The sequence below is a fragment of the Centruroides vittatus genome, unplaced genomic scaffold (genome assembly GCF_030686945.1).
Source record: "Centruroides vittatus isolate TY-2023 unplaced genomic scaffold, ASM3068694v2 scaffold_861, whole genome shotgun sequence".
NCBI classification, from domain to species: domain Eukaryota; kingdom Metazoa; phylum Arthropoda; class Arachnida; order Scorpiones; family Buthidae; genus Centruroides; species Centruroides vittatus.
Genome location: NW_027122718.1, coordinates 8,223,952 through 8,329,174, shown reverse-complemented (window position 1 = coordinate 8,329,174; position 105,223 = coordinate 8,223,952). Strand labels below are relative to the sequence as shown.

Sequence of the window (105,223 nt, the reverse complement as noted above, 5' to 3'; positions counted from 1 at the left end):
GTTAAGGCCAGGCCCACGATGGGGCGACCGGGTGGTGAGGGACGGGGCCCGACATATCCGGACGGACCATCCCCTGAAAAATTCCTGGAGATTTTTCGAGCCGTCGGGATTCGAGCCCGGGTCCCCCAGAGCGGCAGGCTGCCACTTTGACCGCTCGGCCATCCGGCCTTGATTTTGGAGGTTGCGGAACGTATTAAATCACTTTAAAAGACGAAAAATAATTATATTTGATTTCATCATAATTTGTATATGTTAAAAATAATTAATTTTGTCCCGAAATTTCCCGGGATCCCGGGAAACAGTTCACTTTTATCCCGGAATCCCGGAACAAGCAAAAGACCGGGAAATGAGAAACCCTAATATTAACCAACTTTTCCCACGTTAAAATTTTTCTCCGTTGCGTGTCGCTTCGCGTTGAATTTTCGTCGATTTTAAGCCTAACGAAAATTTTTATAATAATCGTGGCTATTGTATTGTTAAAAATTATTTCTTTTGTACAAACAAAATAAATATATATTGAAAAATATAAAAACAAAAAAATTATATTTTGGAAGTTATTCTAATATCAAAAACGTTCGATTCAGCACGACACTGTCCGACTGGAACGCTTTCGGTTAACCGACGTTTCGGATAACGACGCTCTACTGCAGTGTTTCTCAAACTTTTTGGACCGCGACCCCCCTTCTGCACTTAAAAATTTCAAAGGACCCCCGAAGAATGAGTGTGTCGAAAAACATCCCAAATGGAGGGGGTTAGGCTCGTATTTAAATATTTATATTCTTTTTATTATTTATATGTGCAATTTATTTAAGTAAAAATTATTTTATATAGTTTTATTTCTATTATTTCTAAACATGAATCCATAGTAAATTTATAAAATATTTGAAAAAATTGATCTAGAATCAATTTTTCAGCTACCCTCCAAATATTTTTCACGACCCCCTTGGGGGTCGCGACCCCCACTTTGAGAATCACTGCTCTACTGTATTTTGAAATTTAATAAAAAATTTTAAGGAATATGTTTTGTAACTAAAAAGTAAAATATCCTTTCTTTCCGAACAATGTGAAAATTATAAAAACGTTGCTGTTTTTGTATTTTTTGACGCATTGGTAAAAACTTTTTCCTTACGTCTGTGCATTACATACGATACGCTGCATTTTTATACCAAGGAAATGCTTAGCTTGGTATATAATATATGATATACCATAAATTAGTGTTCATTATAAAATATTTACTTCGTTTCAAAAGAGTATCACGATATACGGGGAAATTGCGTAGACAGTAAAAGCATATACACATATGTGTAAAAGAGGAAACAGTTAATTTCACCATCTGTATGACTGCAGGTCAAATAGGTTAAAAACAAGAGTCTCCCTAATTGTGAAATGACCCGTGGTTAATAGTTCATAGAAAAAGAATTAGGACATTGTCTCAGGATCGTACTAATGTTGGGCACAATCAGTTGCAAAAAGCTGATTATTCGTTTTGATTGATTGACTCAGTTGGTTCTGGAATACTTCTACAGAAATATAAATTTTTTAAGTAATATATAAGAAAAATATTTTCAAAAAACTTAAAATTTATAAATCTTTATTGAATTAGAACAGTGGCGTGCCGTCATTGGAAGCGATGGAAGCGCCGATTCCACCTTCCAATGACCTTCCCTTGTATTTTATAAAATATAAATTTTCATATTTTAACATACTTTGCATTAATTAAAATTAATTTTTTATTATAACTGCATTATGTATCTTTACAAATTTCTATACTACATGTGAAAAAAACAATAAGATTGCTATTGTATATTCGAATAATTCGGTGGCGGAAGAAGTGTCGAAACCGGGTCAGTTTCCAATCAGCCAGATTATATAGGCATTGTCACATGCGGTTTACAGAGCACCAACCTCACCCGGTTTAGCTGGTAGAAGCAACACACTCATAAAGCTTCTAATTTTATATCCCGGACCGGTTGTGGGCTGTTAAGGCCGCCACACACGTTCAGGAAATCCTTTGAGGAATAACTGTGCAGGCCTAGCCTTGAGGAAATCCAGAATTTCCTGTCGCTCACACACGAGGATGAAAATCTCTCAGTTAAATTGTTTTATTGCCTTGTAAACGAAAACTCTCTCTCTCCGATTTTAAGTCGGTGTTGTTGTTTTATTGCACTTAGAAGGGTTCGATTCGTGGAAAGTGCACGTGTTCAAATCAAACGTATTTTTTGCGCTTTAATTCTAATTTTAATTAGTTGCTCCGTTGTCGGGTTTTTTGAATTTAAATATTTTGTGTTCCATTCTTTGGAATTATTTTTGTTCGTCAGTTTAAACCTGAAGATGATCTATGGAATAGATCGAAAACGTTTGTTTTCTTAATTAAAAATTCCCTCAGCAACTTATAAGGTGGTGGTTATTGGAGTTTAAAAAAAAAAAAAACTTAGTCATAGAGATTTCTTCCATCGATAAGTAAAAATGAATAAATCTCACAAATGTTCAGATAAAATTAGTTTATTAATAAATCTAAAAATTTTAATATAAAATTAAAACAAAAATTGTAACGCTTTTAACAATTTAATAAATTTATAAATCAGTTTTTCAGATGGCGCTTTAGTATAAAACCGAGTAGAAAGGTGGCGCTTTAGTGTTTGGTAGCAATGAATGGTTAGAATGGTGTAATACTGTAAAAAACATATTTTTTTTGAATTATTATATCGAAATATTAACCTCTTTATTAAAATGACCGAATCAGTTAATTCCCAAAGATTTTATTACGTTTATAGTTGTGATTTAGATGCTTGCTTTAAAATTAAAATGTAAGTTATTTTGATATATAAACTTTAAAAGAATTAGATAAAGTATTATCGTGTATTAAATCATTAATTACAAAAATGTATTTTAATAAGATAAAGAAAATATTACAAATATTCATAACCGTAGAATTCCTGTAATAAAATAAGTAAATAGAATATCAAAGTTTTTTATATCATGATTTTCAATTTTATTCATTACAAGTTTAAAAATGTGATCATAATTAATTTTAAATTCTGTGCAAAAATTGCATATACGTTATCAAAAGAATGTTAATATTTTCTCTCGTCAGATTTATTATTAATAAAAGTATCAATGGCTGCGTTCAGCAGACTAGACAGTTCCGGAGCTGTTGAGTATTTTTCTGCTGAACACCCTCTACAGTAGTGCTCTTTTGGAACATGTTTGGTGGTTTGACGTCATATTTGGTAGCGTCTTTCATCTATGCTACCTATCGCTAGCTGAAAGTGACCAACGAGTAGGCTTACCAGACGTCCAGGTTTGACGATGATGTCCCAGCGTCCCGGCCAGTTTGTCGTTTTGTCCCAGTTATTTGGTAAAATTTTAAAAAAATATACAAGAAATAAAAATAGTGCAGCCTCGAGTAAAATGGTGATTTGGCAATTACCTCTGTTATATTCACTGTTGTCAATCTAAATATTTTGTATCTAGATCTAAGTACTTTTAATGTTGTCTACATGCTTTCCCCCAAAATTTATAGCATATGGCCTAATGAATTTAGATGTTTTATTTTTTCATTCAGATATTTTTTCACAGAATTTATAATACCACGTAGCCTATGAGATCCAGATATTTTTGGGTACATTCGTAAAGTCGAATGAGTTAAACGAGAATGACGTCATCATTATTGTTATTTTGTTAGACTTTTCAAACGATTCGTTTATAACTAAATGGCTGTTTCTAAAATCGAAGATATGAACGTTGCTAGTGCAGCCTTATCCGAAATATTTTTCTTAGATTGCTTCGGGTGAACAGTTATTTCAATCATTTCACCTTTTAATTCACGATTTAAACACTTGAGTAGATTTAGAAACATTGATATCATCGGGCACCATTTTCTTAATGAAGTAAACTAACTCTTTCCTTCATGAGCTTCATTAGAGTTTCATTCGAAACGACATCACCGCAGAGCATGTGCACTGAGCAAGGCTACTACTTTTCGAATGATTCGTTACTAATGCGTTTAACTCATTTGACTTTACGAACGTACCCTTTATTTCATTTTTTTTTAGATATTTTGTTTCAGTTAGAGTTGGCAATACTGAAACTTACACTGGTCACGTTGTTGCTGCGCATGTCACTTCTTAGTCGAGTTCAAATTGCTGGTCGGCATTTGCGATTATTTCATACTATACATTAAATTCATTTAATCTCAAAATGCCAAAAAGAAACCATGTTTTTACTGATGATTGAAAAAGTCTGTGATTGTATTGACCAAGTGAAATATGAACTGTGCTTTTCAGAATTTTCAGGAACTCATGGGCATTCAATCATTAAAAATCACATGAAATGTGCAAAACATAAGGCAAGCAGTAGGAACTTCCTCAAATGTATTGTCATATTTTAAATGTACCGATTTAAGTGACAAAGAATTTTTTAAAAAGTTTACACTAGTGATAAATATTAATAACTTCTTAATAATAAGATATGTTTAGTTCAGTTATTAAAAATTGCTTATAACTCGTTGTTTTTGTTAACTACTACTTTATTTAGCTTTTTCAATCATAGGTATCTTAATAGGCTTAATTTTCTGTTGCGAGTATTTTCTCAAAATTGTCCCGGTTTGAGAAAAAATATTATGGTAAGCCTACCAATGAGGCTTTTTGTTCTAACACAACGTCACTCGTCGTTCAGCAGATCCAGGTTGCTATGTAATGTCTACCGATTTGCTCGGTTATAACTGTTGAGTCTGCTGAATGCAGCCAATTGATATCATTTGAAGTAGTGTAATCAATCAATAATCCTCTAAGCTGGAACTGCTTTGGTTCAAGAAAATAAACCCTTTTCTGGCACAGAAAATTTAATAAAACACCTTCAGCTTACTTGAGAAGCCTTCTTCAAGTTGTGCTGTTAGAAAACAGACTTTAAAAGAGTGATTCTGAAATAGAATTTTTTTTTTTTAACTTGTTTTGTAATGGAGAACTCTAAGGAGGCTTCTCGAGCGAGCCAAAAACATTCGCTGTATTAAATTTTCTGTGCTGGAAAGGTGTCCTTTGTGTTTTGTTAAGTATAATTGGCATCGTTTAAACTGATATTATTTCAATTGAGATAATTCAAATGATACTTGGTTTTATTATATGAAATGTTCACATATCAACTGACAGTGTTTCAAATGATATTATTAGTATTACAAAATCAATTAGTATAATAATATTTGTCATTAAAATATCTGATATTAATAGAAAATACACATGACTGTAAAACAGCTGTATAAATTATTAATTTACAAAACTTGGTATTTTATATTATTTTATAGTGTTATATGTAATATATATTATGTTTTACATTATTTTTTTCTTCCAATATTGAAAATATTTATGCATTATTATATACAGTCAAACCTGTTTTTATGCGCTCTTTTTATGTGTGATTTTTATTTGTGCGATTTTTTTAATGCGAATTTTTAATTTGTGCGGTATAGTTGGCGACTAGTCTCGTGCGATTCGTCATGTCTTACGTTGACTTATTATAGCTAAATAAACTTATTATAGCATAAATGCACTTATTATAGTAATATTATTGCAGGAATATGCGGAAAAATGAAATAATTTACTTTTTAAGTCAACAAAACACCACCTGGACAAAAATATGTAAAACAGACGATAGACCAGACGATGCAGTCAAGTGCTGACATCTGTTGTCAATAAATTGTATTTCGTACGGTTTTGAGTTATTTTCTATGTGAGACTTTTTTTATGCGGTCCCTGTTGACCGCATAAAAAAAATATTTTTTAATTGTGTCGCGAAAACTATTATTTACAGCCATTCGTGAAGTTTCGTGAGATTTTTTTTATGCGTTTTTTTTAATGCGGTCCCTATCCCCCGCATAAAAACAGGTTTGACTGTACTTTTAAATTTCCATGTGATAATGATAATTTTAAATTCTTGTATAAGATTTTAAAAAGTTAAAACAAAAGATAAAACTTTAATGAGCACTAATATCAAATTTTCTAAACATTTCTATCATTTTTTTTTCCATTTTCTTAAGAAAAAATGGAAATATTTAGAATCAAATGCTTCTTCCTTCAAAATCTAATAGGAAAATTTTAAAATGACAACGAATTCCAAAAGTATTTAGACAGAATGAATTTGTATTTATTAAATTGTGTTTGTAAGAATAAATAAATTATGGAGTTAATTTGTAGCTCAGAAATTTAAATTTATCTTACATTAATTATTTTAAATGCTTATTTCAAATTTCTGAAAAAGAATATATAATATACTAGATACATCCAATACACCTTATTGCTGAGAACATATATTTATTACGTATAACTAACGTTTTCGGCCCACTTTATGGACCATCCTCAGGTTACAGTTGTTCGACTCTAATACAAAATCGAACACGTTCAAAACACGTTGGATTCTTATTATTTTGGTGTTATACTTGTTCTATTTGTTTAATTTAAAATGTATGTTCTAATTTAGTTTAATTTTGAACGTGTTCGATTTTGTATTAGAGTCGAACAACTGTAACCTGAGGATGGCCCATAAAGTGGGCCAAAAACGTTAGTTATACGTAATAAATATATGTTCTCAGCAATAAGGTGTATTGGATGTATCTAGTATATTTAGTAAGAAGGCTGAGTTTGAGTAAGTGATTGAATATATAATAGTTTTAAGTGTAAATATGTATTTAACAAGAGAACTACAGCTTTGATTGATATAAAAAACTCCAAATGTTTTCAGGCCTGTAGACCCATCTCAGAAAAACATCCTATTTGTCCTGAAAATAGCTTTTCCTACAAAATGTTTAAAATTTTTGTGGTAATTGACTCTAATAAAGCTTATCTGTAGTTATTAAATTTTTAAAACTGTGTTTGTTTATTTACTTTTGTAAATATTTACATAAAAAATTACTTTTTAAATTAATTATTAAGTTTTATATTCATATATTTTTGAAATAAAATTTTCAGACAAAATTTTTCTTTATTGAAAATAAAAGTACAATATGTTCAAAAATATAAAATTATTTTTGGATTATCGTAAATGATGTTAAATGATCATTTTTAATTGATACAAATAGTTTTAATTGATGTAAAATTAACTAAATAATTTAAAATATTTCTAAAAACATTTAACTTATATATCTTCTGAAGTTGTTTAACCCCAGATTGTTTAACATTCATTCAATTTGACTACATGCATGTACAAAAATTAAAGAGGGATGACATTTATATGAGTAGAGAGAACTATAAATGAATACAGACAAGTGTGGCAAGAACTGTATTACTTGACATCTAACACAGGGTAATACAGTAGGATTTTACAAATCAAAGCAAGTCTTTGATGAAAAAGATATACACCTGTTGGATATAGTTGGAGAATGGATGGAAATTGCTTACCAATATCCAGACAGTCCAGCTTGAGGTGGACATATTCCATACTGACAGGTATGGAATATGTCAGTTTGGAATATGTCCACCTCAAGCTGTGTTTCAGCATTCACAATGTTGTGGCAGGCTTGTCACTGACTGGCTTGGTGACTTTTTCTATAGCTATCACCACTGGCAATTGTGTTTGTCTTTACATTTTGGACATGTGGGTACTATTAAACTTTGTGAATGTGCTATGCTTGTAATGGAATTTGAAAGTTCTTGACATTTCTTTTATTTATGGATACATACTTATAAGGTTAAGATATGATGAGAGTGAACGTTAAAAGACGAAGAAATGAACATAACACAACCAATATATAAGTAATTAATATTTTAAGCTTACTGGCGAGAACAGGCGGCGATATCGACATTCAAACAGGGCGATCTGCGGCGACAACAGTGCTGCCACTAAACAAGACAAAATGAGACCTTACATATTCTATTTTCATACAAAAATATGCATGTTTAGATTTACAGGAAAACTAAATACCTAGAATGGCCATTACGAATCAATATGATTGTTTAATTTTTTAACTGTGCATTGGACATTATTTACTGCTAATATATATTTATTTATTATTTGCTGCTAATGACATGTTTATTTATTGCTATAGTAAAGTGCATATCTTAAATAGTTAGTTTGTCCAGCTGTTGGTGTGTTTGTTTAGATTTTCTTTTTATAGCCCAATCATTGGCAATCATTCATGAAAACCTTACTCTCAGGTAGAGTGAATATATGGAAATAGACAATCCTCACTATATCAAGGCAATAAGAACAGTGTTTTAATTTTGATCAGTTTGCATCCAAACATGGAAACATGTGAAGAAGCCTAAAAGCTTACTGAAAATATAGAATTCTACAATACTATAAAATTTGGTGCATACATTGTGGGTCATGGTGAATAAATATTCTGTGAGAGCCAACTTTAGGACAGCTGTGGCCATGAAGTTGGCCGTAAGTGTATTTTATAACATGATAATGGTTGGTAGTAAACAGTTCTTGGATCATTCATAAAGTTATCAACCAAAAATTTGTTGACACCTGTTCATTCTCCAATTAGTGAAAGAACTATGATTGTTTATGTGTAAGTAAAATCTTAGAGCAAGAAACAAGAATCTGTCCCAAATCAGAAGTAAGAGAAGGTAATGTCAAATAAATTTGAATATCACTAAAATATTATAAATTCAAAATGTATTTAGAGTACATATATTACATTCACATGATATTCATTGTTTAGACTCAAATAAGAAAAATAAGATGACTACCTTATAAACTAAAAATTAAAAACTAATTTTTAGTTCATAGAAATATGAATGTGCAGTATTAAAGTAATACCTCCTAATTTTTTTTTCGAAATTTTAATTTCTACAATGCTTTTTATATCAATTAATCCTCAATCACTAATAAATAAGATGTCATTTTCCATCATTTTCTAAACACTTTTGCCATTTTTGAGTTAGATGCTACTTTCTAAGCCTATAAAAGTCCTTACTCTATCTCTGCTGACTTCACAAACACTGCACTTGACTTTGTCCTTATAACTGTCTATTCAAATAAATTTAACTAATAGAACAAATCATCATTGATATTCATAGTTTAGTATAAATATTATTGAGGAGAATATAAAGAATGAATTCCTGAACTGAACAATATTGTTGTAATAGGAAAATACTTTTATTTAAATGGTTTGTATTTTTATTTAATCAAAAATTTGTAAAGAAGTTGTGAATTAAATTAATTTTTCTTCTAATTAGAGTATTTTTTTCTTATAATGAAAATAATTTAAATTTGAAAAACAATTGAAATAAAATATTTTCTTAATTTAAATTAAAATCATATCTCTAATTTTATATTTAATTATACTTTAATATGTTGATGACTGCATTATTTTAGAATATATACTCTCTTATTTTTTTAAATACTCAAATAATTCTTTTTTAAACAGTGGTACCTTAGAAGGAAAAAGAAGAAAACCTAGTTATCATGCACTGTTAAATGATCCATTACTAAAATTTTCTGGCATGTCTCAAGAAGGTTGTTCTGATCTTTATGTTACATGTCAAATATATGCTTCTGGTGAACCACTTGCATTACCTGTTCAAACATCATATAAAGCATTTAGTACACGATGGAAGTAAGTGTCAAAGTAACATTATTTTTATAAATTTTTATGATGACTTATAACATTTCCAATAAGGATTTAATTAAAAATTTTTTTAATATAAAAGTATAGGATCTTTATAAGTAATTGCTTTAGTTGAAATTTCCTAAAGTTTAGCTAAACAGTTTCAATTAAATTCTGTACTTTTATTATACATTAAATTGCATTATTTAATATATACAAAACGATTTGTGAGTTTCAAAGATAAAGTAAATTTTGAAAATAAATTTAAATATTGATCATGATTCAAATGTTTTATTAGAAGTATGCACATACATACACAGATTATTTTCCTTTTTCAGTTAATTTATAATGAAAATATTGTATGAAAGAAAATCTAAATTTATTTATTTTAAATGTACTTCATTTTTTCAAAATAAATTAGATATTTATTGCATATAAATTTTAAGAAACTTGATAACATTTAAAAATTTAGTCATTTATATTTTCTAAAATTGAAAATAACACTTATTTTTATAAATAGAGCATTGATTTTTTTCATAATAAAAATATGTGTACAACAGTTTTCTTTCAAATAAACCTTTTAAAATATAAAAAATTGCTGTTTATTATTAGTTACTTAAATATTTTTAAACATAATTAATTTTCCTATATATATAATCATTTCTCCTATAATGCAGGTAGGTATAACTAAGTAAGTGTGTAACTACTATAATTAGGGTAAGTAGGTATGTAACTAAAAGTCAATTCATTAGAAATTTTGCACAATAAAAATAAATCTTTCAAAATGCTTTATCATTTCATACATCTCAATATTTAAAGCTTTTTTCCTTTATTCACTACTTTTTATTATCAGGATGCTTATTCATATTTGGGATGCCATATTAAATACTTTTATTAAAAAAGGTATGCAAACTTTGAAGAACAGTATAATACACACTTTCAGGGCTACACATGTGAGTAGGCTATGAGTAATAGAGGAATGATATGTATGTTCCTCTGTATGTTGTTATATTCAACTGAGTGGAGATTATTTTTATACTCTCCTGATGTTCAATATTTCAAAGCATAGTCACTTTATGACTATAGATAAATTAGTAAAAAAAAAAAATGCAAAAACATAATTTTGCATTTTTTTTACTAATTTTATCTTCCTATTTATCTGCCTATAGCTTGTATGAATAAATTTGCAAATTATAAACACACGTTGTAACAGTAAAGTATGTATTAGAATTAAGTTGTACAAGTAAAAGTAATAAAAATAAAACATATTATGGATAATACTTAAAATATTAAATTTTAATTGAATTAAAATAAAAATAGTTGACTATCGTTGTCTTATCTATTGCCTTCAATCTTTTTAATTCTGTATATATCTGTATTTTTGCTAATTTTATTATAATTTGTACAATTATTGTAAAATTGAACTGAAATATAATTCTGTTAATGAGCATCATTTAATCATGGACAAAGAAGTTTAGAGTCAAAGATTATATATATGAATCATGTCAGTAAGTATTATAAAATCTGAAATATAGTATAAATCTTGGCTTTACTCTATTTCAAGAGGAAATTATCAAACATTTTTAAACAATACATTTTTATCATATATTTTTGTTAAAGTTCAAATTAAGATTAATAAAAAAGTAGCTAGTTATTAGTAAGAGTTAGTAGCTATGATTGTTGTTTTTATTTTTTGAAAATGTGATTAATTGAAGTTCTACAAAAGTATATCAATTTAGAATTAGGACTAAGATTTGAAAGATATGTCTGTCTTAGTATTATGTTTTTAAGCATCAGTTATCTTAATGTGATGTTGATATGTTTATTTATTTGAAGAATAAGTAAAACATTAAACTTTATGAAAATTTCATAACATTGATGATGATTTTAAATATACTGATTAATTATATTCATATAATATGCCATAGAAGATAATTAATATTATAACATTTAATTAAATGGTAGTTATTTAAACATTTTTGAAATGAAACATTTATGTAAAAGTATATATTATAAACTTTTTGATTTAGCTGGAATGAATGGTTGACATTGCCCGTGAAATTTTGTGACTTACCAAGAAATGCTGTCCTTGCACTAACAGTTTGGGATGTTTATGGTCCAAGAAAAAGTGTTCCTGTTGGAGGTACTACTGTATCCATATTTGGAAAAAGAGGGTAAATTATGTTGTAATTTATAATATAAATATTTATCACATATTTTTGTTTAATAATTTATCACTTACTCAAACTCAGCCTTCTTACTAAATATAGTAGATACATCCAATACACCTTATTGCTGAGAACATATATTTATTACGTATAACTAACGTTTTCGGCACACTTTATGGGCCATCCTCAGGTTACAGATGTTCGACTCTAATACAAAATCGAACACGTTCAAAATTAAACTAAATTAGAACATACATTTTAAATTAAACAAATAGAACAAGTATAACACCAAATAATAAATAAGAAAATCCAAATAAAACACAAATGTAAATGCAAATAAAATACGGTGACTGGCCGTAAACATTAAGGAAAAATTCCTTATCCTTTAACCCAGATATCTACTGAGCCTCTGTAGAAGCATTATTATGTGTGTTACTTTTTACCATGTACTTCCAGGATGACGGTAACCCGTCGATTTTCTTATTTATTATTTGGTGTTATACTTGTTCTATTTGTTTAATTTAAAATGTATGTTCTAATTTAGTTTAATTTTGAACGTGTTCGATTTTGTATTAGAGTCGAACATCTGTAACCTGAGGATGGCCCATAAAGTGGGCCGAAAACGTTAGTTATACGTAATAAATATATGTTCTCAGCAATAAGGTGTATTGGATGTATCTACTATATTTAATAATTTATCATTACTATTATAATATTATTGAATATTTTATATTTGAAGAATGCAAATTAATTAAGAATTTTACAAAAATTATCATCAGGTTTACAAAATAAATTGCAACAGAAGCAAAAGATTAAAAATGAAAGCATTTTTAATACTAATTTTACTAATTTACATTTTAAAGTAAAGTCTCGGCTAATTAATTGATTTAACTGGTTTTGACATCAAGTAGCATCATTTCAAAAGTACTTGTTAAGTTATATATAAACTATAAATCCATGAGAAGGAGTCTTCTTACAAAAACATTTAAAACTATTCATATGCATAGCTTTTAGTGAAGTAAGTATATGGAGTTTTATGAAAGACATTTTTCAAATAATTAGCATAACTTTTTGTTATAACAATATGCCATGCATTACAGGTACTCCTCACTTTACGACCAAGTTCTGTTCCGACGACTACGTCATTAAGCAAATTGGTCAATAAGCAAGGAGCTTGCACCGGGAATATAGGATCGTTGTAAAATTATACAAATTTTGCAACAAACTTCAAATTTATTCATAAAAAGACTATTATAGTATATGCAAGCCTATTTTAGTACGCTTAGTGCGCATGTCACCATTCACCACTGACTGACACTCAAGCTGAGAAAGGGGATTCCCCGAATTGCAGGTCGAAACTTGATTGGTCATAAGTGTGAGTGGTCGTTAAGCAGATAGGTCGTAAAGTGAGGAGTACCTGTATAGACAAAATGCTTTGCAGCATATATATTGTGCCAAAAAAGAAATTTTTCAAAAATGCAAAAAATAAATGTGATTTACCAAAACATTTTCAATTTATATGATCAATTAAAAAAGTTAAAAACTGAAAGTTGTAAATATGATGAAAGCCTGTTAATTTTGTTTAAACATTTGAACTCAGGAAAATCAAGGCCACACTTTATGGGTGTGCCCTTGATTTTTGTTTTTAATATTACAGAATAAATATTTGTTTCTAATTTAAATTTATTGTAATATACGTGTATTACTTACAAGTAATATTTTAATATTTTTCCATTAAATTAAATTTGTTTGAAAAGACAATTTAAGAGTAAAAGGTATTTAGGTACTTGAAATAAAATATATATTCACTAGCCGGTAAGCCCACCATTACCCAGGCAAAAAATAAAAACAAACATTAAGATTAACTAATTTTGTACTTCTAACCCTTCTATTGTATTATATTATAGAATTTGATTTATATAACTACAAGGTTACATAGCTGATCTTACCTGTTTTCACTGAATGCAAGAATTAGGTTCTCCCTCTTCTGAGGCTAATTAGAGAATTTTTAGATGGGTCTAAAAATATGTTCAATTTCCCACAAAAACTGCATCTAAAATAGTGTAGTAGAAGCTGAGTTCTTCAGGATAACCCTTAACCTTCTCCCTCTCCCCCACAGGGGGAATTCCAAAAAATTCCTTCTTAGTGTACATTCTCATGACGTACCCTGTGTATCAAATTTCAACTTTCAACTCCTAACTGTTTGGGCCCTGCACTTATTATTATTATCAACCCACCTCAATTGGAAGATTCACATATGTTATTTTTAAACTATTGTATATATTCTTAAACAATTTATTTCATAAAATGAATATTTTATAGAGTAGAATATATTACATTTAAAACAATTTTTCTGTTTTGTTAGAGCACTTAGACAAGGAATACATGATTTGAAATTGTGGCCAAATGTACAAGCTGATGGAAATGAAAATACTGCAACACCTGGCAAAGTTGATAGTTCTAAGGAATTGATGACAGGTTTATCTAAGGTTTGTTATTCATATTTATGTGTAATGAAATATTGAAATACAGTAAAACTTTGATTTAATGGACTAATTTGGGCAAGGAGGTGTCTGCTAAAGCCAAAAGTCTATTATATAATAAAATGGGTTTTTCAAATATGCATGTTAAAAAATTGACAAATTAGTTAGTTTACCTGTTTTTACTTAGGTAAGTATATTTGTGTAATTAAAATTAAGTATGTAAAAGAAATTTAATTTTACAGAAAAGTTTTCTATATGTATTATTGGTTATGTTCTGTACTTGCCATTGTTCTGAGAATGTAATTAACAAGTATATGATTCTAAATCAAAATAAACATATTTTGGAAAATACACTTTATTTATTTATTTAAATGTAATTAATTTTCTTAAAAAGAAAATAAAATTTCCTATTTATTTATCTTTGGATAATGATATATCATCTTAAGATGAATAAATAGGCCATTGTGGCATGAGGTTAAGAGTGATGGATTTGATTTTGACTTGGATTTGAGAAGAAAATAACCTGTTTAATTGCATATGAAAACATTTTAAGATTAACAGGACTTTATTTACATAATAAGTCTATGTCATATGTTAATTTTCACATATGATATAGGACCAGAAATTTTGTCCATTAAATTGAGGTTTCTTAAATCAAGATTTTACTATATTTATGTATGTATGTATGTGTATACAATAAAACCTGTGTAAACTGGACTCACATAGTACCAAATATTTTTTCTGGTTTCTGGTATGCAGGTTTCCATTTTGAACAGGTTTTTTTTTTAATACAGAAAATTATGCATTCCAAAGAATTTTTCTCATTTAGACAGGTTTCTGTTTTATTAAGGTTTTGTTTTGAACAGGCTTTACTGTATATATAATATATATATATATATTCTATAGAACAACATAATTTAAAATGAATTTGATAGTTTGATACTTTAAGATGAATATCATTTGTAAAGGTACTCAAAGTGTAATATTACTGCACACATTTGTTTATTTTACAAAGATATTTACAATATGTGTTTTAGATATCTAATTAAATACATGCAATTTCTATAACATATACAGTAGAGAACCGAAAATCGGAATCAATTGGGGACTGGGGTTGTTCAGATTAGGGATTTGTTCCGATTACGGTCTATGTATGAAAAAATATATTAACCTGTCCGATGTTCAAATTTTTCTTCGTTGCGTGTCGCTTCCTGTTGAATTTTTCTCCGTTGCGTGTCGCTTCGTGTTGAATTTTCGTCGATTTTAAGCTTAACGAAAATTTTTATAATAATAATCGAGGCTATCGTATCGTTAAAAATTATTTCTGCATTTTGTACAAACAAAATAAATATATTGAAGAATATAAAAACATGAAAATTATACTTTAGAAGTAAATTTAGTATCAAAAACGTTCGATTCAGCACGACACAGTCTGACTGAAAATTGTGTTGATTACCGGCGATTCCGATTACCAGGGTGCCGATTTACGACTCTCTACTGTATCATATATTTAATTATAAAATGATATAATGAATAGACTTATATTTAGAAATAAAAAAATATATAATACAGTAGAACCCCCATAACATGGGTTCATATAAGACAGATTCGTATAACATGGTGGAAAAATTGCGATCATGTTCGTATAACACACTAAAAGAGGCTCGTATAACACAGTAAAAGAATGAGACAGATTGTGATGACCGACTCGTGTCTCAACAGGATTGGTCAAATCTGGACCAGTAGTGGACATTGCACAAAGCATTGAGTTTAAACAAGTAGCAGACTTATTAAAAAACATTTATTATTCAATGGCCATAAAAATTATATTTCTATTAATGACGTCTCCAAAGTTCAGCAAATTTTTCACAGAAAGAATAACTTATCAGGAAACGCGTCTGCCGTTCGATGAGCCGCTCCGTGACAAAAACAAGCTTAAGCAATGGCATCTTCAAACGGTGCACACTCGGTAAATATTCTTACAATTTTTTGTTTATAGCATAGTTTATATGGATTATTCCCAAAAAATTATGTGTGTTTTGGAAATGTTCGAGTCAAATTAGTCTAGCATTGATTAATTTTATGGAAGAAAACCTTTCAAACAGCCATACCCCCTAAACTGCACAATTGCCGGGCTGTGAACGGCTCATGTATTTGTAAAATCTAAGTGACTTGTACAACGCGGAATGTATCTACCATGTTATAGGGGGATCTACTGTAATGATTTTTAATTTTATTTTAATCATTTTTATTTAAAAATCATGAAGTTTACTTTTTATAATATAAGATGATCTTTATAAATTGTAACAATAATGATATTGCAATTAATTATGATGAAATATTAAATATTTTTTGTATTAATATGCATATATTTTGTTTGCCTTATTATTATTGTGTGTGTAATTTATTGACCTAAAAAAAAAAAAAAAACACAGTGACAAGATCACGTGCTTGCATTATATTACATTCAAATTGAGCTTCTCCCAGGAGCTTAGGATTGCATAATGTATACCAGCATAAAATATTGGTAGATCCAAGAAGTGCAGCTTTTTGCATTTGGCAGGTGGTGATTTTGCTAATGTTAGGTGTTTTTAAATGCTGGTGGGCAGTTTTTGTTATAGTGCCAATCACCACAGGTACTATTTTGGCTGGTTTGTGCCAGATTTGCTGAATTTCAATATTCAAATCTTGATATTTTGTGATTTTTCCTGTTTCTTCTCTTTGGTTCTGCTGTCACCTGGTATGGCTATGCCAATTATCCACACTTGTTTCTCTTCAATGATGGTAATGTCTGGTATGTTGTGTGCTTGTCTGTTTGAATTTGAAAATCCCACAATGTTTTGATGTGGTCATTTTCAGTGACCTTTTTAATCTGATGTTCCCACCAGTTCTTAGAGGCAGGCAGATTGTAATTCTTGCATAAGTTCCAATGAATCATTTCTGCCACTGAATTATGTTGAAGATTGTAATGTAAATCATTAATTTCGCTAAACTAAAATAAACTTTAGAACATATTCAAAAGAATTGAATTTGGAAGTTTTCGGCAGAATCAAAATAAGGAGAAATTTTGGTATGGTCCCATGAGTAATAGAAATGAATAGTATTGATCATGTACAAATAATCCGGATAATTAGAAGAAATTATAGTAAAAATAAAAAGTTATGAATCCATTGCAGTTGCATATACCAGTTCCTGTCTATTTTTTTACTGAAAGGTTTCTCACTTTTTGATCACATTTTACTCACTATTTCTGTCCAAAAACTTACTGTTTTCACTAGTTTTGACTTACATATGTGCTATGAGCCCTGCACAGGTGCCTTATGCTATGCCAGACCACAATGAAGGCATAACTACAGAAAGAAATGTTTTGTTTATGTGTTTGTGTTAAGAATTTCCTGACTATCTGAAGTGTTTAGTGTGGCAGCTTTTTTTAGAGTGATGTATGATCTGTTGTAATGTCCTCATGTTTTGAGATGTTTGTGTAATGTATATGTTATTATGCCTGTTCAAGAAAGGACTACTGGCAAAATATGTATCAAAATCATTCTCCACAGATGCCTTATTTCATGGGCAAGTTCTATTGTTTATTATTATTATTTATTATTACATAAATTATATATAATACGAATATAACGAATGTAATTATAGTAAAATTATAAATTTTTATTTTTAGTTAACTAAAAAACATCGCAATGGTCATATGATGAAAGTTGATTGGTTGGACAGATTGACATTTCGTGAAATAGAAATGATTCATGAACAAGAAAAAAGAAATTCTGACTTCATGTTTCTTATGATTGAATTTCCAAGAATAATTTATAATTGTATTGAATATACAGTAGTGTATTTTGAAAAGGTATTTATTATAATAATTATAATAACAGCAATGTTTAAGTATTTAACGAAATTTAAAGTAAATACTAAAATAACAATAGTTATTATTATTGTTATGTAATTCTTTTTACTTTAAGTTGCATATCCTTAATTAAAAACATCACAAATTAAAGATTAATAATAACAGTACTGGAAATCCTCATTAGTTAGAAATTCAAAGGATGAAATAATCACAACTTTGAATTATTCAATATTTACACATTTCTATACAATATGCTAAATGCTATGTAACATGTAATTTATTAAGCAAATGGAATATGGCTATATACACAGAACTTAATTTTCGTTAATCAGTAATTAATAATATAAATAAACTGAAGGTAAACAGCATGTGTTTGGTGAGAACCTCACAGGTTGCCAGATATGTTTCATAAAAAAGTAGAGCAGAATTCTCAAAATGTAGCCAAAATTATTTTTAAAGTAGTAAGTCACCCAAATCTAGTAACTTAGAGCCCTACATATATCTCAATTTGTTTGTTGTAGCCTAGTCTTGCAATCCTGAAATGCAGCCATATTTCATAAGAGAAAAGGGGTAGTCCATGGGTAAGAAGAAACTTGAAAATGTGTTACTGTAAAAACAAAGCCTTGTTAACTAGATAGTAGTTCTTGGTCTATTGTTCTCTTATAGTATGGAGGCACTTTGATCTAAAGAAATGAGTAAACTTATGCATATCACAGTTCAGACAGAATATTTACTTTGAATTTCAAAGTAGCCATATTTTGAACTAACTGAATTCCTTAATATGTAAATTTCTAAATCCCCAGCCAGGACAAATAGTACAGTTATGAACTAATGGGATTTCGAACTATCCGAGTTTCAATTACTGAGGATTTCCTGTGTTTAAAATTCTTTCTAAATTATAAAGTATTATTTAAATTGTTTTCTTATATTTTTAAATTAGTTTTTATATGACGATTGTTTTTATTGTGCACTTTTAATAGGGTTTATTGTTTAATGGGGCAATTCTTTCTTGTCTAGAAGCATATTCAATATAAAGGTTGAAAAAAGAATAAAAAATAATAAACAGTTTGACTCTGATTTATGAACACACATTGTTTTTGGAAATCTTTCGTAAATCAAAATCTCAGTGACAAGTTTTTCCACTATTTTTTATGGTCAAAATTTGTACGTTCTGACATAATCCCACTCATGTTTCCTAAAAAGTACTAGAAAACACCTATTTATCTACTATCTAGTGATTCTAAATAAAATACAATAAATAAAATGGAAGCATTAATTAGATTGTTTACTGATATAAAAGGAACTAATATGAGGTAGGATCCAAAAGTTTTCAGACGGCATGTACAGGAATCCATGTGTATATTATACTCAAAATGCTTTTTGGTTTAAGGCTATGACATAAACCCCCTGCACAAGTGGTTTTATCCAAATAGGTCATGTGATCACAGTAGTATATATGGATATTGTAAGTAAGTGGGGTGCTCAGTAATTAGTGAAATTTGGTGTTTGTTGAGCATTTTCCAAACCATTGCCAAAATCAACACAATACTTAATGTTTTGTTTGGCAAAGGTCCATACTATAGCAGGTTTATGGCAACCAAGAGTCTTCAATTGGCATTGGTGGTTTAAGAAAGGCAGGGAATGAGTTGAAGATGACAAATATAGTAGACAATCACTAACTGTTTGACTGATGTAAACGTTTCAAAGGTTGCAAGAAGAGGTCTCAACTGTGGTCTGATCAATTGTGAGTGCTATTACCCTGCAACACTCCTGCTCACAGATTGCATATGGTTTCTGATTTTCTTCAAAAGAAGTACTGTTATCCTCCCACACTCACCATTCTCACCTGACCTCACTCTCTGCAAATTTCACCTGTTTTTTGAGCTGCCATGCTGACTTTAGGGTTGTCAGTTTGCACAGAAGTGAAGAATGCAGCACTGGTTGAACTGAAGAACTAAACAAATAAGGAGTTCCAGAATTGTTTCCATGACCTCTACATCCACTGACAGAAATGTGTTGCTGCAAGGCAGCTTATTTTGAAGGAGGCTATATTTCAGTATTCTAACAATTGCTGGAACTTATGGACACACTTCCTGAACTTTTGAATCGTACTTTGTATGAAATAAGAAAAAGCATATACATGTATGTTTTCTCTCATCTCATATGATGTATGTATGCATGTATACAAAAGGTATCAAATATATTTTTATTTAAGGGTATAAAAACAATAGTTAGTTATAACCAATAAGTAAGCTGGAATCAATGAAAATAGAGTAAGATAAAATTGTTTTTTTAATTAATGAAACTGTGATCACTGAAAAGGAAAGATTGGTTTGCTGAAATGAGTTTGTTGTTACAAGGCTTTGTTAGAAAAAAGTTGATGGCAATTGTTGTTTTACAAATGAAGACATATTGTGAATGAAACAAAGAAAATAGAAATATGAATGTACAAGCATTCTAATTGGAACAAATGGGAATTTCAGTATTGTATTCAATTAGAATATTTCATTCTTGAAAATATCAGTTAGTGCTCATTGCGTGAAATTTCCAAAAATTTAATATTGATAAGTATGGATCTTACTTATATATTTTTCATATGAGTATATACATTTAAATTATATATCACTAAGTATTAAAAATATGTAATAATTATTAGTAACATTTGAATTATGATTTTAATTATAATTACTATAAATTATAAACTTTTCATTTCAGGATGGAGATGAAAGTTGTCAATTTCCAACTGAAGGTACAATTATTGCTGTTCCAGATCTTGAAATATCTTTGGTAATTCATAACTATTCGTAATTATTATAATAACAGAATGTAAAGTAATAGTACAAGTTTAGATATAACAAGTTTCTAATTATAACAATTTTAATGTATATAGTAAAACCTCATTGTTTCAATATTGAATAATTCAACGTATTGCGTAATTCAAAGTCAAGTCTAGCCCCTGGCCAAGAGAATAGGATTTTGCATATGTTTTAGTTCAGATAATTCTAAATACACATTCAATAAAAATTCAAAGTCATTATCTGGTTCATGTGATGCACAAAAATATTTAATTCAAAATCTTTAATAATAATGCATGTTTATAAGAAAATTTCCATGCCCAAGGTGGCGGTTTTGGTTTTACCAATTATACATTGTTCATTTAGTGTTCAAGGTCATTTGGACATTGTGTACGTTGCCAATGAAGAGAAACTTTTTTTAGTTTAATGGAAGAAATCTGTTTCACATTTAATGATTTTGGATGTTTTTTGCAAAAATTTATTGTTTCCATAATTCCAAAGTCCATTAAATACGTGTATTCATGACAAAATGCAAACTTATAGCTTTAGCGATTAATAGAGCTTGTTTTCATCATATCACATGATTTTAAACTCAAGACTGAATTCTTCAAAGAACTGGCCATTGATCCTCTAGATGAAATTCATGGTAATTCTTTTTGAAGCACTTAAGCTATTTTCATACATTATTTTCAGATCTTTCTTTGAATGTAACTTAATTTGAGTATTTTTTCAGTGTTTTCATTAAGTACATGTCAACTGATGGTTTTTTTTTAAAATAGCTTAAATTACTAAGTAAAAACATGTACAGTGGAACCTCACTTAACGAGCACCTCGCATAACGAGTGTTTAGCATAACAAGCAAAATAAATTGTGAAAGAAAGACTTGCTTAATGAGCAAAGTTTCGCATAACGAGTGACCAGGAGAGGGGAAGTCCTGGATTGTGCACATGCTCCATCAGTCCATGTTTAGCACTCGTTAGTGTTGCTTGTGATCACACATTTTTCCAGACTTGTGTTCACACATATTACTTATAAACATCGATAATCATTGCCTGTTATATAATAAACATGCCAAACAATATGCCAAATTCTTGGGCTACATAAAGGCTATAATTACATATTAGAAATTAATTAATTTGGCTAGAGTTAGGCAGTTATGCTTACATCTCGTACCAAATTTAATGGCCAATTCCAAATTAAATTCCAGAAATGTCTAAATTAAAAATTATTTATAATTATTAAATTTAATACGAGATGGAAGCATACAAACATCAAACGAAACACGATATCATAAGCAAATACACGAACAACTGCCATAAATGATCAGGAATGATTAGAAATAAATCTTTATTTCTAATCCATAATCACTTATCCAAAAATTTAGCCCGATCATTTACAGCAGTTGTTGGTATATATGAAAATGTAACTACCCACCTCTAGTCAAATTAATTAATTTCTAATATTTAATTATAGCCTTTACATAGCCCAAGAATTTGGCATATCGTTTGGTGTGTTTATTGGACAAATTATCTGAGTTTTTTTTTTGTTTAGTTTTTTGCAAATTGAATTTGCATTTCAGGTTGGTTCATTCTGCACTAGAAGAAAAGATGATGATGATTCATGCTCCTTAACAATGTATATTGTATAATTTTCTTTGAATAAATATCATACATAAAATATTTGAGTATTTTTTCAGTGTAGAATGCATTATCGTATTTTACATTAATTTATATGGGAAAAATTGTTTCACTTAATGACTAATAAATTGTTTCGCATTACGAGTAAGACTCTGGAACAAATTATGCTCGTTAAGTGAGGTTTCACTGTAATATTAATGCATTTGTAAATGAACAGGTGAAATTATATAAGTTAATGTCATAATATTACATAATGTCACATAAGATTAATTGACTCACGACTCTTAATTTCACCAGAACAGGAATGTCTCGATACAACATCTGAAGACAAATTTAAATTTTATTAACTTTTTAAGAACATTAATTATATTTAAATAAACAAATAAATAAAGTGTATTTTCCAAAAAATGTTTGTTTGTTTGCTTCAGTTTAGATCATATACTTGTTTATTACATTCTCAGAACTATGGTGAGTACATAAGCAACAATATAGAGAACTTTTCTGTGAAATTCAACTTCTCATACATAATTTTAATTACACAAACACATTTACAAAAGTAAAAAACAGGTGAACTAACTAATTTGGCAATGTTTTTAACACATACATTTGGAAATCCTACTTTATTATATAACAGACTTTCGGCTTTAACAGATACCCCATTACCTGAATTAGTTCGTTAAATCCAGGTTTTATTGTATTCATAAACAACGAGATACTTTCCTACAGACAATTATATTCTAAATATTATAAACACATTACACATTCATAGACTGTCTGCTCTTTCTTAAAAATCATTGACTTAGTAAGAAATTTGTAATCAGTGTGCAAGAAAACGAAGTAAAATTTTGACCAATAATATATTTATTTATTTATTCAAGCATACTGGTGCAATTATGATGCAGGGAGAAAACATACAAAAAATTATGCAAGATCATACAACATATTTGTTAATACAAAACAAATATATACAACTTATGACTAAAACCCAATAGTAAATCAAAAATTAAATTCATTCTAAACTTAAAAGTGGGAGAATCATTCAAAAAGTAAAAAATAATTACCAGAAAACTAGTCTATATCTTACTATAAAATGAAAAATAATCAATTTAGTCTCTTATTCACAAATCAGATAGTCTCCCAAATATCCAAAGCTAACCATTGGTTAAATAACATGCAAACTATACCCCAGGGTGCAATTAACTAATAATATATATTTACAACAACAAAAAAAAAGAACGAGTAATTTTTTTTATAATGTTGTTCTGTAATATTTATAAAATTATGGATTTCTTATATTTGATAGCTAATTCAACATACTTCCATTGAATCTATATAGAAAATTTTCGTAGAATGAAGAAAAATCAATAAAAATTATAATTAGATGTTGTGTGATTACTCACATAGCATAAAATTATAATTCAGTGTTAATTAATTATTTTATCTAAATAGCTTACAGATATTATTTGCAATGTTATATCCAATAAAAATTATTTATCAATAGAATTAATACAAATTTTATAACTGAATGGAACATCAATTATTTTGCAGTGGAGATTCATTTTTACAAAGTAGAGAAGTTATGAAATATAACTTAGTTGTTTTTATTTTTAGAATTTAAATTATTTATTAGCTATGTATATATTATTTTAGGAAAAGATGTTCGGTTTAATAAAATTTTATTTTTGGTCTTCATTTAGGAAAATTTGGTAGAAGGTAAACATCACAAATTAGCAAGAAGTATTAGAAGTGGATTAAGTGATAAGGATTTGAAACCAAATGCTATAGTAAGAGATCAACTTAATGTAAGTAATAAATAGCACAATAATTTTTTAAGCAGTAATTCTGAATTTAATATTGTAATAATAGTAACAATGAAAAACTTTGGCATATTAATGGAATTAAATCCTTAATTTTTAATAGTCTAATATTATTTTGTGGTTTTTTTTTGTCTAATAATTATATTCGTATATTTTATGATTAGTACATTCTTTTTGGTTAATGTTACCTATGGTTCCAAAATGGCTGCTCATCTCTGATTCCAGCAAATAGAAGAAAGGAAACAATGGGGATGTACGTTCTAACCTAACCTAACCTATTCTAATAATTTTATTGGCAATAATTATGGTAATTTATTAGATTAGCTTAGGTTAGAACGTGCGTCCCCACTGTTTCCTTTCTTCTATTTGCTGGAATCAGAGATGAGCTGCCATTTTGGAACCATAGGTAACATTAACCTTATTTTTTATATTAAAATAAAACTAATTTTTTTAAGCTTAGGTCAGTATTTTAAGATTGGAAACCAAACAGGAATATTAATAAAACAATAAGGAGGAAAAATGGAAATTTTTATTAAAATCATTTTATCTCAGATTACTAAAATTAATATATTATTGTTAAATACTACAAAAAAATATGGCATTAAATAAATAAAAATATTTTAATCTGAATAGTTTCTTCCAAACTTTTATTAATTTCATTTTTTAAATATTTTCTAATATTTTACTTATTTGTTACATATGAATGAATCTGATTATTATTGGTATACTGTTAACATGTTTTGTATATGAATATTTAAAGTATAACAAAGAAATTCTTTTCATAGGTTATAGTAAATTATCCTCCTACAAAAGTTCTTACATCTGAAGAACAAGATCTAGTCTGGAAATTCAGATTTTATTTGACTAGTCAGAAAAAGGTAATTTTTCTGGAATAAATTAACTGTAAAATTTTATTAGATGTAAATGAATGGAATGTATATATAATTTATTATTATTTACGTTTTTTAATAATTGATTTATACTTAAAATAATATAAAGAAGAAATTTAAAAGTACAAATATCATTATTATATTTTGATGCGTACTCAGAAAAAATTTATAGAAAATATCTTAGGTTGTAGCTAACAGTTATAATTTTTAATTATACTGCACATTCTATAATTTGAAAGTGTGTGGAATGCTGTTAAACATTCTAGAATCTTTTTCTACATTAGATTTTCTGTTACTTTCAAAATGGCAATGAAAGATGCTGTAAGAGTAAAAATTTACAACTTTTATGCATTAATAAAACACTAGGAAAAAAGTTTACCATAAACCATTTTACAAATGAAATAATTTCAAAATGGATTATATATTAAATTTCCAAATTTTTGGAGATTGTCTTATCACTATAAAAAAGGGGTCTGGTAGAAAAGTGAAAATGCTAAGGAAAGCCAAGTTGGAAGGATTAAAGAGGACCTCTGAAGACAACAACGTTTCAATTTGACTGCAGCCCCAAGAAAATTTTACATAGTTGGCTCCACGAAGCTTTGAAAACAAAAACACATTAAATATTGAAATAAGCAGGTAATTCCAGAGAGAATGGTCACAAAAAGATCACTGGCAAAGATAGTGCAGAAGGTTATTGGAAAAGTTCTCTAAAAAGGTCTTCATTTTGGATAATGAATCTCACTTCACCTTTTTTTTACTTGACAGTCAACAGTAACGATGGATTTTATACCAGTGATATCTCTACACCTGCTGATGTAAAATTTTCCAAGAGAAAGAAATTTGAGGGCAAAGTTTTGGTTTGGATTGCAATGGGACTGAAAGGATTAAGTCAACCCTAATCATAAAATCGATGCCTAGCAATAAATAAATGTATATTATGTCAATTGATGACTTCTGATTGTTGGTTAATATGTAAAGAACATCTAACTCGATAACCTAAAACACCAGCAAAAATCTCACTCACTTGTCAGGCAAATATTTTCATCCACTTTCATTGGACATCTCCATAAGATGTCCATTGAAAGTAGATGAAAATCAAATTATCAGTATAAAATATAATAAAATTTACAATTAATAGAAAATAAATTCCAGGATGCAAATTAAACTACCTTAATAAACAAACTTCATTAAAGATTAAAAGTGTAATGTAAGTCACAAGATTGCAACTATCCTGTGACCCCACATATACATAAAATTTATAAATAAGATTTTTACATGTGGTTTATGTTATGTTAAATGAATATCACTTGCAATATTATTTCTTTATACATCAGTAAATGAAGATAATTCCCAAACATCTAAATATATTCATATTATATGAAATCATTTAAAAGGAAATGCTGCTTATATAATAAATGGAGAGATTTAAAAGTTGAGACTTATTTGATTTTTTAATAAAGATTCATACTGTTTAAATAGTTTAAAATCTATACTTATTTATAATGAAAAGTGAGAGACATTGAAAACAAATTTTTTAATAAAACTCTTTCATTGTTCAATTCTATTTTGTAATCTAAGATATTTTTTATTAGTTTATTTTATTGAGGTTGTGAGGTTTTTTTGTCTTCTAAAATCATTTCAGGTAAAATGATTTTGTATATCTTGCCTTCATTTTCTGTAGATTAAGCACTTTCATTTTTAATAATATTTTTTAGATTATTGTCACTGTAATATGTTAGTTTAGTTATTAAAAAAATTTTTTTTTTAATTGAAAATAAATTGGTGATAAAATATATCTTTAAAGTCTTCTCTTTCTCTAATCTCTCTCATCTAATTATTAATATATTTAATTTAACTAATCAAATTCAAGCATTAATGATTTTAATAAATGTGTAATTATTTACAGGCTTTGACAAAATTCTTGAAATGTGTCAACTGGAATTTAGCTGGAGAAGCTAGACAAGCTTTGGAATTATTAAGTTGTTGGCAAGCTATGGATGTAGAAGATGCACTTGAATTATTTTCCTCTCAGTTTACTCATCCAGCTGTTCGTCGATATGCGGTTACTCGTCTTCAACAAGCTCCTGATGAGGTACAGTACTTTAATGTTACAAAAATTATTTTTAAAATGTATAAAAGATTTATGTTGTAATTTGAAATAAATTTTAATTTTTTTGATATTTTTATCAATTTAATAAAATTTCATGTCACACATGTATTAAATGAAATACAGTCAAACCTGTTTTTATGCGCTCTTTTTATGTGCGATTTTTATTTGTGCGATTTTTTTAATGCGAATTTTTAATTTGTGCGGTATAGTTGGCGACTAGTCTCGTGCGATTCGTCATGTCTCACGTTGACTTATTATAGCTAAATAAACTTATTATAGCATAAATGCACTTATTATAGTAATATTATTGCATGAATATGCGAAAAATGAAATAATTTACTTTTTAAGTCAACAAAACACCACCTGGACAAAAATATGTAAAACAGACGATAGACCAGACGATGCAGTCAAGTGCTGACATCTGTTGTCAATAAATTGTATTTCGTACGGTTTTGAGTTATTTTCTATGTGAGACTTTTTTTATGCGGTCCCTGTTGACCGCATAAAAAAATTATTTTTTTAATTGTGTTGCGAAAACTATTATTTACAGCCATTCGTGAAGTTTCGTGAGATTTTTTTTAATGCGTTTTTTTTAATGCGGTCCCTATCCCCCGCATAAAAACAGGTTTGACTGTATATACAATTTTCATCCGATTAGAATTTAACATTAGTACAAATTGAAGATTAATAACAAAAATTTTCGTACATGTCAAAAATGTTTGTTATTAATAAACTGCTGATTGACACCAATAAATAGATTTTTGATCAAACTCTTAGTTATTGTGGTGTACATTGATATTAAGCTGCAGGATGAAATATATTTTAAAATATTATAATATAAGATGATAAAATTTAATTCTTCAATTTGTATGAAATTTTAGCCACTTGAATAAAGTAAAAATAACATGATAAGATAATAAATACTATAATAATATATAAATGTTGAGTATTATTATTATAAGTAATATATAATATATTTTTAATTTTATAAACAATATATAGAACATAGAGCATTTTGATGTTACACACACAATTTCTTGTAATGTTGTAAACTTAATATTTCATAGTAAATACTAGATGTTTTAATATAACAGTTATATAACAGTAAATAGTTTTTAAAATGAACAAAGTTATTTAATAAAATTATTAATTTTTTTTTTTTGTGTTGATCAAACTTAATTTTGCTTCTATGGCATATCTAAATTTTCCTCTAGGATTTGTTACTTTATTTACTACAACTTGTACAAGCTTTAAAATATGAAAATTTTGATGAAATCAAAGCTGGTCTTGATGTGAGGCGAGAATCTACAGCAACAATACAACCAATAGACATATCTTCATCAATAACTGTTACTGATAAAGACAGGTAATAGTAATTTATTTAAACAATTAGAAACATTTTTTATAATAATAAGAATCTTATTTTATTATAAAATTTTATAGTAATGTAGAAATTTAAGGAGATATAAACTTTGTACCATTTAAATTCTTTAAAATTTGATTTAAAATTATATCAAAAATATTTTTTAATACATAAAAAAATTTATTAAACTCTTGAGTGTATTTGGATAAAATTACATAATAGAAATTTTAAACATATCAATAGATTTTAATCTATAAATATTAAATTACTTTAATCATTATTATTTAATATTATCTATATTATATATTATTTAATCATTTAATATTACTTTTTATCAATTGTTAGAGTTTTGAGATATAGAGTTTTGATATATATATTTGTAATATAGTGTAATACCTACATCAAAACTATTTTAATGTAAGTATTACACTGAATTCAGGAATGTTGTTCATTTCATGAAAAAGGCAGTTAATGTACCAAATTCATGAAACTGGGAATCAAGTCAAATGATAATAGAAATCATTGTAGTGAATTTATGAACTTATGTATTTTGGAGAGCTTACATTTTCTGTTTTGTTTTTGTTATGGTTATTTTGGAGTTTCTAATTTTGAAGTTTTGTTGCGAGTTTTATTTTTTATTAAATATGCTTAAGTCCTAATCTTGTATTTAATGTAACATGTACATAATAAACAACATTGGGAAGTACAATATATATATATATATATTAAATACTCTTCAAGAAGACAATACTAAAATAAATTTTTGCCTAATGTTTTCTAAGTCATAACTCAATGAGCAAAACAAAAGTTGATATCATATTGGAAAATATAAAATGGCAATTTCAGGGTCTGTACAGATAATTCCATCTGTGATTCCCTGACCTATTAAGATCTCTGCATTTTCCCTTTCTATTATGTAATATTTGGCCAAGTCTATCTAAACCCATTCTATACACAATTATATAAATATTTTATTAGAAAAAAACACTATTCACTTACAAAAAATGAAAAACTTTTCATAAAATCGATTATGTAATTAGCTACATCATTTCTATGTCATATAAAAAATTTCATAATTTTAGTTAAATAAATAAAAATTTGTAAATTTTATTTAAATAAGAAAAAGACTCATGTCGTAAAATTGAATTTTCTTAAAGCAAGGAGATGGGAAACTCAAAATAATTTAAATGGAATAAATTGCACACTCCATGAGAGGGAGAAATTGCTTATCGCATGCTATTTTTGTTTCAGCAAAGACCCATTCAAGGTCCTTGCCAACATTTCTTCCCATCCCTCCCTGAAACTTATAATGGGAGCAGTGGAGTTTTGGTGGAAAAGTGCACCATTGTTGAAGGTGTTTTTGAAAACCCAATTCTAACTTTATGGTGATATTTTGGTATACTTCTGAAAAATGTGGACTTCTTCAGATGGCTTGCAGAATTTCAGATGAAAATTTGTAGTTAGAGAGAAGGCATATAACAGATCAACAGATCATCAAGCTGTCAAAATTAGCAGGATTATAATCTCCACATACTGCATGTGGCCAGCAGCGAAGAATACAACAAATAAAAATACATGAATTGTGTGGGGTTCACCACACAGTTCAAAATATCCCATACACAATATTGTTAAGCCTTTGCTTCCCGTCAAGGCATCAACTGTGACTGCAAAGGGTTCCAGATGTCATGCAGGTAAAAAAAAATTGAGAGGGTTGTGTACAGGACACAATTGCAATCATTTAAGGCATAAATCTGTCTTTGTGTTGTTAGAAGAAGGATAAGATGTAAATGAATAAAGTCTTGGTAGTTATCACAAGGCAATATCTATCAGCTCAAGCAGTGGAGAACTAAAAGTATTCATGTTGGAGTTGGCACACTTATTTTATTATCTTCCCTTTGTTATAGAAGAGCTCAAATTGAATATTTTGATTTATATAGATGGCAGAAAAATAGCAATATTTTATCTTTTGTAGCAGTTATATGTAAAAGTTTTAAATTTTTTTATTATAATAAAATGTTTAAATCATAAAAATTTTTTAAGTTAAAAATAAAGAAATAAATTGAATATTTTATCCCTGCATACATTGAAAACATTTGTATTCTATGTTAAAATTTTTAAGTTTTTTTCCATATCAAATGATGTAGTCTTTAAATAAATATTGTTGAAAGTATTTTATTAAATCAAATCAATATTTTTATTATATTTTAAGAATAATTTAAATGGGTTTTAGTTATATCACGACAATGTACAATGAGTATCTAAACAATATACATTATATTATGGTAAATGATCCTCATTAACAATAAGTATCTTTAATTTTTAATCTCAAAAGACACTGTGACAAATGCATTAATAGCTGAGGAAAAAATAATTTTTACTGCACTAAAACAGAAAAGCATAATTTATCTGTTGTAGTCAAAAATCCCTTCGGAAATTTACTTTCCCCCTCTTCCTACGTTTTTCTTTTTTTTTTGGGGGGGTAAAGGAAAAAGGTCCTTGATCTGCAGGATCGTTAGTTATTTTTTTCAGTTAAAAGGAATCAATGAAGTCTTCAATTTATTTATTAGTGTGTTGTGTAAGTTTAATAATCAAACCGAAAATTTTTTCAAACATTGGATTATCTGAATTTTTCAGTTCTGTATAAAATTTAACTTGCAATATTAGACATTTTCTATAGGTGAAATGATCAAACAGAAAAAACAGGGTGATTTATTTTTAATGACTAATATCAATAGTAAACCATTTTATTTTTATATTATGAAATAAGTAATAATAAAAACTTATAACTAATATAATTTAGAATATAATTTGAATAGATATAAAATTAATACAAATTTTTGTCCTTGTTTTATGAATTTATTTGCAATTGATTTGAATTTGAAATGTTTTGAAAAATTTTAATCAATTCATTATCATCAAATTTCAAGTTCAGTTATAACTTTTTTAATTTTTATTAATAGAATGAATTAATGTTTTAATTCATTCTATTAATTAAAAATTAAAAAAAACAACAAAATATTGATATGAAAATTTCTACTTCATTTTTCAAAATTTGATGTAATTTTATTACTTAATTTATCTAATGTAACAATGCTACATCAGCTCTCGCTGACTTACTCACTTACTGATACGAAGCATTTGAATAGACACACTTTTTACAGGAAAACAAATTTGTACAGTCAAAAAGGGACATCAAGTATGTTATCAAAAAAGTTGGAAATATTGAAAAATTATCCTATTATATATCAGTTTGACTCAACATTGCCTCATAGAATATTGTAATATTCTATGGGGCACTCTATAAGCATTCTAAAGCATTCTACGGGGCGCACTATAAGAATATTCTAAAACATTCAAACAGTTGAATAATTTAAGTGCATATGTCTAAAGATTATTAATAGTAATTTACAGCTAATGTTTATATAAACAATTATTATAAATTGCAACATGGATTTGGAGGGCATTATAAAATGATAAAAAAATGCTATGATCGGATGTCCAAAGATGGTTAGGAGCAGGACCCTAATATAGATATAATAGTAATTAGAATTATTTACAATTAATATTGAAACTTGTAAAAAAAAAAAAAGAATACAAACTGAGAAATTAATTTTATAGAATTGAAATAGACGAGCATCCTCGAAGTAATTCTTTCATTGATAGTCTGAAGGATCCGTCATCAACTGCTAGTCAAAATGATGCTTTAAATTTTGAACAAGTTAGCTTGCAATCATGTGAAGTAAGAGCATTATTTTATTATTAGACAGTTTTTTTTATAAGATACTGAGTTACACATAATAAATAACAGAAATTAACTATAGTAATAAAGAAAAGTTATTGCTAAGCATTATAATATATTTATAAAACATTTAAATTAAAATACTTTTACATTTCAGATTGATTTAGCAACATTTTTAATTAACAGAGCTTCTGCAAATGATACATTAGCTAATTACTTCTTTTGGTATGTATAAAAGTCTATATTTGTTCATATAAATTTAAAAATTGTTTTTTTTTTAATTTTTAGTAAAATATTTAAGTTATATAGAACTGTTAACTGAATGTTTTAATGACTGACTGAATTGTTTAGAAACTTTGTGAAATTTTCAAACAAATATAGTTATTAGGAAATCTGAGAAGTTCATTTGTTTTTATTTATTGATGAAACTATCAAATATTTTAGCACAAAATGTATTCTGACGAGTCAGCATCTTTACATATTTTGAAAACTTGCATTTCAATGTGCATTTTAAAAACAGTTATTAATGTTAGTTATACAATATTTGAGATAAGTGAAAACAAGATAGCTTTTGTCATTTATGTTTCTTATTTACAAAAAAAAGAAAATATACAAGTGACAAAAAAAGATTTGCAATAGTTACTGAGATAATTTTATATGACTATATTGTTTAGATATTATTTAAAAGGTTTTGTTCCGTGAATTTTAATCTAGACAGTAATAAAGTACACTAGGTCTTCTGTGGTTGATAAACAAATTAAAATTGTAATTTGAAGAAAAAAAAATTTATGGTGTTGGAAATTGCAGAAATATCCAAATATTGAACATTATCATTTATGACTTTATCATCATTGATAAACTTAAAGTTTATTTCCACAAAAATTATTGGATCAAATTTCTGTGATTCTCTTTTGAAATAGCAACAAGATAATGGTTTTTGCACTTATTGGTTATTTTAGACAAAAAGTCAATATTATGATAACACTAAGTGTAAAGATTTTGGAAATTTCTTTCTGAAGTAGTTTCAAGTCACATCAAAATACAAGTGCACAAGTTTTTGAGTTAAAGAAGAAATTTAAATAATAATAATTGGATTGGAGAAAACGACTATGAATGCATTTTTAGATAATTTGTATAATATATGAATAATTAGTACTTCGTGATTAGATTAGAAATAGCATACGACAATAATTTAAAAACTTTTAAGATCATAAACTAAGATAATGATAATTAATTGAAATTTTATCATTTATAATCTCAAATTTTATTACAGCTATAACTCAGCAAAAGTTTTATTTATATTTATTGTTTAAAATAATTCTAAATAAAAAATAGCATAGTAATTATTAGTAATAGTCTTCAGTAAATTTTGAAAGTTGTGTAAAAATTTTATACTTTATCAAATACTGAAATATTAAAATATTTAGGAAGTTTTATTCCTAACTTTTTATATAAAATACAGGTTGAGCTAAAGTTACTTATCACCTTTATAAAATCAAACTGTGAGTTGGGTAGGAGAAATCTTGCCATGCTAGAAGCATGTTATATCTAGAAGTAATCATCATTATGAGTATAGTTGTTGTGAGGACCACATGATGGTAATCACTGCCTGGATGGATATCAGCAGACATTTATTAAATAGTTAACTCTCAGGCAAAGAATTGATTGACAGGGATGACATGAGATGGGAAAAATCAATATATGGATCTGTTTATAGATACTGAGACAGTTGGAGCTAAGGTGCAGAAATCTGTTTATTAGAGAGAGGGATTGGAGTCTTACAAGTTCTTTCATGAGGTCTTCCAGGTACACAATTAACTTGAAAGTTCAGTCCTTTTTTAATCTTAATTATCTCATTTTTTGAAGATTACTTCAGGAAATATCCAGAAGTTGATGACTGCATTATGGCAAGGATGGTTTCCTTTATTGTCCAACAGCATGGGCAACATTGAGTAACTGGATCTGGAGATAAACAGTGAGTTTTCCTGTGCTTTTTGGTTCACAATGGCTGACAGCAGACAGTACTCTGAGTGTCATGATTCTCAATGGGAACAAGAGTTTAGTGGGACAGACAAGGAAGAGTGTCTGTGGACATGACAGATCAATTGGAAAAGTCCTAAGAGAGAACTCTGCACACACAGGGAAATACTGGGTGGTTATAAAATAAGTATCTCTATTTGGAGCTGTTGGTAGCTTAACGTAATAACCCAAATGAAATGAAAATTGGTACACTTACTATTTAAAGGGGAAGAAGAATGGAACAATAAAAAAAATAGTTAAAAAATTGCTGATAGACAACACTATGGGGCCTGTCACTTCAATTGCTGTTGTAATCATTATCACAAAGCAAAACCATAAGAATGGTAACAAAATTCAAGGAGACTGGATCATTTACTGTAATAACAGAAGACAATGCTAGTGCAATTGTTGAGTCATCAATGACACCAGAAGCCAGTTCTAGTGCTTGTGCAGTTGCTTGAAACTTGGATATTTTATATTCTATGCCATCAGTTTTGCACCTTAATTCTTTCTTCTTGTATTACACATTACATTTCAAACTTTACAGCAACCTCTAGCAGTAACTTTTTGAACTATTTTTCTTGTTCCATTCTTTTTTCATCTTTAAATAGTAAGTGTTTCAATTTTGGTTTAATTTGGGTTATTTCTTCAAACTACCAACAGCTTCAAATAGAGATACTTACTTTATAACCTCCCAGTATTTCCACAAGGAGTTTTGAGAAGAAATGATGAGACCTTCATGAACACCTATGCATCAGAGTGAAAAATAGAGAAAATATTGAAGGAACTTTTGAAAAAACTTTGGAAGAAACTTGCCAAAAGGAACCTCAAAAAGGACTTACGAAAGGAACCTGATTGAGAAGAACAAGGAACAGGAATTTTGTATCCTTGAGACATGGGTTTTTATCTGTTTGGCCCTTTGATTGCTTATCCCAATTGATCTTGGTTCATCATCCATGCTTTCCAATTGGTCTTGTACCTACTTTCTGGGAAAATTTGAGACCAGCTTTGGCTCTGGGAGAGATCAATGTTGATGTTTAATTTGACTCGGAATTATGATTCCATGGCTGGGCTTAGAACTTACATTGTTTATCAGTTCCTGTCATAGTGTAAGTTTAAACAACAATATTTTATGACTTTTTCAGCTTTTTCTATTTCAACAATTTTTAGGGCAAGTTTTGATGAAGGTTTGGACCCTGTCCAGAGGAACACACTGGAAGCCACCATCCTGAATTTATCTCAAATGTTTAAATGGAATGGGGTCATGTGATACACGAAAGAAGGACAGAGTTTTGAGAGATATGCAGTAGTAGTGCATTTGTTATCCTCCTAACTTTAATTTGTGAAAAGCTATGAAGAAATGAATTTAACCAGTTTCTTCTTTACCAAGGATATCTATGGGGATATCATTGATTAAAATCATTTACAATGTCATATGATCTGCTCTCCTCAAACATCCAGATGATCTAAATACATTCCTCATATTTTAAAGGCATCTCAGCATTGCTTAACAAGTGCACCATTGCATTTCCATCAAAATTCTAGCCTCATTTCATGTGTCATACAACTCCATTCTCATTTAAACATTTTGAGATAAATTCACAAAAGTATCTGTTTAGTTGACAGTAATAAGAGTGATTACCCCTAGACATAATGTTTCTATCATGCCAAAATTTTCCATGCCTAAATCGGTTTGATTTATAAGGGTGTTAAATGACTTGACTCATCCTATAAACTAAAAGATTACATAGATATTATTTAAAAATAAAATATTAAACATTGTTTTGTTTTAGCATTTTTCATGCATCTGAGTTTTTACTTTTGTAATTGTATTGTTATTTTATTTAATCTATTTTTATTTGATTATTACAGGTATTTATTGGTTGAATATGATGATCAAGATAATACAACTAAAGATCCAAGAGTCACTGAAATGTACATAACTGTTATGAAAAGATTTAGTCAAACTCTTCTTAAGGTATGGATTAAGAATAAGTCATCTACAGTAGAGCATCGATTATCCGACCCCCGATTAACCGACTTATCGGTTAACCAACCGCGTTCTAGTCGGCAAATTCAAATGTCCGTTAGTGATGTGACGCTACAATATTTGGTTATGTCTTGGCTACTTTAATATTATTTTTGTTAAATTTTTGCATGTTTTAGCTGGCAGCACTGGTTCGACCGTGAAAGGGAGTCTAGTATTTAAACCAGGCCTAATACACTATACTAATAATGTATTTTTTCATACTTTTCGGTTATCCGACTTTTCAGTTATCCGACCAACCCCAGTCCCCAATTGAGTCGGATAATCGATGCTCTACTGTAATTTAATTGAAAATTTTTGTTTGATCTGTATATTGATATTATTAAGATCCATCATCCTATTTTGAAAATAGATAAAATTGGATTAAAATAAATGTTTTAAAATTGCTAGTTGAAGTTTAGAGTTTAGTTTTAAATATAGTTTCACAAAGAACTGTAATTAAATTTCATAATTTAATATAAAGTATTTCTATTAACATTTTTATATTGTTATATGTTTTATCTTTAAAATACATTTTGTTTTCTAAAATGAAATGAAAAAAAAATATTTAATTATTCTGAATTATATTTTCTTACAGTTCGAAAAACATTTAAATATATTAATTTTATCAGAAGTAACAATAAATTATTTTCTTGAATTAAATTTATTATTATTACAATTTAAAAATACTCAAACATTTCAGTAAATAGTTTGTTATTATAACTCATTGTAAGTTTTAATCAGTTTTCTAATTTTGCATTAACCATTTTACTACTGTTTGGGAAAAACTATAAACAAAATGATCCTTTAGCAAAAATTTTAGATAAAAACTGTTTTGTAAATCAAATAAAATACATCTTTGAAAAATCTTTAAGATAAGATTTAGAAAATCTGAAAATAATAATAAATTAATTCTTGAAATGTTTCAGTAATGATCTTGATGATATATTTTTATGAAATAAAATTTTCCTTTAATTTATAAACAGGGTAACACAGAATATAGGTTAAGACGATCTTTATTAGCAAGGCAGCAGACATTTGTGGATAAGTTAGTTACACTGATGAAGACAGTAGCCAGGGAAAGTGGGAACAGAAAGAAAAAAGTAAGAATTTTAATAAATTATGAATAAATACAATATAATTATTAGTTTTGCTTTGTACAAGGTAGGAACTAAAAGTTTCTGGCCTAATTATATTTTAGACACGATAGGAATAAAATAATGATAGTATCAGATAATGCCGTCTGTATAAGACTAATAAAACAGTTTTTTTTCCACCAATTTGCGTAAGTTGCTCGGAAACATTCATTTTAGTAAAACTTGTTGCATTAATTTGCATCATGTTTGCCTCTTGCAGGACAATGTGCCAGTGCACATGACTGCCATTGCCAAGGCTGCTGTGAAGGAGCGTGGGTTTGAAGAGTTTGACCATTCACCCTACAACTCAGGCCTGGCTCCTAGTGATTATCATCTGTTTCCAAAACTCAAAAAAGAGTGAAGAGTTGCAGGAGGCAATTTATAAGCATTTTGCAGATAAAACTGCCGACTGTTTTTTCAAGGGTATTGAAATGCTAATTCTAAGATGTAATAAGTGTATTGAACTGCAAGGAAAAATGTATTGATAAATGGCATCATTGTTTTATACCTGTAATATCTAAAACATAGTTACTTTTGGCACCTACCACATATCTAGTGCCATTTTTTCATTAAAATTTTTATTAAAGCTATTAAAATTTATTAAAAAAAATTTAATTTAACTAATAATTACCTGTTATTAACATTGTAACACATTAAATTACTATTAATGAATTTCATTTCATGCTGTAAAATATATATTATAATTACAATTGTAATACATTTTTTAAGAAAGAAAAACAAAATTATATGATCTGAAAATTAATAATATAAAAGATATCTTTGAATGTTTTAGAATAGAAAAGATCAATTTTGCCAAATTTTTTTGTAAGTATTGGATTATTTTTTATCAGTCAGGTTTCTGAACAGTTACCAACATAAACACAATGTTGTGGATCCAAACTGATCTAACTTGTTATAATTTATTCCAAATAGTTCAAGTGAAGATGTCATGCTTCATTTCTTACTCATTAGTTAACACTATTGCATACTGCCCATTATGAACAAATTTAAGGCTAGCTATTCAGTCCACAGTAGCACAGTGCATGATATCCCATGTGTACAAATCATTCAGTCAATAATGAATTGTTTTGGTAAAGGCAAATGCATTTCTTTATTCTACAGTGATGCAATACATCTAATTTAGTTGAATGAAAGGACTCAGCTGTAGTAAAATTATATTGATATAACTCCTTTTTAGAAGTTTAACAAAAAATATTATTATGAACTTTTATTATGAAGCATTTATTATTACAAAATTCATTATATTAGAATTATTTTTTTTGAGAAATATTTTCCTGTTTTACATATACAGTAGAGAACCGAAAATCTGAATCAATTGGGGACTGGGGTTGTTCAGATTAGTGATTTGTTCCGATTACCGATTATGTACAAATAAATATAATAACCTGTCTGATGTTCAAATATTTCTCCGTTGCGTGTCGCTTCGTGTTGAATTTTTCTCCGTTGCGTATCGCTTCGTGTTGAATTTTCGTCGATTTTAAGCCTAATGAAAATTTTTATAATAATAATTGAGGCTATCGTACCGTTAAAAATTATTTCTGCATTTTGTACAAACAAAATAAATATATTGAAGAATATAAAAACATGAAAATTATACTTTAGAAATAAATTTAGTATCAAAAACGTTCGATTCAGCACGACACAGTCTGACTGAAAATTGTTCCGATTACCGGGATTCTGATTAACGAGTCTCTACTATAGTAGTAAATTGTTTTAATGATATTTATAAGTATTTTACTTATATTAAACTTTTTTGACTGATATACTTATTATGTTTTGTCATTGCATAAATATTTTCTAATAACAATTTTTATGATTTTAAACAATATATTAGTTGTAAGTTAAAATTTTTTATTTAAATTATTCTTTCAAATATCATTATTATAAAATTTATTTATTTAAATGGGTATGTATTCTATATTTTTAAATTTATAAATAATTATTTATTAAAATATAATCAAAAAAGACAGTGAACCAGACTACACTTATGGTTCACTACCTGCCAGGAGATTTTGACATTTTGCTTTGTAAAATGAAACAAAAGAGCTGAGTAACTGCAAGAAAATTTTAGTGTCATTTTAATGTTTTGCAGCACTTAATTTTAAAACTATTTTCATATATATTTGTTTTGCTAAATAAAAATGAGCAGCTGTCAAACAAAAACTATTCAATATTAGTGAAAAATTACATATTAAGTTAAGAGATGTAATTTAACAAGCAGAAAATAAGTTTTTATATGATATTTGTTTTAGTCAATGTAGCCAAATACAGAAAACCTTGATAACTGGTCAATATTTTCTGATCCATAAGACTAGGAAATGTTGATCATTTAAGCAGAATCATCACTAACTGAAGTTAAAATGTTCCATCTGTCATTGCTGTTGAAGGAACTTATTTCTTGTATATATGTATAAAATATAGTTATGTATTCAAATTATATTCGTGTTTTATATGACTAAAACAAAGCAAATTTACAATTCTTTATTGTAATTTAGATTTTTATAATTTATCCAGATTCCTATTTTCTTCTTTGTATTCAATTGTCTTGATAGCTAGTTTCTCATATAGATTATATATAGTGATTTGGTGATTTGGTCCTTAAATACAAAACAATATGATCTTACTTGAATCAGCAAAACAATATTTTAATAAACCAGCTAATGTTTTCTGCCATCTTCAATGGCCATAATTGGGCTGTTCTATAGGATTGAATGTTTTTAAAGATGATCCTGTAGAACAGTCTGATGATGGCCATTGAAGAGCTGAAAATGTCAGTTGATTTATTAAAATATTGTTGTTTTGATGATTTAAGTAAGGTTTTATTTTTTTAGATTATTATTTAATGTAGTCTGGGAGATTTCACTGTTTGTTTGTTTTTTTTTTCAGAAGCTGTTTTTGTATGGTTTAATTTTTTGTTCTGGTAAATCAGTTTTCATTTTTTGTCTCAAAGTCTAAGAGACAGTTTTTTGATAGTATGACATCTTTTAAGCTGAAAGTCCTATTCTTCACTCAAATTTTATTTATAAGATATTAAAACATAGTTATTACTAGATTAATATTGACAAAAAAATAGCCAAAACAAGTGTGAAAAGATATTAATGTAGTCAAATTTTTCTAATCATAATTTATAAGTATGTAGGAAAGTAAAAATTCTATAAAAAGCATATTTAGAGAAAGAAGATATGTTTAAATACAGATATCTGCATATTTATTTAATGCTAGTAATAAGAACTTATAGAAAGCAGTGTAGAAGGAATGTGAACAAAGCCTTATACTTCATTATTAATATTCCCTAAGGAATAATTTTATTTATACTTGTTTGAGAGATGTAACTGCTGTGAAAACATTTGAGGTACATTGAACAATGCACAGCAAAGAGAATGAATTCCTGCAATATAAAACAGGAATCCAATGGCCAGATAATAAAGGTGGTAAACTCATTCTTTGGGACCCAGATTTGAATCTGAGTCAGAGAGTTTTACAAGTAATTTGATCCTGATATGTCCAGTCTCGTCCACACTACACACTTTCAGCTACTTTGATTTTGGGCTTGGTTGAACCCATGATGAACAGGATTAAAAGGTTTCTTAGTGCCTGAGGGCAGGAAGAATTTAAAAAAAAGAACCATTGAAATTCTTATACTTCAAGCCTCTGCTTTTGTGAAAAAGAATACTGTTCTATTTTTGAGAAAAATGAACTTGACTTTAATTTTGAACTGTTAACCAGCATTATGGTTGGATCTAATGGCAAATGAATGAAAATTATATTACATCTATGGAAGTTTGATGATTTTTTTGTGAAAATACATAAAGATAGTATAAATTACTAAGATTGTTTTTATTTTTAATTTATATATACAGTGTGTGTGTGTGTGTAATACAGGTGTATACACAAACATTGCACATCTGTTTTGTAATAACTAACTGCAGTTGCACTGGAGTGTAGGTAATTGGTATTTGTTGGTTTGGAGGCTATGCACTTCCAACCTGTTCTTTGCATGGAGGTAAATCCTATTGAGGGTCCTAAGAAAGATAATGGCCTGGTGTAAATTACATAGAGCATAGTCATAGATCAGTATAAACTGATCTTGAGATGCTCTAAGACTTAAACTATGCCATTAGCTTTAATAAGACCCATGATAGGATTTTTACCATGAAGACGGTATTCGGGGTGCATGATGTTAAAACAAAAATATAACCCATTAACTATACTCTAGTGCAATTGCATTTAGTTACTTTTGTAGCAGAAGCAAGATAATAGCCTTGTGCATTGTTTGTATCTACATCCCCCGATATAATTTTTTGAAAACTTATTTTAACTTATTTTTTATAATAGATTGAAAGATTACAAGCATTGCTTTCTGATCAAGAAGCTAATAAAATGAATTTTACCAATTTTAAATCTTTGCCTTTGCCATTGGATCCTGAAATAAAAATTAAAGGCATACTACCCAATAAGGCAACTTTGTTTAAAAGTGCATTAATGCCTAGTAGACTCACATTCTTAACAATTGATAACACAGAATACGTTGCCATATTTAAACACGGAGATGATTTAAGACAAGATCAACTTATTTTGCAAACTATAACTTTAATGGACAAGGTAAGTATTTCTTAATTTTCAAAAAATCTTAATATATAAAATTTATATATTTAATTCATATGCTAATGTTTGAAATAAAAAAGGCTATCAGTTTATTAATAATTGACTAAAAATCTCTTTTTAATGAACTTCTGAATTAAATATTTTATTAGAAATTAAAAATGAAGACAAATCCCAAGCATATTTGTGTTAAAAATTCTAGCTTTTAGGACTTGACAATGTAAATTTAAAACTAAACATTATAAAATAGTTGTTCCATACAGAATAACTTCATTTGGAATAAAACAGTTTGTAAGCTATATTATATTCTTTAACATGCTGAAAAAATTTTCTTAAAAGTCCATTTGATTGTCTGCTTAGCATTTAAAAGTCTACATTGCCCTCATCAAATCTTTATAAATTTCAGAACTGCTTTACCTTAATAAAGAAGTCCATTCTTAATATTTTATTAATATTTTATTATACAAGAAGCTGTCATAATATTGCTTTATTTCATTAATATTAATTTAATGATCTTTCTTTTTAGTCAAAAATTTTTCTTTATTTTTGATTAGATTTTAACAGAAAAAACATTATTTATTTATTATTTTATAAAAATTACTCATCTGGTAAATCAATGTTTTACGTCACATATTCTATTAATGAGTTAGTTGTAACATATGTTTTAATTTTAAAAATATCTTTCACATATAATTTACATAATTGGACATAGCAACAGTCCCTGCAGTGTAATAAAAATTATTACAATTAATCCATATCTCGGATATGTTTCTTAATATTGGTGTTTACAGTAGGTAGGTTTGAATTTTCTGTAATAGTAACACTAATTAGTTAATTTAAATTTTTTAGCTTTTAAGACGAGAAAATCTTGATTTGAAACTAACCCCATACAGAGTTTTAGCTACAAGCAGCAAACATGGTATTTAAATCAATTAATTTTAAAATAATTTCAAAAATTTAATTGAATATCAAATTATAGATATCTTATAAAATATTTAACTTCTTAGCATTTAAAAATTAAAGAGATTTTTACCAATATTTTAGGATTTGTTCAATATATTGAATCTTCAGCAGTTGCTGAAGTTTTGGGAACAGAAGGAAGTATTCAGAATTTTTTCAGAAAATATGCTCCATCAGAGAATGGGCCTTATGGAATTCTACCGGAAGTAATGGATACTTACGTTAAGTCATGTGGTATGATTATTTAATTTTTTAAAAATATTCTTAAACATGCAGTTTGTACAAAAAACAGTATACTTTCAATAAATTAAAAATTTGATATAATTATAAATTGATTTGATATAATAATCATCATAACTTATAATTGATCATAATTTATGATATTTCAAAATATCATTAATAAAAATACTTTTCAAGGCATAGTAAAGTCAAGATTTATATTGTGCTATTTCAAAAATAAGACCATTTTATAAACAACACTCTAAATCTAACATAGCACCACACATTATCCCAGCAGAGGCCTTTCAGCCTTCACGATATGTTAATGCCACCATTGCCACTCTCATCAGAAGGGCTTTCTTACTATCATCTTTGCAAGCACTGGTAAACATTGAATTAGACAACATCGGTTTGGCGGTACACACTGCTGGTTATTCACGTGCTAAATTTACGCATGTGCTCAATATAGTAAAAAAATCACTATTTCCAAGCACTACGCTAAGCAGTAAAAGGGAATTTTCTGTGTTCCAAACATCATTGCCATACCTTGGACCCCTTTCTATATGCATTTGTCATATTTTTAAGCAGTGTAACCTTATCCTACCACTATCCCCACTTCCAAACCTACGCAAGCTCATTTGCAATGATAGGGACAAGTTTTCTACTCTTGAGAAGTTGGGGGTCGACACAATGTATATCAGGGCCACTAATAGAATGCTTGCCAGCCACCTTGCAGAGCACCAGGAGGATGTTGTGAGGGGTAGGCACACCACAGAACTTAAGAAAAAGGTACTTGAGCAGGGTTACAACCCACTATTGTCCCGATCAATTATGCTCAAGAGCTGTAAAAATCGGAAACTTGTTTTTATATGGGAATTTCTTCTTACTACCACTTTGGATACATAAAACACTCCTATCCTCGACCTGTCCAGTGTATGGGTCATGCTGTACAAGTGATTAAGTGACTATTAGCATCCTCTAGTATACATATAGCATGAGCCTGCATCCATGCACACCACTTTGCATATCATGGAGCGTACTGCTTGTTCAATTTCGAACACGTTTGAATATTTGTTACGTGTTCTTAACAGTTTTGACAAAAGTTTTAATTTAAATTTTAAGTGTTCTATTCTTCATCAGATTATTTCCGTTTAATTTTTAGTAAATTTTCATATTCACTTGATGATGATGACTATAGGTTCGTCAAAAGTGCTTCCGATAAGAAAACGTACATATAACGCTGATCTCAGCATTTTCACCATTTTATTAATAGATTCTCTGTAATACAATACAAAAACATACAATATAATAATTTTATTAACTTTAAAAGAGAGTCATTCAGGTTGATATCTTTAAATAGTATAATTTTGATAAGGTATTTGAATTTGATCCACATAAACATGCTAGATTTATTTTTTGATTAAATTTATTGACTTTTATTTCAATATCATTAAAATTAATAAAGAAGAAATAATTCAATATATTGGTTTAATAAATATAAATTATTGTAATATTTACTATAGTAATTATTAATTGATTAATCATTTTAATAAAACTTTAATCTCATTACTAAGTTTAAATTTATAAATTAGATTATTGATTCTGAAATTAAGATGAAATTTTTAGGCCTTTGTTATTATTTTTACATATTATATTGAATCTTTCTATTTATTATTGAGATTTTAAATGTAAATGTCTGATTTTATTTGGGAACATTAAAATTACATGATTTAAAGAAATTTTTACTTTATAAGAAGTATTTTTGTATAAGGAGAGAAAGGAAATTGAGATTTGACAAATATCTGTAAAGTTTCTGAAATAAACAATCTTAAGTTTGGTCGTCATAATTATATTTTAATATAAAACAAATTTCTATTGGTTAAATTAGCTTTTAAATACTCAATAATACGCAAAATATGAAATCATTAGATATCTTTTGACAAATGTAAAACAAATTTAAGAGAATGATGCTTCCACATTCAAAATTATTCTTGATTACATCATACTACTATCATAATTTCTCATAGTGTACTGTACATTTAATATTTTTTAAAAATTAAATTCAAATATATATATATATATATTAATACTATAATATTTTTTTTTCTTTTAGCTGGTTACTGTGTAATAACTTATTTATTAGGAGTTGGAGATAGACATTTAGATAATTTATTGCTTACAAAAACAGGTAACAATACTTTTTAAAACTTTTTTGTTTAAAATTAATTTAATAATATATATAAATTTATTACAAATTATTCTGATTATTATTATTAACTAACCAAAATTCTAGTAAGTATTATGAATTAATACTTAATGATTTATGAATTTTGTATTCTTTTAGTTTCAATGATGATTAATTTAGTTAATCATTGCTGAATGATATTTATGTAATGCTAAGGTTATGGAAAAGCTTAATGAAATGAATGAAAATTTAAATTTGTGTAAAAAAAAAATTTCTTATTTTTAGGAAAACTGTTCCATATTGATTTTGGATATATTCTCGGGCGAGATCCTAAGCCACTTCCTCCTCCAATGAAATTGAGTAAAGAAATGGTTGAAGCAATGGGAGGAATTAACTCTGAACATTATCAAGAATTCCGTAAACAATGTTATACTGCATTTCTTCATTTAAGAAGGTATTCATTGAAATTTTAAAATCTTTTATGTCATCTTTGTTTTGTTGATTCTTAACAAAATTTTTCAATTATATTTGCAATATTAATTTTACATTATAAAGATAAAATTAAAATATATATACGAGGGGAATTCAATATTAAAGGTACAGGCCAAAATTACACTAACATTTATAATTAAAGAAAATATTTAATATATTCCACAAAAACTACATACTTTTGTTTATTTCTTGACATAATAGCTGTAAATGTTGAGACATTTATCCCAGCATGACACTAGTTTGAACATCCCTTCATTATACTGTTGCTCGTCAAGTTGCTTGAAGTAGTCCAGAATGGTGTCTTCTAATTCCTCCTGATCCACAGTGTTTCCCCGCCAAAAATTTCTTTAAAGGTCCGAATAAATGAAAATCCAAGGGGTTAAATCTGGACTATATTCCGCATGTAAAATCAAACCAAACTGTGGTAGAAGCAGTGGAAATGGGAGGTCCTGCAACATCCTCCGTATAGTCCAGATTTAGCCCCTATGATTTTTGTTTATTCGGACCTTTAAAGAAATTTTTGGTGGGAAACGCTTTGCGGATCAGGAGGAACTGGAAGATGCTGTTCTGGACTATTACAAGCAACAGTGCAGTGAAGGGATGTTCAAACTAGTGTCATACTGGGATAAATGTCTCAACGTTTACAGCTATTATGTCAAGACATAAACAAAAGTATGTAGTTTTTGTGGAATATATTAAATATTTTCTTTAATTATAAATATTAGTTTAATTTTGGCCTGTATCTTTAATCTCGGATTCCCCTCGTATATATTATAACACACTATTATATCTTAGTAATGATATTAAAGTGTATTTTAATAATCTACTTGAATTCATATTACAAAAAGCTTTATTGAATAAGAATGTTTCATACAATTCCTTATATTTTTTATAAAATATTTCCAAAATTTAAGGGCTTGATCAATATGTAGACCATTATTCTAGTCCAATAAGTATAATTTTCCAGAAATAATAAAATTCTCATACAGATATAATAAGTCCAAATCAGATATGAAAATAATTTTAAAATTATAATAAATTATAGGCATGTATCCTAAAAGTCTGCATAAATTTAAATAGGATTTTCTGGTAATTTCAAATAATTTCATGTACACATAAGACTGCATATGTTTTTTCTAGAATGTTCTTAACTCCATTTATTGAAAAAGTTTACCAAAATAATGTTTTATTTTAAAAATGAAAGGAGTAAATGAATTTGATTGAAGGAATGTAATTGGCACTTTTTATACCGAAAATTGCAAAAATGGGAAATCTTATACAATTTATCATTACTCTGCAACAGGAGCACCCATGATATATAATATATAGCATCATTTCAAAGGTAAAGCAAGGGGAACCTGCAGAAAGAACATGAAGTGGCCAATGACTGAAATGAAGAGGAACCAATTAGAGGAAAAAGTGGATAAACACCTCAAAAATTGGGAAGAAAGTTCAAAATTTCACATGGGCATGTTTGCTGGATTCCGAAGGAATGTCAAATGATTCTCAAGAAAGTGAGTCTACTCCAAAATACATGATGAAGCAACTTGCTATTCAGAAAATCCTTCTATGGAAGTCGCACAATGGAATGTGAAAGGCATAAAACAATCTTGATGTGGTTATGGACAACAAGTCCTATTTCATTTTTGATAAAGTGAATGTGTTGGTAACAGTCATTATTTCACCAGAGAAGACCTAGATGTTAATCCTGAAATCAAATTCAAACAACACTATGTTTTTGTTGAAGATGCTGGAAAATTTTTTACAATATTATCAACATTGGCTTATAATGACTTTATTACATAGTATGATATTAATTCAGAGTGATACACAACAAAATATACAAGATGCAGAGTATTTCTTAAAGAACTAAATCAATTCTTAGTTGAACTGTTTATACAAGAAAGACAGCATATGCTTAAATACTAATATTGTCAACATTAGGAGAGAGAAGCAAGACAGAAGAGAAGGACACTAATAAAAAATGAAAAAGATTTAGATTCCATTTATTGTCTAAAGATATCAAAATAAATGTTATGCTCCAAATGTTTATATAAAAATTTTTATTAAATATAGATATGCTTTTGTTTTAAAATACTGAAGATGTTGAAACATAATTTAAAATTGTTCTTTTGTTCCGAAATAATAGCTATTTAATGTAGATGGAATTGAATTGAAAGGATTGAAAATTTTCAGTATTAAATAAACACAAATTCTTATTTTATTTTAAAAAATAATGAAAAAAATTAAATATTTTATTCAATTTTGCATTATTTGTTTCTCTTAATATATTTTTATACATTATTCATTAAAAACTTCTTTTTACAGGCATGCTAATTTAATTCTTAATTTATTTTCATTGATGGTTGATGCAAATGTGCCAGATATAGCATTAGAACCTGACAAAACTGTTAAAAAGGTAGGAGATTTTATTCAAATATGATTTTTTTAATAAATAAAATTTTTCCCGTGAATCAAAAGGTGAAATTATATATAGTATACTGTTTATATTATAATGTTACTACAAATATATTAAATTTAGTAACATTTTGATATGAAATTCTGAAAATTATGTGGATTATATAAAAATAATTTAATGATGATTAAAATATATATTAAATTGTCTTTAACAAAATTTTTGAATATGATGATGTATGACAAGGATTACTATCATCATCTGATTGAATTTTTAAGCTTTCATAAATATTTAAAACTGCATATAGAGTTAAAATCAGTTTTACGATATTGAAGGCACAAATTAACATATGAAATAAAAAATATGACAAAATCTATAACATTTATAATGAATTCTCTATTGTTATTTTTATTGTTTAAAAAGCTTCAGTTAATATTGAAAGAGTAAGCATTGGCATTGTTTCATTTTATGTTTCCATTTTGGTGCATAAATTATCTGTGTATACACAGAAAATTCTAAATGGATGACAAATACAAAGCATCAAGACAGTTTTTATAATTAGGTTTTGTTTTTGATGTATAATGTTAGTAAAGTTAAAAATTACAACTGTTCATAATTGGCAACCGTTCCAGCATGCCAATAATACAATGAAAAGTTCACTTAGTTCATATTTTCCACATTTGTTTGTCAAGAAGACACCTTATGACCTACGAGCAGTTGGCTAGCAGTAACACTTTCTTTGGCTATAGTAGAACTCAGTCAGGAAGATGGATCCAAACTTGAATTTCCTGCTTCCACCTTGACTTTATATAGTTGCCGACAGCCGACCAATCAGCGGTTTCGCTGGTCATAGCTCTAGTCCAGGTCTGCCACATGGCGTGATGTTTTTGCCAACTGTCTCTTCCTTGAGACGCATGCGCTACCAATTCAAAATTAACCATGTTCATCCATGATCTCTCCTCGGCAGCATGCATTACCAGTTCAAATTGACCAGTCGTGTCATTACGCGATATCATCTTGAAAATGTTATAAAAACAATATGTTATAGAATAAAAACAAGAATTTGGAATTAGTTTCATAAAAAAAATTTTTTTTGATTGTGTACAAATAGAATTAAAGAGATTTTATTTGTACACTAACAAGAAAAACTTTTTTGATCTATAAATATATGTGATTTGAATTATTCTATTGAAACCAGCATAAAAGAAAATATCTGATAATCTTAGATATATTCCAAAAATTCATTTTCTTTCATCTGTCTATTTATTTTTACATTAGTAAAAACAATTTATCAGAGTTTGATTGAATTGATTATTATTATTTTTTTTTATTTTAACAAAACTGGCAAAAAATAATTCATTATAAATTCATTTTGTAATTTGAAGAGTTACATACATTAATTTCAGATTGTTGAAGAACAGAAAAAATTTTTTTTTATTACATTGTTCATTTTTAAAAACATTTTCATAATCTTATAATATAATCGAGATGGGTTGATAATAATAATAATAATAAGTACAGAACCCAAACGGTTAGGAGTTGAAAGTTGAAATTTAGTACTCAGAGTACGTCACGAGAATGTACACTAAGAAGGGATTTTTCGAAATTTCCCTCCACGGAGGAGAGGGAGAGGATTAAGTCTTACTTTGAAGAACTTGGCTTCAACTGTACTATTTTAGATGCCATTTTTGCAGGAAATCGAACATATTTTTAGACCCTTCTACAAATTCTCAACAATATTTAGTGCTCCATCGTATTCAAAGTTAACACAGGGAGCGCATGCACATATGTTCGCTTTATTTGAACTCTTCGTCTTAATGTTCAATTTTATGTTCGAATTCATATTTATGAATGACTCTGGAAGATCCAGCTTAGTTTTGGAATTAAGTAAACCTGAAGAAGAACTTGCAAAGGATTTCTTCTTCAGGTTTACAAAATGTTCACTATTCATCACTTAGTGGTACTAAGCACTGGTTAGTGGTTGCAGTGAGTTTTAATTATCATTATCCCAGTGTGGTAAGCAGATATCTAAAAATTCTCTAATTAGTCTTGGAAGAGGGGGGCCTAATTCTTGCACCTGTTGAAAATGGGTAAGATCAACTATAATGTAATAATCTTAATTTTATATAAAACTAGCAGATGAGCCCGGCGTTGCTTGGGCAAAAAGTAACGATAGCAAAGATTGAGTTGAAATGAATAAGGAAATCATAAACTCAGATCTGTTTTGTCAAAGTTATGAAATGTTTCTAATGAAGTTTCTAATGAAAATAATTCTTTACTGTAGGTTCAAGATAAATTTCGTCTTGATTTAACAGACGAAGAAGCTGTTCATTTTATGCAAAATTTAATAGATGTTAGTGTGACAGCTGTTATGGCTGCTTTGGTAGAACAAATACATAAGATAGCTCAGGTAAGACTATTTCAGTGTATTTATTATTTTGTATCTTAAGTTTCTTAATCTACAAATATCAAATTTGCAATAAAACTAAAATATTAGAGTTAAGATTGGTATATTACATTGGATAGAACAAAATGAAAAATACCACATATAGTTGTATACATAGATGCTACATGTAATGAAGTTTTATGCCAAAGTAAACTGCCTATAGAGAATATGGTTGATATAAATTAAGTATATCAAATAATAAATATGAAAGAGCTATTTCATAAAATTCAGCTCAAATATTCAAGATTTTATATTGTTAATTCTTGTTTAACATAATTTTAATTTTTTACAATATCTTATAAAGATTAAAGATGAGAACAATGTATATGTTACAGTCAAAACCCATTTTAACTAGTTGAAACTAGTTTATACTGGACGTCTTTGTTAAAACCCGTTTTGTCTAGTTAAAACTAGTTTTAACTCAAATTCATTTTTCACTAGCAGTAAATTCTAGTTTTAACTAGACAAAACCCGTTTTGTCTAGTTAATTTACTGCTGTACATGTTTTGATTTTAGATAAAACTAGTTTTAACTTTTAACATTAGTTAAAACTAATTTTAGCTACATAAATATGTTTGGGGGAAATAGAGTTGTGTGTAGTAATTCAGAGGAAGATTCCTAACATTTTGCTTATGAAGGAAATTATAGCGATAATTTGGGTTTTGGAGGCCTCTAACGAAAATATCATATTCTTGAGCATGTTTTTCAAATAAAACTTTGGAGTATATGAAAAATAATTGTATATTGTGTTTGCAATGACGACTTTTTTTACTGTCTGGCATTTTAGGCATCTCACCCCAAGTATCCGGGTGAGATGCCAAATGCCATTAGGGTAAGATAACAAATATAATTGCATCAAATTAATTTTCGAATATCTTAACCAAATTTAATTTATTGCATATGTAGTATAACAGCACAGTATAAGTATTGTTAAGTTTCCGCCCGTTCTAACGTGCTCTATAGCTAGTTGAAAGCTTTTTTCAGTCCAAAAACCTTTTTGAGAAGTCCTTATATAATTTCTATGCATATCCTGCAATAAAACAAGAAAACAAAAATTTATTAAATAGGCATATTTAAATTCAATTAACAAAAAATAGGCATGCTACCCCAAGAAAAATATGGCATCTTTTCAATTTGTCAGGGTAAGATGCCTAGTGGAGTCACGTGTTCCAGCATGTCCGATCGAGATCGGCAGTAGCTCACAATGGAAACTTTAGAACCTTAACTGCATCACGCATTAATTGTTTTTCGCAATTTTTAATAAATTCTATTTTAATTTTTAGTTTTAAAATGATTCTAGAAACATTTCACAACAAAAACTTCGTTCTTATATTGCTTTTATTCTTCTCAGATGTAGAAAATGAGGTAACGGTAGCAAACTACAGCTTTCCGCACTCAATATTGGCCCAACGATTCATCATACAAACACATGACAATATCTGATGTCACCGTTTGAAAATATCAAAAAGTAGGCATCTTCCCCCGCTTACCATCTTACCCCGAATCACTCTACATGTTGCAGTCAAAACCAGTTTTTAGTTAGGATGCGTTTTAACTAGTTTCTTAATAATTAACGTTTAACTAGTTTCTAATTAATAATTATATTTTCTTAAAATTCATAAAATATTAGTTTGTAGGTAAGATTATGCAGAAACATTATAGCTGTTCAATATAAGACAATATGATACAATTTGAAATTTATATTTAAAGATATTTTTTAATAGCTAGATGATTAGCCATCTAAAAGTTATGTGGTATGTCTATCAATATAGAGATCTGAGTTCAAATGAAATATGAATCTTCATAATTTATTGAGTAATTTGGGTTTAAGTCATAATTTCCTCTCATTCACCTATGCTAGCTTATGTTACTGTAGATCTGACCTGCTCTAAATTGGCAAAAATTAGGCTTGATCATAAAATTAATAGTATGTTCAATGCAGTTTGTTTGACAACAAATTTAAAATGTTAATTTTAATACAATTAGAAACAGAAAAGTGATAAAATGCAAATTTGATAAAATAAGGCAGCAGCTAATAATGAAAATATTATCATATACACAAAGTACAGGTGTCCTTCATATAACACTCTAGTTACATTTCAAAAAAGTGTTGTGTTATGCAAATCGGTGCTATACAAAACAAGAGTAGTACAAAACATAGGGTTAGTTTCCAAAAGTTAACAAGTATATTATTATTTTCTGTTACTAAGAGAAATATGTGTATTAAATCAATCAACAGTATTGTATTACACGTTAATATTAATTTTAGTTAAATGAGGGCATTTTCTTTTTACAAAATATCATCCTCATCTGAGGTGAGGTTTTTTGATCTTGGTGAGAAACATCAGCAACATCTTCATTTTTATTTTTATCATAAAAAATTTTTAGGAATGACAAAATAAAAATGTGTTATTAATCAAAAATCTGTTCTTGGGGGCCCTTGTTTGTTCAGTCGAGTACTGAGCAATTTTTCTCCAGAAATTTGTTTGAGTACTGAATTATTTGGATTGGGAACAGCTCTGAGTACCGAGATACCATTGTATTTAATCATTTGCAAAAATCACAGATGATTACAAAAATGTTTAAATAAATTTTACTAAATACGAAGATTAATCTATGAAAACAAAACACTGTAACAGTCTTAAATGCTAACGTCTGAAAGCAACATCAACGATATCTGATTGATATGAAAGCTAGGGCAAACTGAAAAGTTTGATATTCTGAAATCCATGGAAAAATTGAGATGACATGTATGTTTTAATTAAAAAGTATCAAATAACAGAGTTTGCACTTAAAAATTGTGAAATTTTGTGCAAACTATTTCCTGAATTCTCAAACTGCGTTAGAATGAAACCAGAACAGTGTTGTGTGGGAGATATCCCCAATTTTCCAATCATGTTAAAGTGTAACTGTTGTAGGTGGGATACCTGTACTTAGTTAATACTGTAAGACCGCGTTTAATGCTACCACAGTTAATGCTGATTTGATATAACACGGTCTGCTTGAAGACTAAAAAAAAGGCTGAAAACACACTGATTCAAATTATCGTGGCATTTCATTAATTAGTATATAATACAATTATTCCCTAACACGAACCAATTAGCAAAAGGTAGCAATTGGTCATAGCGCTGTACTTTCCTTAAATCTGTTTGTTTGGTGCAAAATATAACATCATAGATGCCATAGGAAATATCAACTTTGCTTGACAAGAATTAACTGATAAATGCATGCACAAAATGTGGAAGAAGATATCCTAGAATTCTCAACAAGAAGAGCCTATTGCTTTATCGTTAGGTTGACCAAATTATCAACCTAATCGATACAGCAGGACTAGGAGATTTAGACGAGTAAGGTATTGAGGAGTTACTGCAGGTTTCTGGCGAGAGCCTTACCAAAGACAACCTTCAAGAACTGACAGAACAAGGAATTCATGTAGAACTGGAAAATAGTGATTCTGAAAACAAGGAACCCAAAAAATTTCTCTACAGATTTCCTTAGTAAAAGTTTGGTAACAATAACCAAAATCATTGATCAAATTGTAGCGAATGATCCAGATTTTGAAAGGAGTGCAAAAGCAAGACCAGGCGTTTTGGATGCAATCTTCCGCTAACAACATTTGCGTAATGAAAGAAAAAATGTCTGACAAATGACACTACACGCCTTTATTGAAAAAAACAAGAATTTCAGGAGAGCCAGGACCTTCATCACAAAAAACAAACTTAACACAAACATATGCACCCAGAAATGTAATTTAACATATAATATTATGCAAATATAAAAATAACAAAGTAAAATCTGTTTATTAATTTTTGATTGTACGTTCTCCTTTCCCTATTTACTCTGTGTTAAAATTACCTCCTTTAACGCTGTTTCATTTAGTGCTTTGTTGTCTAGGAACATATCTCCCGCATTAAGCGAGTCTTACTGTAATTGCTTGATTTGCTTATCTTCACAAGATTAAAGGAGTGAATGCAATAAGATTATTTGCTGCTGTTTTTATCTCGAGTCCAACATTTAGAAAATCAGAACATTAATTTGATAAATATATATATAATATATATTATTGTTTCATAAGTAATTATTGTTTCTTTTATTTTCTTTACAGTATTGGAGGAAGTAATATGTAAATAATACAGTTTGCAAGTTTTCATAATAAAAATGATCATTTTTAATTCTAAATTTATTTTCTGATAATATTGAAAGATTTTTTACAAAGAGAAAATATTGTATAATTTGTATATATGCATATGTATTGATGCCTGTACATCTATGTTGTAAATACCTATTGATAATTATAAAAATAATCTTTAAAAGGAATAAAAGCTTGTTTCTGAAATTTTTATTTAATGTTGTGTGTTTTTTTTAATTAAATTAAGAATTGCATAAGTTAAGCTTAATCATAAAGAGTAATGCAATTATTTAATGTGTTTAGAAAAGGGACTTCAAATATAAAATCTATACTTTAAAATAATGAAATGTTTTTTTAGTGTTTATCAATTGTCTTAATTTCTCAATTATGCCTTTGATTATTGTAATGCAGTTTATTACTTGCTTTGTGAAAGAAAATTTTTAATTCAATTTAAGCAAAGTTTGGACTTTCAAAATTAACGTTTATTTACACCTAAATATTATTTTTTATATTGATTTTTAATTTTGGCCCTTTCAACCCTGTGGGCACTAAGAGGGTCATGTAACTATGAGCCTTTATTACTATTATTTTTTATTAGTGATGGGACCATATCGAAGTCTTTCACGCTTCTGGCAACGGACATGTAAATGATTAAACGACCTTACCATTATAAGTAAACATATTCAATATTAAAAATATATAACGTTTTTCAATTAAAATACAATTCTGTTTAGATAGCCCAATAGTTCAATGTCAATTGGCTTACAAGTAAAATTTTTAAAAAGCAGGTAAATTTATGAAACAAATTAATGAAATTAATAGAACTACATTTTAATTTGATTAACTTTTATCTTTGTTTAATTATTGTTTCGCACAAATTTCTATAATATGTCGCAAAAAAAAAGAAAATCCAGCAATGAGTTGCTTAACTTTCCCGCCGACATCTGTTATCATATTTTAACTATTATAAAATGGCAAAAAGTTTAATTTTGAGGATAGGAATGTTTTATAAAAAACTGTAAATGTTAATAACGAGTAAAATCGTCATTAAGTCCGACCCTACTGGAGATACACACGACCCACATTAGCTCCCCACCCCCTCGACCTTTAACCACCAAAATTTAATAGCATCAATACCTCTAATAAACAAATCTCCCTGCAAAATTTCAGAAATTTTCGACAAAAAGGGAGTTATTAAACTTAGTGTGTTTGGGGAACACGCTTTTGTTCCCCCTCTTAAGATCCATACATACAGGAAAAAAAACCCGAATTTGTTTTGAATTTCTTGACGTTTCAAAGTGTCCTGAGTCCAAAAATATAAGAATCTTGGGGGTTATTGTTTGACCGACCGCCATACTTTTTATCTGTTATATATAACAGCCGGGAAAGTAATGATTGTAATTAAGGATTCAAAACATTCAGGCAAAATTAAATAAATAAAAAATTATTAATAAAAATAATTAAACTCAAAAATAAAAAAAAATTATTAATAAAAATAATTAAACTCAAAAATAAAAAAAATAATAATTAAAACTCTCGGCTGTACACAGAAACACAAACTAAAAATAAAATCAAATCAACTGAAAATTAAAATTTAAAAAATTGTTTTGAAATGTTCAAATTGTAAATCAGATTAATTTTACTTTCCTGGTTGTTATATATAACAGAGAAAGTATGGCGATCGTTCAAAAAAATGACCCCCCAAAAATTTTTACAGTTTTGGATTCAGGACACCTTGAAACGTGGAGAAATGCAAAAAAATTCGGGGGTAATTTCTGTATGATGGCTGTTAGTGTGTGTAAGGGGGAACAATTTTGTTCACCATACTTGAAGCTTATATAACTCTTGTGCTTTTTGTCGAACATTTTCTTAAATTTTGCAAAGAGTTTTTTTAACTCTTCGCCCCGTGGGCACTAAGAGGGCCTCTTTTTTAGCAAGCCCATCACGAGTTCGGCTAGGCCCCAATGAGGCGGCCGGGTGGTGAAGGACGGAGCCCGACATATCCGATCAGATACCCCCAAAAAATTCCTGGGAATGTTTCGACCCGTCCGGATTCGATCCCGGGTGCCCCAGAGCGGTAGGCTGCCCCTTGACCGCTCGGCCATCCAGCCGTCTTGCAAGGAGGTTTGTTTATTATGGGGATTTATGCTATTAAATTTTGGTGATTAAAGATCGGGGTGGGGTGATAAAAGGGGTCGTGTGTATCTCCAGTAGATCGGACAATGATGATTTTACTCGTTATTAGTATTTACAATTTTTTTAAAAAATAAAACCTATTCCTGCCCTTAAAAATTAAGTTTTTTGCCATTTTATAATAGTTAAATATGTAAAAAAATAATTGTAAATGCTAATAACGAGTAAAATCGCCATTAAATCAGATCCTACTCGAGATAAGACACACCACCCCTTTTATATCCCCACCCCCTCGACCTTTAATCACCAAAATTTAATAGCATCAATTCCCTAATAAACAAACGTCCCTGCAAAATTTCAGGAAGAGTGCTACCTGGGAGGATTTTCTATAGAAAACTACCCATTATTTAAGTATTAGTCACCCGAAGAAAACCTGGAGAACTCCACTTGAGACGCAAACACACCACCAACTGTCATTTGTTTTGTTTTTATCCACTCGCCCACCGGTGGATCCAAGTGTCACGAAATTTAGTGCTGAGCAGCGCCTAACATTTCTTGTGTTATATTTTATCAATATTACTAAAAATACTAAGACGCAACAGCTCTGCATTGTTAAAGATGTAGGAGTGCCGCGGGAAAAATGATCAAATTGGCATACCACTATAAGAAAAAGGCTGAAAATACTGACTACGGGGTACCGAAAGTTATTATTGTTTATTCATTTTTTGCTGTGGACATTTTTCGGAGTGAGTAATTTTCCGTGTGAGCATTTATGACGGTGAGTTTTTTTTCTGTGCCCAATTTTCGTGTGGGCTTTTTTCGGGTAATTTATGAGTTAAGGAAATTTCAATATGGAATGTTTTCTTCTTAGAAAAATCAAATAGAATTCAGAATTGTATTCGATTTTATGTTAATATTAAACCTGTTCTTTAAAAACTTGAATTCGAAAGATTAGACCGATATTTTATTCTATTTTATAGAAATTTTGTACCGATTTTGGTTGGAAATGTCAATTCCTGGAAAAGTATCGATTGCTAATTTATTAAAAAATGCAGTTGCGATGAGAAGAATTGAAGGATTAAAGGTACGAAAGCATTCCTATCGAAATTTAAGACCAATTCTTGTATTTTAAATTTGGAAGAATATAGATCAATATTATGTTAAATACAGTAATAAGCATTTAGTTTCTTGTAGGAAGAAATTTTAAGAGACGACGAAAAATATTTCGAAGATCATCCTGAAATTAAATCTCTTATTCGAAAATACTTAAGGTATTTTTCTAAATTTCACTCATCTATTTTTAATATTTCAAACTCTCTTGCTATTTAATATTTTCCAGGAGAAAAATGAACATTTCGAGTAATGTTTATTAAATAAAAAGAATTAACCTTATATTGTTTTTCGGACAATTTCGAACAGTACACAGTTATTTGTAAATTGTGACACAAAAGAATGTTTTCGGACCAGGAAGGAAGTCCGATAATTTTTCATTACACTAGATACAAAAATGAATGCAAAAATCATTAGAATTGAAATGAAATTCAGCAATGTCACTCTGCAAACTATAAAACTACATAATACAGTATTATAGTTTGTATATATACATATATATAATAATTCTTATACCCTGAAAAATGTCATAGTCTAGTAGTAGTAAATTCATTTATCATTTTGTGTCCTACATTCAAGATAATTATTATACATTTAATAAAAAGTTACAAATTTAATTATATGCTAAATACAAGAGTTCACACCAGTGGCGTAGCGAAGGGGGTGCATCATGCACCGGACGCCACTCGCAGAGGGGCGCCCAAATGGTTTCCAAGACAAACTATATATGTTTCTGGAGGGGGAGAGGGGAGCCAATAAAGTGTCGGAAGCCAGTTATGTTCGCTACACCACTGGTTCATACACAGTATAATTTGAAAATTCAATAATAAATAATGGGTTAATTTTATATCCTACCTATGGTATCCTTATTTTCTCTTAACACTTTATGTATTTTTATATTATTTAACGAGAATAAGTCTACTTCAGAAGATACAATTTTATTATTTCTTAAATATTGCAGCAGATTGCTGGAATCTGTAAATAAAAAAAAAACTCTATTTTATAGACAAAGTTTTGATTTCATGAACGAAAATAAGGTAAAATAATAATAATGAATGAGCAATTATTTCTTGTGACATAGTCACAATATCGGGCTGCAATTTTTTTATCATATTTTAAATTAAATTAAAAATATATGCTCTCCACCTCAAATTAGTGGCTTGCCCCTGTACATCATACTTTTCCTTTAACAATAGAGTCGTGCCGGTCTTCTATTAACTGCTTTCAGGGGAAGTTTTGAATCGAAATAACGCGACTTCCCTTTGCGCCGAAAGTTCGTATATAGTTAATTGGGACCTCTTTCCCATAAGGTTTCCATTTCTGGTCTCGATTTTCATCTATCTAACTCCATTCTCGTGATTAAGGAAAGGCAGACGGATGACAGGGAATTTATAGTTCAAGAATTTTTCAAATTGCAGCCCAATAAAAGCTTTTTATTCTTATACATTATAGGTTATAAAAAGCTACTCGAAGCAAAAAACTTGCTCATTTAAACTGATAAAAAATCGATTATTATTAGGAAGTCTGAAAAGATATTTTTGCATGGAGGCGTCCATCTTGTCAGCGTAGTCGAGAGATGCTGCCAGTCGCTAACAATAGACTTAATAATTGAACGTAAGTTCTGCAAGCGTACTGAATAAAGGAATGTGCGGAATATAAATCTCCTGAACGATGAGTGACGTATGCGTTGGAACAGGAAGTTGGCGCTAGATGTAGTTTCTGCTTTCACGTGTACAAACTTGAGTTTAAGTTAAAGATGGTTTTATTTTCTTACATTTATATTAGACATATCTGTTTTCATTGGTTCACGAACACTTATTGGCGTATTAATGCTGCAATGAATACCTTTGTATTGATATATAATATCTTTATTCTCTTTCATCAGCAGCCATCATTGATCAGTTGCAGCTAAGGAAAGGTAGCGTAAATGAAATACGCTACAAAATCTGACGTCAAAACACCAAAAATGTTCCGAAACAGCGCTACTGTAGAGGGCATTCGGCAGAAAAATACCCAACAGCTCCAGAACTGTTGAGTCTGCTGAACGAAGCCATTGCTTACGTTAGCTGCAGCAGCGGAGTGATACGTATTCAAGATTAAACACAGAGGCTCTATTCTTATTGTAGGAAAACTAGTTTTCACGTCTACAAAATTTCATATACCACCATTATTACTCTATACTAATATATTGTTTAAAAAATTTTTTATAATTATCTTTTTAATCTTTAATGCATAAGTAAAATTAATTATAAAAGTAAGTATACTCTGTTAGAAACTTATTTACTTTGGTATACCGTTATATCTAGAGACTTATTGGAAGTGCAACCGGATGATATTACACAGTGGACTTCAGGTAAAATTACTAAATTAATTGATTATTTAAAAAGTATCCCAATAAAGATAATATTACACAAGTTTGAACGTTAAAATACTTTAAAATAACTAAAATGGGTACACAATTTATTTGTTGTTATAATTATGTAGTTTACAACAGTTATTTTACATGTATAGGATTATTTATATATTTATAACATTTTTCAAATTAAAATAATATTACAACATAGTGAAATTAACTGACTAGATTGCAACACGTAATTTAATTAACTACTATAATCACAATAGCATAATCCACTGCGTTCTAAACACCACCCTTATATTCTATTACTATAGGTGATAGATATGTTTAATTTACAAGATCAAAAAGTAATGCAGTGTTTCACAGGATTTTTTCAAATAATTTAAAGGCTAGATAGAATGTGAAATATGCACAAAGTTGTCTTACAGGTTAGCTGTTTTTTAATATAAAAATAGTGTTCCTCAAGATATTTCTCCCATCTTGTCACCAGTTTATTATACCTTGTTCATAAAACTCCAATTTCTGGGCATGCCCAAGAATTTTTTCATGGGATCAAACAGATGAAAGTCTGAAAGAGCCAGATACAGACTGTAGGGTAAATTCTGGGTCATCTCCCAACCAAACTGCACAATTTTTATATTATTAATAATTATAAAATGGCAGAAACTTAATTTTCAAGGTAGAGATGAGTAAAAATCCTCCCAATTTTTTAAAATTTTTCAACATTTCAAGGTCCCAAGCCCAAAAATGTAAGTCTTAGGAGGATAAGTGTGACAATTGGTCATTTTTTGACTGTCATACTTACCTTCTGTTATATATTATACTTAATATATTAATCTATAACACATCTGTAGGTGACAATGGATGTAACCTAATGTCAAACACAGGAACTTTTTATCCACTAAATAATTGCTCAGTCGCCTTATCCGTATCCTAATCCGTGAAAAAAGTATTCATATGTATCTGTTGTTTTGTAACATACTTAATATAAATTGTAAATGTGTAATATTATCTTTCATTTTTCTTAATACTTTAAAGTCAATTTCATTGAAATTCTCATTTTCAGAATTCTTTTGTCAGAAAGACTTAAGATTTATAATTAAAAGACAAATGACTTTAGATAAAGATGCAAAAATCAGTTCTTTGGCTTCCGACTTAAAAAAAATTCCCGAAATTGGCCCCAAACTTACTCAGGAAGCCAATTTAGCAGGAACGGCGATCGATTCGGAGAATCCCGTATCAGTTGAATCTACAAAAACTTCTATCGGATTAGAAAATCAAAGCAAAGAAACAAATTTAGGCAAGTGATATCGTATTTATTAACTCGGTAACATAATTTTACCCGTATGATACATAGGTCGTAATTTATTTTACGAAAAAAATTATCTTACAGCCAATATCGATTTCGATTATTAATAAAAGGTTGTTTATTTTGTTATTGCTGTAGAGTCTGGCTTACCTGTTTTCACTAACAATTTAATCAATATCTCATTTTTTTTTTTCTTGGTACGAAAATCTTTAAGATTCAGACACAGAAGAAGGAATTTGTGTTTTTAATCTTGTACATATCCAAATTCTATTTGGAATATCACAACATTATGGAAATATGGTTAAATCGGTTGGAATACGTCACAATTCTTAATACTATACATTGTAAATAAGTAGGAATAAAGTCAATTGTTTTTATTATTGTGATGTTGCGCCGCACGCTTTAAGTCTGTTTAGATTTCACTGGACTAGCCAGCTGTCTGAGGAAACTTTCTACTCGATAAAAATTCTGAAACAAAAAGAATTTCATAAATAAAGTAATTGTCAATTGATGAAAAATGGCAATTTATTAACATAATATTACACTAATGCATATTTCATATTAATATAAATGTACTGTACAGTAGAGCGTCGTTTATCTGAAAGCCAGTCAACCGAAAGCTTTCCAGTCGGACTGTGTCGTGCTGAATCGAACGTTTTTGATACTAGATTAACTTGTAAAGTATAATTCTTTGGTTTAAGAAATAATTTTTAACGATGTAATAGCCTCGATTATTATTATAAAAATGTTCATTAGGCTTAAAATCGACGAAAATTCAACGCAAAGCGACACGCAATGGAGAAAAATTTCAACATGGGATAGGTTAATATATTTTTTCGTACATAATCTGTTATCCGAACAACCCCAGTCCCCAATTGATTTGGATAAACGACGCTCTACTGTACTTAGAAATCTTATTATATAAATTAAAATTAACAATTAGTAAATTAAGTAAATAAGACTTCTTATTTCAATATATTATCAACATTACCAACTCTTTTTGGACCATTTCTGGATAGTTTATTAAAAAAATTTTTTAAATGCTATGAATTCTTAATATGATAACATTAGCATGAATATAGACAGATTATATTGCAGACAGTCAATGGTTATATTTCTACTATAGTTCTAATAGGGACCATTTATTTTGAAAGTTGTGTAAGTCCAGTTTTGGAAAAAATTGAGAAATCACATAATATACATACAATTTAGTGTGAACTTTTTATTTATAAACAATTCACACTTAGCATTTTAAAATAACCATACGCTTTGATCGATTAAAGATTCATTGGTAAATGACATTGCATAATCGTTGATTATGAAAGTGGTGTAAGTCCATTTTCTGCAGTGTAATTAAGCACTTGGGCTGTCCATAAATTACATCTGCATTTTCCTTGAACTTTTACTCCCCCCTCTTGTCCCAGTTTGTCCAAGTTTTTGTAACCCTTTCCCTGTTTGGATGTCCAACATAATGCAACCCCCATTAAAACCTTCATCACTTTATGAATGATAGATACCATAAGTGGAAATGAAACATACAAGAAACATTGAAATAAATATAATAAAATGCATAAACTGTATAACATTTAATGAAATAAATGGATGTCCACTAATGCTCAACCACCCTTGTCCAACTTGTCTTAAGGGAGGGGGTTAACCCTCTCTTAAGACAAGTCGCTTCCAGTGTGGACATCATTTATGGACAGTCCTTTACAACAGAGGAATAAAACTATGAATTTTACCAACAAATGTACAATTTGATGGAATGGAAAAAAAATACATGTAATGAACCTAAATGAAAAGCAGTGTCTAATGGTAAGCTCATGATAATAATAAACTTATAAAATAGTTTAACGATAAGTAAATATTTTTAATATTCAGAATAAACAACACTATTTTATTTCTTCTTATTATATATAAACAAAATCAGAATAAAACAATGTGTTTCAAGTGAAATTGAGTTTTACATAATAGAAATTTAATGAATTTTACAGTTCAATAATTATGAAAGTGGTGTAAGTCCATTTATGGCCCAGAAAGAATATATTAGTTTAGTTAAATTCACATAGAAGTCTTTATGCAATCAACTTACATATTTCTAAATTCATAGAAACACTGTCAAACTTAGTACACTTTATTTATATTTTTGAATCAACTAAAATGCAAATGTTTAAATATCTCGAAAGAAGAAAAAATGGAGTTACACCACTTATTATGCCTTTGTGTCCTTTATTATAGCTTAAATTTATCTTTGTATACTAAGTACATTTATCAATAAATCATCAATAAATAATATCAATAAAAAAAAAAAAAAATATATTGTTTCTGATCAGTAAGACTAGTTGTCTGCATCCATAATTTTCCAGTATAATAAAGTCCTGTTGATTGATAAATGTACTTAGTATACAAAGATATATTTAAGAACTTACACCACTTTCAAAATAAACGGTCCATATATTGTTGAAGCTTTATATTCACATACATTTTTTTTATTTATGCACTTTGCATATTTGCAACCATTTTTCATTACCAAAACTAAAATATACTTATTCAACACAAAATTAAAATTTGCTTCAATGCTTACAAGGAGAGGGTCAGATGTTCAGGTCTCCAATTCAAATGAAACTTGGTGAGCATTTAACTCTAAACACAAACAACTCCTTGTCCAAATAACAGGAACCACTTCTCAAGTGTTTCCAAAAAATGGGCCTCTGAAAATTGAGTGTTTAGATTATAAGTCTTTGAAAGTTTCACATCTCTTCAAACAGCTGTAGATGAGTGGATAAGCCACTAGGGCTCTGGAGCTACAGGATATAGGTTCAAACTTTTGCAATTTAGTTCAATTTAGTAATGATTCTATTCACATCATCACTAGAAACCATTTTCAGACAATGGATTCTTCATCACCTGAATATCAATTTGTTGGAGCATCTGACAATGTAGGCTAGGAAGGAGACAAGTTTTTGCCACAAATTATGGCTGGTGATGAAACATGTTATCATTTTGAATGCAAGCACTAGTCTCTTTAATGAAAACACCCATGATCCTCTCTCTAGAAATCCAAGGTCATTCAAAGCAGTGAGAGAAATATAATGTTGGCTGTGTTCTTTGATTAAAATGGGCATTAATATTCAGATATTTTTGCTTATGGTTACATACTATATCACAATAAGCAAAAAAAAAGCTTCAGATATTACTGTGCATGGATGAAAAAGACAAGTCTGATATGAAAATAGGGTAGCATAGTTACAGTATGTTTTTAATTGTTAATGTTATGGACAATTTTTTCATGTGCTCATATTTGTTACACTTCAAATATAACAATACCACCATATCTGAAAATAAATATGAAAAAAAAATTTATTTAATGATATAAAAGTTTAATCTATGGAGACTTCTTTGCTAAACAGGAAATGACAATTTAAAAATTGTCATTTCCTGTTTAGCAAAGAAGAAGTCTCCATAGAAGAAGAAGCCTTTAAACATGAGGAATAACAATGGTAATAATAATGCTAATGATACTGTAAAATAATAAAATAATTGTGTTACACCTTAAAAAAAACCTAAAATTGCAAAAGTTCAAACCTGCATGTGAAACTTCCAAAGACTTATAAGCTAAACATTCAATTTTAAGAGGCCTGTTTTTCAGAAACACTTTAGAAGTGGTCCTATCATTTGGATAAGGAGCTATTTGTATTTAGGGTTACATGTTCATCAAATTTTGTCCGAATTAGAAACCCAAACATCTGACCCTCTCCTTGTTAGATTCATTCTCTTGCATTTGTATTGTTGGCCATTAGACTAGTGGATGCCCTCTCTTAGTTTCTTGCATTATTTTAATATGTATTGTGACTGTCAGTGTAGTGTTCTGTGAAGCAATTTTTATTTAGTTTTCTTTTATCCTTACAAATTAACAATGCCATCTAAACAAAAAACTAGTAACATAAAACATTTAAAAAAAACTGATTAAAATATAAGAATAAACTTTTTTTTACAGATATGAAAGATGAAAATTTCTTGAATGAATAATCTATCAGAATTCATTGATAATCAAAATTTAAGTTAACAAATTATACATAACATTATATATTGTTTAAATATCTAAAATGTATATATAAATTTGAATATTCTTTTATTTTCATTGTAGATGATTTTCATAAATAAAGACATTGTATTTATTTATTATTTTTGAGATGATATTTAAATTAGTTTTTAATTAATTATGAGGTTCAGTTAAAAAATCCATTAATGCAATAAAATTCAATAATCATGTGAGACCTGACAACACTATGCAAAAGTGACTCATCTACAAAGAATGTTCTCACACATTCTCAAACATCGCACGTATTGATGTAAATAAGAGACCACAAACATTGGATGTATAATGTTTCTGTCCAAGCATAGAAATGAATTTGACAAAGGAAAAATGTAGAGATGCTGTGCACTTTTAACTGTAAAAGGAGCAGGACCATCTGAAACTCATCTACAAATAATAGCAGTATATGAGGGGAATAGCATATCACTGACAATTGTCATTTATTGGATTAGGTCTTTTCAAAAAGGGCACGCTTCGTTGACAGGCAACATTACTCAGATGGATCATTTGAAAATATCTTTTGGATGAATGACCTGCAATGACACCATCCAAATGATAGACAAACTCATTCACAATAACATGTGTCACAAAGGGCACAAACTTGCCAATTAATGAATGTTAGTTATGGTTCCATTCACAATATCACTAGAAACCACCTTCAGACAATGAATTCCTCATTATCTGAATATCAATTTGTTGTCACAATAAATGTGAGATGCTCCATAATAAATTATTTCATTACTATTATAAAATTTTAAATAATTTACAATTGTAATTTACCATTATGATGAAATAAACAATGGATAAATATATTGCAATTGCAACTGCAAGAAAAAGGTCAAAAACAGCTGGTTTCACTCTGTAAAGAAAAAGCAGAAAAATTTATATGTAAACTATATTAATAAACAGAAAATACCTGCAAAGAATTGTACAGATTATTATGCACAAGGTGTGTTCAAGAAGTTCCAGGAATGGATAAAAAATCAAAATATATTAAATTTTAATATATTTTGATTTTTAATATTTTTGATAATTAAATATATTATTCTTTATATCCTGATAGTTTTCAAAATAATCACCCTGAGCCACACTTTCTCTAGCAACTTCTACATTCAGGAAGCATTTAGAAAAATCAGCTTCTTCTGAAATTGCAAAATTTTCTTTGATTTGTCTTGTATGAGTTTTATTGGCTGAATTGTTTACCCCTTAAAGTTTTTCAACTTTCAATAAATAGGTACTAAACCAGAGAACAGTGATTGTGGAAAATTAACAATTCCACGTTTTACGAGATAAGCAATGGATTGTAACAGCTGTATGCAGCATGGCATTGTTGCCACAGAATAGCCAATTTTCCAATTTTTCTTTCACAATTTTTTGGGTCATTTAGGGCAAATTATTTTGTGTAATTGTAATTAAAAGGTATCATAAATGTACTGACTGACTGGCCTTCAGAAATAAATTGATTATTTGTTCCTCTAAATCTTCCATGACAAATTTTAAAATAGTTTTGCTACTTAAATCTTTTAAAATAAAAATAAGAAAAATTATATAACATGAGATATTTCTATGATTACTATCACAAACATATTAAACTGGTCTTGTATAAATTACAAAAAATTGTATTCATATTTTTTATTTATATGCCCCTTCTTGGAACTTTTGAACACTCCTTTTACAAATTATTGGCATATTTTCATAATTCTTTATAAATCATAAAATTGAGGCCAATAAATAACTGATGTAATGAAGTTTTTCATATTAAAAAAGTTAGCAATTTTCATTGATTTTATTTGGATTGAAAAATGTTTATATTTCCTTTCTCTAAACAACATCTAAACTACATAAGATTATTTAAACTTGATGTATTATTTTTGGTTTGAATGGTATGAATAAGAATAAAAATAAATTTAAATATTATGTAAAAAAAAAGTGCATTAGATATGAAGTCTGTTTCTAATATTAAATGTTTTAATTAGTTGGGCTTCTATGAATGTGATAAAGTTGTTATGGGCACCCTCATATAAAACTGACCCAATCCCACTCACCAACTGAGTAAATTATTGTAATCTTCATATTAGAAAATTAGAACAAATGAGAGAAAATAAAACTAGCCAAGAAACGCTTTCAAATTTAATTTTATTCACAAAACATTATAGAAACTAGCATAATCAATACTTTATTGTTTAGGGAGGGGCAGTTTTATGTGGGATGTTGTGTATATATATCCTGAATATAAGATATTTACAATTAAGAGGCATGATTCTTAAATAGTACCTTTAAATAATGTTGGAATAGCTTGGATAAAATACTGAGAATTTAATAATACTTGATAATAAAGTCTTTTGTATTTTATATTTTATAGCTATCATAGAAAAATTCATGAACATTTGAAAAATTTATGACACTAAATTACATAAATGCACAAAGTATTATACAGAATTACAAGATTATTTTATTGCATTAACTTGTAAATCTAGTTATTTATCATATCTTGATGAATATTTAATCATAAACTTGATTTAAGATTGTATTTTATCTAAAATATGACAGAGTTAAAAATTATTTAAATTTAAATAAATCTTTTTGAATTTTGTAATGACCATTATCCAAGAACAAAACTAAAAGATCTCATACTTTAAAAATATTTATCATTGTAACAAATGAATGACTACAAATCTCAATATCTTAGTAATAATGATGCTTAATACATTTGCTGTGCATGCTGATCAAGTTATGGGAAATACAGTATCATAAAATTACATGAGATTAACCCAAAAGCAAAAATTCATAAATTTATTAAGTATCAATGATTTTGATAATATTAAAAACATGTCATTAGGTGTTACATGACAATAGTCAGATAAGAGATTTAAATTAGGAAATTCAGAAGTTACATAAGACAAATATACAACAAGAACTTCATGAATTGGTAAAAAAGGTATGTGATATATTTTTTTGTCATGATCTCAACATCAAATAAAACAATGGAAGATTAGAAACAGAATTAGCATGAAATGTGTGATCAGAAAACTAAACATTGTAAGGCTTCAACTCAAATTTTATGAGATTTCAAATTTTTGTATGCAAAGAGAAATCTCAAGAATCCCAAACTTTCTAGACAAATAGATACCCATATATTCATACTTTATTTATAATCATTAGTTATTCATCTTAAATTATAGGTAGACCTTGACTTTTAAACATTCAGCTTTCAGACAACTAACTCTTTCAAACATAATACTTTGATACCCTAAATTTCCTTTCGCATGCCAAATTCTGACTGCTGTACATTTTTGGTTGATAAATAAAAATTTTCAACAATCATGTGGTGATGCTTTCTGCTGGTCTTCATTTTGATAACAGTAAAATAATTTGTAAAAATAATTAATTTCTATTGTCTGTTTTATGCACTATAGCATAGTCACTGTAAAAATTAAAATTTTTCTACATTAATATTAGTTTTTATGTAAGACTTTTAAAACTATCTGTAAACAAAACTCCATTTACAATGTAATTCTATTGTTTGACTTTTTGACATTTGATTTTCATGCAATTTTTAAGAAATGTGTTATGTCCAAAAATCAGGACTGCATATACATATCAATGTTTAATTTTTAATATACCTGTAAGCATTCATCATAGCAATTGCTGGTTCATAGAATACAACTTCTGGCTCCCTGAAAATTTAAAAAATTAATTCTGATTAATGTTATTTCTTTAAAAAAATTATATATATAATTTTTTTAAATTATAATTATATTTATAATTATAATTTAAAAATTAATTTTTAAAATTAAAATTAAACAAACATTAATAAAAGTGATTCTTTATATATATATATATATATATATATATATAGAATCACTTTTATTAATATTTATGTTTAATTTAGCAATAATTTTAGAACATAATTTTGTATTATTTTAAATAAGGCTATATATCTAATAAAGAGAAGCAAAAATTCTTTTTCTTTTTTGGTAAATTATTCATTTCAGGTATTAATGGAATCTCAAAAATATTTTCAATTATTCGACTTTGGTAATTATCAGTATTTTCAATGCCAAATATATTAATGATCTCACTCTTACAAAGTGGATAAATAATTATTAAAAATATTAATAAAATTACGGCAATTAAATTAATAAACTGCAAGAGCATTTAAAAATCAATTGATAACTCAAATAAATGATTTATTATAAATATATACATTAAAAAAATCATTTTTATCATAATTACTAAAACATCAATAATACTTTTCCTTATTGAGCAAGACACTACTAATCTGAAGATGGAGAGATTAAAAATTGCAGCCCGGCATTTTAATAATTGTATTCAAATTACAAAAAACAGCAATAATTTTCTTAATCTTACAATATAATTACTAGTCTTAAATAATGCAATGAATATGAAAATTTCTATAATAATAATTTGATTTACCTCCTGTCTGGTTTAAAAATGGAAGTTCGTACTTCTTTAAGATACCGTGCCATTGTTTGTTCCAGAGTTGTGACTAACGGATGTCTAGGTGATATGGAAGCTAAAAGTTGGGCACTACGTGAATTTGAACTGAGATAGTCAATCCAAGCTGTTAAAAACTGTTTCTGTACAGCCTGTAAAGATAAAAATTCTTAATTTTCAGTTTGATATAGACTAAAGATGAATATATATGCAGTTAAGCAAAGCTGCTGCTGCTATTTAACAAAATGGTAGTGACAATCAAGTTCATTAGGTGAAAACAAATGATTACTTTGCATTCTGCTTTTACTTTCACTAGTGAATGTCTAACTAAACTAAGCTTTAGAGTTCTTCACAGAAAATAAGAACCAAATAATTGACTCTTGGAATCATGTCATAGGATATTAAGTTATTAAGATTAAAATTATTTTCTGTTTAAGTTTTTCTGAGTTTATTTTAACATTTATTACTATATTCTTATTATTTGATAAATAAAATAAATGAAGCAACATAATAAAAAAATTATTGTCATTTGATAGGCATTTGTATCTTCCACATATGATTTAGGAGGTACCATCCCAGTGTTATATTTTTTTAGTTTCGCTTATCTTATAATTTACATCTACAATGAATTGTAATAGTATAACATTTTAATGTTTCAGATGACATCTTCTAAATTAAATATCAGTAAGTGTCATGTTTTCAACAACTGATGCAGAAGTGCAGGATATATGATGAAGTAATTATGTGAGGGTTTTTATTTCCATTCTATTAATAGCAATTTTCTGTGGAGTATATACCATTGTAGATTATCCACACAGACTTACAGTAATACTAATAATAACATTGAAAAATAATTATTATTAGTTTTTTATAGTAACTATTTTTTTTGTGTGTAAAATAACTACATCTCTGTTGTGAAGGATATAGATTCGAAAATGATTATTAACTATAAAGGAATAAAATTATTTAAAAACTTTGTCACTTTCCTAATGCTTGGATACTTATTCAATATAGTCACTTGTTACTGGCAAGCGCACCGCACGGCAAGCGGAGGTTCAAGCCCCGTCCCGGGTCAGTTCTTTTATTCCAGAAGGTTCTAAATTTATTTATTTAATAGTCACTTGTTACACCAATAAAAAGAAATAGGTTCACATTTAAATGTCTAATCTGAGTAATTATTTTCAAGAAGTGAAAGACAATGATGCTAATCGAATTGTTAATTTCTTCCTATCTTGATCATTCAATTACTCTTCAATATTGGAATATTTTACTTAAATGCAGACAAAACACCTAAACCAGTATATATTACTTAAAATTAGCACTTTTATAAATGTTTTCATCTGTTTATAACAGATGTCTTCAGGTATATATAATGCAGAACTAAAGGAACAAATTAAAATTGAATATGCTTTTATGAACAAATTACAAATTCAATGTAAAATTATTTTTTGAACAAATTATGTCAATGCAACTTGACCAATCTCAGATTTTTTGATCTTATTTGCTAAGTGCAGGTTTTCCAAAGTATGGAATATGCTTGTGGAACAAAATGCGGCATTCTTTCTAAGGGGGATATGATGCAAATAGTAAAAATTAGTGATTTAAAATTTTCAATCAGAAGATAAATCAGAATAAATCAGTAAATATTTTGTTACCGTTTATAATATCTTATCATATTTGTGCAAAGTGAGTTTTCAACTTTATAACCATTAAAGATGAAACATCAATGTTGACTAAAGTTGAAAAAGAACTACTTTTTGGAACTACATTACAATTTTATTCACTCTTATCACTATCATCATTATGTTCATTCATAAGCATGCTACAAAAATTATAAGTTCTTAAATTTAACTGAAGAAACATTTCTTACGGCATGTATAGAGTAATTAATAGAAACTGAAATTTGTCTCAAAGATTTATTAGAACCACGCAAAAAGTAAATTTCACTAATCTCTGTCTCTGGCAATGTTGTTCCACAAGACATTGTTGAAAACTTTATTAAGATTGTTAAAATAGACATAAGTAGGGCGTGCTTATATTTTTGCAACAGAACAAAAATTAAATTTATTAATATTATTATTTTTAATTATTTGATTTTTATAAAAATAAATAAATATACTATTAAGACCATAAGACAATAGATTGTATTTACAAAAATGTGGGTGTGTTTATAATTTTGCAACAGACTATAGAGCAGTGCACAACATATTCTTAGATGTGTTATTAATTGTATGATGAATTTTTGTCTCAAGAATTTCAATATTTTGTGAACAAAAAAATGTGGTATATGAAGTTCATCCAAAAAATATTGAAACTCTTCAAGCAAAAATTCATCACGCAATTAATAACACACTTGAAAATATGTTGTGCTGTGCTCTGCTCTGCTCTATACATAACATATTTTGAAGATGCAGAGTGTCTGTGTATGAATGAAGGTCACTTCTTGATGTCATCTTCAAAATATATATGGCAGTTATGTTGTTTGAAATCTTGTACGTAAAAATTTGTTAATAAATATTTAGAAGTTAATAACAGCTTATTTATAATCCCTGTTTTCCTTGCTGGACCCTGTATAAACAAATTTTATACAAAGAAAATTGATTTCAATTTCAAAATATGATAAGTAAAGCAAGAACATCTAGGACCTCAAAAACCATATAAGTTACAATTTTTTAAGTATTTATATGATTTTTAGGGCCTAGATGTCCTAACTCTAATGATATCATTAATTCTCTTACTAATCCATCTGAGAATATTTCTGCTTTAAATGTTCCAGACAAATTGTACATGTGACGGGCTAAAGCTTCTGCTATGATTTTCACATTCCTTGCAAGTTTATCAACATCAACTTTATCCCTGTAAATAAAAAGTTTTTTAATTAATGGAGAAATTATTGTTATAATTATCATCTAATACTTTTATTGAAATATATCTAAATATCATTAACATTAATTTCAAGTATATTATTACAATATCGTCATCATCATCATCATAATCAGAAATCGGATAATTCTTTCACACACAATCAGAAATAAAAAGTTTTTCATAAAATTGAATACAAAAATTTTTTTATATATGATTAATTTGAAATAATTATCTAATTTCTAATGTTCTCATTTTTACCAGAATTAACAAATGTTATTTGGTGTTAATAACTGATCATTATTTTTTATAAAAATTGTAAATAAAAAAAGTTAAGAACTAATTATTTTGGCTAATTTAAATATTTTGTTCATCAAAATAATTTGGCTGCATTTCTTTATGCAGTGCTGCTTGATTACAACACATCAAAACATTTCTAAATGAAGCACTATAAAGTAGTAAATTGTTCTTAAACATTTGCTGAAAAGATGATACTGCAGAAAAAATACAGCAGCTTTTTTTTTTCTGCTACACATACAAAGAAACATGGATGCTTGTATGTATAGTGTGGTATTAAGCTGCAGAAATAAAAATGTTGAAGTAACTGTTGATAAAAACATTACAGAAATATTAAAATCAGGTAAATTTACTTTTAAATCAATTGTTTTTATGTGATTCAATTATATAAATTACATGAAAATGTATATAACATTCCAGCAAACCAGAAATGCCAGCACTATTTCTATCTCACTATACATAAATCATAAATATAAACATGTTTTAAGATAAATAAATTTAAGACAAATATTTATATATTTCATAATTAAAGAAAAATTTAATCTCAAATTCATGTTTAATTTTAATAATAATACTTTTAAACTGAAATTTTTTACTTGAAAATACACTCATTAACAAAAAAGGTTAAGCATCAAGAAGGAAGCATTAGAATGAAATAAAACAGTGTGTGTGTATGTATTAATCATAAGTGATCATTAAGTGATGACAAAATGAATACAAATGGTCCATAGAATTTGGAGTAACATCATTCTTCATTGACATCTTTAGTATGGTGTTGCATTTTCTCTGGCACAGATACATGTCAATATTCATCTTAGAATTGAGTCATACAGACACCTAATACTATCTTGTACCAGATTTGTCCACAATTGTTGTAACTGGTCCTTTAGTTTTGCACATTTTGCGATGGTCATAAAGCTGGTTCCACACATGCCCTATTATTGACAAATCTGGAAATCTGGAAGACCAAGGAAGACCCTCAAAACCTCACAAGGACTGCAGTGATACTTTTGCTATATATATTATTTAAAAATTGTTGCTGTTTGAAGAAAGATAGCACATGTAGTCTCAGGTTGGCTTCAACACACCACGGTGCTATCATTATTCTTCAAATCAAGACCAATTGTGATCGAGTATCTGAAATAGCCCCCACATTATAATATCAGAAGTATTGTGCCACTCAACAGTAATGTTTAGTAACACACAAATGCAGTAAATGCAAGATTAGTCTGATTACAGAAAAGACTAATCATCCACTACACTTGCACGAAGTGAACATCTGAGCTCAAACAAAAGCACTAAAGATAATTCATTGTCATTGCACATCTGTCCTTGCCTCCCAGTCCTGACATCACTGCATTGATTGTACTAGTGTTAATGGCAGAGAATGTAGGGGATAGTGAGAATGCAGCTCTGCTTATGTCAGTTGCCTTGCAGTTGTTCAGTATGATATAGGTTGCTATACTAATCCTATACATAATGCTGTATCATGGATGGTGATGTTCTTCATTCTCTTCATGCCTGTCTCATATGCAATGGTCTTCCCTTGTGCTTGTATCAACAAGTGCCTTCCCAATGGTTCCAACTGAACACCCCATATGTCTGCCAATGGCATGAAATGATCAGTCTGCTTTGTGAACTTTCAAGATCCTCTTTAAAAGTCTGTCAGTTGTTGATAGTGATGTTTTATATGTAAAACATTAACATCAACCTTCCAGGCATCCTTCAACTTTACAGAACTCTTCTTAAAGTGAACACTCACTGTAGTACACAAGGAGTGCATTATGTCAGCTGTAATCTGTTTTATGAGGTAGTGGCACCTAAGACTTCTGATAAAAATTTTGATGTTCCATTTAACTCCAAACTGACATCATTTGCATATCTGCCTAAGACATATTTACCAACTTTCATTTATTAATAAATTGGATAAGTCTTTCTAGATGCTTAACTTTTTTGACAACAAATGTATATATAAATTTTATCATAAATTAAATTTGTACCTTGTGTCCAATATTGACATTCGACTAAGAAGTTTTGGTACATGCAACCGAGAAAGAGTGAAAGCTGGTAGACGTCTAATACTAAATCGTTCATGCTCCCATGCCAAGACTTCTTCAGCTAAATTAATTTTCTTATGAACCATACTAACATTCATTTCGGGATAAAGCCAATTTGCTACATTCTGCAATTCCTAAGTTAAAAAAAGAAAGTTTGAAATCATATATTCCAGAATTCATTTAAAATTTGTTTCATAAATATTATAAGAATTTTAATTTTAGAAGTAAAATTAGAACTGTACTATTACCTATTGTGAATTTTAATGAATTCACATGTTTGTGTATTGATATTATCTTGTACATAACATATTAATTCTATAAAATCTTTTAATGTAAATTTAGCAATCTAAACATTAATAGAAAAGCATATATATTAAGCTTAAAGTGATACTAATTATGTAAATATCTACAATTAATAGATTACTATGTACTTGAATAAAATGAAGTATATTAATAATAAAAATATACATAAAATTATTTTATATATATTTGTTATATAAGTTCTCCATTATACTACATAATCAAAATAATTAGAAAACTAAAACTTATTATCTCATTATTATGTTTAACATAATATTGATAAATATCAGAATAAAGTAACATTTGATCTACATTATATAACTTAATTCCAATTAAATAAGTGATATTTCTTTAAAATATATCACCATTGCATCAGAAAACTAGATTTTATCACAGATGCAATTTGATAGCATCATTAGTGATAAATACATAGTATAAACAATAGTTGAGACAGAGCAATATAATGCTATATTCTATTTACAAATTGTCACTATATACTGGTAAAATATAAAATACAAGCTTTCTGAATCAAATTATATATATGCTTATTACACATTTATTTCTTTGATCTGCTTTGGTTTTTAATAGCTAAACATATGAATATCTTAAGTGAAAAAAAAATTATGAATATGACAATGAAGTAATTTCTTTCCTTAAATGAGACTTAAAATTGTAAAAAAATTTAAATAACAACTTGTTTAGATAGTTATTTGTATTATCATTGATTACTTATAATTTGAAAAAATTATTTGTAATAACTATATAAATTTTTCTTTCATAAAGTATTAGATATAACATTTGATTAATAGAACTCCTATCTGAACAGACTGTAAAAACGTTAAAGCTTTGACATTTAATCTTCTTAAGATAAATATGTGAAAAAATATAAAGTTAAAAAAAGTAATTTTTAAAAAATGAATCAATTCAATCACATTGCATACATAAATAAAATATTACACTTGAATACATGTTATACATATTTATAGTATCATGACTACTACAGATATACAGTATTTAGTGAACAATTACATTATCAGTATTTGGAGGGGTCAGTTCAACCCTGCAAAATTTAGCCCCCTGGGATGGGGTGGCATGCAACTTTGTAAATTCAAATGGAAACCCCATTTTTCATAGCAGATTCATACTCTACATCAAAAATTATGTAGGAATTATCTGAAACAATTTTTTGAATCATGGTAGATGGCACTGTAATCGGTGAAAAATTAGTTAAGTCCTTTTTTTTTTAAGGAAAACCTAGATTTATTGTATAATGATTTTGGACTAGAAGAAAAGTAACTCCAATGGCCAAACATGGTTTTTGAATCATCATAGTTGGTGCTGCAATCAGTGAAAGTTATATGAGCTTCATTTTTTTCATGGAAACTCTCAGTTTTATAGTATAATGATACTAAGTTGAAGGAATGTGTCCCATTTCCTCTCATTTTCAAAGTGGCAATTGCAGTGCCATCTATGATTCAAAAACCATGTTTGGACATCAGAGTTACTTTTCTCCCAGTCTGGAATCATTATGCAATAAAATGTGGGGTTTTTCTTAAAAAAGAACTTAACCAATTTTCAAAGATTATGGTGCCATCTACTATGATTCAAAAAATTGTCCCAGATAATTTTTGACATAGAATCAAAATCTGCTATGAAAAATAGGAGTTTCCATTTGAATTTACAAAGTTGTCCCCTTCCCCACCACCAGGGGTGGCACGGGAGCTAAATTTTGTGGGGTTGAACTGTCCCCCAAAATACCGAGAGTTTATTTTAAACATTTTTTTGTACAATGCATATTTCTCAAGATATTTCACAGTATCAAGTTAAATGAAACACCCTGTATATATTAAAATGGACTTTTGCTGTCATGGCCATCAACCAATCAAGTAAAGCCTGAAAATATATTCAAATAGCGAATGCACTAATAACAATTAAATTTTAGAATTCTCCTGCATTGGACTGTTTATGCTAGTGATCATATTTCTTATTCTTAGTGATAATTTGTTTTATTTAATTGTCAGCTTCTTTTCAGTGTATGCTGTAAATAAAGTCATCTTTCTGTAATATTTCAATTTTCTAATAATGACTTATTTTTATATAAATATCATCTTAAATCTTTTAAGTGTTTCCACTAATTTTCTGCAGTATATCCATCTAAAAACAGCATAACTGTTTATTTTATTTTTTGCCATATTTTAATTTCATATTACAAATTTACAAATAAAAATTTCTAATATCTCTAATTTTTAAGAATATGATAATACCTCAGATAAAAAATTGATAAAATAAAAGTTGTAATCTGCAATAAGGAAAGTATGAACACTGCTGTTTTTAATTCATTATCAAATCTTACTTTTAAATTATTCTTATTGTTATTAAATACAGATTAACTGTGTAATTAATCTATATTTTGTTAAAAGAGCAAAACCTCTGATAAAATGTGAATTAGTTTCATCACAGTGTTAAATTATTTCTAATATACCTTGTATAAAAATGATCCTGGACTTCCATCCTTAGGTGGCTTTGATACATGTAAATACAATGAATCATCTGTTCCTATTGTATCTAAACATAATGTATACAGAGAATCTGGTAATAAACTGCCTTCTGCAATAAAAGAACATAAGCATATTTTGAAATAATTGTAATTTTTCCCAAAAACATTAATTTAATTTAATAATAAATAAATAGCATTTTAGCAATGATTAAATTGCTAAAACATTAAAATAACATTGATTAAAATGTAAATCAAGGTCTATTATCTGTTTAATATTCTTAGTTTTGTTCTGAATTATTTTCTGATATACTATCTTATATTATATGATAAAATTGTTAAACGTTATCGGTTTTATATAGTGATTTTCCTTAGCATTTTTGAAATGTTGAATGTAAAATTATATACAGTTGGTCCTCCAGATTTATGTGAACCAAAAAAACTTCAAATAACTCTAGCCCAAAATCCTAAATCTTAACTTTTACTGTTGACCATACAGTATTTAAACCCATGAAAAAAAACTAAAATAATATAAAACATATTGCTGCAGTACAGTATAAATTTAAAATTATAGCATCAAAAACAGACTAATACACTAACACACACACACACAGAGTAAGAGAAAGAGAAGAATGAAAGAGAGGCAATACAGAGCACATACAGTATGATGCAATACATATAAAATATTTAGATATAAATAGTTCTTTTTGGTAATGTGTCAAATCATATAATTTACATCATAAAGTTTTAGACTGTAATATTTTAATAATTGCAAAGTTAATTTTAAGAATTTCACATCACTCCACAGCATAATATAATGAGTGATGGACTTTTGTTGGTTTTTTAATAATGTAAAATTAAATAAGATTTTTTTCAACCATAGCTCCATGATTACCTATGTCAAGATAGGTTACAATTTCAGTACTTTTTAAGTCACTTTACAGATCAATTGATGACGAGCAGTAAGTGTTCAAAACATGTCTTGACTAATGAAAAAGGATATTGAATAAAGGATGTTGAACAGTCTAGTGGTTTTGTCTTCACTATATTGAGTTTTAAAAGATGTATAGAAATTAAAAACATGGTTCCAAAGCAACTAAAATATACATAAAATTATATTAAAAGTTTATGCAGTTTATGTTTAATAAAATTATATTAAAACAGTTATATGCTGCAAAGTGAAGTTTTATACACTTTTCTTATTAAAGTTGCAAGAAACACCACATACTGAGAGACAAAATACATCAATAAAGTTTACTAATAATGAGATAGAGTATGGTATCTCTGAGTAAAATGCATAGTCTGCAGTTCTTTAGCTTATTGAAACTTTTTATAATAAATTTGTGTATATATTTATGGTATTAAATGATAAAATAGATTAATAATACATACATTTTATACATTTCTGACTTACTAAACTTTTTATTTTTCTTTACAATTTACTAGTTATATTTGTTACTGCAATTTTCTGCTGTGTACTGCAAAACTCACAAATAATCAAATCTGCAAAAGTTGAAGTTCAAAACATAAATATCAGCTGAAAAACATTGAATCAAGATATGTGTATGTTCTATGAAGTTTGAGTATTAAAAACCAAAAAACATTCTACTGAGAAAATATTATACAAGAAAATGCTGGTAATATTTATCATGCATGAGTAGTTAACCTTTATTACAAAAATCTGTAAAATGTATAAATCACAAAAAAATTACCAGAACTATCTATATTATCTTCTATCCATTTCTTACTTCCTTGGTAATTAAATTTTCCACCACCAGACAGAAGAAACAATAAATTAAATCTGAAATAAAATTTACTTAATTTTAAAAAAGTACATAAATATAAATAATTATTTTTTAAATAAAATTTTTTTTTATTGTAATAGGAAAAAATATGATTTTTTTTGTCTGTAGATAGTTTTAATTTAAAAAATATGATCATTTGTTTTCAAACAAATTCATTATATAAAATTAGTCTGAATATAAATTAAAGCATATCAAAAAATCAATGAAAAGAAAAAATTAAAAAAATGTTTAAAACAAAATGAAAATAAATCTTCAAAAATCACTAATACTAGCATTGGAACTTAAAAAAATATATTTGTAGCACAGACCAGGTATTAATTAATGAACTATCTCAATATGTAAAAGTAAAGACGTTCTCAAATTGTTAAAAGTTGCAATCATTTTAAAAAGTAATTAATTAAAAATAAAATTACAAATATTAGAATTCTTTAAATAAAGGAAATTTCTAACATATTATAAATCATTCATTTTTTAAATAAATAATCTTTATAAAATATTTTTACCTTGGATGAGTACGAGAACTAGTATACAAATGCGACAAAAGCCGAGCCAATTCTAACAATGCTGCCACTCCACTACCATTAGAATCAGCACCAAATGATAATGCCTATGTAAAAAATAGTTTAATAGTTTATATTAACAACTATTATTATTATTTAGTTATTATCCAAAATTAACTTTATAAATTGACAAAATAGAAATTATGAACCATATTATTATTATTATTTACTTAATTAGTTCATAGTGTAAATGTAGTATAATTTCCAACTGTTTTGTTTCTATAAAGTTAAGTTTTAAATTTGATCAGCAAAGAGCCAACTAGAGTTATTTCACATAGTGAAACCAATGAATGACTTGTAAAAGGAATTTAACATCTAGTATATTATGCTTGAGTGGAAAGGTGATATGACACCCAATTTTTATATACTGTTTACTAGTCTTTTTAACCCTTTCCCTGCCGTTTGCCACGCCCCCTTATTTTGTAAAACGGCCAAGGTCAAAATAGGTAAATCAGGCAATATTATTTTAAAAATTCACCAAAAATTAAATTATTATTTGATTCATATGAAAAAAATCACATATATTTATCAATATAGTTAGTTTTAAATACGACATTTTTCAATAAAGTTTGTTTGAAAAATTTATGAGAAAAAAAAAAAATATATGATAATTGACATTCAAACTTGAAAATTTGTTACTTTTTGTCAAAATTAACATTGTCTGGTTACTTTATTCTTATTGTCACTGAGCCAGAATGACGTAGAATATTGTTCTGTATAATTTGATATTACATTTATGCACGTACGTTTATTCGTTGTGAAATTATCGCACATTATATCAAACATTTGTTTGAAATCTGAACTTTATTCTGCTTTCATCTAATATAATTAACTAATATACTTTATTCATTTCATATCAAACAAGACTATATATTTTTGTAATAAACATATGATTACCAATAGCAATAGATGTAACATTTGCTAATATTTTAGATTTTAAAAAAAATTAAAAATTAAAAATTAAAAAAAATATATAAAATATCAGAACTGAAAATCATAACTTAAATATTTACGATATATTAACATATTATAGCTGAATAAACTTATTATATGCTAAAAATAAAATAAAAAATTATCAGAAAATGAAAAATTAAGAAAAAATAACCGATAATTAAAATTTTTTAAGTCGACAAAACACCACCTGGACAAAAATATGTAGAATGAACGATAAACAAGACGATGCCGTCAAGTGCTGACATCTGTTGTCGATAAATTTTATAAAAATCGATTGTTAACAGGGTAACGATCAATCGGTACCCTGGCCGTTTTGCTAAACGAGTAGGGTAACGATAGATCGGTACCCTGGCCGGGAAAGGGTTAAGGGCTGTCCATAAATGACATCCACACTGGAAGGGCGAGGTTAAACTTGAATGGACATACTGTATATTTTATTTCATTAAATTTTATGCAGTTTATGCATTTTATTATACATAAAGTGATAAAAGGTTTTGAGGGAGATAAGTTTTGTTGGATGTCTGAAAAAAGGGGTTATGGAAACTTTGACAAACAAGACAATGGGGAGAGGGAGAGTAAAAATTTCAAGAAAAATGCAAATGTAATTTGTAGACAGTCCCTTATTGTAATTTGCAACTATTATACTAGAAGTAAACAGCACCATACCACTTCCAAATGACACTAATAAATGAATAAGTCCAGTAGCATTTGGCTTACTATTAATTCTTCAAATTAATAAAATTAATTAAAAGTGTAATCTTATTAATTAAAAAATGATCTAAAATAAGTAAAATAGCAATAATTTAAATATTTAGTCTATTTTCTGTTTATTATACATTGAATTATTTTTTGTTACCATTGAACCAACTAAAGAATAAAATACATTGTCCTTACTGGGGCAATTCCAAATGCATCATAATGTGCAACCAATGCTACTGTTGGTAACTGTTCTTCTACACCAAAACCAGGTAATTTACCCTAATATGAAATATAAAGTGATAATATAATTTTTTCTGAAATTAAATTACAATATGTAAAGTAAAAATTAAAATATTAATATAATTATTTTTTACCTGAATACTAGCAATTTGCACATCTGTTTGTGGTTTAGGAGAACTTCCAGATATAACCATTTGGAAGCCACTTGTTGTAACAGAACCTATAAGTTCTGAATAATAAACTTTCAATTAATAAAATTTTAAAAATTAATATTTTACTTCTCATTATTTAAACTCTATTTAAAATACTACCCTCTATGAAATCACATGTGGATAAATACTAGAAAATACATACAGAAAATCCTTATTAATAGTTTGAAATCTCACTAGTTTGTAACTGGTACTTTTTTCCCCAGCCATGGATATAGATATTTACATGTTAAGGAATTCAATTAGTTTGAAATATGGCTACTTCATAATTCAAAGTGAAAATTCTGTCTGATCTGAAATTGCATATGTTAAATCGTTCATTTAGATTGAAGTACCTCTATACTATAAGAAACAATAGACCAAGAACAACTCTAATCTGGTCAATATGGCTTTGCTTTAACAGTAACACATTTTGTTACCTTACATATGGACTATCACTTTTTTCTCTTATTTTGTAAAATATGGATGGGTTTCAGGATTGCAAGATTGGGCTACAAGTATCAGATTGAGATATTTGTAGGGATTTAGGCTACTACATTTTGGGCCACTTTAAAAACAACTTGAGCTACATTTTGAGAAATTCTGCTTTACTTTTCATAAAACCTACCTGTGAGGTTCTCACCAGACATGTGCTGTTTACCTGCAGTTTTATATTATTATCATTATTATGTTGGGTTTAGTGGGTTATACTCGGTTGACACCAGTGGCTGTGTACTATGCCGGACCAGAATCAAGGCATAGCAACCAAAACAAAACTATAATTAAATAAGTGTGTCAGTGTCTGTATTCAAGAATTTCCTAACAATATGGCATGTATTCAATATTGTGGCCTTTATTATTATTATTATTATTATTATTATTATTATTATTAATTGATGAAAATAGCATTCTGTGTAAGTAACCCTATTCCCTTTGCTTAACAAATTACATCAGTTACATGGCATTTGGAATATTGTACAGAAATATGTAAATCTCAGATAATAATTCAAAATTCAATAATTCAAAGTCATGAATATTTTGTCCCCTGAATTTTGAACTAACAAGGATTTCCTGTATATCTTTATTTTATATTCTTTTCAAAAAAAGGTAAATATATCCATATGATAACATTACAGTAGTACCTTGTAATTCAATGCTTCAAAGTTTGAATGCTAAATTTCAACAAAATTTTGCTTCAAACTGAAAAAATGTACTTGAAGTGTAAACACAATTATTGTGCACTTAAGCCATCTCTCACTTTTGTTCTTGCATTCAGCTTGTGTGTTCTGAATGCTTTTTTCTCTTTATTTTTGGCATGTTCAGTTAAATATACTGGGCGTTATTCATCAATTTTTAACAATTTCTTCCTGCAATTTTCTTTGTTTACAGCTTTTGGGCACCCCATATGTTTTATATCTTTTAGTTCAAAATTTCCAGAACAAAACTTTTTAAATTATACTTGACATGTTCAAAATTTAGGAGTATCCTCCCCAATATGTTTTATTTTTATTTTATTTTTTCGCTGCTTGTATAATGTTAGATCATTTCTGAAAACCATAATGCATAATATGCCTGATATGCTGATTTTATTCAAACAAAATGTACAGTAAAAAATAAACTTTTTTTATTGTACATTTTGTTTGAATAAAATCAGCATATCAGCATATATATAGAGTAAGTTAAACAAGAAAATACAATCTTACATTAGCAACAAGCAATTATTTATTGTCACATCATCAGAATGCTGGGTTGCAATTTTTAATTTATTTAATTTAAAATATATGCTCTCCCCTCAAATTAGTAGTGGCTTGCCCCTGTACATCATACTTTTCTGTTAGCAATGGAGTCATGCCAGTCATCTATCTAACTCCTTTCAGGAAAAAATTTTTGAATTGAAATAACATGACATCTGGTTTGCATCAGAAGTTCATATATACCATATATCTCAGCAGATAAGACGAGGTATAAATTTTCGTCAAAGTTTTATGGTTTTAGCATATATCTGTCCTATAAGACGACCCCCAAACTATCAACGACCTATGAATTTAGTTTAGATCAGCGATCATCATCTGAATAATAATACTGTATAGTGTATACAGAATTATGTCCTATTTGTAATTTTTCGAATAAACAAATTTTATGTTCTTGCATCTGGCAGCACTGCCTTGCGATTGTTGCAAATATTCGCACTGATTCGAGCATTTGGGTAATGACTGACTATTCACAAAAACATTCTATGGGCTATTCTATTTTGTGCACATACCCTACTCGCTTCTACTAAATAATTACGGTTTGTCCGTCTTTTTATAACGGTTTTAATTTATATAAATTTCAATCTAATTTGTTTTTGTATCTGTCATATAAGATGACCCCGGATTTTGGGAACCAGTTTTTATGATTCAACTATCGTCTTATCCGCCGAGATATACGGTAGTTAATCAAGGCCACCTGCCCATAATCTTTCCATATCTGGTCTGAATTTCATTTATCTAACACTGTTCTCGAGATTAAGGAAAAACAGACAGACAGAAAATGATAGTGGGAATTTATAGGTCTACAATTCTTTTTAAATTCATAAGCTATGAACTGAACTAGACTCTTTAATATATATAAGCACACAATAGCACCTTTCATACTTACTCCAGCAACTTTATTTAGAAATACAAACGTTTTTGGTCACCTTTAGTGGCCCTCTTCAGCTTATAAGATGAAATGTTCATATTTCTAAATAAAATTGCTGGAAGTACAAAAGGTGACATTGTGTGCATATATATATATATATTTTAAATTGCAGACCATGTGTTAATCTTTACATTATTATACAGTATTTATTTATTTTATTTATTGTTTCCATGTTTTAATTTATTATTTGAGCATTTAATTGTGTTATTTTTACCTTAAATTATATATATTTGCTGTTTTTAAGTTTATTGAAATGGGTATTGTTTAAGGTCTGGGAATGGATTAATTCACTTTCCATTATTTCTAATGAGAAAAACCTGATTCAAACTTCAAACAATTCAAAGTTCAAACAGCCTCCTGGAATGAATTAAATTCAAAGTATGAAGCACCACTGTATTAGATTTTCTATTTTACAAAGTATTGTTTATACTAGTAATGAACAACGTTTTGTGGATGCAGGCTACAAGCGGACTTTGTAGGCTTCCAGCAAACAATGTTACCTTACTCTCATTGTCTTTCATGAATTATATTTGTTGCTTGTTCTAAAGAACTTGATTCTTGAAAAATCATTCAATTCTTGAAAGTTCTCAATTCCTAAAAGTATTTGATTTTGCTCCTGGTTAATTCCAACAAAGACTAATATGAACAAAGATCTTGAGTTCAGAGACTCAAAGGTCTCATGGCAAGTATGTATGTCCCACTTGTCATGATACCTTTGAGTCTCTGAAAAGGTTCAAAACCATTTTAAATACATTTCTTAGGCTATGTGATGAGTTATACCTGGATAAAATTTTACTTATTTTCTACAAGTGAAATCTTAATTTTCCACTTTATATCCAAGTTTATGTTGTTCTTCAAATCCAAAACCTCTTCTGTTTCTGCATTGGATAGGTTTCTGGGTTTTAGTAAAATTTAACACAGAAAATCACTGTTCCAAAGAATTTCTTCTGCTTAGGTAGACTTCTGTTTTATTCAGGCTTGTTTTAGATAGCTTTTACTGTATTCATATCAATTCATCAAAATTTTATAAATTTTTTGAAATTATTGCTTTTTAAATATCAATTATCATATACTAAACTGTACTGGAGAACACTGGGATGTGTAAAATATTGCACTCTTAGACCCTATAACTGGTGTGATATAAAAAAATAAAAATTAAAGGATGTTAATCACCACAAACATTTTCGAACTGCTGGGAGTTCTTCTTCAGGTATGAGACTGAATTACTAATGGGACAAAGTGAACTGTTAAAGGAAAAAAGAGAAATAATAATAAGGTGTTACATGAGACGTGTGCATGTTCGTCTTGTTGACCCAACATGACCTTAAAGGTCGAAGTCTATTAATGTCTGCCAAGCTGTCGATAGGGTCAATTCATCCTTAAAATTGACGTAGTTGTGATTGAGGGATGATTTGTAGATTTGAATGGTCTCCAGCCACTTAAGGTGTTCGTTGTGTGACGTATTGCAAAGGAGTTTCACCTGGTGGAACACCGCCACAATGTCTGGATCGGCAGCGTAGGCAGCGAGGAAGGAAGTAATTCTCTGATGATGTATGTCTGCTGTATGTTCATGGAGTCTGACTTCCAAGGAGCGTTTTGTGAATCCAATATAAATGAGGTCCCTATCAAATCTGTTGTCCTTAATGAGAATGCTATAAATACCAGGGAGTCTGTTCTGTTTAGGGGGGTCCTTTCCATTGCGAAGGATGTCAAAGATTGTGGGGCATCTCCTGTAAGTGACTTTAATGCGTCTTTTCTTGACTATCTCAGAATACAGTGTTTTTAGGTACGGACTGAATGTGATAGGGATCCATTTTACTTCGTTGTGCGCGCTAGGGACGGGTTGTATCATGTTGGGGGATTGTTATTGTGGTGGTCAGTCGGGATGGTGTGTTGCGAGTGTGCATGGTGGTAACGATTGATCAATTTTTGTGTAAGCTTTTTAAATTTTTTGTGTAAGCTTGTTTCTCTTTTTTCCTTTAACGGTTTGCTCTGTCCCATTAGTAATTCAGTCTCACACCTAAAGAACTCCCAGCAGTTTGAAAACATTTGTGGTAATTAACATCCTTCAATTTTTTTTTTATATCACACCAGTTATAGGTTCTAAGAGTGTAGTAATTATCATATAACTCTCAAAAAAATAAATATCATATATTTTCAAAAAAAACATAGATAGGAATTTTTACTGCTTACTGATGATATTTATAGTCAAGAACATAGTTTAAGCCAAAAACATAATTCCATATAAAAATTAGTTTTTCTTCTGAAAAATCAGATATTAACAGATTGAAAAGAGAGAGAAAAATTAACATCTCAATAAGAAAAATTTCATATCTCCAAAATATACAATATTAAAGAAAAAAAAAAATTTTGTATTACAGGTACTTTGAACATTAAATAAAAACTGATACTTTAAAATAATGGGCAATGTTACAGTAAGTTTTGAATAAGTTTTAAATTTGCACCTGATAATGATGTGATGTTAACACGTCTTTAACAGTCCACTTTTTTTCATTACAAATAATTCAAAATATTCTTGATTGTAATATAGGTACTATATATGAACTTAATTTATTTAAAAATTTCTATTCATCTTCAGAAAATTCTTACTTTAGTTGATTAACCAAAAATTAAACATCCTAAATTTTCATTAGTAATTTGATTTTGATTATTTTGTTAAAATCAAATATGAATCTCATAAAAATGAATAGAAATACTCAAAAACATTTTAATAAATATAATTTGTTTAAATATTGCAAATATTAAAATATTTTCTATTGTCCACTTGCATACATATTAATAGATTTATGCTGAACACATTGTTTGAATAAAAATGTTTTGGCCCTTTATGGGCAAAAACATCTTTACTCAATGTGTTGAGGGCAAATCTATCTTCATCTGGAAATCATTATATATTTCTGCATTAGTACCGTATAACAAACCTACTCTAGAAATCCCAAACATATTGATAACACTAAGCTTTTAAATGATTAGTACTATACCTTGCACCAAATATTTAAATATTGTTCTTATTAAATTTTATTCCCAATTTTTCATAATTTACATTATTTATTATTTTTATCATTCTTTTACCCAACTTTAAAAATCATTACATATTCAATATATTTCAATTAATATTTACATTCAAATTTTGATATTTACAAATTTAATTGTTCTCCTTTGGCCAAACAAATTTTACAATGGTATTTTTAAAATGTCCTAATTTACCTGAGGAAGACATCTATGTGACATTGAAAGTACTTGTTTTTATTATCGCTAAAGTGCATATATGTTAAAGAATAAAAAAAAAAATCAGAGTAAGTTACGAAACTTCCCATTTGAAAAATAATTTTAATTTAAAATAAGTATTATATTTACCTTCAGCTGCAGTGCCAGCTCTTTCATTATTAGGTGATTTTTGAACACTGTTATAAATTTCTTCCATTTCAGGTGTTTCTTGAGTGAAATAAATAGGAATATTCACTTCTTCTTCTAATAATGTTCTTTCTAGTTCCATGATATGCTGTTAAATAATAATATAAATCAGCAATACTCTCTTTTAATACTATCCATTAATTAGAAATAATCCAAAAAAAAGAAGTTTCCATAAAAAGTCATTTTAATAAAAAGTGATTCATAATAAATATATTGAAATATAAAATAAATAGTAAACATAAAGTGCAATTTATCAAAGTTATATCCATGTGCAATGAAACAAAAAATTACTGGATGTAAACAATGAATAATGAAATGGAATTAAATATTAATGAGATAATTTACAAAATTATTTTCAGTCTTCCTATTTTATATTTTTGATAAGAATTTAAGCAACTATTTTTGCCGTAGGAAATACTAGATTAATAATTTAAATGCATGTTATTGTATTGTTGTAATTATAAAGTTTAAACATGACCATACAAAGTAGACATTACTATTCATTTATTTTTTTAATGACAAATTTCAAAATTTACCAAATTTAGTGACCAATGATAATTGTGATGCTTGCTGGACTAATCTTGAGGTTGGGGAAATTATATATTTAGTATTATGTTCATCCAGTTCAGATTTTGAAGAATTCTTACTGTACTCAGAAAAGTATCATCTTATATCAAAATGTTCTCATTTTTGTAATTACAAAATTAAAAGTTAACGGGCAATGTCAAAGAAAATCTCATGCATATATTTTGTATCAACTGGATAGATTTTCAACAAAAAAATACACCTTTAAAAAATTCAGCAATGAAATTTACTAAATAATAACACTTTCGATAAGTTTAACTGATCTTCTTCAGTTACGATAAAATAGAACGTGAATACAAAAATTTAAAAATAAATAACAACAAGGATTCTAAAATAAATAAACAACAGAAATCGCAGTTGAGATTAATAAATAAATAACTACAGAAATAAAATACAATAAAAAAAAAACTAGACAAATAAATGTCCTTTAATAAAATTAACTTTCATAAAAGGACCACCATGCAGTAGACAAGCTGTCCGTGTCCCTATGGTTGATGCAACCAGATTTTTTGTGTACTTTAAAAATTTCCAATTTTTTCAGATATCTCATAGTGTGTATATTAGATGTGGGTCTGATGATGGTTGCCTGCTCCCATTGTACTTGTGTGTCCTGATGTTGCAAGTAAGCTGCCAGCATTGTATTATCAAGATTTTTATCAATTGTGTATTTATGTTCTTTGAGATGACGATGTAAATTACATATAGTGGCACCCATGCAGACCAGTTTTGATTTGAAACATTGGTTGATTAACGGGATGGAGTAAATTCCCACGGTCAAATTATGGTAATATGGTTTCTTATCAACCAGGAGAGTGAAACAATGATAAACTTTTTGGACATTTCTATCTCTTGCAAATATGGCGAAATTTGGACCAAGGTATACAGGAAACAATGTTTTCAACCTATTTTAATTCAACATAACTCTGTTGATCCGCTGCACATCAAATTCACAGCCTTTAGATCCTTGATAAGAAGGGCATATACACATTGTATCAGCATACGGGACACCGTAATGGAGCTGAATTACATCTTAAAGATTGCAAAACAACAAGGTTATCTGATAGAAATGATTCAGAAGTTAATCGCAACCTTTCAAACATCAAAATGTCCGCATATGTTGGTAGACCAGAAACAAAGAGTGGTTTTAAATTATATCCCATCTTTAAGAAGGATACGTAAGAAAGCAACCAGAGCTAATAATCTCGAGGTTGTATATCGATGCAACCCAACAATATTCAGAATGATAAGAAACCATATAACCGTAATTCGACCATGGGAATTTACTCCATCTATTTTTATATTCTATTTTATTGTATTTATTTATTAATCTCAACTACAACTTCTGTTGTTTATTTATTTTAGAATCCTTGTTGTTATTTATTTTAAAATTTTTGTATTCACATTCTATTTTATCATAACTGAAGAAGATCAGTTAAACTGATCAAAAATATTATTATTTAGTAAATTTCATTGCTGGATTTTTTAAAGATGTATTTTTTTGTTGAAAATCTTATGCTTTATTGTAAGTGTTTCTGCATAAAATAATAATAATAATGCCACTTCCTGCCAGAAACAATACAACATATAACCTCTGGTTACAAGCTCTTAGCAAGAGCAGACTATTTACATAGGCATAATCAAATAGCAAATATAATATACCAAGAGCTGGCACATGGATTATTAACACAGATTATTAAACACCCAGATACTATACTACAAATATACTCCACAGGCAGTATTACAAAATGACACAAAATATACTATGACAGAGCCATAATCACAGATAAAAAAAATTTATCACAATAGACCTGACATCACTTTCATTGACAAATGCAATAAAATTGCTTATATAATAGACATCTCCATTCCAAACACTCATACGTGAAAAATGCTCTCACTGAAAAAGTCGACAATTACATTCCACTCACCCAAGAACTAAGGCCAACTGTGAAGGATGGATAAGATATTTATTATACATGTTGTTCTCTCTTCCACTGGTGTTATACCACACACACTATACAAACATCTAGAAACATTAAACCTTAATAAAAACATATACATAGCACTACAGAAAGCCACAATATTGAACACATGTCACATTGTTAGAAAGTTTCTAGAAGTAAATTATTTGGAAACTGAATGCCAATTTTATTATTAGTTAATTATTTAAAGAAAATGAAAAATAAGCAATTGACTCTCAAAACCATGCCATTGAATATTACTGACATTAAAATTTTTTCTATTTCGTCTTTTGAGTTTATTTTAGCAATTATTATTAAATAATAGTGATGTAACGAATAGTATATTCGGCCTCAGCCGAATACCGAATATTCGGCTAGGAGCGTGGCCGAATACCGAATATTCGGCCAGGAGCGTTGCCAAATGGCCGAATATTCGGCCAAACTATTCGGCTTGATTAACGCACGTACGAAAATTGGCGCGCAAACCGCATTATGGCAAAGATCGCGCACCGTGCTCTCTATTGGCCCGCTGTCACTATGATTTTTTCTTCCATTAGGTCTAAATTATTTAAATTAATTAATTAAATTATAATTATTAAAAAGTTAATATGAGATGGAGCCTAACGTCTACCTCTAGTGCCAAATTGGTTTATAATTTATGTAATAGCCGTAAATAGCCTGCTATGATTCGGCAGTTGTTGGTATTTAGATGTAAGTTATAACTTATAAGTTATTTTATTTGCAATCGATTATTTTAACTCTTTAATTAAACACTAAAATTTTGTTTTCACTACATATTTGTAGACTGAATGGTACCCTAAGGATATACTTTAGTGGGGACATAATATGGTCTAGTTTCTCCCCAGTTGTGGAAAACTTCAAATATATCGTATAAATATTAAAATATACGCGAATATGAATATAACATAATTAACTAAACAATAACGTTAATGTCCGATACATTCTAACCTACATGCCATCAATGCCATAAGATATCGAACTAGATAAAGGCTATAATATTATTTAATTACGAAATAATTTAATACTAGAGTTAGATGCTATTTCTTAATAACTTTAATAATTATAGTTTAATGTTCAGCATTAATAAAAGTAACAAAAATGATTAATTTACTGTGTTTTTGTTATTTCTTACTCCTGTTTTTAGGTATTCGGTATTCGGCCAAATAGTGATTAAATATTCGGTATTCGGTCGAATAGTGATTTAAATATTCGGTATTCGGCCGAATAGTGAAAAATAGGCCGAATAGGCCAAATACCGGGTAGTAACCGAATATTCGTTACATCACTATTAAATAACAATATCTTCTAGTTTAATTACAAGTACTGTACAAATGAACACCATACTAAACCTTTAATTCTGGTAACATAGCATTTAATACAATATTGAACTAACACTTTTGATCTTACCCAAGATCTGCTTCAGTTCTTAAACAAATTGTGTTCCAAAAATGGAATGCATGGAATCGAACATTTTTTAAATGCATTAAAATTTAAAAATTTTGGATCATAAATCAAAATTAAACCTAATGATGGCATTTAGGCAAATTTGTTATGTACTGTACATGTAAGACCACCCATATGTACTTATTATTTGAGGATTCCGCATAACCATAAATAATATGAGTTGTTTAATCGTTAGCATTGCCATGGCCCTCACGTAAGTACTACCAAGCATACAATATCGTATTACTGTCCTTAAAATTGATGCACTTGCCCGTCAGACCAGCCTTGTATATTTCTAAGGCCTCCAGGGCCCTAATGTGGTTGGTATGAAAGGACCGTTTTATTAGCCTGGTGTTAGATAGGTCTGTGGCATAGGTGGATAAGGTGGTGGTATGCCTTTTGTTGTCAATATCGCACTTGTGTTCCCACACCCTTTTTTTGAACAGAACGTTCGGTGGAACCTATGTACACTAAATCCCTCTGGAATCATCAGGTTTGTCCTTTGCATTTCTTAACCAGTTGTTTGTGGGTACTACCATTGGAGAAACTGGTTTTAGTTAAACTGTTGCAAAGTACTCCAGTTGGAGTAAGTGTCAATTTTTTTTCATAATTAACTAGGTGGTGGCAATTTAAGCACTGATTGACTTTTATCTACATAGACTAAGTCTGTTTCAATGAATAAGCTATTTGTTACCATTTGATCAAGTTTAAGGGTCAGCCTGTATGGGTTATCATTCATGCAGTTTAAGAAGTCATTAACATTTGGTTCAATTTCCAGAAAACAAACACATCATCAATGTATCTCCTATATATAACCATGTTGGATATGAATTTGGGTATGACCTTTCCCTCCAACTGATGCAGTACCAATTCACACAAGTTGCATGACAGAGAGTACTCCTTGTTTTTGTAAATATGTTCTGTTGTTGAACTGGATGTGTTACAACTTAGTATTCCAGTTCAACAACAGAACATTATTATTATTACAAAATGGCAGCTTAATTGTCTAACTTTATTAGGCCAAATTACATAATCTACCTGATTAATAGTACTTTTATAGTTACTATTTCAGATATCTAAATCTTTGGTTGACTTCTAAATAAATTTACAAGGTTCACAATTTATATAAAAAATTTTTTGAAGATAATTTATTCAGAAAGGATAGAAAATTTAAAGTAACTTACTTGCTGTTGTTCTGCAGACAGAGAACTTATATTGGAAGGCAACAGTATCAGTAATCCTGCAGCTCCTTGTTGAATAACTTCTTGGTAATGTGTCTGACTAAGTTCAGATAAACGAGCTACAATGCATTTTCTGTTGTAAGTGGCAGTATTCAGAGTTCTTGCTTCAACGTTAATTATAGAATTCCGACAACCTGAAAATAATTTTAAATTGTTAACTAATATCTTATTGACAGAAAAAAAGGAACTGTTAAAATCAGACTGTCTTTCACAGAACAATCATCAATAACTCCAAAAATACAAAGATATTCATTTCTAAATTTTTCATTAAACTTTTTAATTATTGAAAAATGTAGTCAAACTTAGCTTTTCAGTAATGAAACAATGTGAATTTACTATTAAGTAAATAATATATATATACAGTATTTAAGGATAATGCTACTAATTAATATCAATAAAATTAAATTAGGTGTTAAAGTAGTAATATTTATTAGTTGAGAAATATCATATTAATGCAAAAATTTGATCATCAATATCATGAATTTTCTTAGATTATGAGAGGGGATAATAGAAATACCATAAATAAGTCAGAGAATTACAAAGATGTATTGTTTTTTTATAATGATAGACTTTTTTCCCAACATTTTTGTTTTTCATTATAAATGTTAAAAAATATACTGACGGCAAAATATAATATTAAATCTCTGAATATGTAATGAATTCGTGTCTGACTTTATCAATATATTCTACTGTGGATATATTTTATTGTTCACAAAATGTGAATAATAAAATACACCCAATAAAAATTTATAATTATGACTACATATCTGGGAGCTACTGGATGCACTCTACTACAGAGAATTAAGAAACACAAATATGCTGTTGAAAAAAATCTCAACACCATGATCTTAGTGGCTTGCTTCCTAGCAGGACACACACATAAAATGTGATGAGGCTAAGATCATTAGGCTTGCCAGGAGCCCTAACTCTATCATCTCGGAGTTATAGAAATTTTTAAGGCTAATAAAAAACACTTTTGTATCAATCATAGGTGACACTTTATCGATGTGTGGAAATCTATATGAGCTTTAACATGAGCTTGTCTCCCAATAATTGTTTATTGATTATTTTTATTGCTATAAAGTCTAATCCAGCAACTTCAACCTTTAAATTTCCGGTACAAACGACGAAAATTAACAGAAAAAACTAACGTTTTCGAATCTCCATCGAGATCTTCCTCGGGTTCGTTAATGGAATGTCATGAGAATAGAACTCTTTTGAAGTTCAAATTCTCATGACATTCCATTAACGAACCCGAGGAAGATCTCGATGGAGATTCGAAAACGTTAGTTTTTTCTGTTAATTTTCGTCGTTTGTACCGGAAATTTAAAGGTTGAAGTTGCTGGATTAGACTTTATATGTACCAGTAGTCACGGGTGAAGTTTGTTTTATTGCTATTTTTTAATTTTATTTTTGTACTATTTATGTTTGCTTATATTTATGTTTTTAAGTTTTAATTATAATATGTATTTATTTACTTCTTATATCCCTTGTATTTAATATGTTTTTTGAATGTTCTTTTTTTGTTTAAGTTTAATTGTAGCTTTCCTATAAACCAGGTGTCACTGTCATTGGTGCTAGTGCTCTAAATAAACCTGGAAGACTGTCATTGTGTTTTGTTTTTGTAAATTAAATTAAACGTTAATACATAAAAAATTAAATTTTTAAATCTCTCATGCAAATGAAAATATCAAATTTTATTAAAAAAGTACAGAAAAATCAAGATGTTGCTGATAATTCAGATTAAGGTCAACACAGAAGCCCAGGAAGATGACCATATTTTGCCAAAAAGAAAACATTCTCGTTTAATATTGTTTAGCAGTGAAGAAAACATTAATATTAATGTGCAATACTTTTGATTTAGATTGTTAGCTAATTGTTTTAATAAACATGTTTCTCTTAATTACAATATGAAAAAGAATAGTACAGTAGAGTCCCGTACAATGTGCAAATAAAGCAAGCAACAACCCTCGAATTTTGTCGATCAGAGGTATACGTTTTTTTTCCAACTTATAGGCCAAGGTTTAAACTTTCATAAATCGTGTGATAATGCAGGTTTCAATAATGCAATTTCCTATAATGCGTAACGAATCCCCCGCGTTGTACGGGACTCTACTGTATACGTTTACTAATCCATGTTTTGTACTAGTCCTTTGTTTCATACAGCATGGATTTACATAACATGACACTTTTTTAGAACCTAACTATCGTGTTATATGGGAGATATCTATATTTATTCATTGTTAGAAAACTAAATGTTGATTCTGGAGAATTATCAATGTTTTTTGTACAGATTTAATAATTACCTTAATATCTTAAATCCTTAGAAAAGCACCAATTAAAAAAATAAATTTGGACTTCAATATTACCAAAATTTGTATTCTCTGACTAGTATTTATACAGAAATGTTTCATGATGTAACATGTAATTATTTTATATGAAATATATAATTAATTCTTACTTTTCAGATATAGTTCCTATTGCATATTCAATGATATTAAATTAATTAATAATAATAATAATAATATTATTTTATAATTTGATTTGAATAAATTTATTAATTCTTCTTAATTCCATCTTCAGATTCACTAAAATTATTATACAGAAAAACATTCAAAAATGAACATTTTCATTTTAAAAAAGTTTATTTTCAAATGTTTTTCTGTAGAATGCTTTTAGTGAATCTGAGGATGGAACTAAGAAGTTTGTGAAACATATATCTTTCTAAACTTCCATATATATTGATATTTTACTTTTCTTTAATTTTATGATTGTTTATTTAAGTATTTATTGTTTATTTTTGGAACTGTTATATGAGCTAATGACATATTAATAACATTTTTTGAATCCACAGCATAGAAGTTTCCAACAGCATATTTATCTGGCCTGCAAACTTGTTTTCACTAGCATGTTTTGTCATCAACATCTGAACTAGTTCAAGTTATATAAACTTTTGAAAAGTTAACTAGAATTAATAGACCTTATTTTATAATTTATAAAAATATATTTAAATTTTTATAAAATCAACAGATTTAAAGAAGGACGTTTGTTAAATTTTTTAACATTCTCTATTGCCAGAGATTTGTAAAGTCAACACCTTGTCTGGTACTTGTTACCGGTGCATTCTGTGAATAATTAAAGTTTATCACTAACGTTTTCAAACTGTTGAATAGTTCTTAATTTGTAAAGTCTTAACCTGTCGGTTGTGCATCTCGATAATCCGAAACAACACCACTGTTGCATAGACATTTTGCAGTTTTTAAAGTGGTTTTTCAATTTGCGATATCTTGCTTAAAAATTGTTGTAGATATGATCTGTTTTCGGTTTTCTATCACGTACATATTATACTTTACGATTGTTAACTTCAAAATATTATGTACGTTTAAAAAAATTAATAAAATTTAAGATTTAAAAGTATTAAAAAAAATCATTTTTTTTTAATAAATATTCCATTAATTTGTTATATACGTTACTTAGATATGTCTATTTTCTGTCAAATAAAAAAAACTGCAGCTTTCTAAATCGACGTAGAGAAATAATATGGCCTATAGATTATAACGCCAATCGGCATGGGGGTGTTGGCTTTTCTAAATCTAAGTCAATACACTTTTATTATTGATGATGTGTATTTGATTCTATTTATATGTTATTTACACTATTGTACTAATAGTAGATTATAATAAGTGATTATTACTTTATTATATTAACAACTATACATGTATTTCTTATGTATTACAGAAGTATTACGATAACTGAAAGTACTTTCTTTTTTGAAAGATTTATGGCTGAATGGTTTAGAAAATATGCTTATTTGTTAAATAAGATATACATAAAAATTTATTAAATTCAAGCTAAAAATATATAAGAATATTGATTTATAATTATTTGTTTACGTTTGTAGCTGAGAATGTAGCTTCGAGTTGGTATAACTTTTTCCAAGAAAGTTCCCACCCTACAAACCCAAGTCGATGCTTATTGGTTAAAGGATAGTCATTTAGCTATAATATACCAATTAGAACCCAACAAACATGCTAACTAGGATTTTATTGTCAAATGAACAAAAGAAGGGTCTCCCATAGACTTAACATGGAAAGGAAAAGTTTTGTTAGTAAATTTAAAAATATGGAGTTGTAACAAATATCTTATTCATTGAAACAGACTTAGTCCTTGTAGGGAAAAGCCAATCAGTGCTTAAATCGCCACCAACTAGTTAATTACAAAAAAAAATTGACACTTACTCCAACTGGAGTACTGCACAACAGTTTAACAAAAACCGGTTATTCCAATGGGAGTACCGCACAGACAACTGGTTAAGAAGTTTACAGGGAGAATATTTTCTATTTTGCTTCAAAATACCTTTCTAAGCAAACCTTTTTTGAAAATGAAATATAAATAAAATAAAATGATCAAACATCAATGTTCAATAAATATCTAAACATTATTTTTAATATTGAATGCCAGAAAATCTATCTACAATTTTGATGTCATTCTCTTCAAAAAGTAGTAGTAAATTTCCCATCATTGATTTATGCCAGTTGTTACTGAGAAATAAAAAATAAAAAATCTTAATCTTTGATTATATTTTTCAAACCTGGCCTCCTGACTTATCTTTTACAGGTTATTTGGCCCTTTTCAGAAAAAGGTTGGAGACCCCTGTCACAGAAGATATAACTTTATGTGGATGACTTTATAATCAGTGTCTCCAATCAAAAGATGAAAGCAGTAAATGATTTACATATTATGAAAATTAGAAATTTATGTAAATATAAACAAATTACAATAAACAAGAAAAAAATTACATTCATTCTATATAAAAATAAGAACTCTCCAGAAGATTAACATTTCAATATATCGAGACAATAAAGAAATACAAAGGAAAAGCCTGATAAAATATTTAAGTGATAACTGATAAGAAATTAATACGGGCATCCCAGACAGAAAAAATAAAAACTGAATTCTATCGTACTGTACATAGGAATAACAAATAGATTATGATATTTCTTGAATAAACATGATAAAAATACTGTACAAAGCTATAGTATGGAATTATGAGGAAATGCATTAAAATTTATAAAATAAGCAAACTCCAAATAATTCAATATAAATTTATAAGAATTATTGTTATTTTTAGATAACTTTAATTCAGCATCAAATTTACACAGTAAAGAAATATTCCAATTATATATTAAAAATTATAAGAATTATATCAAGAAATTTATATTTTTTGTAAAGCAATTAAACCTGCAAGAAAAAATAATAAAATATCTACTACCCAACTACCAGAGACAGATTAAGAGAGCAGCTGAGACCACAAAAAGAAAGGTCTCTTCATACTCCCAAAAACTAGGCAAACTATATCACTCACCAAACCATCACCAGTTCATGACATGAAAAAAGAAAACTTCTTACAAACGTTTTCATCTATATGAAACAGACATCTTCAGGTCCCAACAATATCGAACCAACAGCTAGCAAAATAGAACGCTTTTTCAAAAGATCGGGTTGATTACATAATTCGAATATGTTGCATCAAAATTTATGTCATGTTTGGAATATAATTTTAAAATATGTAAAATATTTAAACCATATCCGAATAAAAAATCAATTAATTTCACGTAAATTATTATGACGCAAATAATGTAAATTATTATGACAATGTTTATTTCATATAGACAAAAACATTTGTAAGAAGTTTTCTTTTCTCGTGTCATGAACTGGTGAGTGATATATTTACAATAACCCAGTTTTTGAGATATATTGAACTAGGCAAACTGGGCAAAAATTTATAGTATATTTATAGTATAGAATTTGGAATATCATACAGGTATATATATAAAAAGTTAAAACAAAGTCTTAAAATGCAATTGAAAAAAATTATAAAAATACAAACTTTATCATTATATATGTGAATCCTAATACCTAACTGATAATGTTAATACACATCAACTAAATATCCACATCCTGACTTTATGAAGTAACTGCTTCATTAGTAAATCACTCAATTATCTACACAACCTTGTGCCCAGCAGAAAGATTTATTGGTTATAGTTTACAATCCAACTATCTAATCCTATGTCACAAGTAACTTCCAGTCTATGCACGAGACTTTCCCTTTGAGCTTTCTCCATGAGATCACATGATGGTAAGATGTGAATTCTGAACGATGGGTTTCCCATCCCAGAATTTTAGACCCCTCTAACCCTCTCTGTACAAGCAAAAAAGTCAAAAAAGAACCATAACTGTATATACAACACTTCATGAGATATTTGCATCCAAAGATCAGTTTTTCCCAGGTACCAGTACTACTCCCTATTCACCATGCTCCGCATTGTCAAGGCTCACATCTAGTTGTGAGCTTTGGTGCTAACTATTGCTTGCACTTCAGTGCCCAAGAGCCTCCACATTCCCTAAAACTATATAACAAAGTACTCCATAAACAGTCAAGTGGGCTACTTGAAGCCAGCACAGTCACATGGGCTAAACTTAAACTACAAATAAGTAAAAAATGTCAAGTAAAACTTACAACTACAATAAAGATCTACTTGGGGTTTAAAGGATCACTTCCAATTACACTACTCACAAATAGTACTGGAAGGTAAAAGACCAATTTTCACATCCAAAGATATCCTCTCATCCAAGCCTAATTCCTTTATTGACCATACAACAGCATAACAGTCTACAGTTGTACAAATATGCCAACAAATATCCATAACTGTAATTTACTTTGGAAAAAAATCACAATAAAAACTTCAATTTCACATGTACAAACTCGACAGAAAAATAAATTAAAACACAATCAATTTATACTGCCAGTAATGTGCAGTAATAAACTCCATACAATCAGTGTTTCAACATGCATATTTAAAACAAGAAATAACATTCGCAAACAAGATCTTGTACATTGAGCAGAAGTAAGTATTACATAGAGGATGGTTGTAGGATCATAAAATTTAACCAGTTTATTAAACTGGAAAAACTAATGTTTTCAGTCATATCTAATGACCATCACTTTGATGTTCCAAAAACTGAACATTTACAAATACTAATGGAAACAGAACAAAAATATGCAAATTCCAAAACACAGTTTAAATATAAAAAATTCTACAGTCTGCTACATTACTGTGATATGCAATAAACAAAAGAAAAATCACACTAAAAAATAGTAACCAAAATGCATGTTGCATTATGTTGTGTAGACCTCAAACAAGGATTTCCAAGCACTCAATATATTTTTTTAATATTTAAACTGTTTGGTGTATGCATATTTTTGTTCTATTTCTGTTAGTATTTGAAAATGTTAGTTTTATTAGTTTAATAAATCTTTTTGCCATTGCACAATGTGTAGATGATTGAGTGATTTATATTTTAACTTTGCATAAGAGTATTTTGTTAGTATATTTTATGTATGTTTTCTGTATCTATAACTTCTAAAAACGGAAATGTCATAAAGTTTCATTTATAAACAAAACATTTATTATAATTATTAATAAAATAAAAACTTAATGTACTACAATTGCAAAAATGTGAAAAATCACAGAAATTATGAATATCTAATAATAAAGAATAAATAGTAATAGCAGGCAAACAGTACTGGATGATGACTGCAGTATGTTAATTAACTAATATAATAACTATAGAGCCTAATTAATAAATTTTCAATTATTTTAACTTGTCCTTTTAACGTAAAAATCAATAAAACCAGAATTTTCCCTAACTGTAGTCTTATTTATTTACCCTGCTTAATGTTATCATCCCATCATTGTTAGGTATCAAGCACTTGTATGGGAGTAGAACAAGCTCCCTTTAGACTTTTGTTTTTTAAGCAAATGAAATATATAGAATACTTCTTTATTAATAAAAAGCAGTCTTAAAAATTTATTTTCTGTTAGTAAAAGTAATGTTAATTTTATAGTGATAGGAATCACATTTTTGACCAAATTAGGACAGTAAATGTTTGGGAATAAAATGACTACAGGCCTGGGAAAAATTCCTCAGCTTCTCTTGATGGTTCTGTCAGTATAAGCAAGGAGTCTCAAACTGAAACATAGCAAAGGGCCAGTCAAACAGATATATATCAGACTTGGGCTGTATTCAATATTATTCAGTAAACCAAGACATACTGTAATTTAAAAAAAGGCCCTTTTGTCACCAGGGCTTTATGACTTATGTAAACAGTTAGACATTTGAATCTTTTCTGTTTTAATCCTGCAAGATGTTAGAAACATTGATTTTTAGAAAATAAATCAAGGCCACAGGCCAGATATAAAGCCATAATGGGCCAATACATTTGAATAAAATCAAGTCAAAATGTCTGCATATAAAATGCACATAAGGGCACATTATGCATGCTTTTTAAATTTTGTAAAGGATATCACGCTACACAAAAAGTAAAAAATACTGATACCGTGTATGGGGAAGATGCTTCTAAACTCTGAATGTGTCAGATGTGGTTTTGAAAGTTTTGTTTTGTAACCTTTAGTTCAAAATTTGAACTAAAGGATACAAAATGTACGGGTCCCCAAAACCTGTCAAAGAGAAACTGTGGGAAGAAATTGTTAAAGAGCAATGAATTTGAAACAAATCTTAGTGTGTCACAGAGACATATTGTTGAAACATTACATCCACTCGAAACAGTAGTAAAACATGCTGATGATTGTGTTGTGCAGCTGTAAGACTTTATTTTATTTTTAAATTGGTTACTCATTTTTATCTTAGACAACTTTTTTACAGATAAATGAAAAAATTAAAGTTAAAATAAAAATTTGTTATTAACTGAAAATTTGTTCTAGTGGGTGGTTATTGTTCGGTTGAGTACTGAGATACCACTGTATTTGATTAATGCGATTTTGATATATGCAGTAACATCGAGAAATTTATTAATCGCATTAATCAAGGGATACTTATGGTAGGTAACCCATATATAGAGGAAACCTGTCTACTATGAAAGAGTTGTTTGGTCCCATGGGGTTCCATTATAGACAGGTTGTATATATAAATGTATCATAGTTTATATTTTGTGTTGTTTTGCAATTATCTCGTAAGAGTACTCTGGGGGATTATATATACTAAAAGTCCCGAGATTCCATAGGTGGTAACCTATGGAATCTTGGAACTTTGAGTATATATCTGAACTCAGGAGACCGAGACGAGTTCAACAATACCCTACTTTTGGACCAGAGACGAAAAATAAGAAAGTTATCATACCTTTTTCCAGTGATCACACAATGATCGGGAGTTGCATCGCTCTCTCCACTAAGCCTATCGCGTGTTTAAAATTGTCTACCTCATTACCATGTCTACCTCAAAACCATCGATAACTGGACCTACAGTGAATTATGAGATTGGATACATCAGTGGTTCGAACAGGATTTGCCTGGAGAGTAAGTATAAGTTTAAGCCTATAGGGAGATGCTGCCTCTCACAGTCTCACAGCTGCCTCTCCTTGGCAGTCGGCACCTGTGGCGCTCGCCCACCTCGTCGTCGCTGCTTTGGCCGCATGGCCTCAGAATACACAAGAAACATTACCTAGGTTATGAACAGTAAAGGGTGAATCAGTAACTCTTCTATTTTTTTACAGCAGATTTGATATTCAAGGATGTAAGTCTTCAAAATCTTGGATTAAGTTTCTAGCTATTGCAATCGGGAGTCGTGTCGCTTGCCGTTACAATGCATTTTATGCCATCATAATGGCAAACGACACAACTCCCGATCTGCATCTCTTGCCACAGAACTACCGTGAACCAATAACTAGTGACATTAAACACTCAGCGGCTCCTCTCCGGAAGGTCCGTCAGGAGCATGAACAGTCGAACGCCACCTAGTGGAAAACTAAAATGGCACAGAATGCATTGTGAAAGGCAAGAAATTGTAAATATGATAACTTTCTTATTTTTCGCCTCCAGTCCAAAAGTAGGGTACCGTTGAACTCTTCTCGGTCCCAAGTTCAAATATATACTCAAAGTCCAGAAATTCCATAGGTGGTAATTTATAGTACAGCCGTACTCTGACTAAAAATGTATCTAAAAAATGGCAATGTATTTACTAAAATGAATCAGATTAATTTAAAGAATTTTTAAACAAATATCACAGCTCAGTTTATAATTTCAATTTTATCAACAAATCTTTAAGTTTATTTAATAAACAAATATTCTCACCATGAGGAGCTCCTTGCAAATCAAACTGCTGCATTCGATACACTGTGAATTCATGTGCTCCTAATACCGGAGTTACTGACACCATAATTATAATTGGGACAACTGCTATTGTATAATACGGCAATGTCCCGCGCAAAAATTCAAATATGCCATCCGCTTCGTCAAATATCATTATTATTATTTCTAATTTATATTAACACAGCACAATATTACAAATTAACACTACAATATATATATTACGACACTCTACCAAGAAATATCGTCTATTGCCGGTTCACAATATACTGCTCCCTCTGACGGCTTTAAATTTTGATTTGCTACCAATTATTCATAAAATATAAACACGGCATATAATATTTGCGTGTATTTTTATTAAAATATAAAAGTAACATTTATGTATTCGATTATAAAAATAAAATAATTTTACTACAATTTGTCATTAGTTTTGTTTTTTTTTAACTCGGCCACATATACGTTGCCAACTTACCCCGTTTTTTCGAATATCTTTTTTTCTTTAGGAGGTAAAAGGCAAGGTCCTAGAATATTCTAGGACCTTGGGTAAAAGGCGGACGATTCTTTAGCGATGGATAAAACGGATGTTTTTTCAAGCGAAACTGGAGGAAAATTTTAAAATAAATATTTTTTAATGTTTTTTCAAAATTTTGTCATGTGCAAAGTACAAATTTGATGTAACAGTTTCTTTTATTCAGTGACTCAAAAGAGGCTA

General features: G+C 28.4%; 3 protein-coding genes across 3 annotated transcripts; 2 read left to right on the top strand and 1 right to left on the bottom strand.

Moving 5' to 3' along the window:
* Positions 1-2,631: 2,631 nt before the first annotated feature.
* On the top strand, positions 2,632-55,269 carry Pi3K59F (phosphatidylinositol 3-kinase 59F). The gene is made up of 22 exons (XM_067288631.1): positions 2,632-2,807; positions 9,368-9,556; positions 11,578-11,721; positions 14,081-14,204; positions 17,872-18,054; positions 20,770-20,841; positions 24,184-24,288; positions 25,089-25,181; positions 27,100-27,285; positions 28,518-28,669; positions 32,285-32,405; positions 32,563-32,630; positions 36,297-36,402; positions 37,437-37,553; positions 41,943-42,209; positions 43,059-43,128; positions 43,254-43,403; positions 45,502-45,576; positions 45,859-46,027; positions 48,394-48,484; positions 50,766-50,891; positions 55,033-55,269. Exons 1-22 carry the CDS (start codon positions 2,731-2,733, stop codon positions 55,045-55,047), a joined length of 2,700 nt encoding a protein of 899 aa, XP_067144732.1. The 5' UTR covers positions 2,632-2,730; the 3' UTR covers positions 55,048-55,269.
* Positions 55,270-58,118: 2,849 nt separating this feature from the next.
* LOC136989998 (uncharacterized) lies at positions 58,119-62,416 on the top strand. The gene is made up of 4 exons (XM_067288315.1): positions 58,119-58,273; positions 58,384-58,460; positions 60,606-60,652; positions 61,722-62,416. The coding sequence occupies exons 1-4, from the start codon at positions 58,196-58,198 to the stop codon at positions 61,961-61,963; spliced, it is 444 nt and encodes a 147-aa protein (XP_067144416.1). The 5' UTR covers positions 58,119-58,195; the 3' UTR covers positions 61,964-62,416.
* Positions 61,951-104,792, bottom strand: LOC136989994 (BOS complex subunit ncln). The gene is made up of 14 exons (XM_067288306.1): positions 104,497-104,792; positions 94,286-94,476; positions 89,035-89,179; positions 82,921-83,015; positions 82,742-82,825; positions 80,837-80,940; positions 80,241-80,329; positions 78,517-78,641; positions 75,678-75,868; positions 73,257-73,374; positions 70,498-70,670; positions 69,684-69,737; positions 66,841-66,919; positions 61,951-62,432 (listed from the first exon to the last, which is right to left on the bottom strand). The coding sequence occupies exons 1-14, from the start codon at positions 104,666-104,668 to the stop codon at positions 62,367-62,369; spliced, it is 1,686 nt and encodes a 561-aa protein (XP_067144407.1). The 5' UTR covers positions 104,669-104,792; the 3' UTR covers positions 61,951-62,366.
* Between the last annotated feature and the right edge of the window lie 431 nt (positions 104,793-105,223).

Excerpts from the sequence above, each read along its gene's own strand:
- LOC136989998 (XM_067288315.1), top strand. The coding sequence starts at position 58,196 with ATGTCAATTCCTGGAAAAGTATCGATTGCTAATTTATTAAAAAATGCA. Across the intron at positions 58,274-58,383 it reads GAAGAATTGAAGGATTAAAG|GAAGAAATTTTAAGAGACGA; the intron begins GTACGAAAGCAT and ends AGTTTCTTGTAG. Across the intron at positions 58,461-60,605 it reads CTTATTCGAAAATACTTAAG|AGACTTATTGGAAGTGCAAC; the intron begins GTATTTTTCTAA and ends CGTTATATCTAG.
- LOC136989994 (XM_067288306.1), bottom strand. The coding sequence starts at position 104,668 with ATGATATTTGACGAAGCGGATGGCATATTTGAATTTTTGCGCGGGACA. Across the intron at positions 75,869-78,516 it reads CAGGATCATTTTTATACAAG|GAATTGCAGAATGTAGCAAA; the intron begins GTATATTAGAAA and ends TTTTTAACTTAG. Across the intron at positions 69,738-70,497 it reads ATTTTTAAACCAGACAGGAG|GGAGCCAGAAGTTGTATTCT; the intron begins GTAAATCAAATT and ends TTAAATTTTCAG.
- Pi3K59F (XM_067288631.1), top strand. The coding sequence starts at position 2,731 with ATGACCGAATCAGTTAATTCCCAAAGATTTTATTACGTTTATAGTTGT. Across the intron at positions 24,289-25,088 it reads TAGTAAGAGATCAACTTAAT|GTTATAGTAAATTATCCTCC; the intron begins GTAAGTAATAAA and ends TTCTTTTCATAG. Across the intron at positions 25,182-27,099 it reads ATTTGACTAGTCAGAAAAAG|GCTTTGACAAAATTCTTGAA; the intron begins GTAATTTTTCTG and ends AATTATTTACAG.